The 122,626-nt window shown below is 44.4% G+C and overlaps 1 protein-coding gene across 1 annotated transcript; it reads left to right on the plus strand.

Moving 5' to 3' along the window:
• Positions 1 to 53,797: 53,797 nt before the first annotated feature.
• On the plus strand, positions 53,798 to 121,504 carry ACER3 (alkaline ceramidase 3). Its single transcript, XM_061990339.1, has 11 exons — positions 53,798 to 53,971; positions 78,673 to 78,783; positions 88,187 to 88,239; positions 93,468 to 93,520; positions 95,677 to 95,758; positions 97,145 to 97,180; positions 105,379 to 105,437; positions 109,726 to 109,827; positions 113,240 to 113,344; positions 114,942 to 114,987; positions 115,235 to 121,504. Exons 1-11 carry the CDS (start codon positions 53,869 to 53,871, stop codon positions 115,286 to 115,288), a joined length of 804 nt encoding a protein of 267 aa, XP_061846323.1. The 5' UTR covers positions 53,798 to 53,868; the 3' UTR covers positions 115,289 to 121,504.
• The last annotated feature ends 1,122 nt before the right edge of the window (positions 121,505 to 122,626 follow it).

Below are 122,626 nucleotides of genomic sequence, written 5' to 3' on the forward strand. Positions count from 1 at the left end.
TCCCCCATCTGAACACATCTGTGACTCAGCTGGGCTCCTGTGAGGCGATTTCCAGTGCCAAAACACTCCCCAGAACGTGCCAGGGGAAGGATTAATGCTGACACCCACGACCCTGGAGCGTTTTGCCTATCAGGGGAAAGATCTTGTGGGTTTTTTTCCCACAGTTGTGGCTTTTCCTTCTCTCACACAGCTCTCTGGCTGCCACCAAAATCTGATTAAAAGCCTGGTTTTAAGAGATTTGCTCATTTCTTATCTCCATTGCTGAAATAGTGGCAAAGCCAAGAGGAGTCCCTCTCATCCCTCTTCTTCTCCAGGCCAGGAGAAAGTGGGGGAAGGCATCATAGCAGGACCCAAAGCCATGTGTGAATCCTTCAGCTTCCTGATAGCAGCTCCTACAGTCTGCTGAGGTCTGGTCCAGGTCTGGCACACTCTGTCCTTGGGATGGGAAAGGGTGTTGTGGATGGAGGTCCTGCTTGGGTTGGTCTGCACCATGGTCTCTAAACCCAGCATTGCATCAGGAAGCCTTTCAGTGTTTGAAGCTGCTTTAGGGAGATCCATGCAAAGAAGTGATCACACAATCACAGAATCTGAAAGGCTGGAAGGGAGCTGGAAAGCTCATCCAGTGCAAGTCCCCTGCCAGAGCAGCACCACCCAGAGTAGAACACACAAGGACTCATCCAGCTGGGGTTGGGATGGCTCCAGAGAAGGAGACTCCACAGCCCATCTGGGCAGCCCCTGCCAGTGCTCCCTCACCTCAACAGGGAACAAATTCTGCCTTGTGTTTCTTTGGAACCTCTTCTGTTCCAACTTGTCCCCATTGTCCCTTGTCCTACCATTGGCCATCCCTGAGCACAGCCTGGCTCCATCCTCCTCACACCCACCCTTGATGGATTTGGAACATGAATGAGCTCACCCCTCAGGCTCCTCTTCTCCAAGCTGCAGAGCCCCAGCTCCCTCAGCCTTTCATCACAAGGGAGATGCTCCACTCCAGCATCTCTGTGTCCCTGCACTGAACTCTCTCCAGCAGCTCCCTGTCCTCCTGCAACTGAGGGTCCCAGAACTGGACACAATATCCCAGAAGTGGTCTCACAAGGGCAGAGTAGAGGGGGAGCAGAACCTCTCTGCACCTACTGCCCACAGCCCTTCTGATCCCCCCCAGGCTGCCATTGGCCTTCTTGGCCATGAGGGCACATTGCTGGCTCATGCTCATCATGGAATCCTAGTATCATTTCAGTTGGAAAGACCTTTGAGATCGAGTCCAACCCCTCCCTTCACCCTGCCAAGCCCATCAGTGACCCCTGGCCCTCAGCACCTCAGCTCCATGGCTTTGGGATCCCTCCAGGGCTGGGGATTCCCCCAGCTCCGTGGGCAGCCTGGCACAGGGGCTGACACCCCTCTCACTGAAGGCAGGTATAAACCCATCCTACAACCCTCCTTGGTTTCATCACTCAGTTCTCATCCTCACACTCCTAAAGGTCTTTGCAGATGGAAGCCCTATTGCTCAAACCAGCTGCCTCCAGAGATGGTTTAAACCCACTAATAACACAAAAGCTGAAGTCAACACCTCGCTTTGGATGCTGAAATCCCTCTCAATCACGGACCTGAGGGTGGGATTTTACCCTTTCTCTCAGTGCTGGGGTTTTTCCTCCTCTACTGAGCCTTTGTGGGGCTGAACCAGCATTCACAGTCACAAGAAACACTGATTTCCTTATAAAGGCAATGGGGCTGCCTACAGGCAGGGATCTGGAGGAGAACTGCAACCCAGTGCAGTGCAAGATGGGGCTGCTTTGGGAGGAAGGACAGAGATGGGGGGGGGGGGGGGGGTGTTAGTGGATCTTGTCTTTTGAAGAGAATTCTGATGGCAGAAAAGGTGATCTTTGAAACAGGTTGTTGAATTTCACAGATCTGTACATAGACAGAACATTTTGGGGTTCACCTGCTGTCCCAGTTACTGTCTTTGCACCACTGTGGTGAGTTGAAAACCCAATGTGCCAACCCAGTGGGAGGCTGTAAGATTTCCTGGTGTAATCTCACGCTGGCTGAGAGCTAAAGAACCCTCAGCAGAAGCTGGCAAACTCCCTTGCTGTGTTCCCTGGGTTTGTAAAAGAGCCTCTGCAGCAGTGTAAGGCTTTGTGATTACTCACAATATAATAAAGTGATTTGGAGGAGAATAAACCCAGATTCTCCTGGATTTATTGCCTTAGTGCTGGGCTGGGTCTGAAGTCCAACGTGGTTTCTCTCCTTGCCCTGCTCAGTCCCTTCAGCCTCATGGGTACAGCATCTTGAAGCTGGGGACAGGATTTGTCCTGCTGTGTTTGGCTTGCTGGGTTGCTCACTGGCAGAAAGGCTCGAGAGCTTCACTGGCTGACTTGAAGGAAATTCTGGACACGTGGCAGTGAAGCAGCACAAAAGTATTTGGACTGAATTTCCTGCTCCAAGATCTGCTCCAGAGCTTGTCAGAAGCGGTGGGGATCTCTTGGACATGATCTGCTGGAGTTGAGAGGCTGGATTTGCAGAGTGGGTGATGTGGGGTGAGCCCATGAGGAAAGGCTGTGGGACCTGGGGCTGTTTAGTCTGGAGAAGAGGAGACTGAGGGGGGATCTCATTAATAGTTACAAATATCTCAATGGTGGGTGTCAGGAGGCTGGGGCAGCACTTTTTTCTATGGTATCTAGCAACAGGACAAGGGGTAATGGGAACTATTTCACTGTTGAGGTGAGGAAGCCCTGGCCCAGGCTGCCCAGGGAGGGTGTGGAGGCTCCTTCCTTGGAGCTCTTCAAGACCCACCTGGACACGTTCCTGTGTGACCTGATCTAGGTTGATCTGCTTCTGCAGGGGGTTGGACTGGATGATCTCTAAAGGTCCCTTCCAACCCCCACCATTCTGTGATTCCATGATTCTATGGTGGGGAGAGGAAGCAAAGGGGTGCAGGAATGATGCCACAGGATGGAAAGCTGCACAGTGCCAGGCCACAGATACACAGTAGTGTAGATACACGTTGTCTAGTCCCAGCACAGCTCTCCAAGGAGTGGGGGCTGCTCCATGGAGGGCTAAGAGCATGCAGAACCATTGCAGCTAAAGAATAAATAGAAACCTCTCAGGAGGGCTTTGCCTGCTCTTAAATAGGTAATTTAATGTCAAGCACTCGTTGGTGCTGTGTTTAAAAGCAGTGCAAGCACAGTCCCAGTGAGGAAACTGCCTCTGGGAAGCTGCAGTGTTCCCAGTCCTCCCAAACCTAAAGGAACAACTGCATCTTCCACTCATGCAGGCAGAGCTGCAGGCTGCCTGGAGAGGCTGCTGGTTTGCCATCTGCCTCCCAAAACTGCCCTGTTCTCCAGGACAGTATACAAAGTACAGTCAGACCTGGGGGCTGGTATCTCAAGGAGAGGCCAGATCTTGCTCCCAGGGCTGGTAGGGAGTGTAGGGGAGAAGCCACCACCAGCCCTTAGCAATGACTGTTCCTCTGGTATCCACCATTAGGTTGTCATCATTAGGTTACACCACCATGCTCCTTCTGGATGGGATCCCCCCTGTCCTGAGATAGAAGCTGATTGGGAGCAGTGGAGTGTGTCCTCCTTGTCCTGGGAAGGGCACTGTCCTGGGAGTGATGGAGCTGAAGCTGGATTCTCCCAATTCCTTGTGAATGTCCCCTCTTTGACCATGCTCCAGCACTGTGCTGGATCTCATCCCTGCCACTCCTTTGCCCCTTTGCCTTAACATCTTCTTTTGCTAGTGATCTTTATTATTGAAATAGCCTTTCTAGATGGGAAGCTGCATCCAAGCCTCTGTCAGCACTGTGAGCTGCCCATGCATGGCATCCCTCCCTCTCCACAGGACACAGACACTTGGAACACAGCACTAACAGCCTCACAGAGGAGGAAAAAGGCACAAGGTGGCTTCACTTCAGGCTTGGAAAATTGGAGGAGATCCTCATGTCAGCTTCCTAAAGCTGCTGTCAGCTTGGTGTCAGCCATCAACCCAGCCACCCATGCCAGGACAGCCAGCCAGGCTGGTTAGCTGCATGCCCTGGCTGTCTCCAGCTCTGTGGCTGGATATGTTTGCCCTGGCAAGCAAGATGGGCATTTTAATTAGAGGCTGAGTATTTTTAGAAGCAGGAAAACCTCAGCAGAGGCTGGGCAGTAAGGATAGATTGGCTTAGGGAGGGGGAAGAAGTGCCTGAGCTGGCATTTGCTTGAAGCACTCTGTCTCCTGGAGAGTTATCAGCATCTTACCCCCCTTTTCCAGCACATGAGGATCCCTTTGCCCTGTCCATCCTTGTGCCCAGGGCAGCATAAGACAGCTTCTTTTCATTTGAAAACATGCACTTTAGTACACAAAAGCTCTCCTTTTCTTCTCACCAGTCTGCTGGAGCTGTTTCTCCTGGCTGTCAGCTGTCAGCCTACAGAAGTCCCTCGCTGACTTCCTTATGTGACTGACTTCATAGCAGCAGTAGGTGCCATCCCTTTTAAAAATAGCTGCTCCTCTGTACATTTTCCATTTTGCAGGAGGTTTTTATTTCCAGCACGTTTGTTCCACACACCCTGGCTTGGTTTGGCTGGAAAGTGCAGGCAACACTCTTACCATGCCAGAAAATAATGCTGCATGGCTGGGCATAATCCTTCAGGCTGCCTCAGGATCTTGGGAAAGCTTTGGGGCAACAAAACTCTTTGCTCCATCCATGTTCCTAGAGCCTAGTGCTGTAGCATTAGCCCTGCCCCATCACTCCTGAGACACCCCCTTTCCCTTTTGGAGTGGACAAGCGACCTGAGAAACTGATTAAAAGGTGGAAAATTGGAGCTGAAACTAGGCCACCAGATAAATCCTTTGCTGCAATAAGCAGGGAGTGGGAGCAAAGGGCCCTTAATCACACTCTTTGTCTCCCAGCATTTGTATGCCTGTGTGCACGTCCCTCCAGAGCCAACCCGCCTCCCTCCTGCCCCATCCCCACCCCTGCACTGCCTTTCATTCATGACATTAAAAGCAAAAGTGGTTCATTCTGCCACGGAGGAGCACCCTGGGGAGAGCAGCAGCATCCCTCAGAAACTCCTGCCCAACTCCAGGGGCATTGGGCAGGGGGATGTGCTGCCGCCCTGCCCAGCTCCATCCCCTCCAGTGGTCCAGCCTCCACCCTGAGAGCACCCCAGGGGGATGAATCAGCCTGAAAGAACCCACAGTTTTGCCCCTGGCAAGTTTCCCACCCATGTGGTGATGTCCTTTAGCCCCCACCACCACTCATCTGCCCCTCTGTGCTCCCCTCCTCCTCCTCACTGGTGCTGGCTGTGTCACAGCACTTGTAGGTAATTGACTGGGGCTGTGCTGGGAATTTGAACCTACATTTCAAAGACATCATTAACCTCCTTTTCCTTCTCTTCAAAATGCTTCACTTTATGGCAGGTTAAAGGAAACACAAGGCTTTTTCCTCCCAGAGCCCCTTCTGACAGGGTACAGCCCATGTTTCCTTACCAGTGATGATGATGTCGTGTGGTGCTGCTAAGCAGAACGTGATGATGCACTTTTGGAGGGATCTCCTTGGTTCCAGAGGGGACTGCAGGTAAAGAAGTGGTCCAGAGATGGTCAAGGGACTGGCAGAGACCCCTAACCACCCAGGTCACTCACCCAGAATCTAGCTTCAAGCCCCTTGGAAGAGACATTTAAGATCATCAAATCCAACCCTTCCCCTCACCCTGCCCAGCCCATCACTGACCCACAGCCCTCAGCACCTCAGCCCCACGGCTTTGGGATCCCTCCAGGGCTGGGCACTCCCCCAGCTCCCTGGGCAGCCTGGCACAGGGGCTGACAACCCTCTCAGGGAAACAGTTCTGCCTCAGCTCCAATCTAATCTGCTTTTTTTCTGGGTGGACTTGGGCACACGAAAGCCAGCTTTTCTGAGATGCATTTCCACGGGCAGTTTAAGTTGATCTGTGCCTGCAGGGCAGCAGAGACAGCCTGCCCTGACCTTCCTTTCCACTGCATCAAAGACAGCACTTGTGCAGCTCTTCACTGTACCAACACAAAATTAAAGGAGGTCAGTTTTCAGGCAGATCAGTGAGTTGAATCTCATCAGGTGGCCATGTAGCTGCTAGCAGAAATGTACAGCAAGAACATGGAGCCCTGCACAACCAGCACTGGACATCTCCCTTCACAATGGTATCTGGCCTGTATGAGTGAAGTCTGAATCACAGAATCAGAGTCACAGAATGGTGGGGGTTGGAAGGGCCCTGCAGAGCTCCTCCAGCCCTGCTCCAGCAGCTTCCCCTGGCTCAGGGGGCACAGGAACGTGTCCAGCTGGGGTTGGAAACCTCCCAAGAAGGAGCCTCCACACCCTCCCTGGGCAGCCTGGGCCAGGGCTCCCTCACCTCAGCACCAAAGGACTTGCTCCTCCTGGGCCAGGGGCACTTGCTGTGTTCCAGCCTGTGCCTGTTATCCCTTGTCCTGCCAACAAACCCTGGCCCCAGCCTCTTGATACCTGCCCTTTAGGGACTTCTCAGCATTGATAAAGTTGTCCCTCAGCCTTCTCTTCTCCAGGCTGAACACCCCCAGGGTTCACAGCCTTTCCTCACCAAAGAGCTAGTGCTGGTTTTCACCTTACTTTGCTACTTAATTTCAGCTGCACTTGTACCTGGAAGGCGAGCCTGCCATGTCCTCACAGCTCTACTATTGTCCACAATTCAAGCCCACCAGAGTGTTATGTCCCCTCTATCAAATATTGTCCTTACCTTGTGTAGGACTCATCCCTACATAGAATCATAGAAGGTAGGGGTTGGAAGGGACCTTTAGAGCTCATCCAGTCCAACCCCCTGCAGAAGCAGCTCCCACCTAGATCAGGTCACACAGGAACGTGTCCAGGGGGGTCTTGAAGAGCTCCAAGGAAGGAGCCTCCACACCCTCCCTGGGCAGCCTGGGCCAGGGCTCCCTCACTCAGACACTGAAACAGTTTGTTCTTATGTTTAAGTGGAACTTTTTGTGTTCCAGCTCCATCCCATCACCCCTTGTCCTGTTACTATCTACTATAGAAATGAGGGATGTCCCAACCTCCTGATACCCACCCTTTAGATATTTATAAATGTGAATAAGATCTCCCCTCAGTCTCCTCTTCTCCAGACTAAACAGCCCCAGGTCCCACATCAATTATCACAGCTCAGAAAATCCCTAGATTTCAGCTGAGCCCAGCCCACTGACCAAACCCAAGCTCAGCTTCAGCTGTTGTGGGGGAGAGCACATCGGCATAAACTTCACTCAGACATTTAAGCTGTGTCCTACCTTGTGCTTGCAAAGAACTGAGTGCATATAAGTTACCACAGGTCAGCCAGCATTCACAAAACCTCTTTGTGTCGCTGAGACATCTGAGAGCTCATATTAAAGCACAAATCAGCCTGTGCTGCTCTATAACCTTTAGGATATTCCTGAATATCCTAGTATCAACAAGGGCAAGGGCAGAGTCCTGCATCTGGGGAGGAACAACCCCCTGCACCAGCACAGGCTGGGGGTGACCTGCTGGAGAGCAGCTCTGGGAGAGGGACCTGGGAGTGCTGATTGATAATAAACTGAACATGAGCAGCAATGTGCCCTCGTGGGCAAGAAGCCAATGGCATCCTGGGGGCAGCAAGAAGAGTGTGGGCAGGAGGTCGAGGGAGGTTCAGCTTCCCCTCTACTCTGGAGTGCTGTGTCCAGCATTTTGCTCCTAATCACCAGCATAAAAATTCTCCATTTCCCACAGAAGCATTTGTTCACAGACTCTCTCTCATTGGAATGTTTCATGCAGTGATCCCATGTCTCCAAAAACACCCAGCCCACCCAACAGCTGCCTGTTTGTCACAGTGCCATCCCAGACCTGCCTCCTAGAGACCCCAGAGGTGCAAATCCTCTGAATAAACAGGCAAGGAGGAGGGGCACAGAAAGTAGCCCTGGGATACCCCATGGGAAATGCCTGGGGAATCCATGGTGGCAGTTGTGCCACAGGGTTATTTTTGCCACTGTTTCTTTAAATGGCCTGTGGCAGCATTCTCAGCCTCCCAAGGTCAAAGCTCCTTCATGGCTGCATTGGGAAGGATTCTGCCCCAGAGATCTTACAGTCAGAGATGATCTCCACAGAGGATATTATCACAGAAATATGGGAAGATCAGGAGTGTGTTTCAGTCAGTTTTCCCAAAGCCTCATCACACAGCTGTATTTTTTCCCTCAGTTGCTTTAGGAACCCACATTGGCTCCATCTAATCCACATCTGCTTGCTCTAAGATTGCCCTAATGCTGTGTCAAGCCTTTCAACAACTCCAGTGAGTTCCCCTTGCAATTTATTTCACAGCTGGGTTTGAATTCACTAGTGAGGCACCTTTTCACCCCCAAATATTCCCCATAAGAACATTCTCTGCTTTTGCTCATCAGCTTTTTCTGTGTTCACACACCAGCAGCCCTGTCTCTGCTCTGCACTGCAGACACTTGGGGATGCCAGGGAAAGAGGCACTGTTTTGGGGAAGACCACTACCAGGCTCACAATAGGTTTGGGGGTTATGGTTTTGGGGGGGAAATAGTGTTTTTCTGCAGTGGCCCTGCAAATACTGTTCACTGGGCTTCAGCAGCCTCAGGAAAGTAGTGGTAGGTCCTTTATGCATGGAGAACACCTCCCAGTCACAGCCTGCAGTTCATGGGCAAAACTTCTGTCTGGAATTCACTGAATCATAGAATCACAGAATGGTGGGGGTTGGAAGGGCCCTGCAGAGCTGCTCCAGCCCAATCCCCTGCTGAAGCAGGTTCCCCTTGATCAAGGGGCACAGGAACGTGTCCAGGTAGGGTTGGAAACCTCCCAAGAAGGAGCCTCCAGACCCTCCCTGGGAAGCCTGGGCCAGGGCTCCCTCACCTCAGCACCAAGGGTGTTTGTCTTCATGTTCCAGTGGAACTTTTTGTGTTCCAGCTTGTGTCTGTTACTCCTTGTCCTGGCACTGGCCAGCAAAGAAAAAAGACTGGCCCCATCCTCCTGACATCCACTCTTTAGATACTTATAAGTGTTGATGAGGTCCCCGCTCAGTCTCCTCCTCTCCAGGCTGAACAGCCCCAGGTCCTGCAGCTTTTCCTCTTATGAAAGATGCTCCAGTCCCCTCAGCATCTTGGTAGCCCTGTGCTGGCCTCTCTCCAGCACTTCCCTGTCTCTCTGGAGCTGGGGAGCCCCTGCACTGGACCCTCTTCCTGAAGCTAAAATCAGAGCTCTAAAGTGAGTTGTGTCAGAATGCCAGAGCAGAGTGGGAGCAGTGCAGCTGGCAGGGACCCCATCCTAGAGCCACCAAGGGGATTACAGTAGCAGCAGCCCCAGCAGCCTGATGGAAATGAAGTAGTAAATCCTTCATTTTCTCTCTTCAAGCCACAGCAGAAGGGCCCCAGGAGAAGCCTTGTGTCAGGACATGTCCCTGTCTCAGTGCCACATCCCTGCTGCAGTAGAGAAGTTGTCTGTCCCGTCTGAAGCTGCAGTTCCACATGGCAGAGCAGAGCTGTGCAGTTTCCAGCCAGAGCTCTGGAGCCAGCCAAGCACCATTAGCCTAGTTTTTCATCCAAGCAAGGAAGTCCTGGCTCCTGGCAGGATTATTAGCTTTGGCACCGAGCTCAGCTGACACTTGGCCAAAGCATTCTGGCTGCAACTGGACCTGCCTGGCTTCTGTCCCACCAGCTTGAGTCTCTTCTCATCACACTTCCCTACCCTCTTGGTTGAGTGTGGACAGAGCAAGCTCATCTGCCTGCTCAACTGAGCAATGAGGATAGCTACAGGCTTGGGAGTCAGAGTTCAGACTCCAAACCTTTTATCCAAAGATGTCTGAGACTCCAACACTTCCTTGCAGAGGGCTTGGCTGTCCCAGAAGAGATTTCCCTTCTATCTCACAAAGGGGGTGCTGGGCATTTGGGCACAAGCAGGGATGTGTGTTTTGTTGCAGGTGATGTTATTGTTTATCTTCCTTCCTTCATGCTCAACACACTTTTGAAAGGCTGTAAAAAAAAACCAGGCTGCATGGCCCTTCCCAAGGATTAAGTTAACTTCATAAACAGTTGGAAGAGAGGACAAAATCCCAGAAGCTGACAGGCTCTGGAGATCCACTGCATGGTAGATCTTTCCTAATGGAACTTCCTTTATGATTGCTAGGGAGAGAAGACAGACTGTACCCATGGTAGTCCTGCTCCCCAACCCACCTCTTTTCTCTTCTGGCTCCTTCCACCAGAGCAGTCCTGGAGAGAAGTACCTTTGGGGTGGGAAGAGATTGTCTCTGCTCTAGGAGCCCAAAGCAAGGTATGACATTGCTCTCCCTGTCACAGTGCTGCCCCATTGCTGTCCCCATCAGAGCCAGCAGCTGGATGGGCAGAGAGACCTCTTTCCAGGGCTGATTCCATCAAAGTAAAGTACTGACAAAATACCTTATCCCTCACACCCTCTGTTTATATGCACACAATGTATAAAGGCTTTACAAACACTCCCATGGGAGCTCTGGGATGCTAAGAGTGTACCCTGAGCTGTCTGCTGCACCCACCTTGCTCTGTTGCAGGTGAAACCCAGCATCTTGGCTCAAGTCCTAGAACCAGGGGCCTCAGCAGCCAGCTCACTCACAGCATCACCTTGGCATCAGCCAGGTTTACCCTTTCTGACAGGAGCCTGTCTCCACTGCTCTTGCAGTCTTATCCCCAGATGGTCACAAAGTGAAGGAGTGACAGGCAACGACGCTGACTCTCTGCTCTATTTGAGCTGCTGAGCCCCTGCTGAAGGCTGGTTCCCTCTTTAACCACCTTCCAGCACCAGGCACAGCCTGGGATGCAGCACAGAGTGTTTTTATCAACTTTGCATGACATTAACTGCAGGACCCACTCTTCTCCCAGGCACCTGCAGGTTAAACAGGGAGCAAACAGCATGCACAGAAAACAAAGGGGAGGAGATAAGGACAGAAATTGCCCAGTGACAGTGACTTTGGACAGAAATTGCACACTGCCAGTGCTGGTAAGAGGCAGAGATTCTGCTAGCACCAGTCAGGATCTCTTTGGACTGGGAGAAGCACAAGTGAGACTCTGAAGGGACCTGGGGTCTGGTTAGCAGGGCAGCCTGCAGATTGCTCGCCTTCACAGTCACTGTAACACACCAAACTGCCAGGGAGACATCAGCATGGAGCGAGCTTGTGTGGGCAGGTTTTGGTAGCACGGGGCATACAGGGATGGCCGCTGGAAGCTTCCCCTGTGTGTGCCAGGGGCAGGGCCAGTGGGCTCTGAGATGGCCCCACTGCTGCCCAACACCCAGCCCAGCAGCCATGGAGAGAATGTCTGACACAGAGGAGAAGATAAGGAGTTGCTGGGCAGAGGCAAAACTGCAGCAGGTGAGCCCAAAACTGGACACAGCATCCAGATGTGGCCTTACCAGGGCAGAGAGGGGAAAGAGAACCTCCCTGGCCCTGCTGCCCACACTGTCTTCATGCCCCCAGGATGCCATTGGCCTTCTTGCCCACGAGGGCACGTTGCTGCTCATGGGGAGTTGCTGCCCACCAGCATGGCCAGGTCAGGACTAGGCTGATTACTGTATGCACTCAGCAGGACCACAAACAGTGGTTCAGAAATCCCTGACAGATCTCTCTAGTCCCTGCTTAGAAGAAGGTACCATAATGAGGTGGATGGAGCAGAAAGCTAACCATCTGCAGCAAGGGAGAACTATCTGTTGTAATGACAGCTTTCCAATCACTAGGCCTGGTAACTCACTGCCACAAGACTTAAGAAATGACCCAAAGAGCCATTAACATTAACAGGTCTTGGGCACCTTTGGGGAAGAGGAATGGGCTGGCACAAGGTCTGGGTCAGAGGAGAAGGGGACAACCAGAAGGATCAGCACATTCAGTTCTTATCATAAGAATGGAGCAGTTAAGTTGGGATTTCATCAGCTAGCTTGTAATCTGGACAAGCTCACATATGTCTATAAACACAGTCAGATGGCAGAGCAGAAAACCTTCATCAGCATTCGTCACGTTTCAGCCTCTGAGCCTCTGCTGATAAAGGCAGCTGTGGCAGTTCAATACACTGCAGCTCCTCCAAGGCATTCTGCTCTGGTTTTTTCCTTCTAAACTGTGTTAACAAAACACACAGAACTGGTCCCCTGACAGACCCTGAGACGTGGCTGTAAAGGGATGGGGTTATAACCCTTTTCATCCCAGAGATGGCTTCATGTGGACAGCAGTGGAGAAGCGGATGGAAGCAGGTTCAGGCACGCAGGATTCAATGGCTCAAAGCCCAGAGGCAGGCTCAGGAGGATGGGCTGTGGAGGAGGCACTGGAAGGAAGTATAGAAAGGATTTCAAGGAGAAGTGGATGGGATTTACAGGAGCAGTTCAAAGGTTTCAGGCATCCAAAATAGAGAAAGGTCCTGCAGAAAGGACACCTACTTGGATGCTTCTCCATGGTCCAGAGGACAAGTCTTAGGAGTGGCTGAGTGAACTGGGGGTGTTTAGCCTGGAGAAAAAGAGCCTCAGAAGAGACCTTGTCACTCTCTTCAACTACCTGAAAGGAGGTTGTAGTAAGCTGGAGGTCAGTCTCTTGTCACAAGCAATAATAGGACCAGAAGAAATGGGACCAGAGTAGATTGAGATTGGAGCTGAGGCAGAACTGTTTCCCTGAGAGGGGTGTCAGCCCCTGTGCCAGGCTGCCAAGGGAGGTGAGGGAGTCCCCAGTCCTGGAGAGATCCCAAAGCTGTGGAGCTGAGGTGCTGAGGGCCAGGGGTTAGTGATGGGCTTGGCAGTGTGAGGGGAGGGATTGGACTCGGTGATCTTAAAGGTCTTTTCCAAGCAAAATGTTTCTGTGATTCTTGCCTTGGTAGACAGCAGGCTGGGGCTGCTAGGAGACGACAGGTCAGCTCTGCTGGCCACACACCAGAAGCTGGGGAAACAGCAAAGGATCGGGGATTAGATGCACAACCTGTCACCATAAAGACTGAGACACGTAACCTATTTCATCAAAGAGAAGGCTTTGAGAGAAGAGAGGGTTCATTACACATGGGCATTGAAACTGTCTGACAGGCAGGCAGAGCAGGGGAGGTTCTCCAGCCGTGCTGATAAGAGGAATAAGAAGACACGATGTGTGGAAGATAGTACTAGATGAATGCAACCTTTGAAGTGGACACCAAGTCACTGCTATGAAGGTAATTAAATATTGGAACAGCTTATCAGGGAGGTTGCCAAGTCACCAGAGCTTCTTATGTCGAAATAAAGATTATTTATCTATGAAAGGCAATGCTTTAATCCAGTTTCTGGGAATAATCTGTTTTCTGTATACAGAAGGTCAGATAAGATGATCCTCGTGGTGCCTTTTGACTGTGCAGCCTGTGATTTTAGGAAGCATAAAGTCCCTTGGGTAAGGATCCATCTTCATTGGGTATGTGACACGTCAGGGGGAATCCAGGCTGAGATCCCAGCTCAAGAGCATGCAGCCAGTGCTGGGAGGAGAGCTCAGAAGTTCCTGGCTCTGATCCCATTAGCCTACTGAAGGACAGATAAGCCTCCACACTTCTTCAAACCTCATATGAATCAGAGAACTGCTTAGAAGTTTTTTGTTTTACTCGGTATTTGTATTGAAACAGCAATAAAACAACACAGTCCAACTGTGATAAATTGATGGGGGTGGAAAACATGTCCTCTGCCCCAACAGAGTATAAAATCTTGCTGAGGACACGAGGCAAGAAAGGAAGGACTCAGCAGCCACTCTGCAGTGACAGCCTGCAAACACAGGCCTTCAACAACAAAATGAGATCATGCAAGGCATTCCTCCCTGCCAGAAACAGGAGGAAGAATCACAGAATCTTTAGGGTTGGAAGGGAACTCAAAAGCTCATCCAGTGCAACCCCCCTGCCAGAGCAGCACCACCTAGAGCAGGGCACACAGGAACTCATCCAGCTGGGGTTGGGATGGCTCCAGAGAAGGAGACTCCACAGCCCATCTGGGCAGCCCCTGCCAGTGCTCCCTCACCTCAAGGGGGAACAAATTCTTCCTTGTGTTGCTTTGGAACCTCTTCTGTTCCAGCTTGTCCCCGTTGCCCCTTGTCCCATCATTGGCCATCACTGAGCACAGCCTGGCTCCTTCTTCCCGACAGCTGAAAAGCAGGCAAATCTCAGAAGAGTGGTTGTGATGCAGGAAGGAGTGCAAGCCCCAGTGGGATGTGGCCAAAGCCAGAGTCTTTCCAAACGAGGAAACCTCTGTATGGTGTAATCTCCAGATGGCCAATGGTAGGACAAGGGCAATGAGTATAAACTGGAACAGAAGAGCTTCCAAAGAAACACAAGGCAGAATTTGTTCCCTGTTGAGGTGAGGGAGCACTGGCAGGGGCTGCCCAGATGGGCTGTGGAGTCTCCTTCTCTGGAGCCATCCCAACCCCAGCTGGATGAGTCCCTGTGTGCCCTGCTCTAGGTGGTGCTGCTCTGGCAGGGGGGTTGCACTGGATGAGCTTTCCAGGTCCCTTCCAGCCCTTCAGATTCTGTAATAAGGGCTGGGAGTCATGCAGTCACATGGAGAAGTGCCAAAATGTGGCAGATGAGGCAGCTCTTGAAAGTGCCTGTTTCTTCCCCTTGACTTTTAAAGGACTTGGGGGTGATTGGCCCAGATGGAGACATTAACATTTGAGACACCCAAAAAGTCTGGTGAGACGAACTTCAAAGAGCCAGAGGAGGCCCAGACTGATGTGGTCACAGCAGAGAGAGATTTCACCTAGGTAAAGGCTCTCTCTGACTCAGTTTCCAAAGGACTTGGAATATAATCAGTCTAGAATAGCCTTCAACTCGAATAATGAGAAAAGGGCATTTCAGAGGAATTCCAAGTGCCTGTGAAACCAGGTTGCTGTGTGGCCCTTCTACAGCAGCTGGGTGGGGAGGACGCTCAAAAATCCCATTCCAGCAGTGTCAGAAGTCGAGTGTTGCAGACAAAAGACCTAAATGGTGTTTTCTATTCTTTTTCTTTTCCTTTTAATATGAATGATACATCTCTAAAAGGGGAGAAAACCAGAGAAAAGAAAAAGGTAAAGCTAAGACATGCTAAATAATCCAGAATAAACCCAAACTGTTCCGTTACAGGCAGAAAGGGAACAACTGAGCATTAAACCACAATGAAGTCACTTTAGGTGGTTTTTATTATTTGGTGAGGGTTTTTTTTAATCAATTCACTGAAAGCCCCGTGGAAGACCCCTGTTCCTTCAAACAGAACTGATTCCTGAGTTCTTTTCTTTTTATCTTCTCGATGTTGGTCACTGAACCACAAAATGCAATTTCAGTTCAGGGCTCTCAGAGAGTCCTGGGTGTTGGTGATATGGAGGCCTTGCTCACTACACACCCCTGTGCAGGCACAGCAGAGAGAAGGTGGAGGAGAGGAGAGGAGAGGAGAGGAGAGGAGAGGAGAGGAGAGGAGAGGAGAGGAGAGGAGAGGAGAGGAGAGGAGAGGAGAGGAGAGGAGAGGAGAGGAGAGGAGAGGAGAGGAGAGGAGAGGAGAGGAGAGGAGAGGAGAGGAGAGGAGAGGAGAGGAGAGGAGAGGAGAGGAGAGGAGAGGAGAGGAGAGGAGAGGAGAGGAGAGGAGAGGAGAGGAGAGGAGAGGAGAGGAGAGGAGAGGAGAGGAGAGGAGAGGAGAGGAGAGGAGAGGAAAGGAAAGGAAAGGAAAGGAAAGGAAAGGAAAGGAAAGGAAAGGAAAGGAAAGGAAAGGAAAGGAAAGGAAAGGAAAGGAAAGGAAAGGAAAGGAAAGGAAAGGAAAGGAAAGGAAAGGAAAGGAAAGGAAAGGGAGGACCTTAGCCTAACACACTGCCCCTGTAACTCCCTGTCCATTCAGGGCTTTCTGCCACAGCAGAGATGGAATTACAGTGCTGGAGGAAACTCAATGAAATAATGATTACCCTTTGGATTTAATTAGCACAAGGCTGAGGCAGTGTCAAACAAGAATGTCTGTGAATCAAAACATTCCTCGAGGCACTGGGGAGCTCAGAGCCAAACCACTCAGGCCTGCCAGGTGCAAACCAGGTATGGAGGGAAGAGATCTGGCTGTTTGGGCCCTGTTTGTAATGCCAAGCCATACTGGAGCACCTGCCCCAGCAAGGATATGGGATTAGGGATTGTCCTTCAGCCCTCAGTGGGGTCCATGGCTGGAGGACCATGTCTGATCCTCCAAGACAGCTTTGTCATGTTGTGCACTGCACAAATCTCTTAAGAGAGATATCTTCCATCCCAAAACACCAGGTGGTGATGGGGCTTCCATCATGGGTCTTCCCATCCTCTCTGTTAGGACAGCCCTCATTCCTCAGTGAGAGGTAAATGTGGGGATGAAATTTACATCCTCACACCAAAAAGCCAACAGTGAATGAACTGGGATGGGGCAGTGAGGTGTTTCCACACTTAAGGCATGGGAGAAGCAGCCCTGAGACATCCAGCCTTCTCCAGTGACCCAGTGGGGAAAGGGCAAAGAGGCTGGAAGGGTGAGGAGACAGTCCCAGATGTGGAGCAGTTGCAGGTTCAGGTGGAGGTTCAGAAGGCAATCACCAACTACACCTCCTGTCTCAGGGTCTCTCTGTGGTTGCAGAAAAAGACTACTAGGAAAGCTGATTTCCCCTTTCTTTTGGTCATAAGCATTTTGGATTTGGTAGAGGACAAGACCTCAAGTTGAAGAATGCTCAAGGAGGCTGTGAAGCTGAGCATGCCCAGGGAGGCCACAAAAGCAGTTATCCCCAAGTGCTTGACTCTTCATGTTCTCCAAAGCCAGAGTCATCATCACCCTGTAAGTAATGGAGAAACTGAGGCAGACAGCACAGAGCAAGGACTATAATGTACCCATAACACCTCCCACAACACGAGGCAGCAGCAGGAATAAGTTCCTGCATGTTCATTCCCAATGGATACCCTACAAGACCAATCCTGTATTAATTAAGGGTCAGGAATGAGAAGATGTTGGAGGCCAGTAAATTAAAGCAGGTTTCATTTGCAGGCAGAAAAAAGACACTCAGTGGAAATGGCAGGTCTTGGGTTTCTAAGCCAGGCTGTTGAGACCAGGAAAGGAGATGCAACTCTTTTAATTTTAATTAACTCTTTTAATTGTAAAAGATTTCATGCTAATGGCTATCCTTACTCCAAGAGCTTCTGCTCAGCCACAGTCAGGGAGCTTTTAGAAGTTGCTTCTTTCATACTCGTGGAACAGTTCAAAAGTGATGTGAGACCGGAACTTCACCACTTCTGTCCTGATTTTCTGTTCAATCCCTGTATGCTCCTCTTCCTTTTGATTACATTTATGCTGCATGTGTTTGACTTTTATCCTGCAAGTATTTTTGATGGTTTGGGGAATGGCAGCAGTGTGTCCTAAATCACAAAGCCCCCAGCTCATTCCTAAACCACCTGGACACATTTGTTAACAGTGTGGCAGAGAAGCTGCCGTGCATATTACACTGCTTAGCTGTATGAGCAGCTCTTGAGATCCTCACACCACAATCACAACACCAGATAAAACCCACAGGGCCCAGAAACTGCTTTTTCATCCTTCTCCCCACAAGGATTTTCCTGGGATTAACCAGAAAAGGAGTTGTTTCCTACAGCTGGTTCACACAGGGCTTGCAGTAACAAGATGCACACTGCATTAGGTTTAAATGAGTAACATTGTCAGCTACAGGGTCTGCTGAGTGCTGGCAGCGTGGAGCTGTGGTCTTGGGAAAGAGCATTAAATCTGGTTCAAAAAATTACAGCTAATTGTACTGTCACGATATTAGCATTGCAGTTTCCAAACACTTGCTACAAAAAGCTACTGTCACTTCTGGCAGCTCCCAGCATCATCATGCAGGGCTGAAATGTTCCAATTCTCCCGTTTAATGGGGATCTACGGCGTGTTTTCCGGAGCCTGGCCAAGCATGACTGTTCTGCTGCCTTGAAATAGTCAGGGTCCAAGTGGGATTTGCTGGTTTGTGTTGCTAGGAAGACAGGCAGCCTTACAAGAGACACACTCAGCTCCAGGCAGCTGAAACAGGCCAATATTATTCACTTTTTGGTGGGTGGGAAATGAAGAAATTAAGGAACCCACTCCATCGTCCTCTCAGCTGCCTGGCCAAGAATTGAACCATCATCTGGTACCTCTTCTCTATGTGGGAATGATTTTTGCTCACTCCCACAGTAGAGCACTTGTGGCTGGAGCTGTTTCACTACTATGATACAAGCATTTCATTTGGAAAAGACCTTTGACATCCTTGATCCCTTCACCTCACACTGCCAAGCCCATCACTAACCCCTGGCCCTCAGCACCTCAGCTCCACAGCTTTGGGATCCCTCCAGGGCTGGGCACTCCCCCAGCTCCCTGGGCAGCCTGGCACAGGGGCTGACACCCCTCTCAGGGAAACAGTTCTTCCTCAGCTCCAATCTCAACCTCCCCTGGGGCAACTTGAGGCCATTTCCTCTTGTCCTATCACTCATTACTGGAGAGAAGAGACCAAACCCCCCCTCACTACAACCTGTTTTCAGGGAGATGTAGAGAGTGGTCAGTCATGGATAGATTTTATTCCTTTAAAACAAATAGTTGCCTGCTTTATCTTCCAGCTTGCCACACTCCTCCTTTTCCCAAACACGGGATTCCACCCAAGGAACGGGGATCTCAATGTGTCGCTCCTCATTAGAAAGGTGTTAGGGAGAAAAGAGGAGGGAATAAATAACCTCCTCATAAATCATTCACAAGGAAAGGGGTGAGGAGGGTAACGATTTTAAATGGATACTTTGGCAATTCCTTTAATGAGAAGGAGCAGGTAATTATGTTGACCTTGGAGATCACATTATTCTCCTTGGGCCAGAGGAAAGAAATAATGAAGGACTGCCTAGAGCCAGCTAAGCAAGAGGTGATGTTACCAGCTAGCCAGGGAATGGGGCATTTGCTATGTTGTCCCACTCCTTTTCTACCTCCTAAGTGTTTGTTCTTGTGCTTGGTTTTCCTTGTCTTTCATTTTTTTGACAGGATAGGGCCCTCAGGTTTGATGACTTGCTCCTTCTTGTGGAGGCATGTGCCATGGATTGAAAGTTGAGTTCTGAGTTTTCTTTGCATCCAGAACTTTAACCAGAAGCCAGGGGCTTCAGTGAGATCTGCACAATCCAGAGCAACAGATATTATGCCCCCAAACCAAACTGCTTCTAGAAAGCACCCTTCCACCACTCCACAAAGGGAGGGAGGTTGCATTTTCCAAATGGAGCAAAGAAGTCCTCAAGATGCAGCTCTGTGCCTGAGCCAATGCCATCATACCACCCCAGAGCTGTGGTACACTGAATAGGGGTCATTCTGGTTTAGAGCCAGTGGCTATGAAACTGAATTCTTTGAGAAGACACCCAGCTATGACTACTCAGGGTCATATCACAAGAGAGCTGAGCACGTTGGGTCAAAAACAGAGACAGCTCAGGAGCCAAGTCAAGACACAGGGGCAGGACGTGGGGATTTGTTTCATCCAGTGTTGTCATCTCCAGTCAAGCCAGCAGGCCAGACTCAATGAATAGGAGCAAGTCACACTGTCAGGTTGTTCAGAGAAACAATTTCTTCCATCTCTGTCCCTAGCACTCAAAATTTTGGAGCAAATGCAAGAACAAAGTACTCCCATTTTCCTTCTGATTCCACTTAATTTCCAGACCTTTTGCAGTTCCAACCAGTTTTTCACCCCTGGAACAAAGGTGCAGGCGAAGATGGGAGTGGAAATAAAGCTATCAACCAAGCCAATTTCTTTCTCCCTCATTTCTTACTTTGTCAATAGTCACCAACAGTTTGAGGCTCGAGAAAGAACAATTTAGGGGGGGCCCAGGGCTGAAGGCAGTACTGCAGGCAGGGTCTCATGAGAGCAGAGTAGAGGGGGAGAGAAACTGTACAGAGTCTCACTGTGTAATTGCCTCTTCTCAAGACTGATGCTTTGGGCAGAGGCTGTCATCCACATGTCTGAAAGGTTAGGACTGGAATTCTCCTCCAGAAGAGTCATTTGACAGCTTGTCACACTGAGGTTTCACTCTTTCACATATCACCTGGCAAAAGAGACAAGACTTCAAAATCATCTGTCACCTCTGTTTGTTAAAATATCATCCAGACAAACGAGCTGTAATAGTTGGGCAGCAGTAAGGTGACACAGTAAAAAGCCTGAGGCTCTGATTGAAGCAGGATCTGCTACAGGATAGGGCAGGGTCACATATGAGTTTGAATGTCTGATATACTTGAGATATAATAAAGTCTGCTGCTAAAAGTGGGTAAGAAAAGGTAGAACCTTGTTGATTAAATGCCATTTCTTTTCTCCCAGGTTGCCCCATTTATGCCACAGAGACTTTCTAATGACAAATCCAATCCAGTCCACTACAGGCAGACGTTATGACCTCCCAGTCCAACATCTGAGCCTTGCCTGGACTTGTCACACTGACCCCTCATATCTCTATCCAAACAAATTAATTCTTTGCCTGGCAACATCCCAGTGGGAACCACTGCTGGCTCTAAATAAAGGCCAGAGGAAGCTTATTAAGAACTGGAAAAGGAAGGTTAAACAAAACTAAGCCATTTGAAGCTCGTGAAGGAGATTGAGGATTTGATGGGATAAGGAGCTGCTGTACTACAGTGTGTGTGGAGGAGAAGACTTGGCCTGGTGGGAACATGAGCGTGCCAGTTTTCTCCTTCCTTTCATTCACACCAACCAAAGCTCAGAGGTCTTGCTCAGGGAAGGCTCCTGCTGCCAGACAGCAAAATACTGAACTCATCAGTGAGGACCCAGTAAAGTCCATAGAATCATAGAAGGGTAGGGGTTGGAAGGGACCTTTAGAGATCATCCAGTCCAACCCCTTACCGACTGTGCTCAAAGCTTTGTCCAAAAAACAATCTCTGCCAGGCCTGGGGAAGAAAGAGGTATCAAAAAAAGTGGGATTAGCTAAAGTATAGTGGAGTGGACCAAAGAGAACTGTAAGCCTATGATCAGCTCATTCACATTGTAGGATTTCCTTCCTGCTTTGACTTACTCTAAAGAATGGCCTTGCTGAATCTGGGCCACAATCCAAAGTGACTTAATTGGCTGTTAAAACAATTGCAGCTGATAGCAGAAAGCATTTCTCAGTGTCTCCTGAAGGTCCTAATGCCTCTCTCTGCATCTAACCTCTCTGCCTACCTACTTGGGTGCTCACACCAGCTTCCCTCTTTATCAGGTCCCTTTGTAGCAGAGCTTTGCATAAGGGGAATTTTCCCCATAAATCCACTCGTCTGCACACATTGCTGCCATCAGACTTCACCCTGAGAGAGACAAAAAGAGCTCAAAAATATGACAGAGATGGACTGAGGGGATCTGTGATCAACAAAATGGAGAAAGCTCTGCAGAGAGAAATCTGGGAGTCTGGTTTGATAACAAACTAACCATGAGCCAGCAATGTGCCCTGGTGGCCAAGAAGGCCAATGGAATCCCGGGATGCATCAAGAAGAGTGTGGGCAGCAGGTCAATAGAGGTTCTTCTCCATCTCTACTCTGCCCTGGTGAGGCCTCATCTGGAGTCCCATGTCCAGTTCTGGGCTCCTCAGCTCAAGAGGGACAGGGAAGTGCTGCAGAGAGTCCAGCACAGGGCCACCAAGATGATCAGGGGACTGGAGCATCTTCCTTCTGAGGAAAGGCTGCGGGAGCTGGGGCTGTTTAGTCTGGAGGAGACTGAGGGGGGAATCTCATTAATATCGACAAATATCTCAATGATGGGTGTCAGGAGGTTAGGACATCCCTTTTTTCCATGGTATCTAACAACAGCACAAGGGGTGATGGGATGAAGCTGAAACATAAAAAATTCCATTTAAACATAAGGAAAAAGTATTTCCCTGTGAGGTGAGGGAGCCCTGGCCAAGGCTGCCCAGGGAGGGTGTGGAGGCTCCTTCCTTGGAGGTCTTCAAGACCCATCTGGACATGTCCCTGTGTGATCTGATCTAGGTGGGAGCTGCTTCTGCAGGGGAGTTGGACTGGATGATGTTTAAAGGTCCCTTCCAACCCCCACCATTCTATGATTCTATGAAAGACCAAAGAGCATACGGTCATAAGACAAAGAGAACAGCAGAAATAGGGTGTGCAAAGGTGTGCTTTTGCATATGTGTGAGGAAAAGAGAGAGCAAACACATGACTGTGGGAGAGAACAGCACAAAAGTGTGCCTTTGAAGGAAAGCAATCCCCAAACCCCATCTCAATTTGTTTCACACAAACCCCTCCCCACTCTTATTAGAAGACAGCAATTGGGAGTTGCCCTCCAGCATATGGTGGCAACCAGCCAGCTAGGTTGCATGTGTTGAGCAAGCCATCAAACAATTCTCCCAGGGAGGGCAATCATTGTGGATCTAATTAAAGCCTGTCATGCAGCCCTGCTTGCCTGACCAGCCTCCGTGTGAATGAGGTGACCTCTGTTAATTTTATCTGACAACGATCATTGCGTCGGGACCAAATCCCTACGTGGGACTGGACACACTCCAAGAGATGGACACAACAGCCAGAGCTCTGAAGGTGCAGGAGAAAAGGACCTGTATACATGGATGTATCTTGTTCCAGTGGGCTGAGGATGCTGCCTGCTGCCACATCTGTCAGCTGGTGAGGTAGCAGGCTGTAAATGGCTGGTAAACTGCTTCTCCTCTATGCTAAAGCATCATCAACCCTCTTCTAGAAACATGAGACCATCTCCCACTGTCATTCAGCTCTGCCACTGCAGCCTTTCAGACAGGAGATCTTTCGTTTTAAATGATAAACCAACTCAGATGTGGAACAAAACACAAAGTCATGACGTACACTTTGCTAACAATTACCTTGCAGAAGTCCCTGTCTCTCTACTGGCCCCTGGAAAGGATTTTGAGGCAGACGTCTCCTCTCCAGCGTGCTGCAGGGCTGTCCATGCACAGAGTTGTGACAGGGCTCAGCACTGTACTAACTGTGTCCTGATGGCCCCAGACATGTTAGATCAGCAGAGGACATAGTAAAAAGCTGGTCTAAGACAAGCTGCCCAGCATGGTAGAGATAAAAACACCTGTGAGTGTAATACAGTAGATGGGGGGATGAACATTACTGACCTCAGCTGCCTATTGAGAATGGTTCCTGCCCCACATTATCTCTTGAAACCCGCTCAGAAATTCAGCAGAGGTGTGAGCCAAGCCACAGACCAGTCTGGCAATGTAGCAAAAGATAATTGAATGGATGCTTCAGGCCCCAAAGCATGCCCTGGCACTAATTAATTGATTAATCCTGAAAAATGAGAGCAGATTTTTTGATCAAATTGTCCTTCATACGATCCCTGAAGGAATGAGACTTGCAGGAAAGAGAGAGGAATCTCATTAACCAATGCTGCTTATTAGTAGCCTTTAAATAATCTCTCTGTGGGCACATATACCTCTCAGGAACAACAAAGGAGCAGGAAACTTGCTGTGCATCTGATGGCAAACACAGGCTGAGGTGATCTCTGGGGATTTGATAGATCTGTAGTACATTTGAGGTTCAATAAGTGTGATGGACTTAAAAGTGCTGTAAATTCCCAGGTAAATAAGAGGGAGGGGGGAAAAAAAAGGGCATTATTCTACATGGCAGTAAGAGCAGAACTGAAAATCTCAGAGAGCAGCTGACAATGTGAGGCCTCAGCTTGTTATTTCCTTGTTAGAATGTAATTGCCTTTTTCACATAAAAGCTTTTAAAATCATTTGCTTGGAATCACAAGTGGAGCCCCCATAAATCTCTCAGGATTGTGTTGTCTCATCCTCCACACCAGCATCCACAATTATCTCCAATCAAACAAAAATTAGCCACATTGTCTAAATCCAACCCTCTTATCAGCATGATCAATTAATTAGTGCTCGTCTCCCCACGATTAACAGGTGTCTGCTTCACAGGAAACATTTCTCTCTGCTTGTAACTAAAGGTCCCATTTGGAAGGGTCTCTCCTAGCTCACATGCTGTGTGCATGCAGGAGCTGTATCTCCAAACCCTTCTGCTCAGGTGGTTTGTGTGACACCCATGGCCTGGGTTTTTATAGCACAGCTTTGAGTATGAGAAACTGCAGCTGAAACTGGATTAAATCTGGTACTTTCCTCTCTGTGTCCATCTCTCCTCTCACTGCTGATGGAAACAGCTTGATATTACTGCATCTAGAGTCATTACAGATGAACTAGTCCTGGAATCTAGAATCCATGGAGATCATTTTCAAAGGCTTATTTGTTTTGAGCAAACACTCAGGATGGTGTGGTCTTGGAACATAGGCTGCATCTTGGAGAGGGAACAATTGATCTCACCAAGACACAACCATCCAACTGTGGGGTCTCCTCCATTTAAGATGTGAATGGGTGATGCCTTGAGCTCCTTTCAGGTGGTATAGGAGGATGACAGCTTCAGGAATCTCTCAGGAATGACATGAGGACCAGAGTCATGCAAAGACCTTGGTAAAAGATGAACACTGTGAGGTGTGGAGCAACACTCAGTTGCTTAGATCAGATGAAGTCACTTGACTGCAACAGCATTTTTCTGACAGCTGATTGTCTGCCTGAGAGTGAAATAATGAAATATGTTAAAGCCAACAAATCTGAGAGGATCCTATGCATCCACTAAGGTCCAAGTATTTGTGAGGCAGGGCACAGCAATTAGTGGGTACTTTGATGCTGCTGAAAGGGATTTTAAGAAGAAGTAAAACCTGTTACTGAAGGTTTCCTGAGAAACCAGCTTCCAAGAAGGTTCATTTAAAGCTCATTCCTTGGTGATGGTGATAGCCAAGATACAAGACACTCAGGCTGAGTCTTTGATATGAAAATAGGTAAACAATCAAAGGAAAGAATTTGGGAGGCAGGTAGGCAGGGGGTTGTTTTGTCTCCTTCAGGCTTCTCACTCGGGGTTTGTCTCAGGCAGAAGATTCAGGGTCACTATATTTTTAGCATAAGGACTCTCTGCTCAGCACCACTTTTTCTAGTAAATGCACTGACTTTCTGTTTGTCTCCCTGAATCTCCACACCTGTGGAATGTGCTGCTTTTGCCTTGGGTTACTTTTTCTTTCCAGTACCTTTGCATTGTTTATTGCTCTAATTGTCTCACTGTGCTCTGTGTCCCTAGTGCTGAGCAACTTGATTCTAACACTGACACTCTGCTGCATCGCCTCAAGGTAACCTCACTGAAAACAATGGGCTAGATTCTTTGTTTAATCAGAGCAATGGAGTTAAATCAATAGCTTCAGTTTTTACCTTACTGGTAAATCAACCAGCTTACCCCATCTGAAGATCCAGCCATAGGATACTATGCAGACACCAAGCCACAATACTGCAATGGAAAATCAAGGCCACCTAATCCTGTTTTATTACAGCAAAAAAAAATCCTGCTCCTTTGAATTGGACATTAATGTTCTGATCTGACTACTCCAGCTCAATGTATTACCTCTGGAAGATAAAAAGATATTAATTCTATGTGTAAAGAATGTCTGGTAAGCCGCCAGGTTTTCTTTTCTTCCTTTTAATTACTGAAAAAGGAAGATGAGGAACTGGCTCCCTACCTAAGATCTGGAGCAAAAAGCATTTCATGATGAGAAATAACTTGAGCAAACATCCTTCTCCTTATCTCTCACAGTTCCTCTAGGCTTATTTTGCTTTCTTTTTCCTGAAGAGCAAATCCTGTGTAGTTAATAAGCAGGGCGATAAAAAGAAATCAATGCTCCATATCCCCACGATGCACTTCTGCTCCCAGCTCAGTTTTGCCAGCATGTCTCTTAAGGTCTCGGTTGTCTTTCTGTTTTATACTTTCTTTGGTGGTTGCACATCAGATAAAAAGGGGAAAAATAATAGTCAGGCTGAAATGTGGCAGGTAAGATGTGGAGATGTAGAGAAGGAAAGGTGTGTGGCAGCTGCAGACTGGCTGAGGGAGAGGCAGCAATGGTGAGAGTTTCATTTAACCATCCATCCCAGCCCTGTCCTGGTGTTTAGTGTCTCTACTTGCCACTGCCCTTGGGCTGAACAGCCATTCCATCTCACTATTGAGGCACATTTCAGCCTTGAGTTGCTTTTCAGTGCTTGCATGAATTCTGTTTCCCCTAAGGACAGAAGGAAACTGCAAGGCACAAAGGGATGAGCTTCTAGGTGGTGTGGAGGGGTCACTCCCAACCTGCTGCTGGCTTTGGGCTGGCATCTGTCTTCCACAAAGGTTCCCCACAAAGTGGTTATTGGTCTCTCTGACATGAGCTAGAAACCTCTACACAAGGACTTAAGACTCCTTTGCTTTTGCTTTCAAGCCCCAAATAAACAAGCAGCCATGGAACAAGGTGCCACGTTCCTAATGCCTGAGGACACAAGCACGAGGTCACGGTTCCTCTGTCCCACACTGACACTGCTCACCTGCAGGTAACAAGAGATGAGCTAGTTTAGGCTCATTCTCTCTGCTCATGAGCTGCGCTCTGACCAACAGCAGCACTTTTGCCTGGCAATGAGTTTGCACCCAAGAAACTGCTGTGGTTCAACTGATTTGTTGTAATTTGCTCACGCAACAAGCACCAACTGTTTCCAAAGCTGCTGTAACAGCTCACTCCAAGGGCAGCAGTTATTCTGACAGTGAGACCATTTAGCTTTAAAGCACATGCTCCTCCAGGCTCCTGTCAGAGCACTGCTGTCTTCAAGGCTGGTAGTAATAGGCTCTTGACCTCCATTTGGTTCAATAGCTATTACTGAGAAGATATAGGACTGTAGTGCAGTGCAGCAGCTTGGAGATGCTGCGTTCAGAGTCCCTTTGCAGCAGGGGTGTTTACAGAGCAAGGGGCAATACACAGAGCAGTCACCACTTGTCCAGTTCAGATCATAAAAAGAGAGCAGTTTCTCACCTGCCTTTTCATGAGCAGGCATTCCTGACTCGAGTGAATTGATGAGTTTCATCTTGTTGTCCTGCATGTTTGATATCACATTGTCCCAGGGCATTTGAAGGAATTAGGTTGGGTGGTTGGTGGGGTTTTTCTCCACAAGAGACGTGTCGCCTCTTTCTTTATCTTTGATTTCACCAAAGGTTTCCATTTGTTCAGCCTATTAAAACCCAGCAGAAGGAGGCATTTGAAAACCCTGTGTGCCTTGCAGAGCCCAGTAGCAATGGATTTCACAGGCCACACTGCTCCTGTGAAAGAGGAACAGGGTTTAGTCTCGCAAGACCTTGCTGAAATCCATCAGTTTAATTAGGGACTATTTTGCAAGGGTGGAAAACAATTATTGTGCATACAAAGTGGAAATGACCAAAAATTGCCTCATTAACGTTGATTCACTGTAGCCAGCACATAATGAGCAGAGACTGGAGCCCCTTGATGAATGGTGCTCCCTCTCCACGCCAACACTCACCGCACCCGTGATGGCTGAACACGGCTCATTGTGTGGGAGCAACGGTGCAGAGAGGAGGCAAAGGCCACAGGCAGATATCCTGCACAGAGAACACCACCCAGCTCCTGTGCAGGAGGCCAGAGGTTGGAGTTTGGGGTGTCCCCGAGGGGATGGCCTTTGCTACTCATAGCCAACTATCCCAGCCCAGAGTCTGTCCTGGGGATGCAGCAAGAGCAGCAAAATAAGGGAAGGGAAAGATTGGGGAATAAAATTGGAGCTGTCTTCAGTGAGGTCTCACCTGCTCTTTTATAATCACTGACCTCAGATACAAATTTTCCCTGGGCCAAGAATCTCTGATCACACACTGAGTCTTCGTCCATGGCTCAGGGATGGCACACAGTCCACAGTGCCTTTGAGCGTCAGGCATAGGTCATACAGGTGAGGAAACACCACCACCCCACACATGCTTCTCCCAGGTGGACAAACCCAGGTGCCCTGAGTATCCAGATGCAACGGCAGCAAGGACCAGCATGCCTCAGTCTGAGTCAGGGAGTCATACAATTGTTTTCATTGGAAAAGAGCTTTGAGATCATTGAGTCCAACCCCTCCCCTCACCCTGCCAAGCCCATCATTAACCATGTCCCTCATCACCTCAGCTCCATGTCTTTGCAATATCTCCAGGGATGGGGACTCCACCACCACCCTGGGCAGCCTGGGACAGTGTCTAACAACCCTCTCAGGGAAAAAGTTCAGCATACTATCCAATCTAAACATCACCTGATGCAATTTATGATGAACAGGGTTTGCCATCATCAACTGACTCCAACACAGATATCAGGATATCTTAGAAGAGGACATGTCCTCTGACAATGGTTTTCAATCTGGACTGCACAAATTCACCCATGAAGCTACAGGCTCTTGTACAACAGCTGAGATAGCTAAGCCTGTTGTTTCTACTTTCCACTGGCCCTTTGAGGAGGTCTCATGGACTCACAGGCATTTGTAGACCATAAGATTAAAGTGCTCTCCTGGTACACTGCATGGGAGTGTGACCTTCAGAGGAAACCAAAGCACTGTCCAATACGTCAGAGGTTAATAGTTGTGTTAAATTGATCTTTACCTACATTCTTTTACATTTGAGGAAAAATCCTTCTGCTAATTGGGCCCATGAGGCTCAGTGAAGATTCAATGGAGCTGTATCTCAATCCTTTACAATTGGCATAGGCAATCCCAGTCAGCAAGGAGTTGTCTCATTTTATTTCAGACACACAATATGTTATCCTAAGGCAAGTGCCTAAAATGGCTTGGGGAATTGCTTTAGCAGTGGCCACTTCTCTTCTATGACTAAAAATGGGAGCTGTGGGTGACTCAATCAAATGGAGACATTTGGATTTAGATGTGTGAAGGAAGTTTAAATTAATCCCACCCTGTGATGGACACGACTTACAGCAGCACAGGGATGCTCGGTAGGGCCAGGAAAAGATCACCTCCATGAAAGTCAGTGCTCAAACTGCAGAGCTGCTGCTTACCCTGCCTGTCCAAAGGCTCAGAAATGCTCCTCAAAGAGCACAAGATAAACTTCTTCTCCCTGTTTGCTAGACCACAGCTCACTACTAATGCTGAGGCTTCAAAATGTGATCAAATGCTTACGCTTGGGTCTGCTGGCACTCACTGGCTTTGCCCTGCCAATTAACCCCCTGTGTTGTAATGACAGGAATCATAATAAAGACTCTAGTATTGTATGTGTGCATCAAGTAAGAAGATGGAGACTGTATCAAGAAAGCAGAGGGTAAAGCAGGGAAGAAGAAAAGAGTGATGCAGCCTGCAGACCACACTCACAATGACTCAACGAGCCAACTGATTGCATTTGGAGCCCTTTGCCATTCAAATCCTATGCCTGATCCTGAGGAGACTGAGGAGGGACCTCTTTAATACTTACAGGCATTTAAAAGGTGTATGTCAAGGGGATGGGGCAACCTAAATAGCTGGATGTCCCTTTATCCTATGAGTTAATGTCATCTTCTGCTGCAGCCCAGCAAGGGAAATGTCTCTACTGCAAGGAGTTTACTGGGTACCAGTTCTCCTCCCTTTTTTCCCTGAAACTAATTCATCAAAAGAGATCTCTTGGAAAAAGATCAGCACAAGGCTCAAAAAGAGCTGAAATAAGCAATGAACTGCACTCTCCTCTCAGGACCAAGGTTCATCTGTAATCAGAAAAAGCAGGACTGGGGGGACACTTTCCCAGGGACTGAATGTGATTTGAAAGCCTGGGTCTCTCAAAATTCCAAAGGTCAATAAAGGCCAGCCCAGTCTGACTAAGAATTTCTTACCAGTAAAATCAAATCTCCCTGTCCATTTCTGAGCAAAACATTTCCTGACCCAAGGTGAAGACCACTAATTTTCAGACTAGTGATGCTTGTGAGAAAAGGCAAGGAAGAATAAAAATAAGGGAAGCTTGCTGGCTGAACTTCCAAGCAAGCAGTTTCTGATCAACTCTGTGTCTCATGACCTCCTCAGATGGATATGCCCTTTTGGAAAAAGCTGTTCTTTCTCTTATGCCAAGGAATGAATCAAAATGGGAACTCCACTTTAAATCGAGTTCTTTCTTTCTCTAGAGAGAAGGCAACCAATTTCCGTGGGTAGACAGGGATTTATACACACATAGACATCCAGAGCAGCAAACAATAAACCAACCCTCTCTAGTGCTCAGGCTCCACATATCATAGTCACCTATACAAAAATATCCATCAAAAAAGAACAATTTTACAAGGAGGTGCTTAGAAAAGAGCTCTTTTTCTACCCCATTGGGAACCAGGTGGTGCTGGCAGGCCAGCAAGACCCTTTTCATCTCAAATATCTACGTTTCCATCTCTCTGCACACGTAATTTTGCAGCTCATTGCTCCTAATTGAGTGGTTTTGAAAACCCGTCCTGTAGAGCTGCCCATTACTCTGCTGCAGCCGCAGCATCGAGGAAAACAAGTTCTCAGACACTTCTGCCTATAAATAATTCCTCTGTCATGAGGTTATCCACAGGGAGTGTTGACAGCTATCTCATTACTGGCATATTTCTCCCTTTTCTATCAATTTGCTTGTTTCTTCTCAAAAGCAACGGTGCAGGAGGATAGCAGGGCTTCCTAAGCAGCACTTCCAGCATCTTCCTCCCACAAAGGATGCCACAGCCACCGTGGGAGCTGCCATCTCCCAGATGGGACTCGGGAACCAGACTCATGTTTGCCTAAAATCCTTCACAGCAATTTTCTGGAGTGAAAGGATGTTAGCTCTAGTCATACATTCAAACCCCCATCTCTGGTAATTATATCCTGCTAACCCAAACTCCCCCTTCCAGTTTCAGCAGGATGCATGAGGCTTCTTGCTAAGCAGTTGCACAGTATTAAACCCCTGCTGTGCTTTATCTCAAAGGCAGCTGCATTTTGGTGGGGAAAAGTGATTTTTGTAGATTTGGCCATGAAAACCTATTGTGAGTTTTGAAGCAAACACCATAGTGTTGGTTTTTCCTGGGTGAGCATCAGTAGCTTGGTTTCCAGCAAGGAAGAGACACTACTGAAATGGCAGCTTGGGGGATTCCCCCACAAAATAGAATCACAGAATCATAGAACGGTAAGGTTGGAAGGGACCTTTAGAGATCATCCAGTCCAACCCCCCTGCAGAACCAGGGTCACCTAGATCAGGTCACACAGGAACATGTCCAGGGAGGTCTTGAAGACCTCCAAGGAAGGAGCCTCCACAACCCCCCTGGGCAGCCTGGGCCAGGGCTCCCTCACTCAAACACTGAAACAGTTTGTCCTTATCTTTAAGTGGAACTTTTTGTGTTCCAGCTTCATCCCATCACCCCTTGTCCTATTACTATCTACTATAGAAAAAAGGGATGTCCCAACCTCCTGACACCCACCATTGAGATATTTGTAACTATTAATGAGATCCCCCCTCAGTCTTCTCCAGACTAAACAGCCCCAGGTCCCGCAGCCTTTCCTCAGAAGGAAGATGCTCCAGTCCCCTGATCATCTTGGTGGCCCTGCACTGGCCTCTCTGCAGCACTTCCCTGTCCCTCTTGAGCTGAGGAGCCCAGAACTGGACACAGGATTCCAGATGAGGCCTCACCAGGGCAGAGTAGAGAGGGAGAAGTATCTCCCTTGACCTGCTGCCCACACTCTTCTTGATGCATCTGAGGATGCCATTGGCCTTCTTGCCCACGAGGGCACATTGCTGGCTCATATTTAGTAATAATCAATGTTTTCATTGTAGCTATTGCACAGAAGGATTCAGAAACTGCAAAGGAACAAAAGTTATCTCCCAGTCCAGATACCCAACCAACCATGCCCCAAGTTACACAAGCAAACCTTCACCTCCTGCTGTTGCTTCCCTATAAATCATCACCACGAAGCAAACAGTCGTGCAGCACAAATTTAAAGTTTCTACACCGCCCTTGTGTTAAGGCATCAAGTACTTGCACAGACTCTGGTCTCTACCACCATTATATTTAGCCCATAGTTAAACAAGCAAGGGACATAAATAGCTGACAGCTTAAAAGCACTTTCTTACACTCTTCTCCTTTCTTTGTAAACACAGACCTTACTTGTCTCATAAACTACAGAGCACAGCTATAACTTACTCTCCCCTGCACTGCCTTTTTTCTGCCTGACTCGAGGGTGTATTGTCAACAGCTGAACTGCCTTTTTTTTTGCCTTAAAATTTGTCTTTTTATCAGAAAATGACTTTGTCCATCTCTGAGGATTGCTGGGGAGATCTCTGAGCTGGATCAGAGTCTCGTCCTCGAGCCAATGGGGTACAAGGATATGCTGATAACACATGGGCCACAGTTTTTTATGGGCAACTGAGAGGAAAGAATTGGTTGAGCTTCCCCAGAACAGATGGTATATACCATTTTCTCCTTACTTTGGAAATCCCCACTGCCAAGGAAATATGCTCCTGGTATAAAAGGCCTTGGGGGATGGATGGATCAAGAAGATGTTATAACACACATAACTTTTTGTCTTGAGCGTTTGGCTCTTACAGAAGCTTCAAGGTGCAGTGCCCGTGGTGTGAAAGGCCTGAGCAAAGAGGGTGCTGTGGGGTGCTTGTACCAAGGTGCCCCTGCCCTAAGATTTGGGGCAAAAGAGTTAAATTTGGAGTCTTAGCGCGCCACCTGCTGGTACCTTTCCCCAGAAGAAGCAGGAGTGGGTTCTGAGCCAGTCTTCACCAAGGCCAGGACTGTGGAGGGGGTATTGCTGAGAGCACAGAAAGGCTGCTGGAGAACTCCCCAAAGTCTCTTCTGAGCCTCCATGGGGGAGTGGAGCAAAGAAAAACAGGCAAAACACACTCTTTTCACTGCAATCAGAACAAGCACTGTGGTGAGTTGGCTGTCCCCTACCTGGCAGAGAAGGCAAGGGATGGAGAAGGAGATGGTGGCTCCTGTCACGTGGCAAGGAAGGACATACCAGTCTCTGTTTGGGTGAGACCACTGTTCCAGTAAGGATTTTGGATAGCTTCACCACAGCATCTTTGCTGTTGACTTGCTGGGCATTGCTTGGAGGAGGGTACACTGCTTCTACCTCATCCTGACAACCAGCAAATCTCACAGGTCTGGGTAGAAATCCTCACTAGAAGGATTAGAAGGGGAACCTCTGGCTTTCCACGTTGTTTCTGACATCTGGGGCAGTAAAATATGGAAAGAAAGCAACCACCTCTCTGCCTGCTACACTAGGGGAGAGGACCCAGACTCCAGGTAGCATGTGAGGGAAACCACAGTATGGCACGTGTACCCCAGAGATCAGAAGATTTGGCCCTGTGCAAGTGCCGCCTGGCTCAGTGGTTCCCATTTTGTACTGACTGACTGACTTCCTACTGCACAGGGACCTGGGTTTCCCCCCTCTGCCAAGGGGATCTGACATCTGAGCCCCCTTGTGTGACCTTTAGCATCTGTGTTCGTTTTCTTCTTCCAAAATGTTCCTGTTCCAAGATTTAGATATCTAAATTAGATGTCTACATGTGCTGTTTTGGCTATTAAGTGCTTCAAAGCTGCTCATTCTCCATAGGGCAATCGATTCCTCTTCCATCTTTTCTCTCCTTTGTTCCTCTACAGAATCACAGAATGATAGGGTTGGAAGGGACCTTTAGAGATCATCTAGTCCAACCCCCCCTGGAGAAGCAGGATCACCTAGATCAGGTCGCATAGGAACGTGTCCAGGCAGGTCTTGAAGACCTCCAAGGAAGGAGCCTCCACAACCCCTCTGGGCAGCCTGTTCCACTGCTCCCTCATCCTCACAGTGAAAAAATCCTATCCTATCCTATTTTCAAGACTGCAATATCACAGTCCATAGTGGCTTTCAACAACAGCTTGGCTCTTTAGCCCCAAAATAATGTCATGTGGGGCACAACAGATAGCATAGGCCTATAGAAGGAATTCTTGTCTGCTGGATCTGTCCTCATTTGTTCTACCATGTCCCCAAAGCAGAGCTCTACAAACACCTTACAGTTGAGGTGTATGGCCAACATTTGTTTCTCAGTCAAAGCTTAGGTATGTGAAAATAGAAAGGATAAGATAACCTTTATGCCCATAGGGACCAGCACTCTGTTTTCACACGCCACACATCCTGTGGTATCCTCCATAAATCATTTTCTCACACCTCTAATTTAGATGGGGCCATAATGTTGGAGCATTTCTTGCAGTCATGCAGAAAATAGCCAGCGTTCTGCTTGCAGGAAGTAAACGTTCTGCACGTAACAGCAGAGCAGAAACGTCTGGGATGACAGTCAGAGAGGATATGTAAGTGGCATATTGATTTCTACATGCTGGAAACAGCAAAAGGCAGTCGCCTCTTGATACACTTGGATTAACAAAGCAGAACATTTGACACTGGAAGTGTTACTGCCACAAAGCAGAAGGGACTGTAGTCTCTCAGCCTTAAATGCAAAATGAGATGAAGCAGTTAAACTACTGCAGTCCCATGTAAAGCTGGTTGTGAGGCATTCGTCAAATATGAGTCACTAAACCATCATCTATTAAGCCTTTCACTGTTTTCATCTTCTTCTGTGCATCCTACACTGTGGGAAGGTGAGGAGCCAGGGCTGGAAGGAGGGTGAGTCTCAGCTCTTGGGATTGTGTCAATACAGAGGATTCTCAGCTTGATTTTTTAATAACGTTTTTAACTGTCATGGCTACAATGAGAAAACCCAAAAATGTGGAAAAATCAGAACCTGCTCCATCTCTTACGGGAAAAACAAAAAGTCCTACAGAACTGATGGTGTTTTAACCTCATAACTGGCAAAGGGAGGCTTGGCCTGATTTGGGAAGCAGTGAGCTGGTTCAACCACCCTTGTTGAGCTGAGATATAGTAGGAATCATAGAATCACAGAATGGTAGGGTTGGAAGGGACTTTTAGACATCATCTGGTCCAACCCACCTGTAGAAACAGGTCCCACTTAGATTGGGTCACACAGGAACATGTCCAGAGGCGTCCTGAAGCCCTCCAAGGAAGGAGCCTCCACACTCTCCCTGGGCAGCCTGGGCCAGGGCTCCCTCACCTCACAGTGAAATAGATTTTTCTTACATTTAAATGGAACTTTTTGTGTTCCAGCTTCATCCCATCACCCCTTGTCCTGTTGCTAGATACCATAGGAAAAAGGAAGCAAAACCCAATTCACCCAGCTCTTATGCAACATGGGCCATGGGTGCCAGCAACTCTGAGGTTAAGGTGATGAGTGAGAAGAACCATCCCAAGACCTGAGACTCATATGGTGACCTCTGAGGTTAGATGCAAATGCTGCTCTTCAGTGCAAACAAAAACCAGAAATGTAAGAAATGTTATGCAGCAGCTTTAAATGAGTGTCTCTTCAGTAATCCTCACTGAACTTTGGGATTCACAGAGTGATGTCCAATAATCAGCAAACACTCCAGCAATATCACTTCATTAATACCAGCACCTTCACTGAAACACTCCTATTAGCAATTCTATTTTAGAGCTGACACAGGCAAAAATACATTCCCAGTTAGCATGGAGGAACTTTTGTTTGAAGCAAAGATGGACTGTCTAAACACCTCTGAATCAGTAGGGCAGAGATCAATTAATCCTTAGTGGATTTAAACCACAAGCAAATTTGCTTCAGTGTGCTTTATCCTCACTATCCCATGAGAGAGTTTTTAGGTAACTGTCTTCTATCCTCCTGCACACAGAATATTTCTAATGGTTGCAGTATTACAGCATTTTTGCATTCTCTTTTTGCAACACTGCAGCAACCACAGTGCAGACCTTAGGGGAAGGTATCATGTCAAGTTAGAGGCAGGGCCCATCCTGAAGACCTGGGCATTGTGTAGGTGAGGGATATGTAAAGCTTCAAGTCTACAAATGTGTCCAAGGTCATCAGAAAGGTTTATGGCTGATATAGTGACAGACTCGAGAGCTCCTGACTGCCAGAGTTCACTGCATCACTCCATGATCATCTGCAACCCAAATTTCCCTGTGCCTCTGCCCTAATTCACTCCAGTTGTCTGTTTAGTTAAAACATTGTATGTGGGACAGTTGATCAGTACAGGCTGCAGTGTGAAATGGCTGCTCTCCACTGCAAACTTCAATTTCAAATGAAAAAGCAAAAGAAAAGGTGTAGTTTTTCCTGCTTCAGTGAACAGTTGCCTTTTCATTTGAAGAATCTCTCTTGGAGGAAAGGGCTTCTGGTTCCTATTGCCCCAAATGCACTGGTAAAAGATGTCCAGCAGGATTGTTTTCAGTCCTTGGCCTTGCTATCAGTTGCACTGGGACTCATTCTCCATCCATAGGGTAATGCACATGGAAGATGTAAGTCATTCTGAGAGCTCCTGCTTGATGCTAGAACTCAACCACCAAGGGATGATGAATGACAGGAGGAATGCAGGATGTAAACTGCAGCCTCATGTTGAAATTAAGGCTCCAGAGAGGTGGAAGACATCTCTGAGATGTGGAAGATGCCAGGATTCAAGGTCTGATCTCTGAGCTGAACTATGTCTACTCCATCTTTGCATGATGCAGGAGCCTCCTGTGTTATAATGCTCTCCTCTGAGTCCCAGCATGAGACACAAGTCCCTTATAGCAGGAACCCATTTCCTCAGGACAAGAGGAAACAGCCTCAAGTTGTGCCAGGGGAGGCTTAAATTGGAGGTAAGGAACAATTTTATCCTTGAAAGGGTTGTCAACCATTGGAACAGGCTGCTCAGGGCAGTGGTGGAATTCCCATCCCTGGAGGGATTTTAAAGCCATATAGCTATGGGGCTGAGGGACATGGGTTAGTAGTGGTGGCAGTGGAAGTGCTGGAGGAATGGTTGGACTCAAGAAGCTTAAAGGGCTTTTCCAACCAAAATGATTCCATGAGTCTTATTTACAATAAATCAGGGTCTGCAAGAGGTCCTGGAGGAGGGCTATAATTGCCAGGGCAGCAATTGTTACCAGGCAGCAAGGGGAGTAAAGTAAACAGACCCAAGAAATGAACACTGAAGGACTGATATGTTTAGTAAGAGATGCTTCAGACAGGCAGGAAATTGCCTTCAAAGCAGAAGGTCCTGCCTAAACACACTTGTATGCACGTTGTTCTCTGGAATTGAATCCATTAGCACAGATAGGCTGCTTTGTTGGTGTGGCAACTCTCCGTAACATTAGTGTCTTGGGAAGGAATAGTGTTTCCTGAGCATCAGGTGTTTTTAGGTGCCTCAGATTAGATAAACAACTGAAAAGTCATGCTAACAAATTCAGCCTGATGTTAGGAAACTGAATGCAAGCGTAGCTGTGACTGTCATTCATGTCAGCATAGCAATGCCTGCACTGCTCAGGGTGGCAGCTGCAGCCTAAATTCACTTATTTGAATACAAGACCACACTCTGGTGCTGGCTTAAGGAAATCTTGAGGAAATCCTAGCCACAAAGATGATGGAGTGGAGCGTCTCCCTTCTGATGAAAGGCTGAGGGAGCTGGAGCTCTTCAGCTTGGAGAAGAGAGGAGACTGAGGGGTGACCTCATTCATGGTTACAAATCCATCAAGGGTGGGTGTGAGGAGGATGGAGCCAGGCTGTGCTCAGGGATGGCCAATGATAGGACAAGGGGCAATGGAGACAAGCTGAAACACAAGAGGTTCCAAAGCAACACAAGGAAAAACTTGCTCCCTGTTGAGGTGAGGGAGCACTGGCAGGGGCTGCCCAGATGGGCTGTGGCGTCTCCTTCTCTGGAGACATTCCAATCCCAGCTGGATGCGTTCCTGTGTGCCCTACTCTAGGTGGTGCTGCTCTGGCAGGGGGGTTGCACTGGATGAGCTTTCAAAGTCCCTTCCAGCCCTTAAGATTCTGTGATTCTGTGATTCCCAAATGGGACCTGACTCTACTTGCCAGCTGCTTCTGCATGACTCTTCTATCCTTGAAGCAACACTATGTGACCAATAGATCCTTCTAGGAAGGGCTTCCAGGATCACCTCTCTCAAGGACATCTCATGCCTGCAGACAAAATCATGTGAGATCAGAAGAGTGTGCATATCTGGGCTGGATTCACACCATTTCAAGATATCTGAGATATCTCTTATACCAATTCTGTCTAAGCTAGTCAGCCTGAGTTCTGCATATAATTAACAGGAAAAAAAATAAGGAGACAGTCTTACAGCATGATTAATCTGACCCATTTTTAGACTTCTACTTTAAGATTAAATTATAGGTTCCACTGACATGGAGCATCTGTGGTAACCACCTTGGATGGAAACACCTACTCTGGTTATCTGTATTTTATGCAGAAAACTCAGCCTCTGAAGGGTTAGAATCCAAATGTTGCACAAGGGCAAAGAGAGAGCACAACATATATGTAGGTAAAGCCAAGAACTTACTGTTAATATAGTTGAAAAGGTAACCCTCCAATTCAAGAATCATTATTATTCTTGACTTGATTATTAGAGAAGAAGAAAGGATGATTCCATATAGAGTAATTCTATACAAAAAAAAGAGTTTCAATAATACTAATAATAATACAACTAAAATCTCATTAGTTTGGTTTCATATCCCTCTTTTTGGTTTTTCGTTCCCTCTTTCATTGCTTCATTGTGTCTTAAAGTCAGTAACTGTGGACTGCTGGAGAAGGGAACAGAGTTAGTCATCAGCCTCTGATGCATTTCATTAGGAAGAAGACGTTGGTTTTGTCACTGGTTTATCCTTCCTCACTCTAAAATCTACTTTGGGTCACTTTGATATGCTTGTTAATATGCTTTTACACCTTCCTTTTTCTCTACATGTCTACAGATCCAGGTTACATCTGAATTTACTGTAGGTGTATGATGCACCTTAGACACCATTTCTTTGGGATTTTAATTACACTTAAAACTAGTTTTGTCCAGATCCAGGTCTGCATTTCTGTAACTACCCATAGGTGAGTTATTTATAGTCATGGAGTCTCCAGTGGGCCCATGCCCCACCTCCTCTCATACCGTGCCTCAGCTCCTCAGAACTGGATCTCTGCTTCTCAAGGTCTCTGCTACCCTACCAGCCCTGTATTTCTCTATAATACATCATTGTGTCAGAGCTGTGTCTTGTTCTTCGTAGAAGAACTGCTTGTTACTCCTACTCATGTAGACTATGGTTATGCAAAAACATAGTAAAATGATAGAACAAGGGGCAATGGGGACAAGCTGGAACACAAGAGGTGCCAAAGAAATACAAGCTAAAACTTGTTCCCTTTTGAGGTGAGGGAGCACTGGAAGGGGCTGCCCAGATGGGCTGTGGAGTCTCCTTCTCTGGAGACATTCCAACCCCAGCTGGATGAGTTCCTGTGTGCCCTACTCTAGGTGGTGCTGCTCTGGCAGGGGGGTTGTACTGGATGAGCTTTCAAGGTCCCTTCCAGCCCCTGAGATTCTGTGACACCTGGTCAATCAGAGAATTCCCTGTCACAGCTACACCAAGTAAAATGAAGCTTAAGCAGGTGAAAAAAGTTCAGACAGAAAGCCTGGCAAGGCGTTGCAAGCTCATTACAAAGCTGATGTTCTGTTGCTACCAACAATAATGGATCACAGCACACCTTCACAGAAGACAATGGTAATATGATGCTCAGAGCCCAGGAGAGCACTGGGCTCTGGTCTGCTTCATCCTACCATATCCCAGTATCTGAGAAGAGAAAACTAGGGTGGACCAAGGCCCCCTGATGAGCCAAATCAGCTTCCTGAACCACCAACGAGTGCCCCTGAAAGTATTTCACAAAGGCTCAGTTAAAACTCCTTCAAGGTAACTCCACCCCTTTCGGAAGACAGCCCATGTGGAAGTCTCTGTATGACACAAAGCAAGATCTCCCGTGGCAGTCCGTTGTTAGCAGCAGCACAAGCAGCAATGGGAGGAAATTGCAGGGTATTTTTCCTAATTTGAGACACCCACTCAGCACAGAACAGAAGTGTGTCCCAACTATGCTCCTGAGAACAATGATGGGAGGTCCAGGTTGCCACTTGTTTCAGCTCACCCATTTGGCTGAACAGGAAGCTGCAGCAATTTCCTTACTTCCAAACGATGCTCTTGTCCTGGAGTTCCCTCAAACACTCCAAAAGGCATATTCTTGCCTTTGAGAGAGCTCAGACTGCAGCAGCTTGCAAGTTTTTCTTGGGAACCCCAGGAAGATAAGTCCTGCTGTGCATGCAAATGCTCTCAGAGCTGACTTAGATTCAGATCAGACATAAGGTTGCTCCTCACCAGCACAAGCCAGCAGGAACTAATGCCCATACTAAGCAGCAAAAAGATGAAGAGAAAACACAGCTGAGCCCAGAAGAGTTCACTCAATACAGCAGCCTCATGTCCCTCTCACTTGCAGTGGTAGAATGCCCAAGTTATTCTGCTAACCCCTAAACCAGCTATTCCTGACATATCTTTGTGAGGAAAAGTTTTGTGCTCCAGCTGTGGAGCTCCTTTAAAACAAGATCTAGGGATCATCTTCATCTCCCCATGTGTTGCTCTTGTCCTGAGTATAAATAGTTCCAAGGACTGTTGTGTTTAAGTCCATTCTCAGAGACAGGCTGATGCACATGTATGTGGGGGTTGACTTGCTGAGTGGGAGTTGACCTGATGGGAAGCAGCTCTGTGGAGCATGACCTGGGAGTCCTGGTTGATAACAAAGTAAAGATGAGCAGCAATGTGCCCTCATGGGCAAGAAGGCAAATGGCATTCTGAGGTGTATTAAGAGTGTGGGCAGCAGGTTGAGGAAAGTTCTCCTCCCCCTCTGTCCTGGTCAGGCTGTGTTCAGTTCTGGGCTCCCTAGTTCCAGAGAGACAGGGAAGTGCTGGAGAGAGGCCAGTGCAGGGCCACCAAGATGCTGAGGGGAATGGAACGTGTGTGAGGATGAAAGGCTGTGGGCCCTGGGGCTGTTCAGCCTGGAGAAGACAAGCCTGAGGGGGGCCCTTATCAATACTTACAAGTACCTAAAGGGTGTTTGTCAGGAGCATGGGGCAACACTTTTTTCTATAGTGTCCAGTGACAGGACAATGGGTAATAGACAAAAGCTGGAACAAAAAAAGTTCCACTTAAAAGCAAGGAGAAACTTTGGTGTTGAGGTGAGGGAGCCCTGGCCCAGGCTGCCCAGGGAGGGTGTGGAGGGTCCTTCTCAGGAGGTTTCCAAACCCACCTGGACACATTCCTGTGGCCCCTGCCACAGAGGGAACCTGCTTTAGCAGGGGGTTGGGCTGGATGAGCTCTGGAGGTCCCTTCCAACACCCATCAGTCTGTGATTCTGCATGCATAGCCTGGGGTACAGCTGTGAAAGGAAGGACAGAGACCATGTTGGGTGTAGTCATGAAGCTCTCAGCTGTTGTTCACGTTACCCAGAGGAGGATACAGGAACTGGAGCAGTTTCTCAGTTCAGCCATTCTCAAACATGGCATGGAAGCTTTGAACTTCTGCTGCAGGCGGGCCCAGAGAGAGCAAAGTGCCTATACTGCAAGACTTAGGAGTCTGAGTGCTCTTTTCAGAGTGCAAGCACAGCTCAGGAACAGCCACAGCCTCAGCCTCAGAGCTGGACACATCAATCCCCTCACCACTGCTAAATGAATGCCACCATGATGCAGGCATCACAGAATAGGGGGGTGTCAGGGTGGGGTGTTGTTATGCACAATGGTACCTGCTTGGTTTGTGCAGCAGTGTCCCACCTTTGAAAAAGAAGCAGAACTGTTCATTTAGTGACGTTATCTTTTGAGAGGGGTATTTCAAACAGCAAGATAATCTATTTTCATATCTTACCAGGGCCCTCAGAGAAGTAGACATTAATCTTTCACTCCAGATTCCTGAAACAGGAGGCTTCCCATGTGCTGGCAGCAATCTCCTCCCCTTATGACCAGTTTCTCTGGGATAATAAGCAAGTCCCATTAAGAAAATCCCCAGACTCAGCTTCCTTGCCTCCTGCTCCAACACATGCCTGAGCTATAAGCCTCAGCCATCTCCTCCTGCTCAGCCAAGGGCAAAACAGACTTTCCATGAGCTAAGGCAAAAATAAACACCAGCTTTTACTCAGGGACTCCCCTTTTTTCCTGTGTAGCCCGAGGTTCCTCTCAGTGCTTTGCATTAGGAGGTATGTCAGGCCTGTGGAACCAAGCCCAAACTTTCCTGAGAAAAGGCAAGAGTCAAAGACATGTTTTGAAAATCAATCAAAGCTGGCAATTGAGAGTGATGGAAGATGGAATCAGCATTGTTAGAAGCTGTTAGGAGCAAAATAACTGCATGGCAGTTCCACACGGGACTCTGCCTCCTGCCAACAGTATCTGAGGAATATTGCTCAAAGACCAAAAGAAAGAGCATTGAGTCTCAAGCAAGGAAGAAATTAGAAGTGTCTGTCACTGCCACTCCTATAACATGAGGAATAATAATAGAGTGGGGGAAATAAGTGTGGAGGAGGGGTTAAAAAAGAAAAAGAACAAGGAGAGACTGGGCAACAGGAAAGCATGTCAGAGTTATAAAAAGACAGAGAAGGGGATTTTATTCATGAGCTTTCCAAACACGTTTGCCATTATCACAGGCATGAGAATATTATTCTACTGCTGTCAGGGGCATGTGACTGGGGCTCCAGTCGTCAGAAAATCACTGCCAGCTGTCAGAGGGCCAAGCCATCAGGGGCAGTGGGCCAACACCAATCACACTGTCAAAAATACACTTGCTTGTCAAGAGATTAGCTGTCTGGCCACCAAAGCCTTCAGAGAGCCTTGGCTTCAAAAATGGAGATGGTCACGTGAATAGTGCAGTCTCAGGCAATGGCAGTGGTGAGTAGAAAAGCTCCTTTTAAAAGGGAATACAAGAATGAAGGTGTTACAGTGTTTTTGTTTGGCACTGATACATCTGGGGCACAGACTAGTAGATAGTTTTTTGGCCTGATGGCATTTTTAAGAACTATAATTCATCTAGAAAGGCTGCTTAGCCTTTGATGACACGGGCTGATGTGCAACACCAACCTCTGAGTGCATTGGAACTTTCTTTGGAAGATGGGTTGTGAAGTCTCCTTCTCTGGAGACTTAGAATCACAGAATGGTGGGGGCTGGAAGGGACCTTTAGAGATCATCCAGTCCAACCCCCCTGCAGAAGCAGATCAACCTAGATCAGGTCACACAGGAACGTGTCCAGGTGGGTCTTGAAGAGCTCCAAGGAAGGAGCCTCCACACCCTCCCTGGGCAGCCTGGGCCAGGGCTCCCTCACCTCACAGGGAAATACTTTTTCCTCATGTTTAAATGGAACTTTTTGTGTTCCAGCTTCATCCCATCACCCCCTTGTCCTGTTGCTACATACCATAGAAAAAAGTGCTGCCCCAACCTCCTGACACCCACCATTGAGATATTTGTAACTATTACTGAGATCACCCCTCAGTCTCCTCCAGACTAAACAGCCCCAGGTCCTGCAGCCTTTCCTCATAAGGAAGATGCTGCAGTCCCCTGATCATCTTGGTGGCCCTGCACTGGCCTCTCTCCAGCAGTTTTCTGTCCCTCTTGAGCTGAGGAGCCCAGAACTGGACACAGGATTCCAGATGAGGCCTCACCATATGTGGCGGAGTAGATGAGGAGCAGAACCTCCCTTGACCTGCTGCCCACACTCTTCCTGATGCATCCCAGGATGCCATTGGCCTTCTTGGCCTTAAGATTCTGTGATTCTGTGTGACTGTGACAGAGCAGCCAATCTGTGCTGGAACTTCATTGAGTGTTAGTCCCCTTTTTGTTCAAGCATCAGCAGTCCCCTAACCTATGTCAGACGCATTTGTTTGTGAACAAGTCACATGGTTTGGGTAGCAGAAGTGATGTAGACAACTCAGTCCTACAGAAGTGTAGTGTCCCAGCCTTATTCAGCAATGAGCCAAGGGGGAAGTCAGCCCTAGGACCAGTCGTGCTTATTCTACAGGCTTTTCCCTTATCTTACAGGTGATAAATCTAGACTTGTATTTTAAGTCTAGCCTAGAAGTGAGTCACTGTATGTATCAAACAGTCCAAGGGCTGAAGCCTCCCTGCTCTGGAGACAGGCTGAAAGAATTGGGGGTGTTCAGCCTGGAGAAGGCTCTGGGGAGACCTTAGAGCAGTCCCTCCAGGGCCCAAAAGAAAGCCCAAGAAGGACTTTATCCAAGGGCCTAGAGGGACAGGACAAGGGCTGATGGCTCCAAACTGACAGAGGGGAGACTGAGATGAGATCTGAAGAAGAAATTCTTCCCTGGGAAGGTGCTGAGGTCCTGGCACAGGCTGCCCAGAGGCTGTGGCTGCCCCATCCCTGGCAGTGTCCAAGGGCAGGTTGGATGGAGCTTGGAGCACCCTCGTCAAAATCAAACCATTTTTCCCCAAGTTAAGTCTGTCTTTCCCATAATGGTCATTGCTGAGTGATCTTCCTGTTCTTATCTCATCTCACCAGCCCTTTGTTCTATTTCTCTCTCCTCTGTCCAGTTGAGCAGGGGGAGTGACAGAATGACTTGGTGGGCATCTGGCACCCAGACAGGGCTAAACCACCACAGTCCCAAATTACAAATAATGAATCAGAATCTAAGAATGTAAGCCCTGCCACCTCCAGCTCCCCTGATATCTGAGGATAAGCTGGAATGCAAGGGGGTTTATTTTCTGCCAAATTTCTTTACCCTTTAACGCAACAACTCCGTACAGAGCATAAGTGCCCAAGATATTCATTTAGTATTACACCACACTGACTTACCATTGTAGCCACAGTGGCCTGACACAGATAGAATTCAGAATGTGATTCATGTGCATCTGATGTAGCTTTATTTGTTGTGATTCACATTGTAATTAAATAATTATGTCATGCTTCTGGACAATTTTTTTCATAGAAGTGTGTCAGGATGGAGCCACTCTCATCTACAGTTTTGCAATGACACAGGTATGTGGTTTGGTGTGTCAAACTCAAAGTCCAGAAGCCAACTCTCTTTCACATACATACATGAAGTGTGAGGGCCTCACCAAGACAGCAAAAGCAACAGCTTTCTGCAATACAAGCTAAAGTGACTCACTTCTTGGGAGCTGTTGCCACCCAGAAAGCAGGGTCGGAGGTACAAAAGCTTCTTTTTTTCTCTGTCTAGTAATGAGCTCTCCTGCTGAGGCTGATCATCAAACATTTACCAGGGGAATGACTGTGGGACAGAAGTTATCCCAGAATAAAGTTCATAGGTCTGAAATCTCCAAGCTATGCTAATAAAGTCAGTCTGAACTGTCTGAGCAGCCTCCTTATTAATGACTTGTTAAAGGAAAGAGTTTGGCTGAAGTGTAAGTTGATTAGCTCACAGGTAAGTAAGTGATAGCCAGCAAACGTAAGAAGGGATTTTTGCCAAGTAAATAATGACTCTTTCCTCTCATCCTCCTTCCTGCAGTAAACAAGAGAAATATAACATTGCTTTCTTTACAAGAGCAGAATGTGCTTTGTTTCCAGGATAGGTGGAAACATTTAGGTAAGCTTGGGATAAACATGCCATTTTCCCCAGAGGTCAAGGAAGAGAAGAGCAGCTGCCTCCCCCACCATAGGTGCAGTGCAACTGAAGATATGCCAAGTGTTCAATTGATTGAAAATTCTTTTAACATTTGACATTTCAATGTGTCTGTATCTGCTTACCACTGAGACATTCTGCTCGCTCCTACTGCTTTGCCCCTTTTGTAACAGAGGTTTCCAAGGGCAGCAATACGAGGCAATTGCTGTGTCCATGAGGCCAAGGCCAAGCAGTGCAGAACTGGATGGGCAAGGGTTTTACAGAGCACATCACCTTCCAGGTTCAGACTCTAATTGATTCCTTATACAAGAATCAGTGAAGAAAAGGTTTGTGGGTGCTTTTCTCTACAAACTGAAAGCTGTAAGAAAAGAGTGAGACAGTGGCAATAGGTAGTTCCTCTGAATCCATTCCCACTGGGGTTTTGGGGCAAAAAAGCTTCAGCCCTTAACCCTCACAGACTTCAGATTAGCCTGTGTTCTGGACAGTTTCTTGCTGTTTGGCAATATTTTGCCTTCAAAATTTGCCTTAGGTCACTCTTAGAATCATAGAATTGTTTCAGCTGGAAGAGACCTTTAAGCTGATGGAGCCCAGCCTTTGTCCCAGCCATATCAGCCACCAGCCCATTGCCCTCAGTGCAACATCCACCCGGCTCTGAAACCCCTCCAGGGACGGTGACTCCAGCACCTCCCTGAGCAGACCCTTCCAATGCTTGACAGCTCTCCTCACATCGAGCCTGAACCTCCCCTGCTGCAACTTGAAGCTGTTTCCTCTTGTTCTATTGCTTGTTACTAGGGGGAACAGACCAACCCCCACCTCATTACAGCTGCCTTTCAGGTAGTTGTAGAGAGTGAGAAGGTCTCCCCTGAGCCTTCTTTTCTCCAGGCTCAACAGCCCTACATCCTCATCTGAGACATGCTCCAAACCCTTTCCTAGCTTGGCAGCCCAGCCTCTGGATCATCTCCAGCACCTCAATGTCCTTCTTGTAGAGAGGGGCTCAACACTGGACATAGGATTTGAGGTGCAGCCTCACCAAAGCCGAGTCCGGGGGAATGATCACCTCCCTGCTCCTGCTGACAGCACTGTTCCTGAGCCAGGCCAGGATGCCCTTGGCTTTCTTGGCCACCTGAGCACACTGCTGGCTCATGTTCAGCCGCTGTCTACCAACAATCCCAGGTCCCTCACTGCCTGGCAGCTGTCCACCCTTATATTGTTGGGACTTTCACTCCTGTAGTAGTCAGTGCTCACTGATCAGTCTTTGCCTAGTCTCCATCTGATCATACATCCAAAATGGTATGAGTGGGAAGGATGGATCCATAACCAAGAATTGGCACTTGAAATCAGTGGTGCCAGAAACTTTATCAGCATGAATGTAGATAGGAGGTGGCCCCAGCTTGAGGAGCTTTAGCTGGACAAGTCAGTAAACTTATGCTGACTCTCAAAAGCTATTTATGGCTGCCTGGCTGCACAAGGTAGCTGCTATTACCAGAAGAGTCCTGCCTAATTCACCCAATGGCTTTGGACACTGTTATATCACATAAAACATGGAGACTTCAAAATATTTCCTGCAGAGCTGAAAATATCTTTGTTGTAGAACAGCTGTCTTTCCTCTGTGCCACAATGATATCATGACACGTAGAGATTCTCATGCTGACTGCAAGCTGCCAGTGCCCTCCCTTCTCCTGGGTGTAAGAGAGAAGCAGCAATGTGTTCTCCTCCAAATCCTTTCTCAGCTTCATTCATGGGGAGGAGGCTGGAATAGGAAGAAAAAAAAGAGGAGCACTTCTGTTTTCACCATGTGAAAAGGGCTACTGATGTTTTTTGAGTCCCAAAAGAACCCAGTGCTGCATGTTGAAGAGCTGCAGAGAGACAGTATTTTGTGGCTCTCATTCTTCAGTGTATCTCCCAGATTTCATACAGGGAGCTCATGTTCTAAGGACAGGTGAATCCAGTGAGAGGTATAACATCCAAAAGCAAGGCTGCTTCTGATTAATGCCTCACCTTCAGCCAACTGAGGTTAAAACTAGTCTAAGGGTCAGTTAGGTATGTGCCTTCCATGGACACTCTGAGTACAGAAAACATAAGAAGAGCTTCACTGATCTCAAATCAGAGTGGAATGCTTTCAGAAGAGAGTAAGGAGCTGGGATTCATGACCTCACCCAACTTCATCCAGCCAAAAAAGCCTGACATCTAAGCTCAATTCAGCTGCTGAAACACAGACACTTAGTGCTCCTGGACAAAGAGCAGCTGAGAGGCCAATGACACTGCATCTAAGGAAGATCCAGTGAGCCCAGGGCATCCTGCCTGGGCTTCAGCTGCTGCTTCTAAAGAATCTCAAACGACACAAGATGCCAGTGCCTAAGAAAGTGAACAGTGCCTCTGAGGCAGGATCCAAATTGAGATTAACTCACTTAAATATTGTTACAAAGTTCATGTAATTCTCTTCAGCTCTATGTATATAAATTAGCAGGTAGAAAAAGATAGCTTGCTATAATTTTCCTAAAGAGAAAGCTGTTTAAAACTGTAAACAATGAATTGTTATAGCATTGGCTTTTGCTTTCTTAAAGCAGGAGAAGAATTCCAAAGCACAAAGGCAGACTGATTGCCAGATTCCTTTGAAAGGCAATGAGATTGAAGCTGGTTGTGCTTTTGGAAAATCTCCCTCCTGAGATAGATTTTCATGGGATATTTCAGTTTAAACCAGTGCACATTTAGCATTTTACAGCTGATAAAGGCTCTGATTCACTCAGAAGGGTGAATTAAACTCAGATGACTGGGAAAGTTACTAAGCTGAGCTCTCCTTCCAAACTTTGCACACTGTCAACTGCTTTTCCCTTGGGATTGGCTGAAAAGCAGGTTTACCTCCTCCCATTCAGCCCTGCAAATGAGTGCAAACTGACATCAATTTTAATTCATGCTAATACAATGGGTTTAAAGCTGCAGGTGCTTGGAGACACCTACACATGCTGTCTGCTTTCAGGGTAGTAACCACTGGTGTAAAGCAGCTTCAGCTTAATCCAATTAATTGCTACAAGAAGGCAAAAATCCTGATTTTGGTAAAATGGGACCTGTAGTGGATGGTATCACCTGCTTCAGCTTTTGCTTTGAAAAGTTTTGAGATATATCTCAATAGACCTGATCAGATAGGTTTGTGTTAGCATCATGGTTTAAGCCCAGTTGGTAACAAAGCACCACAAAGCCACTGGCTCAGCCTTCAATGCACTCCCACCTTCCACAGGCTGGTGGAGGCCTCAGCGAGGTGGAAAGAGCCTCATGGATGGAGACAAGGGCAGGGAGGGCTCACTCAACAATTATAGTTCTGGGTAAAACAGACCTGACTACTCAACTTAGGGAGGAAAACAAGATCGGTTTAATACACCAGTAACTAGAAACAGAACAGATAGAAAGTAAACACAGAGCAGGATGATGAGAGAAATACAACCAGCCTTTTAAGATCTCATTCCCCCACTTCTTCCTGGGCTCAGCTCTCTACTCCCCATATCTCTACCTCCTTTCCTTTCAGGGGGACAGGGAATGGGGGTTCAGTCAGGCCCTCACAGATGGTCTCTGCTGCTCCTTCCTTCTTAGAGGGGGAGGACTCTTCATGTTCTTCCTCTGCTTCAGCACAGGGTCCATCCCATGGGACACAATCCCTAACAAACCTCTCCAGTGTGAGTCCTTCCCTGGGGCTGCAGCTCCTCACAAACCCCTCCAGTGTGAGTCTCCTCAGGCACAGCCACCCCCTCTGCCATGGGGTCCTCCTCGAGCTGCTGCCAGATCTCAGGCCCACTGTTATGCTCCATAGGTCCAAGGGAACAGCTCATCTCACTACAGGACATAGGAAGGTCTCTGCTCCAGCACATCTCCCACTCTCTTCCCTCACTGATCTAGGGGACTGCAGCATTTTTTCAATTTCATTTCATTCCTTTCCTTTCACCACCTCTCCCCTCTCTCCTGATTTATTCTCCTCAAAAAGTGATCACAGAGGTGCCTAGTTGGCTCAGGCCCACAGATGGGTCTGACTTAGAGGTGGAGAAAGTTTTGAGCAACTTCTTACAGGGGTCACCACTGCAGCACCTTCCCCATTACCCTAAGCAGCTCTGCAGAAACTCAATATAGCTAGGAAAAGGATGGATAAGAAAAATACCTCCTTAAAATCTTCTTTGAAGATAGGATACAGGACTGAACCATCCTCTGCATGAGGGAATGTTCTGTCCTTGGTGAGTCACACCTTTCCTCAGCAGCCTCTTTCCATCAACCCTTTATAGCACTGTTCAGGTGACAATACTCATATCTGAGCCCTTCAGAGCTGAAATCTGTGACACTGTCATTCACTGCCCCTGTCACCTACCAAAATGCATACAATAGCCTCAAAAATATGACTAAGAACAGTCCTACGACAGTGGTGAGTTTATGAATATTTATATAGCTCTGGGACTTGAGTCCCTTTGATGATGCTGAACAAACGCATGACTCTATTTAACCTCAGCCCTGACAGTTCTACTTTACCTTGTTGAATAGGGAAGCACTTCTGCTAAAGTCTGATGAAGTTTCTCAGAGCAGATCCTTTTTCACATTAGGAAACAACTTCTCTTTTTCTCTCAATCAGGTGCCAAGAAGTTTCAGTGATATTCCTTCAGGCATAATTACCATCATCCCAAGAACAGAGCTCATCAAGAGCTCTTCAACTTCAAGGCACTTCACAAAAACTCTGATTCAGCCTCTTATAAGCCTTTAAGCATCTTACTCATTCTATCTGCATATAAATCAATGGGACAAATGACACGTTACACAGGATCAGGCTTGCAGGATCTAGAGGTGTTAACAACCTTTTCCAGCAACCAGTATGGACTAGACAATTACAAGAAAGCTGCCAATAATGACATTTTGAACTGCAGTATATGGAAATCAACATCACCATGGGATGTGAGATTTTAGAGACAAAAGTAGTGACTCAGGATTCCGTGCCTAAGGAGTTGGACATGCTATGACCCAATAAAATAATATCCTAAAAGAGGCACAGGTGCATAATGAACAGAAAATCTGAACAGGTGACTTGTAACATAAAATTCAGCTTTACTTATGTGGCTGATATCTTTATGTAAACACTATTAGAACCAAGCAGTGAGGACTTTGTGTCAATTTTATCTCCCCCTTTCACATGCATATACTGATGAGAGGGAATACGTACAGTCTTCTCCAACACATGTAGCTGCAATGAGTTCTAATCAATCTGTTAGGTCTCATTTTATGCAGAAGTTAATCAACCAGCAGCACAAGCCATGATAAAGAGGCTTTGCCCCATTCCTGGGAGTGTTCAAGAGCAGGTTGGATGGGGCTTGCAGTAATCTGGTCTAGTGGAAGATGTCTCTGCCCATGGCAGGGGGCGTGGAATGAGACAACCTTTAAAGTCCTTTCCAAACCAAACCATTCTGTGACTCTGTGTCAGCGTTTGTATAGAGCAGCGGTAGAGAAAAATATTCTTCTTCAGGTGCCATTCCCTGAATTTCACAGATCACAGGGACAAACAGCAGAACACGTGTAGTCTTTGAACAGCAGCCCTTTGCCGTTCACAGGCAAAAAAAATTGTGGATCCACCTACTAAATTTACAGGACATACCCCTCTAGTGGTGTAAACCGACATGACTCAAGGAACCTGACTGAAAAGTTAAACCATGAGGTTTCAGGGCAACATAAAACTGTATAGAAAGAGGATCCTTGGCCACTGAACTAGAGGCCACAGGAAATGACTACCAGCATGTCGAGTACATTTTTAGTAATACTGGAAATGAGCATTTCAGGAGCTCTGGTTGTTTCTCTCTTTGCTATTTCAGAATCCAGACGTTCCCTCTGTAGGTTGTAGAGATCAGACAAAGAAAATCCAACATGTGCACATAGGTAGGTTTGATGGCCTCGGCAGATAGACCATGTTTATATGCAAATAACTCCAGGCTGTTACGTTATATCCAGTGCAGTAACATACACTGCAAAGCACAAGGTTACAGAGGAAAAACATTCCTTTTGATACTCCTATTACTGTTTTGTTGTAACAGCTCAGATGGTCAGAACTGGTTTTGTGGAAGATGAATTTACCTTTACAACACTGTTTCAGGGAAAAAAGGCACATATTACAATAGTTTGTGGATGCTTCTTCAACACCATCCTTCCAAGTGCAACAGCTCAAAGGTTTGCCAGAGTTCAAAAGCAAATACCCAAACCACAGAATAAGTTAGAACTTAAGGCATATTATGATGAAGAATACTACAGGAACATGTCACAGCAATAAAAATTCCCCAATAATTCAGATTAACAGACAGCTATACATCTTTGCTTGTCTTTATCCAGAATGGATAACAGCCCACATCATCATTGTAATATACCCCATCCAATCTTTCATTCATCTGTCTTGGCCTGCTTTAAAGCCAGTTGCATGTCTGACTTCTGTTTCTATTGCAATTACAAATCTTCCCATGTGCAGTATCCATGCCATGAGAAAAGAATCAAGCATCAATATTTTGAATCATCTATTTAAAGCCAAATGTAATGGGATATTACACAAATTGCTTGGTTTTTCATATTGTTCCCATTTTGTGCTCCTGGTGTGCAAATGGGATATTTAACAGTTATCTCTCTAGTCTGTGAACTATCTGCTATTTCAAACTCTGAATTACTATTCTGTTAAGGACTTTCAATCTTCAAACAGTTAACCATGATAACAAAAGATAGGTCAGAGCCCTACAAATTTCCTTACTGTAGGAAACTAATATTCAAAAGCCCAAAAAGCTAAGTGCATCAAGCAGGCTAGAACCCTCCTCATTGTTTACAACTAGTTTTGTGCTTCTGAATCAGTTTGATACTCTTCCAGACATCAATCTTGAAAGTCTAAAATCTGGAGAGGATAATCCACCTCTGAAATAAATAAAAGATAGGTCTGCATAAAGAATAAAAGTGCAGAGTGATTCTGATGGTGTTTTGACAAGCTGTTTTATTGTTGCCAATGCTAAAATCAATTTTGATTTGAAGGATTTACATCAAAATATTAAATGCACTTGATGCTGAAAGCAATTAAATAGAAGCTGAACTGCAGACGGCTGGTTATTTTTCAGTAAAGCTGTATATACATTATGAAACATCAGCATTTACACTTGGAAATGTCTGTGTTTAGATTGGAGATTTTTAGCTGACAGAAGGGGAAAGGAGGTGAGATAAGATGTGGAAAAGAAGTTTGTGTGTTTACATGCAGATATAATGAATTATACTCTTTGTGTATAAGCACTGTGTACAGCCCCAAGGTCTGTCTGAAGCTTCTTATCAAGTCTTTGGACACCTCATATAATTAGGCCTCTACTTGTCCGTTTTATTCTTTTCTTATGTGTTTCAAGTCTTTCTCTTTTTAGTCTCTACTTGCCTTTGGATATCAGCTCTGCTTGAAAAGCACTTTGCATTTTATGAGGATAAGTATAGCACACATAGTAAGCACTGAGGAAACTAAATAAGGCATCAGATGAGAGAAAACCCCCGTGTAGTAGGCAGTGCTATAAAAAAACCCCTTCCTCCTCCCAACCCACGAGTATGGGAAACACTTGCCTCTTCATTTAAAAACATGAAGCCAGAGCACTGCCTCACTTGCGTTACAAACCCTCCCTCCAGTCTTGTGGAAGATGAATTTACCTTTACAACACTGTTTCAGGGGGGAAAAGGGCATGTACTACAACAACCTCAGTGCCACCAAACTGATCCGGTGGAGTATATTTTGCCTGAAAAGTGGGTGAGGATGGAGTAGCTGTGATGAGGCCATGACAGTGCCTGTCCTGCCTCCACTGCACATGGGTGTTGCGTGGGCCCTCTGAATCATTGGATTGGTTTAGCTGGAAAATACCTTTAAGATCACCAAGTCCAAGCCCTCACCTCACACTATCACTAACCCATGGCCCTCAGCACCTCAGCTCTACCCCAGCTTTTAAATAACTCCAGGGATCAGGACTTCACCATCTCCCTGGGCAGCCTGGGACAGGGTCTAAAAACCCTCTCGGGTAAAAAGTTCCTCCTCATCTCCAATCTAAACTTCCTTGGTGCAACTTGAGGCCCTTTCCTCTTGTTCCATCAGTCGTTATCTGGAAGCAGAGATTGACACGCACCTCATCACAACATCACGGAGTTGTAGACAGTGATCATGTCTCTCTTCAGGTTTCTCCGGGCATAACACCCCCAGGACTCTCTGCTGCTCCCCCACAAGCCTTGTGCTCCTTCCCCAGTTCAGGTGCCCATCTCTGGACATGCTCCAGCCCCTCAGTGTCTCTCTTGTTGTGAGGGGCACGAAAACAAGGTATTTGAGCTGCAGCCACACCAATGGCACTGGGTCAAACTACCTTTCAGCCATCCCTCCCTTATGGACTTCCCCTAAATCTGCCTTTTCCTCATGAGCATTTCTCCCCGTCAAGCTTCTCCCCTCAGACCGGCGCGGCCCGGCCTTCCCGCGCCCGCAGGCCGCAGCCCGTCGCCATGACAACCCGCGGGCCGCGCTCCCTCCGCGGCGGCTCCTCCCCGAGCCGGGCGGGACCAGCGCCGGACCCCGCCCGCCGCCGCCGCCGCGCTCCCGGCCCGGTGCCCTGCTCCCTCCCTCCTCCCCCTTCCCCTCGCTACGTTCTGGCCTGAAGCGGGCGCCGCGATGGCTCCGGCCGCTGACCGGGAAGGCTACTGGGGCCTGCCGACCTCCACCTTGGAGTGGTGTGAGGAGAACTACGCCGTCTCCTACTACATCGCCGAGTTCTGTGAGTGACCGCCCCGACCCCGCACCCGGCCCTGGGGGCCGCGTCCCGCCCGCCGCCACCTCCGTGCCCCCCCGCCCTAAGCCCTCCGTACCTTCACCCCACCGACTAGGCCCCGCAGCTGGCGAATCCCACCTCCGTGGCTTCATTTTCCTGAGGGGGAGCAAATGGCGGGTAATGGGGCCCCTGCCCCTCAGCCAGCCCCGGCGGGTGGAAATGGGTGTCTTACCCCCCAAATCCATGTCTTAAAGAGCAAGTGGGATGGCGTGTTCTCTCTCTGTGCCCCAGGGTGTTGTTTGGGCCCCCTCATCCCAAGTTTGTCCTTTAGTCCGGTGTCTGAAGTGATGGTAGAGCAGGAGACGGGTGTCTGGGGGCATGGGGAGGCATCGCGGGGTTGCGTGAGGTGAGTCTCGGGGCTGGCACTGGAGCAGAGGTGGTCGTGTGGTGCTACGGGAATGGCTGAAGAAGGGAGTTTTCACTGAAATCGTGCTTGGGGTGCCATGCTGTAATGCCACATGGGTGTACAGCTCTGCTGCCTTTGAGAGGAGATAGGAACATCTGCCCAGCCCAGTCAAACCAAGCCAAACTGTTCAGGGAGGCCAGGGAGAGAGAAAGTATCTTTGTACAGGAGAGGCATCTTTGAAGAGAGACAGCTTTGCCCAGCTGGTCTTTGGGCGCATTCTTGAGCATCATTGTGTTGTTCTGTTGCAGGTGATGGGAGTTTAGAATAGCTCCAAGGGTCACTGTGTTGCAGGTGGTGGTCTTTTAGCATAGCTCAGAGCAACTGCAAGAGAGCAGGCTGTTGTTTCAACCTCAAAACTGTTATTCAGAGCAGTCAGGAGTTCAAGTATGTTCAAGCACCTCTAGGGAAAGAAGAAAGTGCTTCAACTACAGGGTCATCCAGCAGGTCCTTGGGAAAGGGAGTATATTGTGGAAACTGGTAAAAGTTCAAGCCTGGTAAATGTTCAAGCCTTCTGTCTCTGCTATTTTACTGAAAAAATAAATATGTTTATATCCTGGGCAACGACTTTAAAGGGTGAAGTAGCTGTACTAATGTGCTGCCACTAGAAAGATGCCCTGTCCTACAAAAAGCTTTCACACATATAAGACAGGCGGCTGCTTTTGAAGTGTTAAGACCCTAGAAAAAGTGTACTAAAGAGAGCAGGCTCACCTACTCTGAAGTGCTTGGAGTGGGCAATCCGAGGAGGCCTTTTGCATAGCTGGGATGCTTCAGCAGTGCTTTGGAAGAGCTTGGCACGCAGGAGATGGAAGCTTCTGGGCGTCCATACCAGGCTGTGACTCCTGGTTACAAACACTGACATGAGTGAAGGATCAAAATGAATAGTTGTGAAAGAGGTTTCAGAGTGTGGGAATGGGAAGGAGTTGCAGGCTCTGAATAACAGTAGCACAGGCGGTGTAGAAACTTGGAGGAAAAAGGAAGTTGGTGTGTAGATTTATGGCTGAGAAGAGGCAGGCTGGCTGAAAAGGGAAGAAAATGAAATACTCTTACAATGGGACAAACTTAGAAGCTTTAAAATAGAACAGGACTTTTGCAGAGTGTGTATTTTTGTGTTTTCCTCCTGGTCAGAAGTAAATTGGGACATAATTCTCATAGGGAAGAGGAAACCCTGTTGCTTCACCCATGTAAAAATAAATTTGACTTGTATGTAAATTTCTGAAACAGTCTCCCCATTGTTGGCCTCAGGAGCAGATGCTTTTCGTCCACTTCTAGATTATGCTGGAGAAAGGAAGATGAGGATGAGATTAATGGTGGGAGGTAGAAAGGCATGTGTCCTAAAGAAAAAGGGACTCATTATAGCAGGTCAGGTCCCACCTTACAGTTTCAATATACACAGTTTATTGGTCTGTCAGTTGTGCTGAAATGTGGTGTATAAGGCCTGTGCTGTAGATGAAAGCATTTAAATGGTCTAAATTTTAAAAGCAAAACAGTAAATAACCCCACTTTATTTTAGGGTTATCTTAACAGTAGATAATTGTAGTAGAGATGTCAAGATGGTTTCACAGATTCTTAAGGGCTGGAAGGGACCTGCAAAGCTCATCCAGTGCAACCCCCCCTGCCAGAGCAGCACCACCTAGAGTAGGGCACACAGGAACCCATCCATCTGGGTTTGGAATGTCTCCAGAGAAGGAGACTCTACAGCCCATCTGGGCAGCCCCTGCCAGTGCTCCCTCACCTCAACAGGGAAGAAAGGAAGGAAGTTTTTCCTTGTGTTTTTTTGGAACCTCTTCTGTTCTAGTTTATACCCGTTACTCCTTTACATTTACATAAAGAAATCCCATTTCTTTAGCAGTAATTCTCTAGCTGCACTTTGAGGATCAAAAGAAATAATCGTTCTTATTTATTTCTCTTTTGGATGACATGAACCCAACTGCATTTAAATCTTAGCCAGCAAAAGTTGGTTGGCAATGTATCTTTCATAAAATAACTAAGGGAGTCTTTCCTAACTTTCTCTGAGTTACTTCATGTGAGGGCAATTACTTTGGAAGATTAGAGAGATAACACCCTGAAACGTAGTTGCTGTAGCAGAAGAGCTGAGAGTCCTGTTCAACGTCTTCATCAACCACCTGGATGAGGGGACAGAGTGTACCCTCAGCAAGTTCCCTGATGGCACCAAACTGGGAGCACTGGCTGATTCCACAGAGGCTGTGCTGCCATTCAGCGGGATCTCGACCAGCTTGAGAGTTGGGCAGAAAGGAACCTCATGAGGTTCAACAAGGACAAGTGCAGAGTCCTGCAGCTGGAAGGAACAACCCCATGCACCAGTACAGGCTGGGGGTCGAACTGCTGAAGAGCAGCTCTGCAGAGAGAGACCTGGGAGTCCTGATTGATAATAAGCTAAATATGAGCCAGCAATGTACCCTCGTGGGCAAGAAGCCAATGACATCCTGGGATGCAGAAAGAAAAGTGTGGGCAGCAGGTCAAGGGAGGTTCTTCTCCCTCTCTACTCTGCCCTGGTGAGGCCTCATCTGGAGTCCTGTGTCCAGTTCTGGGCTCCTCAGCTCAAGAGGGACAGGGAAGTGCTGGAGAGAGTCCAGCGCAGGGTCACCGAGGTAATCAGGGGACTGGAACATCTTTCATACGAGGAAAGGCTGTGGGACCTGGGGCTGTTTAGTCTGGAGAAGAGGAGACTGAGGGGGGATCTTATTAACATTTATAAATATCTAAAGGGTGGGTGTCAGGAGGTTGGGACATCTCTTTTTTCTATAGTAGCCAGCAACAGGACAAGGGGTGGATGGGATGAAGCTGGAACACAAAAAGTTCCACTTAAACATAAGAACAAACTGTTTCAGTGTGAGATGAGGGAGCCCTGGCCCAGGCTGCCCAGAGGGGTTGTGGAGGCTCCTTCCTTGGAGGTCTTCAAGACTCGCCTGGACATGTTCCCATGCAACCTGATCTAGGTGACCCTGCTTCTGCAGGGGGATTGGACTGGATGATCTCTAAAGGTCCCTTCCAACCCCCACCATTCTATGATTCTGTGATATTTGGGGTCTGTGTGGCTCTGGCTGTGACTTTGTGGTTGTGTTGCTCTATCAAAAATTCAAATTCAGAGAGCAAATAAACCAGAAAGTACAAAAATATTTGTCTCATCTCTCTTGAGGTTCTCACTGTGGTCATTTGTGATGTTGCTGATGCTGTTTTTAAAACTCATGCACAGCCTGTGTTCATTTTAAACATCACCAAGAAGTGAAGATTGCTTTCTGACTTCTCTCTGCCTTGGTACCACTCAGGAAAGCTGGTGACATTTACAAATTTTACCTGAAATGTTTGTTAGAAGTCATCAATCAGAAACTATCGGAAGCTGAAAGCTTGAAGGATACTGGCAGATCCAAATCAAATGGGATGTTTCCTTGGGTTGCAGTCTGAAGAGCCAAACTGAAAGCTTGTTGTTCAAATGACATCTTTGTGCCATTTAGTGATTTCATTTTAATATGTTAATGTCAGTACAAATTGCTACATTGTGTTCCAGAAGCCCACATGCATTTCTTTGCCTTTCACTCCTTCAAGAACTAGTGTAAATGATAGCAGCTAATCAATGGAATGTATTCAGAGTTGTGAAGGTGAGGTAAGGTTTTTCTCTAAGCACCTGGTATTTGCATTCTCTTGATGTACCTCAAACACAATGACCTGTTTTCAAAGATTAATTTTCTTAATAATGAACAATTTGTTTTCTTGCCTTTCTGATTCTGCACCTAGCCAGTTTTCCTCTCTTGTGGAGGTGGATGACTAACTGCTCTGCATCCTTCTGTAGAATATTAAACCAAATGAAATGGAAAACCAGTTGAAAGGAATTATTTTGCCAGCTTAAATATGTTAAGCCTTAAAATGACTCATATCCCTCACTGATCAAATCTATTCTGTAGTGTAGTAATTCCTTTTTCAGGGTTTTTCAAAAGCTTTGGATTGACTCCTGTGTGCTGTCAGGCAAGTAGTGTAGATGCTTTTCTGTGTTCCACAGACTTGTTTAGGTTGGAAAAGACCTTTAAAATCATTGAGTCCCAACAGTTTCCCGAGCCATGGCCACCATTAAACTATGTCCCTCAGCCCCACAGCTACACAGCTTTGGAATCCCTCCAGAGATGGGGACTCTATCATGGCCTTGGACAGCCTGTGCCAGGGCTTGACAAGCCTTTTGAGGAAGAAATTATTCCTAATCTTTAAACCTCCCTGGCACAACTTGAGGCCTTTTCTTCTGTCAGTTGTTACTTCAGAGAAGAGATTGACCCCCAACCTCCTGTCAGGGAGTTGGAGAGATTGAGAAGATCTCCCCTCAGGCTCCTCTTCTCCAGGCTCAACACCCCCATTCCCTCAGCCCCTCCCCAGCCCCTTGTGCTCCAGCCCCTTCCCCAGCTCTGTGCCCGGCTCTGGCCACGCTGCAGCCCCTCAGTGTCCCTGTGGCAGTGAGTGAGGGGCCCAGCACTGAGCACAGCCCTGGAGCTGCGGCCTCCCCAGGGCCCAGCACAGGGGCCGGGCACTGCCCTGGGGCTGCTGCCACCCCAGTGCTGAGCCCAGCCAGGCTGCCCTTGGCCTTCTTGCCCCCCTGGGCACGCTGCTGCCTCCTGTTCAGCTGCTGGCACTGACTCCCCCCAGGCCCTTTCCCTCCAGCAGCTTTCCAGCCCCTCTGCCCCATCCTTGAGCTGCCTGGGGCTTAGTGAGGCCCAAGGGCAGGACCTGGCCCTTGTCCTTGTTCAGCCTCATCCCATTGCTCTCATCCCATCACTCCAGCCTGGCCACAGCCCTTTGGAGCCTTCCTACCCTTAACCAAATCAATACTCCCACCCAACTTAGTGTCAGCTGAAAACTTACTGAGGGTGCACTCGACTTTTAAACTATCTGTTACCAGTTTCCACTGCTTATATGATGAAATACCCAAAGTTTTGTACACCAACTTCAGCAAAATAATAATAATAAAGGAAATAAAATCAGCATCTACCTACCAAAACAAACAGAAGTAGGTAAATACAAGTGCTGTTCTTTACTACTAAGTGCTTATACATTGCAGCTCCCTCCTCTTAGTTGATGTTTCAGGTCAATTTAGCCCACATAGTGTTCAGTTTTGGGGCTCTGTTTTGATCTGAATGTCTGTATGACAAGTGCTTCACTCTTCTTTCATTCACTGTCATCCTTGTAAAAAAGATTTGTCTTGTAGAATTTAAAGATTGAATATAACTAATCTTCATAGATTTCCTTTGTTGAATACATACAAAATAGTATCAATTTAAACAAATGCTTTAAATTCAATGGAGCCCTTTTGTAGGACCCAAGGGCTTATAATTCTCAGTCAAGAGAATCATGGGGGCAATTTGTTCTTACCAGCTCAGTGCTATGTTCAGTTTGGATCAAACTTTAATTATGTTTTCAGGGATGTGAAACATTTCCTTGAGCTATCATTGTCCATGAATAAATAATAGGCATCACCTACAACATGACTGCTTTTGAGACACCATATCCTTACGTTGGCATTTAGAGCAGTAAGCATCTGGAACATAGCTTTGGGATTCTCAAGGAAAGGATGAAACCTTTCTTGGCTTCTGGTCTTGTCTCAGCACATTCTGCTACCTTCATATAGTAAAACATGATTTTTTTTTCTTGATTACCAGTGTTAAAAGTCATTACTTTTTGTTTTCATTAGAGAAGTGATAAAGAAATACTTCTAGCTGTGTTTCTTTGTGAGACCCTTGTTTATTAAAAGAAAACCCCAGCTCATGAGAATTTGCTCATGGTTCTAGACACTTGTGCTGCTTTTACTTAAATGCTTCCTATTTTTGCTTCAGATAAGAGACTGAGAGGACTGTTACCTGTGTTGTTAAATGTGAGGCATCTCCTTCATTGTCATCCAAGCATTCTCTGCATTGTGATCAGTGACAAAAAAATACTGGAGTGGTTTGGTTTTTTTTTAAGCTTTGCTTTGACAGCTGTCAAAGATGCACAGATCTCAGTATGGCATGAGGATCATTACTTTAGAACTTAACAACTTGCAGAATTTACTTAAAGTTAGAATAATGCCATTAGTATTGAATTTTGACTGCCACATATGTACTGGCACCTGTTCCTCTTGGGCCTCCTGCTGTATTTTGCCTCTTTTGCCAGAGGCTTTGGAAAGCAGCCAGAGACTACTGGGCTAGGTACTATCTATGTGAGTTTAGAAAAAAATAAAGCCATCTCTGGCTTCTGGAGCTTGTCTGTTCTTTTGAATAATAAAGTGACAGGTGAAAGAAAAACCCTCAGGATTAACTGGGTGTGATCAGCCCAACTGCCTGGTTTGTGGCTGAATCATTTAAAGACATCATGACATGGATGAGTTGAAAAGTGTGGCTGTCACAGCCTCACAGATGAAGACTGAAAGGGATTTGAGTGTGTAACTTTAATGACCTAATTGCAGGAAGCTTCATCCCAGGTTTCCTCTTTAAATTTATCAGCCTTCTTGAGGGATCTCCCTCAACTTAGGGGGTTAGTACAGATGAAAAGGTAAAGAGAACATTAAACTAATTGATGGTGGCTATAAAGTCAAGTGGAGTGTGCAGAACAGTGCTCAACTGTGGGATGCTTTTTAAGAGGAACACTTCTGGCTTGATTTTTGTGCCGCAGACAAAGGGAAGTTGAAAGAGGGGTTCCTTCCTTCAAAGGGTAATCTAGTGGAAGTAAACTCCTGAGCCAGATGGATGAGCTCTGCTGTTGTGCTTTCTTATTTCTTCATTGATTTTAAGTGACTTGGAGTTAGTGGCAAATGCTGTTGCACTTAATCTATTTCTTCCCTATCTGTATGCTTAAGCATGAAAATAGTCTTGGGGCACTGTTTTGCTGCATTTTGCCACAATTAATGTTTGGTTTTTAAATTCTTTCTTTTTAATCCTTTTGCCACTTTCTAATCCATGGTACATCTCTGCCTTTCATCTCATGACAGCTTAGTTTTCTGTTTTCTCAAGAACTTTCACTGACTGACAGGGTTAAATGCATTTGGAAAGTTTATATTTGTCCATTCAACAGTTGTCATTTATCCATCACGTTATGGATATTCGTAAAACTTGATGGATGCTGGGGTAACAGACCACATGTGTGTTTACTAATGCTTGTGTAGTTATTAAGTGACAATAAAATTCTTAAATATGGCTTAACAAAGCATCTGATTACTCTGTAATTAGTGCTTCACATTGAGTACTTGTACAGCTGGCAGTTGGACATCTGCCACTCCAAATGGTAACAGAGCAGTGGCATTTGTACAATTCCATTTTGCTTATGTGCAAACAGGTTTATGAACTGCATGGTACAAATTTGCAGAATATATATTTGTAGCTAGAAATAGGGAGATTAATGTAAAATAAATGATGGTAAAGGACACTGCTGGCTTTTAAGTGTCTTTAAATGAGCCTTCAGTCACAGATCAAATGATTGTTGTCATAATTGAAAGACAAAAATGGTTTCAGTCTGGGTTTGTTATGTCTTTTCCTACACGTGAAACTTCTATTTATGTAATACATTTTCTTTATTTGCTGGAGCCTTTCACAGATCAGTGGGGAAGATGGTTTTTTAAACAAAAGAAAGATTTAATGATTGCTGCAAAAAATGTTCTCAGGAACTCTGGGAGTTTTCTTCAGTTCCAACAGCTCAACAGTACATGGTCACTTTATCTTGCAAAGCATGCAAGTGCTAACACATTTGATTGTTTCTCTGAGCATCTCAAAAGCTTGGAGAGGATCATAGAAAGGTTCATGGGTCAGGAAAGGTTAAGAAAATGTGAAGAGTTATTTTAATTAAAAGTAAGTATCAAAAAAAGAAATTGATAATGCTGGAAGGGAACCTGCTTACAATTGCTTATCAGGGCGAAGCTACCTGCCTTTGATTGATTTGAGTTTTCTAGGTGTGGGGCTCTTTAGAGCCACCTCATTAATTACAACCATTTTTCAGTCTTTTAGCAGAGAAGCTGAGCTGCTGCATGAATGAAAAGTGTTTGATTATCCTGTGATTGTGGAAGTGCTACAAAGGAAGGAAAGAAGCTTCTAGAGAACGTTGTGACTGAAACCAACCAAAGCAGCATTGCTCTGGTGTCATCTGATTGATCTGAATAGGCCCACATAGGCAAACTCTGGGTAGAATCCCGGTGATTTTGCTGGGCACTGTTTAGATTTAAGCTTCAGGCACAGACCCTTTGGTGCACTTGGAAATGCAACTGTGAAATCCTTGGGGGTTTTGTGCTGGCTCAAAACCTGAAGTGTTTGACCAGGATATTTTTTTTGCTGTCTGGTTTCAAAAATGAATTTCCTGGAAGAAATGTGCTGCATATGTCCCGTGATCAGTGCCTCAAAAACAACTTCTAAGTGATCAGTGCAGTCAGGATCTGCAGGACCATTATCTCCTTTACATTAAGGTCTGTCCACCTGTGCCAGAGTGTGTATTTTAGTATGTCTGGAGTTTGGGAGGCATAAGTAGCCCTCTCTGGAGTCTCCTCTGGACACATTCTGGTGGGACCTGCTTCTGCAGGGGGGTTGGACTAGATCTAAAGGTTCCTTCCAACCCCTACCATTCAATGAATCTCTGTCATTTCAACTGGGAGATACACCCTTTGTGCCTCACCCTGAGCCTTACCAGGTTCCTCTCTGGTTCTTTGTCTTTCCAGCAACTAATGACTCAACCTTCTCTCCATGTTGCAGATCTTTCCTGAGGGAAATTCCAAACTTTATTTAAAAATTGAGATTAGTGTCTCATGGTTTATCTGTTTCCCATCTGTGTCCTGGGGCTTTGTTTTACTTTATTTGGGTTTTCATTATTCCTTGGTTCCTTTGGACTTGCTTTCTGAGTTCAGTGTCCTTGGAGTGACCCTGGAATTATGTGTGCAGAGTGTGTCTTAAAGGATCTCCAGCTGGTTTTGTAAGCAAGAAGGTATTTTCTCTTTCAGCCTAATCCAGGCATCATCACCCATTCTTCTCTCACCAGAAGAGCTGGAGAAGGAGGCAATAGTGTGGGCTGGATTAGCTGGACGAGGTTCAGATCGTTAGAGACTTGACTTTTAGTTTTGAGGAGAAGGCAAGGCTCAGTCTTTGTTAGGCAGGAAAGCAGATAAGCAGAATTAAAGACATGATGTTGAGAGTGAGCTGAACATCTGCCTCTATCAGCATGAGGCAAGTAAAGGCAGGACAACATGCATAACTCCTACTATCTCTGTCTCTCCCTCAGTTTCTTTCTTCGTGTCTGCTTTTCTGAGTCATGGGTGTATGGCACAGGACAGCAGAGGATGTTTGTATCAATTCCAACTAGTAGGATTTCAGGGCATCAGCTCTATGGTAGTAAAACATGACCCTTTGATATATACAGTACTTGAATGAACTCATTATTTGCAGCAGAAGCTCAAGATGGTACTACCCTGTAGGCTGGAGTTTTAGTAATTGCTAATTCCAATTGGATAAGGATTTTCATTTGGACAAGATCCAGCATCCAAGAATCAGATGCAGTATTGGGTCAAAGAAAATGTCCTGTATGTCATAGAATTGCTTCAGCTGGAATACACCTTTAAGATCATAGAGTCCAGCCTTTGTCCCAGCTCTAATATTCTGGACACTGACAATGTTGGGATAGAATATTTCTGTATTAGATCTGTCATGTGTTCATCAGATTTTTCTTCATCTTCCCTGATCCTTCATCCCAACTGGAAAACATACTACTGTGACCCTTTCTAGTGGATATTTTGAGTTTGCAATGAAGGAACCCAGGGAAACCTGAAAGATTATTTGCATGTATTTGAGAAATAGGATCTGGAGATCTGTCTTTCTGTGAAATCAAATGGGTCACCTACAACAGGGAGGTGAAATGACCCAAATAAGTGATTTTGTTGTCACAGAGCAGTGGAATTAACGTTTCTTCTAGGTAAAATGGGTTTATTTTTCCTCCACAAGTACTTCCAAGGTTTGCTGTGTAAGAAAAGGGGATGTTTGGGGGATTCTCATTACAGACTTGGTTGCTCTAAGAGAGTGTTTCCAGGGCTCTCCTCCTGCCAGGTCTAGTGCTGGTCCTGGATTGCAGCAGCATGGGTGATTACCATCAGGATTGTAGGGTGTATTTCCACAGATATTCCCTACATTCCTCCCACTGGGTACAGATTCTTTTTTTTTGCCCAGGTTTTAGATCTTGTAGACTTAAGAAAACTACCCCAAAGTATATAAACTCAGAATTACACCAGGTGTTATTTTGCTTATGAATGAAAACTGATGCCTTTATATATTTCTTTGAGTTTTTCCTTTCCTTTTTTTCCCTAAGTCCTTTCACAGTTGAGGAAATGACCCATAGAAGCAAAGAGGAACAACTGTATGCCACATGCTGACCAATGCAGGAGTAAAACAGCCTGGAAAATTGGAGAAGCAAAACATTTTTCTCACTTAATTGAAAAAAATAACAGAAATATAGAGGGGAAAGAAAGGCTGGCAATGTACTTTTGTTGATAGTGCCCTGTACCTGCAGATCTGGCTTCTGCAAATGGGTACAGTAGTACTATCTCCATAAAGCAGCAGCACTGTGGAAGTTCATGGTTTTCTTTACAAGTAGCAACGTGAAAACCAGCTGAGCATTGCCAGTTTGTATCTGCTGTGCCTCTTTGGAGCTGCTGAGTGCAGTCTCTTAAGAAGAATCAGCTCAGTTGAATAGTGTAGATGCCTTGGGAAGCAGCAGAGAAATGTACCATGGAAGTGAAATCATACAGCAGATGTTGTTTTCGTTCATTGAAACAAACTGCTATGGCTTTGTGATCTGTGATATCACAGTTGCTTTTCACTTGGAGTTTTGGGGGTTTGGTGGCTGCTAACTCTTTCATGGCTCAAGTTTTATCTTCCTGTGATGCCCCTCAGAATATCATCTTCAGCACACTACTTGAATGTTAAATTCCCCCATTTGTTTTTTCTTGTCCTTTTCTTTTTCTGTTCTATAGGCTGCAGAGAAATATTTTAAAGCCATTTCCTTTTCCCAAGCACATTCCCTTGCAAGCTTTGCAATTCTTTTTCCTGCCTTTAAACTCTTCCAGGCCAAATTTCCACATGGCTTTTGTACTAGCTTTTGTTTTTTCCTGCTTTTATTGTACTTTTTTCTCCATTTGTCTCAAAGCTGTCAGTTTTCCCTTGCCACTCTTTGAAGCACCATTTGTGCTGGAAGCTTGGTTGGTTTTGTGTAGAGTTTTTGACTGTTTTCACACCATTATTCAGTAAAACTGAATTCTACCTAAATGCTTGCCACCCAGCTTATGAACTGTTATTTTGTAGGTACTATACTAAGTTATATTTCTAACAGAAAGTGTTTAAAGCTTGAACCTTCAGTGTGTTGTAGATCTCTTCCTGTATTTGGTTTAGATTGTGAGATACTTAAGATTTGGGCTTTGATCTTACTGTCGCTGTGGAGAAGAGGCTTCATTCTCCCTCCAGATAAATAGCTTCTGCCAAGGTTTGTGGGTGGATAGGTAACTGCCATTTTCTTTTCTTTTCAAGCAAGAACAAGAAAGTTGCCTTGAAATGACAGTTGGACAGTGACTAAAGAACAGAGTTGGAGTTAGGAGTTGTGTATCAGGAGTGACAACCTGTGAGTCTTGGGTTAGTGAAATAATTGGGTACTGCTGAAAGTTCTTGCCGGAGGTTGTCATATTAGCTGGAGAAGGTTATGAAGACTTTATCTCTTTTCTGTAGGCACTTCCTTTGTCTAAAGTTGGCTGTTTAGGAGTGAAGAAGAGTCTGAGTCATTTCTGAGATCAGATTCTTTTATCACACGATCCAAGTAGCCTTAGGATTTTTCATTTAAGGCAGCCCTGCGAAAGAAAAAGATAGTTACAGGTGGGATTTGCTATTAGTACTGCTGATGAGAGGGAATATCACCAGGCAGTATTTGAATGTTTGCTGTATGTCTGAATTGGGGCAGCATCTCAGTTTTAACTTCTACCATTCAAGTAGGGCAAAATGTAAACAAATAGTGCGAGCTGTTAGTAAGAAAGTCTTTAATTGTTCTGACACCCAGGAGATATCCACACAGATAGCAAGAAAGGGAGGAAAACAAGAGGATTTGGATTTCAAAGAAAGGCTACTCAAACTAAAACTACAAATACCAGGAAAAGAGCACTGACACACAGTATTCTCTACCATCCACCATCCAGTGAGCATACTGGGCTACCCTAATGCTTTGCTCTCATATATCACTGCATGGTGCCTGGGAGAGTCCTACCAGAGCCTCTGAGATGATACAGCTTACTGTGCCTCAAGTTGATGCCTCTGTTTGTGTTGAGGACTGACAGATGCTGGGCTTGATGTACTCTGCTAGCTCAAAACTGTCAGCTGCCAAAAGCTTTCTGTTCTGGACAGAGCCTTGGGCTTCGAGGAGTTGGTGCAGACACCAACATAGAAGAAGAAAGGTTGGAAGGAGTTAAATATGATGAAAGTTAAATGGATGATCCCTGTAATATTGGTCACTGCTTAGTCTTAGCTGTAGTTGAAGAGTAAGCTTCCCCATCTTGACTGTTTCCTTCCAATCTGACATCATCAACATGTCTTAAAATAACATTTAACATAGGTTTTATTTTGTTTCCTAGCAAAGGCTATAATAGAAGCAAATCTGCCCTTCAGCAACAAGCTTATTGCATGTAATATTCTAACTTTACAGCATCTCAGCCTAATCTCTTTAGACTTTGATTGCGTTTTCCAGCTGTAAGCAATTGCTTTTACTGAGCTTTCTAGATTGATATTTCAAATGATCTGCCTATGTCAACTGTTTTTACATTAAATTTACTTGCAAAATCCTTCCAGGTGTACTTCAAAGTAATTGCTCTGCTTGCTGTCATCTTAGGTGCACATTTATAAGGGATATGATGCTTCCTTTTCCATGAGGCTTCCATATTGTAAGAAAGGAACATTAAAACATAATGGGATGACATATCAGCTAATTGTAATGTAAGTTTACTCCTTGTAGTCCAGTTAATTCTGGGTATCTTGAATTGGGAATAAAATGTCCTGTAAAGGAGCTGTGTACTATCAGTCCAGACTGTTTCCTGCAGTCTCAAAAAATGGCCAAGGGTAGATTCTAGCACTTCTGTTACACCTTTAAATACTGTTATTTGTTTTGTGCAATCATCTCTTCAAAGCCCCCAAACCATTTATGAATGCTTCTGAACGCCCTGCACCTGTGACAGGCATGGATGTGATAGACATAGTTAGAGCCACAGTAAGGTAATTAGTCAAACTTGCTTGCAGAGTGAGGAACATTTTGATTTAGCTATTGTAGCTATCTTTATTCTGGCCTGTCACCTCAGAATATTTTCCTTCCACTTGCTTTCATAATTATATGTTCAGCTTCACAGTTGGTCCTCCACATTGTGTAATCTGCTCTATTAAACCTCTTCTAAGGAACAGCATGCAGACTTCAGACTTCAACATTAAAGGCTTCAAGACAGATCCCTCTGAAAAAAAATAAGTCAGTCATCCTTCTTCCTCAGAAACAACCCGATTAATCCAAATTGTGTGTCTTTAGACACTTTTTCTTCATTTGTGGTAGCCTTTAGGAATTCCAGTAGGAGGAAGATGACTCCATTACAGTAAACATAAGAATTGGAAACAAAAACACTGTTTCTGGAAAGTACCCAGTTCTTACTCTGATATACTTGCTACTTTGAGGCTTTTTTTATGAGAGGTCTTGTGATAAACTCATTCATTTTTAGTGTGTCAGGTAATGATGATGTAGTGGCTAGAGGAACACTTTGGTGTTTGAAAGTCCTGGTCTCACTTTTATGCAGGTTCCTTAGTGACTCAGGCATTCTCTTCTATCTTGTCCTCTTCTTGCAATGGTATTGAGGTTCAGTACACAGAAGACCAGTGTTCCTCAGACACTGCAGTAGTGGAGACTAAATAGATAACTAAAAACCCAGCAATGAACATTTCACCATCTAAGTTTAAGTCTGCATCATGAACACAAATGTTGGCTTTTTGGGATTACAAGAGTATCTGTTTCTTCTGAAGAAACACATGGAGTTTTACTGCACAAATCCAAATTGTATTAGCTTTCACTCATTTACTTTTAGTGTAATACCCCTAAGAAGCAAGGTCAGCAATAGTAGAGCTTCCTGTTCCTTTCTAATGTCTTTACTACAAAGTGGCAAAGCACTTTGCAGAAAGGTGAGAGTAAAGACAAGGATAGTTTAATTGTAACCTAAGGCAATTCATCAGCAGATTAATAATAAGTGCTTGTGTAAGGTGTGCATACCAGAGAGAGGCTTGAGCATTAGAAAATACACCCACACTAACAGGTTTGAACTGAGCTTCCTTGTGCTTTGTTACGAGCTTTTTCTTCTAATTACCTTCTGATTGTTTTGAAGAACACACATGTAACATGAAATACTGTAATCAGAGTTAAAGCATCTACAAAAGTATTAGCTGAGCTAGTACAATGAATGCCAAGGGGATGAATTCTGCAGCTGGAATAACAAGTGTGTAAGGCCATAAATCAAAATGTATCGCTTGACACAGCGTGTTGGAACAGCTCACAAATGAGAACTGGGAATAAAAATCAAATTGTGGTGTTAATAATTAATTTCTCTTTTTACCCCCTTAAAATTACCTCATTACTCCTCCCCAGTCCAGTAAAACACTGAAATGATTTACCTCTTCAGGAGGATATTGGTGTACATTTAACATATCCTGAAGGAATGGAGGCCCAGCAAGTGAGAAGCAGCCTAGAAGGTCTAGAAGTACTCCCCTGCACCCTGCCTTTAAATGCTAAAACCTCCCAGCTGGCCACCAGGTCTGCAGCAGCAATGCTGCCTTTAGTTGTTTTGGCCTTGTTCCAGCACTGTGACTTACTGGAAGCAAAGCTCTGTTGCGGCTGGGGCCGAGACACTGTGTGCTCACACTAGTGGTATGTGTCTGTGTTGGTGCTAGGGTTGAGGGGGAGGCTGTGTTCCTGCCTCATTTGCTTCCTTTCCTTGCCCATGGTGGATTGTTTTTTTGGCATATCTTGCGGTGCGTTGTCCACTCGTGTTTGAAACTGAACCAGAGTTCATGGCTGCTTATGGGAGATGCTGCTGCCAAATAAACGCCACTTCTGGATATTCTATCAGAACCTCCCTTTTCCTTGTTTCAGTCTGAGTGCTGATCATAGTGGGCTTCTTTAGGAATACAAAGAATTGTTTTTTTCAGTCCCTCCCCCATGTAAATCTGTTGGATTCCATGTTGTGTTCTTGTAGCTGTTGCCTGGCCAAGGTTTAAGCAGCTGTTCTTTTTGGTTTCTCTGTAGTACTCCTGGTTGCTGTATCTCAGGAGGTTGGGACATGCCTTTTTTCTGTGTTATCTAGCAACAGGACAAGGGGTGATGGGATGAAGCTGGAATGCAAAAAGGTCCATTTAAACATAAGGAAAAACTGTTTCAATGTGAGGTGAGGGAGCCCTGGCCCAGGCTGCCCAGGGAGGGTGTGGAGGCTCCTTCCTTGGAGGTCTTCAAGACCCACCTGGACATGTTCCCATGTGACCTGATCTAGGTGAACCTGCTTCTGCAGGAGGGTTGGACTGGATGATCTCTAAAGGTCTCTTCCAACCCTTATCATTCTGTGATTCTATGATCTCACCCTTCCTTCTCTTTTGTCCCTTACAGTTTTTTCCTCATAACACTATGCCAACATCTATCCAGAGCTAGAGTAATGCAGCCCACCTTTGTAATGTACTCACTTTATCCTGTTTTTCTATGATGTTTTAGATGTCTTTTAATTTTTTTAAGATTCCTGTGATCTATATCAACTTGCTCTCTAGATTTCTGATTTTATTTTAAATACCTAGGGAGATCTAATAGTCTCTTTAATAACCCATTAGTTTGAAGTGTTGTTTATCTGTACTCATTTTTAGGAAGCTTTCATACATAGCTTTTACAGTTGGGTAATTACTTCATTGTTTGTTTCCTGCAGTATTTTTCCCAATTTGTTGTTGGAAATGTGGTGACTGATGCACGTTGCTGCTGAGTTGCTGAAGTTTCAACTTCAATAATGTCCAAGTAAACAAAATCAAGGCTTACTTAGCATTTGGAGAGGCCACAGGAGTTAAGAAACGGCTCTTGTCTCTTAAAACGCTCTAAACACCCCCATTCCCCGTGTCTTATTATTTTTTTTAGCTTTTGAAGTCAGTATTGGTCCTGTGCTCTAGCCTGGAGTAACACTGCATTGTGTTTCAGTGAGTAACAGGAAGTTTAGATTGATCTTTCATGCACATTAGCAAGTAGGGAGCTTTGTAATTACATATTGGCAAAATTCCCACCAGAATGACTCGTTTTTCTCCCCTTGAGGTCCTTCTGAAATATCAAATGGAGATGGGAGTTTTCATTTCCTGACACTCTGAAGTGCAGTTATTGTAGACTTTGAAGTGGAAGATATTAAAAATGGCTGGTGGAAGTGAAAATCTATTGCTATACTGGCCTCCTGGTGATAAGCCATAAGCAAAAACAGCACTAGATTGAAGTTAGTGGCCAAAACCAGCTGATTCTGTGTAGTTGGGTTCTGAACAATCATGAAATGCTTGTATTTTGAAATGTCAATGATAGAAACCTCCCCTAGGCTCTGACTTATATTATTAGTTGATAACAACTATAGTGTATATGGCATGGAAATGTTGGAATTTATTCAGATTAATCCCTCTGTTGACTCTTAGAATGCTGTGATAGGTGAGCTATGAAGTACCTTAGCAAGCAATTCTAAATTACATTTGGTTAAGATTCTTATAAGGACAGATTCCTCCTCAGTCTTTAAGCTGTTAGGCTACTCTTCTCCAGTGCAAATTTCCAAACACTTTGCTGTCTTTTATTGTTTCATCTTCTCTTGTGCTGCTGGGCCAGTGGATGACCCTGAGGAGACTGAGGGGTGACCTCATTCATGTTTACAAATATGTGAAGGGTGAGTGTCAGGAGGATGGAGCCAGGCTGTTCTCAGTGATGGCCAATGATAGGACAAGGGGCAGTGGGTATAAACTAGAACATAAGAGATTCCAAGGAAACACAAGGAAGAACTTGTTCCCTGTTGAGGTGAGGGAGCACTGGAAGGGGCTGCCCAGATGGGCTGTGGAGTCTCCATCTCTGGAAACATCCCAACCCCAGCTGGATGAGTTCCTGTGTGCCCTACTCTAGGTGGTCCTGCTCTGGCAGAGGGGTTGCACTGGATGAGCTTTCAAGGTCCTTTCTAGCGCTTAAGATTATGTGATTCTTCAGTAGAAAGTCCTTAAGGGTAGATCATTATGCTCTCAAATGTGCCTGAATTATGTTGCTTTGCAGTTTGGTAAACCCTTTAATACTGAGCTGTAGTGTGCACCAGAACTGCTTGATATGATTCCAGAAACAAACACCATGAAATCACAGAATCAGACCTCCTAGAGTAGGTCACACTGGAACCCGTCCAGCTGGGTAGCTGGGCTAGCTCACCTATCACATCTTGTCCCCGTTGCCCCTTATCCTATCATTTGCCATCAGTGAGAACAGTCTGGCTTCATCCTCCTGACATCCACCCTTTATGTATTTGTAAACATGAATGAGGTCACCCCTCAGTCTCCTCTTCTCCAAGCTCAAGAGCCCCAGCTCCCTCAGCCTTTCATCACAAGGAAGATGATCATCTTTGTGACCCTGCACTGAACTCTCTCCAGCACCTACTTATCCTTCTGGAACTAAGAAGAATGATTCAAGTTCTGTGTGATGCCATCAGGCTTTGGTTTTTATAATAATTTTCTTCCTGCAGTGATGGAAAAACCCCAACCTACACAATTCAGGAAGTGTACTAAAATTGACTGTGCAGAACACTGTGTATTCAGACAATGAAATGAATATTTTCAGCCTCAATCTTGTTTGTTTGCTGGTTTATTTTGCTTAGAGACACTGACTTTATATTGCAACTTGGGTGTCTTTGTTAGAAAATAGCAACCACTTTCCTTTCTCCTGTTTCACAGAGATGTACAGTTGTATCTAAAGGCTGGAAACGTGTAATGGATGTTTGGCTGGGGGTTGAACTGCTGAAGAGCAGCTCTGCAGAGAGAGACCTGGGAGTCCTGGTTGATAATAAGATAAACATGAGCCAGCAATGTGCCCTCGTGGGCAAGAAGGCCAATGGCATCCTGGGATGCATCAAGAAGAGTGTGGGCAGCAGGTCAAGGGAGGTTCTTCTCCCTCTCTGCTCTGCCCTGGTGAGGCCTCATCTGGAGTCCTGTGTCCAGTTCTGGGCTCCTCAGCTCAAGAGGGACAGAGAACTTCTGGAGAGAGTCCAGTGCAGGGCCACCAAGATGCTCAGGGGACTGGAACATCTTTCATATGAGGAAAGGCTGCGGGACCTGGGGCTGTTTAGTCTGGAGGAGACTGAGGGGGGATCTTATTAACATTTACAAATATCTAAAGGGTGGGTGTCAGGAGGTTGGGACATCCCTCTTTTCTATAGTAGCTAGTAACAGGACAAGGGGTGATGGGATGAAGCTGGAACACAAAAAGTTCCACTTAAACATAAGAACAAACTGTTTCAGTGTTTCAGTGAGGGAGCCCTGGCCCAGGCTGCCCAGAGGGGTTGTTGTCTCCTTCCTTGGAGGTCTTCAAGACCCACCTGGACACGTCCCCATGTGTCCTAATCTAGGTGACCCTGCTTCTGCAGGGGTGTTGGACTGTATGATCTCTAAAGGTCCCTTCCAGCCCCCACCATTCTATGATTCTATGTTGGTTTAGTCCTCATTTTAAATGAGCTTTTCATGTACAGTCAGCTTTAACTGCAATTTTTTTCTTCACTCTCTGGGGATAATATCTATTGGTTTTGATTCTTTTAGAAACCATAGCAGAGTGAAAAGCCTGAATTTGTTTGATGGGGAAAGAAAAAACGTTTTAACATTGGGCAGGATCCTTGCAGTTGGTAAATCTTGCAGTCATTACATATACAAACATGGGAGAAAGGCTCCCATAACACTATGTAAATCACATTAGTCACTTTGTCAAAAGCTGAAGATGATCATTTTTGCTTCTTTTTTTTTAATAGCACTTTTCCTCCAGCACTGAAAACATCACCTATATTCTAACTCCCAGTGTTGTATTCCTCAGATGTTTTTACATCCTGGGTCATGTTGCTTTATGACCATGTTCTATTACAACTTGACTTATTTACAACTTTACTTGTTTTATCCTTTGGACTCTTCATCCAAATTTAGTAGAAATCACTTTCTAATCTAGAATTAACTACATGTTTGGAGAAATGGAAATTGGATGAAAGTAAGATCCTTCCCATTTGTGTATTCTCTAACTGTAAGAGTTTAACAGTAAGCACTATTGTGCCTGTGTTTGCCTGTAAATACTATTTTCTCTTTAGGTTCATATTTTTTGTCTTTGAGGGGGTCAGTCTTTTTACAGATCTTTGTGCATTTATGATAATATGCCTAATTTCTAGGACCTGAAGATGACTCTGAAAGTACATGCATTGTAAGAAAGACTTGTCAGGTTTTGCTTGAAAGACTTTAGAGTCTCGAAAGACTTTAATGAAAATACGTAAAGCCAGTCAGGCAGTCTGCATTGGTCATGGTCAGGCATTGATTTAGCACTTCACCTAGTAATATGTACAATCCTTGTGAACATGGTCTGGTTTCCTACTGTGATAGTAGTAGCAGAACCACCACATCATGTCAGCTGGCTTTTAGGCTTGCTGAACTTCACCCTAAAAGCAAGTAGGTTCATCATGCTGCCCATTTCTTTTGGGAAGCAGTTATAAATATCTCTCCTTCAGTGGGAAACTTTCCTCTTAATTCTAACCTGCATTTATTTAGGGTTAGTTTATATCTATTTATTGTTCTGTCAATATTATCCTTTAGTTCAAATAGCTCCCTTTCATCCCGTGGAGCATTTACCCATGGTATATTTACAGAGTGCAGTTTTGTTCCATCCAGCTGTTGTTTTGCCAGGATAGGTGAGATAAGCAATTTTTGTCCCTTCTAGTGTTATAAGCTCCTATTTATCACTCCCATCTGGATGATGCTTCTCTGTACCTGATGTGCTACCTCTTTTCTTTTATTGATATCTAGAGAATCATGTACCCTGCTTTTGACTTGCATTAAGACATTACTATTTTCCCTGCACCTACTAGAAATAAACTTAGGGGATTTGATGGCAGTGATGGCTTATGGTCAATCACTATGCAATCTTAATTCACTTTTCTGCCTCTTCATGTAGATTAATCTTACATTTGGAATAAAGATTCATCATCACATGGAAGGCATGTTCTTGGTCATCATATTTAATCCCATTTTTGTCACTTCATTCTGTGAGTTCATTAGTTTCTTCCTCTGAAGGAAGAAATGACTTCCTAGTCCTGCTTTTTGTTCACATAGTGAAGATAAAATGCTGAGATGCAGTCTTTATGCACTAAAGAAAAATTAGATCACTGGACTGTGCAGCAGTATAAGAATGCTATGGAGAGTTAAAGCCAGTTCCATCTATTTTCTGTTACACTGTATTTCTTACAGGCATAACCAATAATCTCTTCTTTAATTATTTTGTATACATTCTGCCTCAGTTGCAACTTCTCCAGTGTCTGGTTTTGCTTAAAAGGTTTCTTACGTTCTTTTTTCCTCAAAAAGAGAAAATCTACTCAAGAAAAAAACCTGATGTTCCTGACAAAGTTTGAACTTTTTTCCCTTTTTCAACTTCCATATCTATTTCCTTCAGAACTTGTTTCACTTCCTTGTTTGCTAATTAACCTTCAGAGTTACGAGACTAGCTGTGTCACTTGTTTTTTTTCCTTTCTTGGTATTGTTTGCTAATCTCTCTGCATGTCCCACTGCCTTTTTTTTTTTTTGATGGAATTAGTAAAAAAATCCCTTTTAATGAATTTACAAGTTATTCTATGTGAGGATAATCCTGTAAAGACTATCTAGACTTTCATGAAATGCACACTCCTAAGGACCTTGGGTTGGAAAGAGGCCTTGTAGTTGTTGTTGTTGAAAGAAGTCATTTTGCTAGCAGCATGCCACTGGCCTTCATTGTTCCCCTGCCCCCATTTCCCTTTGTAAAAAAATGTGCACAACTTTCCATAAGCCTGCTTTACAAATAGACTTGCCTAATCTGTGTTAGAAATGTCCTGAAGAATATGGGCCAAAAAGTGCAGAGAAGGAGTGGCAGGAATTTAGAGCTAGATTAAGTCTACGGCATTTCCTCTCAGCAAGATGGTCCTAGATTAAAAGCTCGTAAATTTTCAATAATTTAACGTAATTACAGCTTTACAGGAAGTGTTGAAACCTTTGCCTTCCTACAGAAGGGTCTCTTTTCTGCATTCTTACATCCATCTGAAGCTTGTTATCCTGCTGCAACTCTCTTCTGCAGTCACGTACCCTCGAGTTGTGGATAAACATCATGGCATTTCTTTTGTTTGGTGTTTTTGGGTTTGACTCTTTGCCAGGTTTTTGACAGTTTCAGGATGAAGTGACTTTGAATGGTGATATTTTTATAATGTCTAATAAGTTCTCTTGGAAATGGAACTGAGAGCTGCTTTAGAAAGCAGATTTGCTATCCATACTACATGGCCTTTACTGTACTCTTTGAGGCTGGATGGTATCTTTGTGTGATTTGTGGGAAGACAACGGAATTGTCAGTGTACCACATAATAGTAATTTTTAGTGGATTTCTTGCAAACCTGATATCCACTGAAAATGAATCACTGCCCACTGCAACACTGTGGGAGTGTGGTAAAAGGTTAATGATTCCCCAAAGAATTTAAGCTTGAGAAGAAGCCTTTTGTGTTGGTATAAGCTTGTATGTCTTTGCAGAGCTGTTTTGATTTCAGCTGGGAGGAACTTACTTCAGAGCTGACTAGTAGAGTAAGGTCTCTGACACATCACTGCTTTGATTGATACAACTAAGTGAAATTTATGGCTATGAAGAAGATGTTAAATCAACAAGTAGATGATTTAAAGAAGATCTGATAAAAATCATGTGATTTTTACCTGGTTGAATTCAAGTGTGTCCTACTCTAAGTGGTCCTGCTCTAGCAGGAAGGTTGCACTGGGATGAGCTTTCGAGGTCCCTGCCAGCCCTCAAGATTCTGTGATTCTATGAGAAGAGTGTCTCAAACTGAGATTTGAATCTGCTCTGAGAATTTATAAGAGTGAACTTGTTCAAGTTAAGTAGTTACACTTTTGGTTTATGTATTCTGAAATAACCTTTTGTTCCATTTGAGTTTGAATTTTCAGTAAACCTGTAAAGCAGGAATTTCTGTTCCCAGAACGTACAGTAAAGGCTCTGTAGTCTGGATAGCAAACCTTCTGCTTTCTAAAGCAGCTCAATTATGTCCATTTTCAAGAGAACTTACTCAATATTATATAAATATTACTGTAAACTTTTGGTGTGGTAGATTTCACTTTTCTTTGGGATGGATCTTGTGAAGTGGGAATCCCGAAAACCAGGTGCTTGAATTAGGGGAGTGATTCAGACCTGGCCTGCACAGTCTTGTTCTTTGTTTTAGAAAGTGAAACTCCTGAGAATTTTTACTGAATAAAAAGATTAACAGAAAGAGGATTATTTGGACTCTCCATAGCCTCCTATGTTGTACTTTTCATTGAGATAGTTGGAAAGTAGTGTTTAAGTTTTACATATCATTGCCTGATGGCATGTAAAAATGTGCACTTTAATTTCTGGAAGTGGCATTCTGTCTTTTTGAATAGATTTGCTCTTTTACCCAAATGGCCTATACTTTAATCCCATTACATAACATCTATTCTCACAATTATGATTTTTAGTTAGGTTAAAAAGCTGAATCTGCATCCCTTCTGCTAGGAAATGTACCATCTCCTTATGCTTCACTTGGGCTTCTCAGCATTTCATTCATACTTTTGCATAGGCCAGGACAGTTTGAAAAGAAAAACATCTAAATCAGAGTGGGAGAGTAGACTTAAAGCAAAAAAAGAATGATACCTTCATCTTCCCCAGTGCTGGAAGAGTCATCATGCCCTCTGATATGAGAACTGAACTCTTGGTTTGTTCTTTCTTTCTCTGATCTGTGTCGTAGGAAGGGCACTGAAGAAGCAAGTCGAATGGGGAGGGGCTGAGGGCCCTGGGGGTGTTCAGCCTGGAGAACAGGAGGCTGAGGGGAGACCTCACTGTAGCGAACTCCCTGACAGGAGATTGTGGCCAGGGAGGGGTGAGTCTCTGCTCCTGAGTTACAAGCAACAGCACAAGAGGAAATGACCTCAAGTTGTGCCAGGGGAGATTCAGATTGGAGGTTGGGAACACTTTCTTCCCTGAAAGAATTACCAAGCCCTGGCACAGGCTGCCAGGGAATCCCCATCCCTGGAAGGATTCCAAAGCCATGGAGCTGTGGGGCTGAGGGACGTGGTTTGGTGATGGCCATGGCAGTGCTGGGGAAACAGTTAGACTTGAGGAGCTTAAAGGGCATTTCCAACCTCAACAAATCTGTTGTTCTATGATTTCTCTGTGTTGCATCCCAGCTTTGGCAGGAGGGATGGAGAACAGTGGTGTCTTTATGAAGTCCAGACTCTTGATAAGCTTGGTAGTTGCCTATTGTGCTGATAAATAGTGACTTCTGACTGTAATTCCTTATTGTACCCTCTTAACAGTCTTTGTTCTTACATTGTGACCTGTGATGTAGCATCCCATGTGGTTTGTTCTGTGCATTTGCACACTAGTAGTAAAAACTGAAATGGTTTCATTTGGGAATGAGTCACTCAGTGACCTTAAAGTATCTGAAGGGAGTGTGGAGGAGAGAGTTCCAAGAATAGGTTTAAGGAAAAAAATCCAAAGCAAACAAATAGCCTTCTTAAAATACAAGCTTGAACTACTTGGGGCTTATATATCCTTAAGGAACTCAGTTTTAATTCTTGAGTTGTACAACCAAGGTAACCTTATTTTTCTGCCTCCTGCCAGGGAAGTAAGCACCATCTGAGTCACACTTTGTAGTTAAATTGATATTCTATTACTATTCAAACATGTGAAAGAAAAAGTCAAAAGAGTTAAAATGTTCATAGCTTTCAAGTAGCTACCTATATTGTACCAGAATTTAACTCTGTGTTGTGTTTTAACTCTGTATTGTGTGTGAAAGCAGGAAACAGCTTCAGAAAAGTTGTAGCTTTCTGGGTGAAAAATATTGAACCTATCTTTAATGATGGAATGCAGCTTTATTGTTTTAAAGTACACAGTATCCAATTCTAAATCTGTGCTTTTGGTTTCTGTCCTGCAGGGAACACAGTGAGTAACCTGATTTTCATTCTACCTCCAGTCTATGGTGCGATTCAGACCTATAAAGATGGCCTTGAAAAACGATACTTAGCTGCATATTTGTGTCTTACAGGTATGTGTAAAACTTCATTTGCTGTTTGGTTATAAAGAAAGCTCAGACATACACAGAACAATGTACAAATAGTAATAAACCAAGTAGTTAACTCCAAATCCTGTGTGTGGGAAGCACAGATCTCCATTTATTATACTTGTTAATGTTTATAGAAAATTGTTATTTGTTGGAAAGACGTGAAGTTAGAATTCAGTATATAACTTTGAGATGTTTGAAGTGATTCTTCTTTAAGTCCTATTCAGTGTGTTTTAGCTTACTGTGTCGTTTGAAGATGATTTACAGATGTCTTGTCTGTCCTACTTCCAAACAATTTCACTACATTAGTACTTTTGTGACATTTGTATGGAACAGTAATACAAGAAATTTAGTCTGGAGGAGATTGAGGGGAGATCTTATTAACATTTATAAATATCTAAAGGGTGTGTGTCAGGAGGTTGGGACATCCCTTTTTTCTACAGTAGCTAGCAACAGGACAAGGGGTGATGGGATGAAGCTGGAACACAAAAAGTTCCATTTAAACATAAGAAAAAACTATTTCACTGTTGAGGTGAGGGAGCCCTGGCCCAGGCTGCCCAGAGGGGTTGTGAAGTCTCCTTCCTTGGAGGTCTTCAAGACCCACCTGGACATGTTCCTATGTGTCCTAATCTAGGTGATCCTGCTTCTGCAGGGGAGTTGGACTGTATGATCTCTAAAGGTCCCTTCCAACCCTACCATTCTATGATTCTATGAAATGGCTGAGATCTTGAAGGAACTGGAAGAGAATTCTTTCATGGGTTGGAATTTGTTTTCTGTTCCTCTTTGGCATACATCAACCAACAACCTAACTGCTGTCAAATCTGTGAAGTTTAGCAAGGATGGAAGAGCAACATGTCATTTGTCCATAGGTGAACTTAGAGCAGTGTGGGATTTTTCTAAAATAGCAAAATCTAGAGAAGAACCAACTTCCTTTAAAATGTTAATTATGCACTAGAAGTCCTGCTCCTTATGAGAAAAGATGATGATGGGTCAGAGATGCCAGTTGGGTCTTGAAGTAGTTTTCACAGGATTTCTGTGTTTGCTATAGAGTCACAGAATGGTTGGGTTTGGAAGAGACCTTTACAGATCTAGTCCAACCCTCCTGCAGAAGCAGGTTCCACCTAGATCAGATCACACAGGAACGTGTCCAGCCTCCCAGGCTGCCCAGGGAGGGTGTGGAGGCTCCTTCGTTGGAGGTCTTCAAGACCCACCTGGACACGTTCCTGTGTGACCTGATCTAGGTGAACCTACATCTACATGGGGGTTGGACTGGATGATCTCTAAAGGTCCCTTCCAACCCTACCATTCTATGATTCTATTGTGTCTGAACACCTCTATAGCCACTTGTAGGGTTTTTTAATGTGTTTGATGGTCATCTTTGTCTCAGTATAAAATAGTTTGACAGATGAAATTCTTGAAGGTCAGGGTTTCCTTTTAAGAAGCCAGGGAAAGAAACTCTATGTGAGCATTTGCTGTTGTTGATTCCTTGTATGCTCTTGAATCAAATATCCTATACTGCCATTCCCTTAAAATGAAAAACAAACAAAAAAGTAAAACTCTGTTTGAGACTCAGTCTAAACTTCCCATAACTTGTGATTATCACTGTCAGTGACATGATGGACAAGGTGTGAAGCTATCTGACCAGAATGTCAGACTGTTACATCACAGCTGCCCTGAGTGAGCATTTCTCATATACTGTTGAATGTTCAAAATGTTTTAAAAAAAGATGTAAAAATCTATCTCTGATCATAATAAATATCAGGGACTTCGGTTTTATATTCCTCTTGCTATTCATGAAGGGGAGCTCAGCCTGCCTGTTTGACAGCAGTGCTGGAGGGCAGTCCTGATTTCCAGCTAGGCTCTGCTCATCTGTGCCTGGGATGCCTTTGACTCCTGTCTGAAGTGATAAACACTTGCATGGCTTGATTTTTCATCTCATATGTTGGAACCTAACATTAGATGTCACTCCTAAAAACATTTCTCCTCCAGTTCATCCCCGCCTCAGTATTCATAACGCTGGACTGTTTTACAGCAGTTTAAAGCTTTCTATATTCCTTTACATCTTTCTAGTTTCATAGTGAAAAATTGGGAACTTAGAATCACAAAATTCCTTACATTTGTTCTGCTGCAGAATAAAAGCAGCACATGAGAAGATAAACTTTTACATACAGTTGAAATGTGCCAGGCACATTGACATTCCTTCTGTGTATGTGACAGAATGAGAAGGGATGCTGAAGTGGAGACAGAGTTAAGTGTACAGACATTTCTTTTTGTAAGAAAACACCAGAGGGGGTTTATTTCCCTTACAGTAATTTTATTTATTAACAGATTTCACTGCTTACTGAAATAGTAACAATCATGTATAGACTTTGTAAAGGGATAGTGAATTTAACACAAAACCCTGATGGAGGTCTGGAAGCCTGCACCATGCTTCATTAAAGACCACAGAACAGAGCTTCTGACTAAGTGTCTAAGAACTGTTTTGTTAACGTAGAAATTCTTTAACAATTCTGCTCTGAAGATGGGAGTGGAAGGGAGAGCACTTTAGTTAGGTTTTAACAAGTTTGATAAGTACTGAGATTTTACAAGCTATTAAGAGACGTCTGTCAAAGCGGACATTCAATCTGTTGGCATTTGAGAACATCAGAACTGTTGTTTCTAGACATTATTTTGATCCAAATCAGCTGTTTCTTTTAGATGCCTCCAGACTTTCAGCTGCTTGTCAGTTCCGTTGTGTTTTGCCACTCTGTGTTCAGCGCTTCGCTCTATACATCACAACTTCTGTTGTTGACATTTATTTCCTCTTTGAACCAAATGCATTTTGAATTAGGAAAGTCCTGCTCATTTCACATACATGCCAAGATCCAAAGTTCATAGAATCATAGAGTGGTAGGGGTTGGGAGGGACCTTTAGAGATCATGTAGTCCAACCCCCCTGCCAAAGCAAGTTCACCTAGATCAGGTCACAAAAGTTGGCAGGTCACAAAGTTGGCAAGACAAGAGGGATTTCTAAATAACTGTTTAAATAAATTCCCTGCTCATACTGATGCTGAGACCGAGTTGCACTTCTCAGCAATGTTCTCAGCACAATGTTCTCAGCCTTTATTTCTGCTGCTTTTCAGCTCAAAGGGCACATTCTCAATGAACTCAGTAGGAACTGGATATGATTTTTTTTAAGCTTTAGAGAACTATTTTGTCAACCTATAAATTATGAAGAATACTCCTAAGCAATTTCTTTGGCATGTTGCATCTCATGAAGCTGGTGGAACAAGTCAAGACTGTTGCTGCTTCGAAGCAGCAGTTGGTTTTCTATGGTTCCTTTTGATGCTCTGCTATTGTATCAGGTTCTACCATACGTCACTTCCTTCTGCTTCCTGGGGAACTATGATTTCCAAATGGTTCATATCCTAGGAAGGGTCTCAATTTAAAATAGTCCATATATTAAAAGAATGTTTGGAGCCTAAGGAGACAAGAAGAATCAGAGTCAATGGAGTTATGTACTTTATTAGATGCTTCAATTGCAATTTAGAGGGATTGTTCTGGTTTGTATTTCCCTGGCCTGTTTTATAGGGCTCAGTCATTCAAGCTGTGCCAAAATGGGGGGATTTCTATATAGCCATAGGAACTCATAAACAACTTACTAAACTTCATTTCCAGTGAAACTCTGTGTCTGTAAAGGTAGTTGTTAGAAGCCCTTTAATCAAGTTCCCTTATTCTTTATTATGTGAGAGCCATAGAGAAGGTACTTAGACATTGTCCACATCAGTAAGTCAAATGTGCTCAGGAATGTTCCTGAAGCCAGGTAGGGAGGAATGGCCTACATCTGTTTGTCTTAGCCTCCAAAACAAGGTGACCACATACAAATTCCCTGCTGGGCACAGGTCCTCGACTCTTCTGGGTGCTGGGCTGTGCCTGGGAGCTGCTTGGGGAAAAACTGCTGGTTGGAACAGGCTAGCATCATGTTGCAGAGTGTTGTAGCAAGTTCAGAGGGTTAAATTGTGATGTCTGGGAACAGTCACAGCTCAGCTGAAGTTTACTTGTAGAGTGATACCCTTGGAGTAAGCCAAGTCTCTCCTCCCTTTTACACTTTGGAGGAGGAAACCATTACAAGGCAAACTAGTTCAATAAAAATTGTTCATTTCATTCTGCTTTTTCATCTTATTTCATTTTTTGGCTGTTTATTGATGCAGTACATTGTTGTTTATCTTCAGTTCTATCATTGTAAGAAACCATAGACTGAATTCAGCTCCAGGTTCAGAGACTTAAACATGTGTAAGCCCCTGCTGAGGGGTTTGTCTCCCATTGCAGTCAGTAAAGCATAGAGAATCCTTCAGCTCATCTTAAAAGATCCCCTTATATTTGGCCAGCTGAACTCCTCTTTATGATGCCATTCTCTTTAGTGGAAGCTTTGACACTTAGTTCATGTGTAGATACCTAATGTCTGCATTCTTCAGAATGTTTTCATACTGTGCCTGGACAGTTTAAATGCATTTAAAAGTTGAAAAGTTCATAGGGGATTTGTCCCTCTTGGGCTCAAATCCTGAGAGTTTATATGGTTCATACATGGAGCTGGATCTCGTGGGTAATGTCAGATTATTTCTAGAATGATTATTGCCTTGAAGTCTCAGTGTTGAAGCATAGTGAGACAAGTGTGTATGAAGTAAAGTTTGCAAATGCATTGCTTTTATGTCATCACTAACACAACTGTTTTATCAACTGGCAGTAACTACATGTTGTGTTTGCTGCAGGACAAAAAAAGACCCTTCTGGTCTATGTATAGTACCTAACCTGACTTTGCATTTCCAGTCTTTTTAAGGGCTATTGTGATTTAATGTGTATTCTGTGCTTAGTACATAATTTATGTGTATCTCCTGCAACTTGAGAGGTTCACTGGTGTAAAAATGCTGAGACTTACATCTCTGAAAAGTGAGTTACAGGAGTTAGAGGAAATGACATTGCTTCAGATGGTTCTAGAACTTCCCAACTGATTCTCAGCTTTTTGGTGAGCTGAGGAGCTTTGCAAAAGGAAACACCTGAAATAAACCCTGTAACTTCTGCTTATGAGATAAGGAGCAAATCTTGCTCAGTTGGTCAATGGCTGTTTGAGAAAGTTCCTTCTGTTGAAAAATTGATGTAATTGCAGTGGTTGTGTTCACTCACAGTTTGAAAAGTACAAAGCTGGTAGAATGTCCCATTGCAGTGATGGTTTTTGTGAAGTAAATATTCCTTAGAAACATCTTGATCCTGAAGTTAGTGAGAAGTGTTATCTAAAGATAGTTGCCTGCCTGTAGAACTGCAGGTAAAAGCTACACGCAAAGACATTTCAGCTTAAGTATTAAACATCTACTTCCTGGACACAAATACGTTAAGCCCCTTGTTTACAAGTGGGACAAGAAGGTAGGTGTGCTCTGGGCATAGCAGAGGAAATAAAGATTTCCTTGTCATCCTTGGCATTTGATAGATGTTTCCTGTTTTTCCTTTGCAACCTTTTCAGCACCAAACACTATCCCTGCATTAAGCCATGAGACAGCATCTCAGACCAGCACAGACTCTATGCAGCCTGGAGAGGGAAAGTATCATCTGATAAATAATCTAGTCATGGAATTTATAGTCATGTAACATCTTGGCTTATCTGCTCAGTGCATTTAAATACCAAACAGACTTGACTGTGTTCATGAGCTCTGTCAAGACTGCAGCAAAAGCAATATTACAGCTATTTCCAGTAGAGGTTTTCATTTCAGGAAGGACCATATGATGAGTCCCTGTAAATATTTTGTGTTTCAATTAACTATTTTAGTGTGACATAATGTAGCTAAAGCACCATTCTCCAATGCATAGTAAATTATGTAATAAAATAAACTCCAAGGGTGACTCCTACACAAAAGCAAGACGGTGTTTTATTCTTCTTAGAAATTGTTATGCTGTTAATGACTGGAAACAGCAATATCTTCAGCAGTCCTGAGATTTTGCAAAGGCTGGAAAGGAAATATAGTCTGGAAATCATAGAATGGTGGGGGTTGGAAGGGACCTTTAGAGATCATCTAGTCCAACCCCCCTGCAGAAGCAGGGTCACCTAGATCAGGTCACACAGGAACGTGACCAGGTGGGTCTTGAAGAGCTCCAAGGAAGGAGCCTCCACACCCTCCCTGGGCAGCCTGGGCCAGGGCTCCCTCACTCCAACACTGAAACAGTTTGTTCTTATGTTTAAGTGGAACTTTTTGTGTTCCAGCTTCATCTCATCACCCCTTGTCCTGTTACTAGCTGCTATAGAAAAAAGGAATGTCCCAACTTCCTGACACCCACCCTTTAGATATTTATAAATGTTAATAAGATCTCCCCTCAGTCTCCTCTTCTCCAGACTAAACAGCCCCAGGTCTCGCAGCCTTTTCTCAGAAGGAAGATGCTCCAATCCCCTGATCATCTTGGTGGCCCTGTGCTGGCCTCTCTCCAGCCCTTCCTTGTCCCTCTTGAGCTGGAGAGCCCAGAACTGGACACAGGACTCCAGATGAGGCCTCACCAGGGCGGAGCAGAAAGGGAGAAGAACCTCCCTTGACCTGCTGCCCACACTCTTCTTGATGCATCCCAGGCTGCCATTGGCTTCTTGCCCACGAGGGCACATTGCTGGCTCATGTTCAGCTTATTATCAATCAGGACTCCCAGGTCTCTCTCTGCAGAGCTGCTCTCCAGCAGTTCAATCCCCAGCCTGTACTGGTGCAGGGGGTTATTCCTTTCCAGAACTACTTCTAATCATCCAGGAGGAAAAGAAAGAGTTCAGTAGATGATTGTTGAGATTTATTAACCCCTGTAAGATTAACAACGACAACAAAGCAACAACAAAAAAAACCCCACACAACACATTTTGTTAATTTAAAAACAGTTGAAATTGCTTATGCAATCATTTTGGCTGTGTTTGAAAATTACACACCTTACAAATTGTAAGGGTTTGATCATGAAGCTACTGAAGTCACTGTGACAGCCAGGATAATGGATGGTACTGTTTTAATCACAGCCTTAATGGTTTCTTTTTTTTCTTGAGCAGTTCTAATATATCCTGTATACACAGAGAAATGGCTATGAGAAATTCTCATTCAAATCTCATTGAAGGTGAAAAAAATAATTGTTGCTTATTTTTTGGAAAGGTTTCTCAGAAGCAGAACAATTGAACCTCAACTTGCAGAAGTGCATGTGGTTGTTTCTGTTCTGGTAGACAGCCATGCTTAATTTTCCCTGAGAACTAAGAACATTAAAGTATTTGGCAACACATTTTTAAATGTGGTAATATTACAGCTTTGGTAAATTTACATGCTTAGGTGTAAAGTCCATGTAATAATCATAATTCTGGTCTAATAGCCTCATAAAACCATCTTCAGATGTGTCTATCTGCTGTCTTGGGAGAATCCTTTATGAAATGCACAGTTTGCTAGATGGAGCTCTGTTTGTGCATCGCTGAAATCTAGCTGTTCTGTGTAGAAAAGCACAGCAGCACTACCCAGAGATCAGGTCTTAAGTGCAAGTTGCTTAGAATCATAGAATGTTGGGGACTGGAAGGGAGCTTTCGAGATCATCCAGTGCAACCCCCCTGCAGAAGCAGGGTCATCTAGATCAGGTTGCATAGGAACATGTCCAGGCAGGTCTTGAAGACCTCCAAGGAAGGAGCCTCCACACTCTCCCTGGGCAGCCTGGGCCTGGGCTCCCTCACCTTAACAGGGAAAGAGTTTTTTCACCATTTACATTCCCCCCTCAGTCTCTTCTTCTCCAGACTAAACAGCCCCAGGTCCCGCAGCCTTTCCTCAGAAGGAAGATGTTCCAGTCCCCTGATCATCTTGGTGGCCCTGCACTGGCCTCTCTCCAGCAGTTCCCTGTCCCTCTGGAGCTGGAGAGCCCAGAACTCGTCACAGTACTCCAGATGAGGCCTCACCAGGGCAGAGAAGAACCTCCTTTGACCTACTGCCCACACTCTTCTTGATGCATCCCAGGCTGCCATTGACTTCTTGGCCACGAGGGCACATTGCTGGCTCATGGTTAGTTTACTGTCAACCAGCACTCCCAGATCTCTCTCTGCAGAGCTGCTCTCCAGCAGGTCAATCCCCAGTCTCTGCTGGTACATTGGGTTGACTTTCTCTGGGACTAGACTTTCTCTGAAACTAGAATCTGAGGTAAAACATCATTTCCTGAAGGAAGGCAAGACATGGAATGTACTTTTTCTTGCAAAATAAAAATGAGCTGTTGCTTAATGACAGTGGTTAACTGATAACGACTCAAAGTAAAGAATGAGACATTGCCAGCTTTGCTTTAAATATTGAACCCTCACTTGCAAGAAACATCTTCCCAAACTGAAAAAGCTGTGTCTAGGCAAAGCATGTATCTCAAAATACAATTTCAGAAGTAAATTCAGAGTTTAAAAATAAAGTATGTTGAATAAGAATCATTACAGAGAAAGATGAGCTTCCAAAATTCTGTGATTCGATGAAGGAGACTCAAATTAGGATGTTTCACAAAATGGATCCCTACTGTGTGGGGTTTGTTTGTTTGCTCTAAATTTCTAGTTCTGAGTTATTGCAGCATTTCATTTCTTATACAGCTGACAAAACAAGTCCTTGTAAAATTTACCTTTTCAAACTGGACAATAAGCAAGAATATCACAGTCTCAAGAGTACCAGCAGTTGAATGATGCTTTGCATTATAGGAGTGTTGAGACAGATAAATCTTCATGTACTTAAAATAAAGAAGAAAAGAAAAGAAATAGAGTGATAGTGTTCCATCCATTCTGGATTCCTTCCAGCTCTGTTGTTATTGAGATTGAGAAGAGGAGACTGAGGGGTGACCTCATTCATGTTTACAAATATGTAAAGGATGTGTGTCAGGAGGATGGAGCCAGGCTGTGCTCAGTGATGGCCAATGATAGGACAAGGGGCAACAGGTACAAGCTGGAACAGAAGAGGTTCCAAAGAAACACAAGGAAGAATTTCTTCCTTGTTGAAGTGAGGGAGCACTGGAAGGGGCTGCCCAGATGGGCTGTGGAGTCTCCTTCTCTGGAGATATTCCAATCCCAGCTGGATGAGTTCTGTGTGCCCTACTCTAGGTGGTGCTGCTCTGGCAGGGGGGTTGAACTTTCCAGGTCCCTTCCAGCCCTTGAGATTCTGTGATTACACCAGTCCCCAGGAGACAGTATTGAGAAGAGGGAAAGAGGACACCCACCTCCAAAAAACATAAATTCAAGGACATCTCCAGTGACTAAAGTGTAAAGTGGAAGGCTGTGGAAAATTGGGGTTTTGGCCCTGAAGTGAGATTCTGATGTCTTATTTTTTTTCCCCCAGTAAAGTTCACAGATTTAAGTTAATGTACCTGAAAAGACTTTTATTTTAACTATTGTTTTGATGTGTTTTCAGCTGTTGGATTGGGATCGTGGTGCTTCCACATGACCCTGAAGTATGAAATGCAGGTGAGTATTGATAAGTATCTGTGATTCACTTTGTGTGTCTCAGTGTACAGTCACATTGCCATTTCTTGACTAGATGAAACTTGTATAACACGAGTTAATCTACCTGAAGTATCATTGTACATGAGTCCTGTTCTCAACAAGAGAATAGCACAGGTCTTGTTTCATTAGATATTTTCCACTGATAGATATACAGGAGTATATTCTTATATCTAAAATAAGAGCTATAATCAATTGCTTACATCAGTAAAAGACACTTTATCCTTTGGGAAATGATGTTATTTTTTTAGTCCAGTCACTTTAAAATTCCTACATCTTTGACTTAACAGAAAGCAGTGTTGGACTAGAGTTACTGTTAGTTGTTATTTCCATTTTTGGATCTTAGTGTGTTCTATTGTATTTTCTAGATGTACCTGTAGCATTAATACCAAAGTCTGTGTATTTGGAGTAGCAATAGTTGAGTCTCTCTCTCATTTTCAAGTAGCATTCTGTGGTAAGTCACTGGGCATAAGGATTTACTCTTGATAGTTTTCTAAAGGGACACAAGGAGTCTTGTCCTTTTGTCCTTTTTTAAATCTGAGAAGATTAAAGAAATTCATCTTTGAATTCAAGTCAGAGTGAAGTGGGATTCAGTTCAAAATTAAGAAGTCCACATTTAAAAGTGTGTGCTGGAAGTCTGTTCTCCCACCACAGGGAATGGACATACAGTAAACTCAGTGGAGTTGAGAGAGCCTGTCAGTTGTGCTGAATCATTTTCCAGACTCCCTTGGCAGTTTTAACTTGTATAATGTTTGTTGTTCTGAACACAGCTGTTTAGTGTCATTTTAGACCTGTGAGTGTTCTGTCTGGCCTCCAGCTGCCATCCCACAACGCTGCAGGTCTCTTAGACCCTCGTGTCACATCTGCCAGGCTTGGATGAGTGCGTTGGAGAGGACAGAGCGTCTCAGATGGCGTTAAGTGCCTGTGCTGTGCCAACTGAATTGAGCCCCTGATCATAAAGGGACCTGAGACAGTGTGCATGTGGACATCAAAATTTAGATGTCTTATACTTTAAGGTTTTGCCTTCATAATGCTCTGTTTGAATGTCTGGCATGTGCTGGAGACTCTCAGTCTCCAATGGAGCATACTGTTGCCACCACATGGTTTCTAGATCCATTTCCCCTCTCCCTCACAGACTGAAGTGTGATTTACTTACATTCTCTTCAGTGGTGAAACTGCCTCAAATCTCTACCTTTTCATATCTCTTTTCTCAGCTGCTTGTTCTTAACCCTCAGATCCTCTTTCTTACAGTGATCCAGGTTTCAAACATTCTTACACGGTTTGGGTTCTGTTGTTATAGAGAATGTTGTTATAGAGAATGTTTGTTGTTATAGAGAATGTTGTTATAGAGAATGTTTGAATCCAAGTCACTTTTATTCTTCTTACCGTGTAGTTCTGGTGTTGCATCAGGCCTATGAACTGTGGTAAGGGGTGGGCAGAAGCAGATGAGAAAGGAGCAGGAAGTCTTGCATCATCTCTCCAACTGATGTAAAAGGCTTAATGTGAGGTAGAGAAAGTACACTTATTATTTTGGCAGCCAAGTGAAATACGTAAGTGGCCCGTCATGACTGATTGCTAGTTCATGAATCACCATAGAGGAAATATTTCAACCTGTAAGTCATCTTTTCCCATTCATTTTATCTCTTGTTATGATTGAAAGTTAGTATTGATACCTGTTCAAAGAGGGTTTTTAGCATATGTTTAAAATCTTAACGCTGTAAATGATCTGTTCAGATTGCTTAATTAAAAGAAACGTGAAAGCTTCTCACCTTGAAAGCAGTTATTTAGAATACTTCTGAAGCAATCACCTCTCTTTTATTTTCATGGGAATCTGCTTGATTGTGCATTCCTCAAGAATCCAAAATGCTGATTTAAGCAGTGAAATCAGTCTCACTGTGTTTCCTTCCATCCATGTTTCTTTGTGCAGACATGCTGGAAGCATTAATTCCTTTAATACAGAAGCCATTGTCTTTTGCAAGCAAATTCTAACTAGGAGAATGTGAGAGGCTCTTTGATGTTAGTGTTATGTCCCTGAGGTGCTGCCAGCAGATGAACTTAAGAGTGTAACCAGCTGTCCACATTAGAAAAATTTTGCTATATTGTACTTCCTATTCTTCCTCCCTCCCTTCCCTCTTTTCTTTTATGAGGCCTTAAATGACCCATGCTCTTAAAGAGCTGCCTGGATTAATCCTGCAGCAAATTCCCATCAAACTTGGTAAAGTATATCACTGAACTTATAAATATGATTAGTCTAAAGCTGAAATCAGATATTACTTCTATTTTTTCCTCTCCAAGGCATCACAGCAAAGATAAACTAATGTGATGACAAGATGCCACCTATCATGCCTTTTAGCTTCAGCTGACACCTATGTTCCAGCTCCTGTCTTTGTGCTACCTGTTGTGATTGCTGGCTCTAGGAAGCATGGATTCAGGGATTTAGATGTTTTTCTGCAAGGCTAGTTGTGTGCTGGATGAGCTACTGGCAGTAGCTCATCGTGGGTTGGATGAGCACGACTGCCTCACTCGAGAAGAGTGTGGGTGAAGCAGCAAGATGTAGCCTTTCAGTGGCAACTGGTCAGTAGATCTGTTTAGCAGTATTGTGAAACATTTCCTGAGGTGTCTATGATCAAATCCACAAAAAACTGATAGTTCATGCCAGGATGATACATCCTGGACAGTGAGGTGCTGGAGCATGTCTAGAGACAGGCAACAAAGCTGGTGAAGGGTGTAGAAATCAGATCTTATGAGGAGCAGCTGAGGGAGCTGGAGATGTTCAGCCTGGAGAAGAGGAGGCTGAGAGGAGGCATCAGCACTCTCTACAGCTACCCGAAGGGGAGTTGGAGTGAGGTGGAAGTCGATCTCTTCTTTCTAGTGATGAATGACAGGACATGTGGAAATGGATCAAGCTGTGTCAGGGGAGGTTTAGATTGGAGATGAGGAAGAACTTTTTCACCAAGACGAACCTTGGGCACAGAGGAACCTCATGAAGTTCCTGCAGCTGGGAAGGAACAACCCCATGCACCAGTACAGGCTGGGGTGTGACCTGCTGAAGAGCAGCTCTGCAGAGAGAGACCTGGGAGTGCTGATTGATAATAAGCTAAACATGAGCCAGCAACGTGCCCTCGGGGGCAAGAAGGCCAATGGCAGCCTGGGATGCATCAAGAAGAATGTGGGCAGCAGGTCAAGGGAGGTTCTTCTCCCTCTCTGCTCTGCCCTGGTGAGGCCTCATCTGGAGTCCTGTGTCCAGTTCTGGGCTCCTCAGCTCAAGAGGGACAGAGAACTTCTGGAGAGAGGCCAGTGCAGGGCCATCAAGATGATCAGGAACATCTTTCATATGAGGAAAGGCTGCAGGACCTGGGGCTGTTTAGTCTGGAGGAGATTGAGGGGAGATCTTATTAATATTTATAAATATCTAAAGGGTGGGTGTCAGGAGCTTGGGACATCCTTTTTTTCTATAGTAGCCAGCAGCAGGACAAGGGGTGATGGGATGAAGCTGGAACACAAAAAGTTCCACTTAAATATAAGAAAAAAACTCATTCACTGTGAGGTGAGGGAGCCTTGGCCCAGGCTGCCCAGAGGGTTTGTGGAGTCTCCTTCCTTGGAGCTCTTCAAGACCCACCTGGACATGTCCCTCCGTGTGACCTGATCTAGGTGACCCTGCTTCTGCAGGGGGGTTGGACTGGATGATCTCTAAAGGTCCTTTCCAGCCCCTACCATTCTATGATTAACACCTGTTGGACCGGGCTGCTCAGGGAGGTGGTGGAGTCCCCATCCCTAGAGATATTCAAAAGCTGTGCACCTGAAGTACTGAGGGATATGGTTTAGTTTAGTGATAGATCTGTCAGTGTGAGATGAGTGGCTGGACTTGTTGATCTTAAAGGTCTTTCCCAACCATAACAATTCTATGATCTCACTCCTTATGTAAAGAATTAGTTCCCCCCCAATATAAAATTTCACAAGTAAAAGCATATTTTTGCCTCTGCAGTTAGAAAAATTCTCCCAAACCAAGCAGAATGAGGCTGGGCATATCAAAGGGCTTGTGTAAGCTGCCATTGCTCTAAATGTGTCTCATTATTCATAAAAACATGGTTGTAAACTGAAATAGCCTATACTAGAGTAGGAAGGTAATTTCTGTGCAGGCATAGCCATCAACAACTTTCAGGGTGATGACAGAAAAGGAGCAGAATCTTGTTTCCATCCAGTTCTTGTTTTTCTTGGGAGAGAATGAAATCTAGTGTAAAAAGGCTAAGAGTCTTAACATTTGCTTAACATAGTGGAAATCAGTGAGTCTTCATTAATCCATTTGTATGCTTTGGCAATTTCATGATTTCCAGTCCTTTGCAGGAGGAGGTAAGTTTATTTATGTATTTATGAGGAGAAAATTGTTACTGTTCTTTGAGAAGTTTTAGGAGCAAATGGTGGTATGATTTTGGGGTTTTTTTTCCCCTCTAATAATAAATAAGTGGTAGTTTTGAGGGTACCTGTTCTTCAGAAGTCACCTTGCTTGTGATTACAATTTTAATCAACTCCATAAGGTGGCAGGTAACTCACCAGTCTTCTCCCAGAGTATGACAAAATATTTAAGCCAATAAACCATTGTATTAAGACAATATTTAAACAATAAAACATCATCATTTGAGGGGAGGAAAATAACCCCAAGAACCTCCCCACAACCAAACCAACCCCAAAAACCTATCTGTGAATTAAGAGGAACTTCCAGGATTGGGAAGCAAATGTACAAGCACATAACAAGGTGCATTCTGGTGGGCTAAAGTTGTGGTTTATGTTATGGGGGGAAAAAAGATGTTTCAGTTTCTCTGTGAAGTTTGTACAGAGGAAGAAAATGCTGGTGGTTGCATTGAGCAGGCTATAAACAGGGTGGTCTTATTCAGACTTTACAAAACTAATTCTTATACATGTTTTAAGAGGTATGAAGAGGGAAAATGGAACAATTCTTTGAAGGCTTGAGCTTTTTTATGGAGTATAGCACTCAAAAGACTCAGAGTAATAACTTATTTCCTCAGTACTTGAATAGAAGGTGACTGATCTGCATACTGAATTACAGAAGAAGGTGGATTATCCAAATGACTTAAAACCTCCTGTTTTTCTAAGCTTTCTCTCTCCTTAATTAACTTCTACAAGTGCATGAGTTAAAAGTAGTTTTCATGTTTTGCTGTCTTTGCTTTTTGTAGCTGTTGGATGAACTGCCAATGATATACAGTTGTTGTGTGTTTGTCTACTGCCTGTAAGTATTTGCTACACCGGGTTTTTTTTTCTGTCTGTTAATGAAATACTTTTGAAATGTACAACCTGTGGAGGCTGAAGCTTGAAGCTTCTAATAATTTCAGTGAGATCTCAGTTTTGCAACAGTACACCATTATGACTTGGCCAGTAGAGCATTAGGCTGGCTTTAGTCCTACTTTTTGCTGATTTAGAGATGTTTTAGCAGTGTTTGTTTAGCAGGGTGGAAAAAAAAAAGTCACTCTTGTTGAAGAGGTTGTGTAGTACACAGCCAAAGCTCAGTGTTACTTGGGATGTAAACAGCAGACATAATAAAATCAACTTCAGTCACGCCTACCAAATTACAAACATTGTAATTTATTTGAGCTCTATTTCCAAGATGTTGTCTGGCTCCAAATGCAAATTTCAGATTTCTGGTTAAATGTGCTTTCCAGTCATCTGGAAAATTAAAGGGGAAAAAAAAAAAAGAGTTTCTGAAGAGCTGAGTGCATATTTTGTGGAGAGTGCCTTGAGATATACATGACAGCTTAATGCTGTGCCAGGATGTTTCTCCCATTTAATTTGAGCAGCAATGTAGCAGTGAAGTTACTGTAAGTTGGGATTTTTTTTCTTGCCTGTTGCCACAAGGCCTGGATTTCACATGATTTGTTCCGTCACTTGGAAAATACAAATGATAAATCAAATTGTTGCAGACAAAAAGACCAAAAAATTGTCTTTTTTGCTTTTCAATGTACCAAATATTCAGCCACTGAGAATGATGATGTTGTTGATGGAGATTGCTGGTGCTTTGCAATGGAGATGGGATGCTGGGGGACTAAAGCCACCTCTGTGGAAATTACCATCAGTTTGTGATTGACACGTTAGTGTGATTTGTGCAAACTCAGGACCAGAATCACAATGCTTCTGTTAGTGGAAATATTTCCATTGTAGCTCCCAAGCTCCTTGAAATTGCCTTTGCATTCATTTTGTCTGATTCGAATGTGATTGGTGAAAAGGATGAGAGGTGGCTTTAAAAATCTGTAAGGAAAATAATCATGCTTATTTTGTGCCATGGTTACTCTATTATCTTCAAAAGCCCTGAAGTCTGTTAGTGCATTTATAACTCTAATAAGATTCTGTGTATGGATGTTTGGTAGTAATTAAAATGTTCTGAAGAATGAGCTAATGTTTGGTTGAAGAGGCCTTTAATCATCATTTTGCTTTTCTTGGAGGTTGGTGACGGGGTGGTTTCTGCACAGGCCATTTCTTTACACATCATCCAGTCCTCCTGACTCTCAAGCAGTGTAATTACTTGGACAAGCCATTTTGCAATATAGCACGCTGTGCTGTCTTGTAATATTCCTTTTTCCCCAGATACTCCTGCCACTTGTGGGTTTTTTTCCTTTTATTCACTCATGATAATATCAGTTTCCAAAAGATTAGAAACAAACCAGGCAGATGTCACTTGGAGTTGTGTAGACAACTTCCTCTAGCCCCAGTGATCCTGTGCTTCTGAAAGGTAGTTTTTGGTTGGGTTTTTTTGGACCCTTTTTCCTGATGAATATATAGTCTGAGTTGTTCCTGTGTAACTGCATCACAGCTGCAACTGAAGGGGAGTGTAGGGCTCGTGAAGCTAATTTTAATTAGCTGATTTATCTAGTGGGAGCAATTAGCTGATTTTACCTTTCATATCTACTAGGAAATTTACTGCACTGTGACTGTAGTAAAGCCATAAGCAATCTGCATTTTAACACATCCCTAGAGTTCCCTGTTTGGTAAGGCAGGCCCTTTCCCCTGCTGCCTTTAGCTCACAGATGTAACTTTTTTGGCAGCTGTATTGCATTTTAAACTGATTTCTGATTTGCTATCCATTATCACCCCTTAAGCACCTTCTAAAAATTCTTTTGCTTCCCAGACTCTTTCAGTAACTGGGTTATGTTTTATATACACATGAGCTTATTTTGGGGGCTGCACTAGATTATTTAAACCCACTTATTAGTAAAAATGTAAGTTTTTATATTAAAATAACACATCATTATTGGAGGAGCTACAATTTCTTGAAGAGCTTAAGACTCATTTGGACCAGTTTTCTCACAACTTTTGTGATAATATACCTTGAAAAATACATCCTTCCCATAGCAGGTGATAAATGTTATCACTCTCCTTTGTGTTTTGTTCCAGATATGAATGTTTCAAGTACAAGAACACGGTCAATTATCCACTGCTTTTCTTGTTAGTAACCTACAGCTTCATAGTCAGCATAGTAAGTAACTTTTTCTACTACAGCTTTTTCATCTGTAGGTTGACAGTTTTCCTGCCAATGGAAGAGTCTTATATGGATAGTACTGAATCTCACTTCCAGTCAGGAAGGACAAATTACTCTCTTTTTTTAGGAGACAACTATGTGCTGGCCAGAGAAACCTGAAGTTTTATTGTCGAAGTCACTTTATAGAATAAATAAGATGAGAAGAAGTAATCCAGTTGCTAGAATAGGAGTGTGAGGAAAAACAATCACTGTTGACTTGGACAAGCTTCATTCCTCATCTTCCTTCACTTTTAATTCATCATTCATCAGTCAGGGTTGGACTAGATAATCTCTAAAGGTCCCTTCCAACCCCTGCCATTCTATGATCCTATGATCCTATGATGATGAAGGAAAAGGGCTGATGGGATGAAGCTGGAACATAAAAAGTTCCAGTTAAATATAAGAAAAAACTATTTCACCGTGAGGGTGATGGAGCCCTGGCCCAGGCTGCCCAGGGAGGGAAGGACTCTCCTTCCTTGGAGGTCTTCAAGACCTACCTGGACATGTTCCTGTGTGACCTGACCTAGGTTGACCTGCTTCTGCAGGGAGGTTGGACTGGATGATCTCTGGAAGTCCCTTCCAGCCCTTCCATTCTATGATTCTGTGATAAGTGACTGCTGTTGTAAAACACCACCCAGAATAAGAAAGGAACTTAGCTGTTAATATATTAGAATTCTAAGTGTGTCATGACTAACTTGATTCCCCTTCTCAGTGCAATGTGTTCCCTCTAGGAATAAAATCAGCTTTATGCTGGCTGTCAACCACAGATAGAATCTACTTAATTATTTTTATTGATAACCATTTCTTAAAAGAAAGAATTATAAGTTATCTTCTGCCTTCAAAACACTTGCCTGTTGTCTTCCATGCCTGTATTTTTGTTTTACACTTGTGGCATGTTGTGTCTAAGGTCTAGTACTCTCTTCAAAAGCAGAAATTAACTGCATTAATAGAAAGAACTACTAGCTGTTTGTGAATTGAAATGTTAGAGCTTTGTCCAAAACATTAATAACATCAAATCAGAGACCATCTTCTTCTTGAAACGTGAATTGGCAATGTGTCAGGTAATTTTTGCATCTTTAGTTGTTTGTGTAATGTGTTGCGACTGTAATCAATTAAAAGATTTTAAATGTTAATGTATCCATTTGTGCTTCTTCATTTGAAATAGTTCCACTGTGAAAACCTCAGGTTTTACCAGAGGAAGCTTCAAATGTTTAATTAGCTTAAATGGTGCATGGATAGGCACTTGTGGCTTGATTCTAAGAGAACAAGTCTTGGCAGTATTTCGATGAATAATGTTACGATCGTTCTCTGTTGCAAATTATTTCTCTCTTTTAATCGTTCCAGGTTTACTTAAATTTGAAAGAGCCTGTATTCCACCAGGTAAATCTTACTCTGTTGGAGAAGCTAATCTTGTTTTTAAGCTATGCTGTTTTACTGGAACATTTTACAGGATTTTCTAGCTGGCAGGAAGATGGAAGGCAAGCATCATTTGCCTTTTGCTTGTTTCTTTAAGCAGTATTGCTGCCTGTCGTGTTGCCACTCTCTCTTACTTGGTGACCTGAAAAACTAGAATGGTTTAACACATGTTGTGTTTTAGCATTTGACTAGTATTTCACATGGCTTTCATCAGTGGCATAAAGAGGTGACCCACTCAATGGGATAAGGTGTGTGGGAGAGGGAGGGCTTTATGAGTCCATATCTGCTTCTTTCCATTAGCAGCTACTGTGAAGCTATGACCTGACACTGTAGTGTTACTTGGGTGACTGAGCACTATGTTCTCTCCACTTTAATATACTAATTGGGGGGGATTTTTTAACTACTCAATTTTAACTTTGTGTAAATTCAAGCTGAATTCAAACACAGAATATCTTCTAGGGTTATGTAGCAGACTGGTTGTTATGGTCTTTACAGGCTTAATGGCTTATTTGGTACAAGTTCCTTTTGTAGCAGGCCAAAAGTATTAATGTGCATCCACTACCTGTGGGGACAGGACTAGTATCACTTCCCTCTTCACAGGAGGTTAGAAATCATGCTCATTTATGTATGCCATGAGTAGTTTTGCCTCATTTATGATGTTTTGATTAGGGATAAGAGCTGAAAAATTGCTAAGCAAAAGCACTGAGCTCTTGGTGGGACAGAGCTTTAAAGCTTTAACTTCTGAAATTGGTAGTGCCATTGCTTATTCAAAATGTGCCTGCTGCATTGGCAGCTGTAAAAATGATACGTGGTTGCTGTTGGTGGATTAGTGAAGCACTGATGAATAAAATAAATTCCCAGGTGGTCCAAATAATCTCTCTCAGAAACAGGAATTGTTACTGTACCTATAGTTAAAAAGAGAAACTTGCAGGGTTTTTCTTGATAGAGTTAATTAAATCCTTTCCTTTTTTTCCCCTACTTAAATTCCTGTCAGGAGGATGCTGGCTGAGACAAAAGAGTCAGTTTCTAATTTTTTTACTGAGCTGGTTATAACTGATTTGGAATGAAGTGACTTCAAGTAATTTTGTTAACACAAAAGGGGGGTTGGACTAGATGATCTCTAAAGGTCCCTTCCAAGCCCTACCATTCTATGATTCTAACAGTGACAGAATTTACTAATGACATTGGGCTTTGTTTAATCAGTCACCTACTCAAACTACATTTGTTGCAATAACTATTTAACAGCTTCACTATATTGCACTTGTCACAAAGACTAAGGTGATAGATATTAGAAGTTGTTGGGGAAAGAGGGAAATAGGGAAGCTTTAAACTATTGCCCCAGACCTTTAATTTTTTGCATCTGGTTTCTCTTAGGTTCAGAATATGAATTCCTTGTTATAATTTATACATGAAGAATCAATGTAGAAAAGATTGAGGTCTCTAAAAGTGCTGGACTCTTTACAAGTCTTTTCTGAATTGATTTTTATGGAGAACACAGAGTTATGGCCAAATTCCAAATGTTCAAGCACTGTACACATTTTTGTTCACCATCTTTGCCAAATATGTTCTAAATCCAGAGGAGGTTTTTCTCTGACCACACAGCTGAGGTTATTTTCTTAATACTTGTCCTTTTTTTTTAGAATGCCCTGAAAAAAAACCCCAATATAATCTCAATATAATTTCAGTGAGTATTTTCCAACTCACTGAGTCACATAGACTTGAAGCAAAGTTAAATATATATGTGCAGTCACAGCTTAAGTCAAAGGCTTAGTCTGTGACTGACATAAAGCAGCATTTGATTCCTCTAGGTATTTGTCTGTGATCATTGTTGTCTGCCTTGCAAAAAGAGAAATAGCTACTTGGACAGCTTTCTATTGTTCCTTGTTTCAGTGTGGGGTTTTTTCCCTGAGAGCAGTAAGAATGGAAAAGGATCCTCTTATACTTAGCAGCCAGAATCCAAGCCTCATTTTTCACCGAGTTACTTTCCTTCCCAACTCAGAAATTGCTTACTGCTAGCAGGCCATGAAGGGGATTTCAGTTTATCATTCATCACCCAGTGACAAAAGAGACCAACTTCTTTTTCTCCCTCCACATATCATGGATCTTTAAGGGTCTTAGTGCATTAATCACGGGAGGGATGAGATGCACGTTTCGCTCAGGCTGGAGACTATTAGAAGGAAAAAACCACTTCCCTGCCTGACAACTGATGTGGTATTTTTTGCTGCCTCATCAATTAAATGAAAGATAGCAGTGGCCTTTACCAAGCATGCATTGTCTTGTTTATGTCAAAATCTCTCAGGATAGAGCACTATAACCACCTAATTGCACTAAACAACCCCACATCCCAGTTTCCCAGTTGTTTCTAAGCCAACTTCATTGTCAAAGAAAACAGCTACACCTCTCCCCTCTTTCCCATCTGGCACACAAATCTAGTCTCTGATATGAATTTGGTTGGGGATCTCAACAAGTTAAAACTCTCTTCAGAATTGGTTTAAAATCAGATTAGTTGCTTATCCCTGTTTACTGCATGGATATTTGTGTTTACAGGAGGAAAGGGGTGGGGGAAGACTGGCTGCTGGAGTGGAGTGATCCAGACACATAAATGTAAGATAAACCTGGAAGTAGAAGAAATTACCTTGGCAGTTACATTTTGAGAGACAAGTCTTACACTTAGCTTTCTTTCTGATATGGTATGGCCTAGAAAGCTGTCACCTACAAAGCATTCTTTTCCATCCTGATTTGTTTGCTTGCTACATACCATGTGCTGGCTATACACTTCTAATGATCAAAAAGCAGGGAGATTGGACTAGATGATCTTTTGAGGTCCCTTCCAACCCTTAAGATTCTGTGATTCTGTGAAAAACTTCATTCAGGTGGTGGGCAAGATCATGTAAATCATGAAATAGATCTAAAAACCTGTTTTGTTTGCATAGTCATTCACTGCAAGAGTTTGAAGCAAAGAAATCATTAAAAGGTAAATAGGAAAGGAGATTAAATAGCTGTTTCTTCTACATTAGGAAATGTCTTTTGTGCAGACATTCCAGAAGTGTTGTTATGGTGTCTCATCAGGAACTAAGCAAGCTGGAGAAGTAGATCAGTATGAGAATTGTAAATAGAGTAAGAGAGTGACTAAAGGAGATGATGAAAGGCAGCCTCAGTCTGGACTCTCAGGATCAATAGTGAGACTTTTTATATAACAACCTGTAGCAGGAAAACAAGAGTCATGTACTGATGATATTAATGATTCTGCAACAGTGACAGAACTAAAATCCAAGTATTATATTTGCCAATTAAGGTGACTTTGGATAAAAGAGTTAGTGTGGGAGAAAAAGGTATTTCATTTGCCTCAATGAAGCAACACAATTCTTCTCCATACGTGTTTTAAACGTATAAATGCAAAGAAAGAAGTGAAGTCATTATGACAAGTGTGTGTAGACGTACAGATGGGAGCCTGGAACTACATAAAGAGTTTGTTCTGTCAGGACACAACCTGTTCTAACTTAGAGGACTCTATATTTTGGGGAAATCTGTGTGGACCCACTCTGTCCATTTAGTTTGAAGACCTGTGGCTTAATACATTGTGCCTTTTAGTGGAACGTGTTCTTACTTTCTACATGCAGAGATTGCCAAGGAGTCTGACATAAAGCTTCTTCTACTTGGGCACTGTCCTGCTGAAGACCCTATATTATACAGCTTGTTTGGAGATGTCTAGTACAGCTTCCATTCTGGCTTAGGGAATGTAGAGAGATGTTCAGACTCTCCCAGGGATCAGCTCTGCAAGTCGTTGAAGGAGAATCACAGAATCTTAAGGGTTGGAAGGGACCTGGAAAGCTCATCCAGTGCAACCCCCCTGCCAGAGCAGGACCACCTAGAGTAGGTCACACAGGAACCCATCCAGCTGGGTTTGGAATGTCCCCAGAGAAGGAAGCTCAGTTTACTGCTGCAGTGTCCCAGGAGCTCTGAGAGCAGCTCTGTGCTGGGCAGCAGCAGTGGCTGCTGTGTTGCTTTGCAATCACCCATGTGCATCTAAACAGGACCACACCAAGTGAATCTGAAGTAGTTTGTTCAAGAGCTGTCAAGGCAGCATGAAGTATTAAACAGCCAAACTCTGCTGAGTTATTCAGTGTTTCACTGCCATCAGGGGGATTGTCCTTCCTTTTTCCCTCTGCTCAGATTTCTCTTCCAGAAACCCAAGAACATGTGGAAATGTGTTTGTTGTAGATTGCAAATGCAGTTTCCAATTTCAAGTACTTAGGTTAACTATCTTCTGATAGCTGCTTGGTATATTAATAGATAAGCAGTGGCTGCCAAGAACCCAAACTGTTCCCAATGTGCACACTTAATATTTGAGGCTAATAAATTGACTTTATTAACCAAGGATGGGCAGAAGGCCAGGAGCAGAGGAAACAGACAAGTGGAAATATCAAACTGTTGCTGCTTTCTGTACTGTAAGGGTAGATGAAGCACTAGTTTTGTATGCTCCCCACAGCGTGGAGTATCAGCCTTGCCTCCAACTTGCATAAGAATTGAATCTTTATGATTTGTTTAACGTTCTCTACATCAAAGACACTGACAAACACTGAGCCCTGAAATGCTTGTTTCCCAATTGTGAATTAGAAGGATATCTGGCCTTCTTATCAGGTAATCCACTATGTATTAATAAGACTTTGGGTTTTTCCCCATTGCAAAGGTAGAGGCTTCAAAGCTGAAAGACATGCAGCTTGATTTGCATCTTAAACATCAAAGAGGGAGCTGTCTAGTGATAACAAAAGATGATGAGATTCTACCCTTTCCTTTTGTTTCAGTTGCAGTGCAAGGGTATTCTTTGGCTTACAATTTAAAGGCACTGTGAGACTAAATAGCACAAAACTTGCCTGAGTTTTCATCTGTCCCATAAGTGATGTTTTAGTTAACAACAAAGGGAGCTAAAGGAACTGAAAGAATGGAGTCAATTTGAATTTTATACTTTATCCTTCTTTGGGTGGATTGAGAATACCTAAGAAATTTTTAGCATGATGAGAATAGTAAATCCATGGGTGGTAAAGAAGGAAAAAGTAAAGCACAGTTCCCTGATGTATAAACTTCAGTTGTGTAGCTCATTTTTATAGGCCTCCGGTAAGAAACAGCTGTAGCGAGACGTGCAGCTACAGCCTGTGCACACATCACAGCAACACCTCCTCCGTGCCTGCCTTCAGTGTGAAAGAGGAGGGCTGCAGCACACAGAGCAGAACAGTTTGTTGTTCCAGTTTTTCACAGGCTTTTAAACACCAATGTGTTTTACTGCTAACAACCTGTTTGTGTGGGGGAGCGGAAAAGGGAAGGAATTGAAGTGTCAGCTCTGGGCATATTTTTCTTCAGTCACTCCAAGGTTCTTTTTCCTTATTTTTCTCCTTCCTCCCTCCATTAAGACTGTCCTGCAAGCCATTAAGCATCTCACTAGGAGATACAAAGCCAGAGGGTCTACAAAGAAAGCTTTTCTTAGCTTTTGCTCTTTCCTGCTTTTAACAGCTGCTGCTGCAAAAACATTTTCAGCCTGTGTTTTACCTCAGATTTGGGCTCCCTGAAGGACATGTTTCTCTAGGCATAGCCACTATTTAACTCCTTGGACAAAGAACTAAAGAGCAAAGCAGATAAAAGCATGAAGGTGCTCATGCCTGAAATGAGTGTGATAGAAATTCATATCCCTGGTTAGGTTTGCCTTGCAGAAGCACAAGTTAGCAATGGAAATTATAGGGAGGAGATCAGCAAGGAAAGAACATCAAACTGTCATTTGGGTTCCAGAGGAACCTTTCTATGAGTTTCTTCCCCTGTGCCATCATCCCTTAGGATAAATTACTGGATTTGATTAGGAAAATGAAACATATTGTTTTAAAAGAGACTGATGAAGTAAAATGGCATTTAACTTGTAAATTTAGTCTGTATTTTTAGGCAAAAATGGCAGTGGTGAAGCGTTGTCCCAGCAATGCAGCACCTAGCACAGCTGAGCAGTCTCCTTTCTGCCTTTAGCTTGGGACTGAAGGACTTGATACTCAGGATGTGTGTCTAGTGGGTTTTGTTGGGGTGTTTCTTCCCTGATTTATGTGCTGTACCTCAGCAGGGGAACTGGAATTAGCTAGCAGTTCTGTATAAAGTAGAAGCCAGAACCAATTAGCCTTTCAAATAATTTTCTTTGTTTAGCTCTACAGAGCAGAACACACAGTAGTAGTAGTTCAGTTACTGAAGTTATTTGATCTCCCTCTGAATGCAAATACAGAGCTGCTGTGCTGAATGACTTTGCATAGTCAATACTGGAGCTTACTTTTACCTGTTGTCAAACAAATAAGGGCTCTGTAGTCTGTCTTGCTCTGTATAGATGCCCTGATAATCTGGTGTGTGCTGCAAACCTCACAGCTCAAAGGAGATTTAAAACTTGCCTTTATGGACTTCTGAAGGGTAGGTTTCACTGTGTTATTAAAGCAATCTGTTTTATGTCAGATGACTAGAGGCATGCTTGTCCTTGCAGGATAGTAATAGCTGAATGCCCCAGGTACAGCAGCCCTTGCCTGGAAGAGACACCAGCTTAGTCCAAAAGAAAAGAAGGTGTGAGGAGGTCAGTGGAACATGGTAGGGACACTGCTGTGTAAACACACCCCTGTGAGCTTTAGTGGCTTTAAAAAATAGGCAGCAAAGCTTTAGCTTTTCTTCTGTTTCATGTATAACAAAGTGGCTTCAGGTATGAGTTACCTAAAAGCAAAATGAGAAAGGAAAGTCAGTAAAGAAGGAAGTGCTTGTAGGCACAGCTCTTGGAACAAACTGCCCTTTGGCAGGTGAATCAAAACCATGGAGAGTAATTGAATGTCACCGGTGTCTGAAAATCCTCCCTGCCACAGTGGCTTCTGCATCACTTTTCAGGCATGACTGCCCACATTTCTTCTCTTCTTTAGCCTGTACATCTTGGAGATGGTGTCATGTGGGTCCTAAGCTTGTGAATGAGAAAAGAAAAAGGAGAATGATTTAAAAATCACCAGACAGAAAAGAAACCATTACTTTGCCTTTTTCTATAAGCCAAGAGATTACATTCAAATTCATCAAGCCTGCAGTGAGCCAGATTTTGATCATGGATCTTTTCTGAGCATGCAGCCTTCCCACTGGATAATTAGATTGAATCCCAACAATTTGTAATAGCTGGTTTTAAATGCTTCCTGGGAAGTTTCTTGCATACTGGTGCTTGGTGTGAGCACAGTGCATAGCCTGCTCAGCGTTTGCTTTCAGGAAAAACGTAGTGATCAGATCTCAGTGAGGGACATTTAGCTTTCAGAAACTGTTAAAGCTGATGCTTATGCAACCCTAGGCTAAAATGCACAGCTACAGCAGAGGTGACAGGAGTTGGTTAGCATTTTGATGTCAGGATGCTTATTGAGTGCCATCTAGTGTTTGCTCTCCTATTCAGAAACGTGAAACAGCAGTTTTACACAGGTGAATTTCCTGTAATTGTGTAAAAGGCATGGCTTGTAATCATACTTTTACTGGAAATCTTGTGTCCAGTTCTGGACTCTCCAGCTGCAGAGAGACAGGGAAGTGCTGGAGAGAGGCCAGTGCAGGGCCACCAAGGTGCTGAGGGGATGGGACGTGTGTGAGGAGGAAAGGCTGCAGCCCTGGGGCTGTTCAGCTGGAGAAGAGAAGCCTGAGCTCAGGGACAGCTCAGCAACACTCACAAGTATTTGGAAGGTGTATGTTAGGAGGATGGGGTGGTACTTTTTCTGTAGTGTCCAGTGATAGGACAATGGGTAATGGACAGAAGCTGGAACACAAAAAGTTCCACTTAAGGAAGAACTACTTCACTGCTGAGGTGAGAGAGCCCTGGCCCAGGCTGCCCAGGGCGGGTGTGGAGGCTCCTTCTCAGGAGATTTCCAAACCCACCTGGACACGTTCCTGAGTCCCCTGATCAAGGGGAACCTGCATTAGCTGGGGATTGGGCTGGAGGAGCTCTAGAGCTCCCTTCTGACCCCTACCATTCTGTGATTCTGTGAGACTCATATGGAAGACATTCTAGCAAGGAAGTTAGAGGGGATGCTCTTTTCCTGAGAGTATTGACAGGTGCTTCACAAATGTTTTACTCCTGTAGTGTTTTATAAAGTCTCTTGAGTCCAACTACTGATTTTTGTCTTTGTTTTTGTTTCCAGATCATGTATGGAACACTAGTTTCCATCATAGTTCTGCGATCTGTTTATATAGTATTATGGTAAGTAACTGTTCAGTTCAGCATTATGAGACAGAACGTGGCATTTGCATCTTTTTTTGGTGTGTTTAACGAGAAACTGACGGTGGCAGAATTTCTTTGGCTAGGTACATGCTAGCTCAAATGCTCTGCTTGGTTGAAATGGCTTATCTCCTTGTATTGTTTTGAAGCCACTGTGATAGCATTAAAAAACCCTAGAGACCTCTACCCTTAGGATCAGTGTCCACTGCCAGGTGTTCAGCTGCTAGCCTGGGACTTCAAGGGGAATGGAGTTTCTTTCTTTATATTGCTGAGTAACACTGAAAATCTAATGCCTAAACTACTGATGGACACAAATGAGAGTAAGACTGCATCAATTAATCTTTCCTTTCCTCTTCCCTGCTCATTATCTTTTACATTTGAATTTTAGGACCAAGCACAGAAGGTTAAATACTAGTTTTCCTTACAGTTTTGACAGAGCAAAGTTAGGTGTACATTTGGAAATTGGAGCAAAAGCTGTTTATAACAAACAAAAGGGTATTAGACATTTAAGAGGCATTAAGTAACATTAGAATCATTACACTTGGTAGGTAAACATGGAGAAAAAGGAATTGAGTCAATACACATACCTTTAGCTCTCAGGAGCTCAGCTGGTTGCCCTTTCCTGTCTCTCCCCTGAGAACAGTTGGTGTTGTCATGTGTTTGGGTATTGCCCCTGAAAATCACTGATTTCTCTCTACTGTCTTCATTCTAAATATACTGTTTGTTAAACTTTGTTTCAATTTACACATCTATCTGTTCAGGAACACAAGGAAGAATTTACCAGAAGGTATGAATTTAAAGTAGATTAATTGAATCACTTTCCAGTTGCAATTGCAATTAATTGGGTTTGACTTTTCCCCAAGAAATCCCCACAGACCACATGTAAATGTTCACAGACTTTTATTAAGCAAGAAGAGCTTCAGACAGCTGCAGAAACAATCATCAGTTAAAGGACACTTTTCAAACCTGTGAACATGGAAATTTTAATCCTAACCTAGAGATCTAAGGGATATTTCCTGCATTCACTTCCAAGGGAAATTAAGTTGAATCAGGTTCAGGTTGGTTTAATTTTTTAGCACAGTTTTAGTCAATGAGATGAAATTTCTTTCTGGCTGTGTAGACAGACCCTTGGGCCTCCTGTCTTTCCAGTTCTGCAAATTCCACACACTTGGATGTTCTCATTTCTGAAGCATTTGGTTGTGTTGCTGTAACACCACCATCTGCCCTTCCAGGGTATCATTTGTTGTTTTCCTCCAGTGAAGTCTGTCTCTGAAGTTCAATCTACTTTTTCACTTCAATTGTAGGAGCTGGAAGTGTATTTTCCTAATTAGCTTGATCACTTCATTACGAGGTGGCCTTACAGAGACTTGTTTCTCCCTCTGGTTATGTTAAGGAGACTGGTTAGAAGGTTGAGATGGGGAGAGAAGTAGGTTTAAACTACTCCTAAATTTTTACTAAAGTACTACTAATTTGAAGTACTACTAATTCCCCAGAGGCTGAGCTGCCATTCAGCGGGATCTCGACTGGCTGGAGAGTTGGGCACAGAGGAACCTCATGAGGTTCAACAAGGACAAGGGCAGAGTCCTGCAGCTGGGAAGGAACAACCCGCTGCACCAGCACAGGCTGGGGGTGAGCTGCTGGAGAGCAGCTCTGCAGAGAGAGACCTGGGAGTGCTGATTGATAATAAACTAAACATGAGCCAGCAACGTGCCCTCATGGGCAAAAAGCCAATGGCAGCCTGGGATGCATCAAGAACAGTGTGGGCAGCAGGTCGAGGGAGGTTCTTCTCCCCCTCTGTTCTGCCCTGGTGAGGCCTCATCTGGAGTCCTGTGTCCAGTTCTGGGCTCCTCAGCTCAAGAGGGACAGGGAAGTGCTGGAGAGAGGCCAGTGCAGGGCCACCAAAATGATCAGGGGACTTGAGCATCTTTCATACAAGGAAAGGCTGCGGGACCTGGGGCTGTTTAGTCTGGAGAAGAGGAGACTGAGGGGGGATCCCATTAATAGTTACAAATATCTCACTGGTGGGTGTCAGGAGGTTGGGACATTCCTTTTTTCTATAGTAGCCAGCAACAGGACAAAGGGTGATGGGATGAAGCTGGAACACAAAAAGTTCCACTTAAATATAAGAACAAACTGTTTCAGTGTTGGAGTGAGGGAGCCCTGGCCCAGGCTGCCCAGGGAGGGTGTGGAGGCTCCTTCCTTGGAGGTCTTCAAGACCCACCTGGACACGTTCCTGTGTGACCTGATCTAGGTGACCCTGCTTCTGCAGTGGGGTTGGACTGTATGATCTCTAAAGGTCCCTTCCAACCCTACCATTCTATGATTCTATGATTAAGTTAGTTCTACTAGAGAAGCTGTGCCAACTTGAAAGTACCTTTTTTTGTCTCTAAAGTCCTCCCCAAGTACACTTTTGGATTTACTTCCTCCTTGGTGCTAAAACATATTCCTGTCTTTCCACTGATGGTGTTACCACTTGTCCAACCTGTTTCCACTTGCATATTAACTCTGATTTCTGCTTATTTTGTTTTTTAAGTCGTCAGTATGTATTAGCTTCCTATCTCTTGTATTTTTGTGCAGGACTTAAAGTCACTCTGAGCTCAAAGTAAAAACCTCCAGGTGATTCCTTCCAGGCTGTTGCCTCCTCCTCTCCTCATCATTTGTTGCTCTTCCTGCCTGTCCTCCACATTTTTAATCTTTCTTGGGTCTAGTTCCTTCCCAATGTTACAACTTGGCAAATGTTGTTCTCTGTTCACAAAGCATGTTCTCCGTTTATAAGTGATGCCAGCCTCTCTCTTATTCCTTCACAAAACACCACCATTTATTCCCTGAACAGTTCTGGCTATAATTACCTAATTACCAGCATGTATAACATACCATTTAGTGCTCTTTCAGGTGCTGGGCTTGCTTATATCTCTAGAGCACTGAGTGGGGAATATTACAGTGTAGTCTCTGCCATGTACTGCATGGTGCTCTGTGCATTTATTCAACTATAGAAATAATGGTTTTGCTAGTTTATGTTGGCATTACACCTCTTGTTAACAAGTGCGGCTTGCATCTGGTTAGCTTGTCCTGTGCAAGTAGCTCTACCTGTCTGTTTTGCACACATTTCTTGCCTGTGCTCACAGCTCTGAAGCATGCACAGTGGAGAAAAAAGCAGCTCAGGAGTGTGCTTTAACCCAGAATCTAAGCTTGTGTGTTCATAATGCTTAAAAATAACCTGAATGATATTTTCTGACAGCTTTTTAGGACTGGAATTGGGTTTGATTTTGGCCTTTTTAGTGAGAAAGTTTACAGTTGCATGGGCCAACCTGAATGCAGCTGGTGAGAGTAGACTGATGAGTGATGCACTTCCTTGCATCTGATTCTTCAGTGACTTTCCCATATTTGAAAGGGGATTCTCCCAAAATTAAATTGACATTTTTACATACCCAATAGCACTCTGTGATAAAATGCAACATGAAATCTTCATCTGGAGAAGAGGAGACTGAGGGGGGGATCTCATTAATAGTTACAAATATCTCAGTGGTGGGTGTCAGGAGGTTGGGACATCCCTGTGTTCTATGGTATGTAGCAACAGGACAAAGAGTAATAAGTTGAAGCTGGAGCCCAAAAAGTTCCATTTAAACATAAGAAAAACTATTTCAGAGGGAGCCCTGGCCCAGGCTGCCCAGGGAGGGTGTGGAGGCTCCTTCCTTGGAGCTCTTCAGGACCCACCTGGCCACGTTCCTGTGGGACCTGATCTAGGTGGGTCCTGCTTCTGCAGGGGGATTGGACCATGAAATCAGTTTCCTAAAACTATTTGGTTAGTTGCTGGTTGTGGTGCTCCACATTCACTACAAGGACTTTGAAAGACCTTATTTCAACATGTCTCCTAGTATTGGGATGTCATATATTGGAAAGGAGTCTCTTTTGGATGAGTTCTCATTTGTAACATGGCTGTTTTTTAACTGAAAGATGATACATGACACTGAGAAATTAGTGCTTTTTAGCCAGCTTCTGTTTTTCCACTTGCTTGTTGTATTAGAAGAGGGCAGTGTTTAGGGAAACAACTGGAAACAGAGAAGTAAAACATGTCTCCTGTCTTGGAGAGTGTGAATTCAGGAGAGAGAGGAGGAGGTAAAATATAGTGCTTACATGAGATTTAAAGTTGATATTTTTCCTTTTGGGAAAGGAAATAAAGCAGTTGATTTGTATGCAATAGTATTTATATATTTTACAAGCTGCCTGAAGCATCTTGAACTAAACATTGCATTATTTCACTCTTTCCTAGGGTATACCCTTGGCTTAGAGGTCTGGGCTATACATCCTTAACTGTGTTTTTAATGGGGTTTTTTCTCTGGAACGTGGACAACATTTTCTGTGACAAATTGAGGTGAGTTCTTTCACTTTGGATAGCTCTTAACAGTCTTTTAACATAAAGCTTTGTTTTTTCTGTAGTGTGTGTTGGTACGTATGGGGTGCTGCTACAAAACATTCAGAGGGTTTTATGCAGTTGGCTTATGACTGCTTTCAACACTCAACATTTTTTCTTTAACCTGTTTTTATCCATGAATGGATTTAGGTTTTTTAGAGAAATGATTGATGTTTCTCTTCACTTTCTCTCCATTTAAATGGAAGCTGATGTCACTGAAGTAATTTTGAGGATTTGTTGCTTACTAAAGCCTGCTGTTCACACTTGATTTCATCTGGATGAGGGTTTTTTTATCCTACTTTTTTGGGGAGGGTTTCTCTTTTTGCCATTCCCTTTGAAAATATCAAAAGCAGTAGTTCTCCAGGTTAAGGCAATATCCATTGCAATGTATCTGTCACTAAAAAACAGTAACTATTTGAGAGTCTAAGGAAGGACAACTGTGAGCCAATAAACCGTGCTTGGCTGTCATTGTTAGCTGTAGAGACTACACCAGGCTCTGTTTAGTATATTGCCAAATGGGGTTAAAAAGAGCTCTAGACAAAGCTTGTAAGAATGCACTATCTCATCATAATGACTAGATATCCTCTTCATGCAAGAAAGGACAGCAGTCCAACAGGCTGTTCCCTTAGAGTGTGTAGACACTACATCATTGCACCTTTCTTAGTTGCAATACTTGTTTTCTACCAGGAGCTAGAGAAGATGGAAAGGTTGATTCCAGAGTCTAAAAAACCCCTTTTTTGACTATCTGATACATTATAATGCCACTGAATCCGTGGTGTACAGAATTATTCTGCTAGATTGCTTTGTCAGAGCCAGATAATGGTGTGCTGTAAAGAAGTCTAGTGCTTCCCATCTGTCCCTCTGGCTCTGGAGTCTCTGCAGTAGGTTGGGCCAACTGCAACTCCAACAGGGTTTTACTATAGGTGTACTCATCCCTAGAAACATTTGATACAGATGGGACAGACAAAATGATGTGCCAACAAAGTGGATGTGTGACTTTGCAAATATTGGCATCAGGGTTGACTTTTTGCAGCTGCATCACATCACTGGTGAGATCATTCCTCCCCAATTCACTAAGCCTGCTGAGCTGCTGCAGGCCCATGGGGTTTTTGAACTTGTTCCTAGACTCAAAAGATTACACCAGCTGCTGAAGCACTTTTTTCCATCCTCATTTTGCAAAAGGGGAAAAAAAAAATCAGCATGTTTCCTGCAATACTTGTTTGGTTCTAGTGTTGGGAACAAAACAAACCCAACTATGTTTGTTTACTGGCTTTAATCAGATGTCTGCAGAACATCGAATTTCTCCAGGTGCTATTATCACTTGAACCTTTGGAGAAGATATTTTCCCACTCCTTGTAATTTTTTATTCCCTAAAGCTCTAACATCTGAATCATCCACCTACCTGCTCCTTTGGTTTTGAATGCTCACAGTTTTGTTTTGGTTGAGGTTTTTGTTTCTCCACGTTTCATAGAATTTGGAACTAAACTGGAAAAAAAAAATCCCACCCAAACTCAACAAAACCTCCCCAAAAAAGCAGCCCACAAATAAAACATCTCTAGCAATCAGCTTCCCTGGTGGATCCATGCACTTTTGAATGGGAGCTTTCAGATTTCCTGCCATCCAAAGGCTCAGAGGTTGTGCCAGGGTGACAATCTGGGTGTTCCATTATGTCAGCCCGAGCTGACTGAATCAAACCTCTGTCTTCATATTTGTGACTGAGCAGCTCTGGAAACTAAGCAGTAGCTCAGGGATTAGCATTTAGTCAGGGGAACAGAACACTATAACATCAAGCAGTAAGTGCTAGAGAAGCTGCAGATTTTTCTTCCTTAACACGTGTAAGCATTGTTTTGCCTTCTTTGTTTTGACTGAATGTGAAATGAAAGTAAGACAGGCAGGTGCAGACATTTGCTCTCCCATCAACCAAAATAGTCATTATCTGCAGGAGCCTCACAATGTAGTTCCTTCCCATTTTTTCTGTGTCTCCATCTCTTAGTGTCTTCCCACCTCACAACCCATAAACTGCAAAATACAAAGCATGTTGGTGGAGTATTTCAGACCCTCTAATGGCTTCCTCAGTGAACACCCATTTTGTCCCTGTTTTGGAGTACAACAGGGAAAGGCAAACTAAGCTCCATGGAGGTGGAGACGATGGGACTGTCAAATGTAAAGTGATGACATCTGATGGATCCCATTTCCTCTCTCAGGCCTTAAATCAGCATTTCATTCTGCAGACAGTAGCTCACAGGGGTTTGGGGAGGAGAATGGTTAAACACATTTGGGATTGTAGGATGCCATAAATACATTCCCTAAAGTTTGAGTCCAGGAGTAACTGATCACTCATTGTACACAGAAGCATGTGCCTTCTTTAAATGTTCAAGAAAGGCAGTGTGCTAAAATCTAAGCAAAATGTAACCTGCAGCTACTGTTCCTCACCTGCTGAAAGCCTGACTGCATGAAATGAGATCTTGACTGGCTTGAGAGTTGGGCAGAGGGGAACCTCATGAGGTTCAACAGGGGCAAGTGCAGAGTCCTGCAGCTGCGAAGGATCAACCCCATGCACCAGCACAGGCTGGGGGTTGACCTGCACCTGGGAGTGCTGATTGGTAATAAACTGAACATGAGCCAGCAACGTGCCCTCGTGGGCAAGAAGCCAATGGCAGCCTGGGGGCAGCAAGAAGAGTGTGGGCAGCAGGTCAAGTGAAGTTCTGCTCCCTCTCTACTCTGCCCTGGTGAGGCCTCATCTGGAGTCCTGTGTCCAGTTCTGAGCTCCTCAGCTCCAGAGGGACAGGGAAGTGCTGGAGAGAGGCCAGTGCAGGGCTGCCAAATGCTGAGAGGCTGGAACATGTGTGTGAGGAAGAAAGGCTGCGGGACCTGGGGCTGTTCAGCCTGGAGAAGAGAAGCCTGAGGGGGAACCTTATCAACACTTACAAGTATTTAAAAGGTGTTTGTCAAGAGGATGGGGCAGCACTTTTTTCTGTTATCTGCATTGACAGGAGAAGGGGTAATTGACAAAATCTGGAACATAAAAAATTCCACTTAAGCATAAGGAAAAGCATCTTTAATGTAAGAGTGAGGGAGCCCTGTCCCAGGCTGCCCAGGGACATTGTGGAGGCTCCTTCTCAGGAGGTTTCCAAACCCACCTGGACATGTTCCTGTGCCCCCTCATAAAGGGAAACCTGCTTTAGCAGGGGGTTGGGCTGGAAGAGCTCTAGAGGTCCCTTCCAACCCCCACCATTCTGTGAAGCCTCACTCGTGAAGCACATACCTGAGTTACAGAAACAGTGGTGTGTGATCTGACAGCAGAGCAGTGTGATTTGAGCTTACTCAGCTTGAAACAACATCCATTGCCTGGTGTCTCATGTTTTCTTTACAGAGCACTACGAGAGAAGATGCCTCCTGTAGTGGGAGCTGTGACACAGTTTCATGCATGGTGGCATATTCTCACAGGCCTGGGCTCTTACCTTCATATCCTGCTAAGGTAGGAAATGGTTTTTTAAGCTGGATGTTCATAAAGCAGTCTCAGGAGTTTTCCCAGAACTCAGATTTACTTCAAAGTTGTATCAGCCAGAAGAGCAGGAAAATCACTTCTGACTAAACTGGTGGCAGTCTTTCTTTTCTCTTTGCAACTAGTCTAAAACCTCACTAAATGGAATCATTAATCTTCACATAGTCATGGAAAATACAGCTCAGAAGTGGGGACTCTGGAGCAATGAAGCTGCAGAACTGTTGGGCAGTTTATTCGTTTCAAAATGTAGGCTGTGAATTCCTGTCTGTCCTTTGAGCAGCAATCCTGAAGTGCTTAAACATGTCTCATTTTAGAAGCATAACTAATCTCTTTGATAGGCACTGTCACTCCAGAAAACTAGCAGCCATCATGCTGTAGATCAGAAGGGTGATGGCTGAAGTGGTTGCAGCAGAACCCTTCCCAGAAGTGCAGGATACTAGTTTTAGAGACTTAAATGAGAACCTGTTGACAAGTCAGCAGCTGGATTTTTATCTGTGCTTTTGCTCTATGCCACCATCTAGTGGAACCAGTCACAAAAATAAGGTTTAGGCTGGAATCTGAGGAATCTCTGTAGGTTGTTCATTATGTAATGAAACAATGTGTAAGCATTTAACCCTAAGAGAATGGCTGTTTAACAGGTACCTTCTAGGTAGTTGAAAACTTTATAGATCATTTTTTTCCACATCTAACATAGTGTTCTTTATTGTCAGATCTTAAAACAGCTAGTAAAAGCAGAAGGCAAGGAAATATGTATGTATGTATCTACATGGATCTGTAGGGATCAGTGTGTATCTATATATATAAATAAAACATGTCATGGTATGTGGAAAACAGCTGCTCTGGTTTGGCTCTCAGGTTGTCTGCCGCCCTAAACAGCTTGAGCTAATCTTTGGAAGCAAATCCCTTACAGAAAGCAAGTTGATGGAGATAGTTTGGGTAGCACAAGTCAGGTTTGTCCAGCATGCTGCACAGAGGAAGGAATTTGGGTTTGCATCTCTAGCCCTTGGGGAATGTGCAGATGCCTGTCCTGTACCCCTATGAACCATGCTTTCCCTGCAGTAGTTTCCTTGCTATTTTCTCAGCCACACAGTGGCATCACCTATGTCTGTTTAGAAAAGTGAGGTCATACACAGGAAAACATCTGCTGAGGGGAGAGAGTGTGTATATGAGCAAAAATGAGATGCAGACTCGAGCCAGGCTGCTTCCCCAGCCCCAGTGAACATCTGCTGTATTTTGTGGTACATGGATTTAATTTCATCCTTCCAAAATGACAGGCTCTAGTCCCTCTTTAGTATTTTCCATAATGGCAAGAGAATTTATGTCTCTGGGTATCTCTCTCCTCACATAGGTGATAGACTGTGATTAGCAAGCTCATCTTCTCTAGCACAGAGGGATTTACTGTAGGCTAATGTCTCATGTTTTGCATAAATCCAGACAGAATGAGCAGCTCTGTGATCACAGAAGCCATTCTTTTCTAGCTGGAAAATAAGACTGAGATTAGTACATCATTATTACTTTACTTGCTGGCTTATACATGAGATTTTAAGCACACTTTTCTCCTTTCCCTCAGTTTATACACAAGGACACTTTTCCTGAAACACAGGCCAAAAGTGAAGGTAAGCAAGCAATACTTTGTGTCCTTTAAGGCACTGCAGTGTTTGGATATCTCCTGCTTTGTACCTGCATTGGGGCTCACTGATGATGCCCCTTAGGGTCCCATCTTTGATTTCTACTTACATCCCCAGAAATAAAGTAGAAACAGTGGTTAACACTGTTTGGTTTCTGTTCCATGACACATCAGATTCCAAGACAACTTTCCCCTCTTCCTATTGTGTTGTGTTCTGTTTTTTCTTCTTTTAACAGTTTGTGTTTGGAATATGGCCTGTTCTTCTTGTGGAACCACCCAAGAAGCTTTGACTGAGACCGAGGCAGTCACACACCCATCACCCAGCCTGGCTGAATAAAGCAACTCAACAGTTACTGTGGCTGAAGTGGCAAAACTATGGATCGACTCAAGTTCCATTCCTATAAAAGGACTTCTGTGTGTTAGCAGGCCAGAACAGAGCAAACAGTTGGCACACGAGGGAAATAATGTTTAGTACAGCTTTATTCTTAAGTTGTTAAAACAAAAGATGAAGACACAATATTTTTGTGTGTATATATTGTACAGCTGATGATCCTGAGCTAATATTTCGTGCTGGTCACAGAAAACTAACCATTTTTGAAGTGGATTGCCTATGTTTTTCATTCAGTTGTTCTTTCTGTGGTTTAAACTAATGTTAGTTAACTGAATGACAGAAACAGGCCACTGATGGCCAAGCTAAGCATTTGTGTGGCCTATAGTGAACTGAATGCTTAACCTGAACTACTTTAACCTTGCACTTTGATACCATTAATGAAGTATATGATGATTGATTTAAGGCTTTATTCTATCTTGCTTTTCCACAGCCTCCTTTGCAATTTATATTTTAAGCAAAACAGTTGGGATACCTGTGCCATTTTAGTTCCTTTTGTACCATTTTAGCTCCTTTTGTACCATTTTAGTTCCTTTTGTACCAAACTTCCATTTTCCTCTGTAGTCCAGCTGAGGTGCATCGTGGAGGATGTTCCAAGGGTGGGACTGGCAGAAGACACTTAAGATGGTGAAGCATTTATAAGGGTTCCTGTTTGTGTGTGGAAACTGATTTCCCCATTTGTTTGAGCAGTGATCCATCAGGAGGCTGCAGGGTGGTGACTGTATAAATACATGAAACACTGAAGTTTTTTATGATGATTATTTACATGCCTCCCTTTTCTGTCCCTACTTTTTACTCCTCATGTCCCATCCATACTACAGATTGACAAACACCTTAGGTGTGTGCTAGTTCACCTTTCAAGTCTTAAATGTTGGTCTGACTTTCAGAAGCATCTTCTTATTCAGAAATAGTGAAGAAAGGGTAAAGAACAAGATTGATCTTGAGGATAGCCCAAAAGGTAATTGGCAGCACTTTGGTTGCTTGCTCTTAACGTGTCCACATCACACAGTAACTCTCTGGAACATTGACCACCTCTACAAAAACCCCTCTGGTCTCTTGATCTACCCAGCTAATGAAATGAAAAAACAAGCATAAAATAAACATTTCACACAGGTTTTTCAAATATATACCTCATCTTGGAGGCTCTGGTTTTGACTCTTCAAATCTTGGGACAACTAGCACACATGGGACAACTTGAGTCTCCATGCCATGCTATGCAATTTTTGCCTGCTTTTGATGCTCTGAGGGATTTATCCTTCTTGCCACGAAGGCAAAAGGGGAAATGCTCAGACTGATTGGAAATCCCATTCTGTATTGATTAAAAGTGTGCCCACAGCAGCAAGGCACAATAATGCAGCTATAAAGCTGTCTCCCAGAGCACACAGTCCTGGCTAGTGGAAGCTTCTTTGCTCCAGCTGCTGAACAAGTCAGGCTGAAATCTGTTGTACAATCAACGCTGACTAAAACGATCTCTTCCCTTTCACATCTTTTTTACTTCCCTGTTTGTAGCTCAGCAGCATCCTTCATGTTCCATCAGTAGCACTCCTACTGATGTGAATCTCCAAACAAAATCCTGCCTTTTGTTATCTGACTGACCCTGGACTCTTGGGATTAAATAGACTCAAACTCAAGGCTAGAGAAAGATGTTTAACCTTGAGCGACTCTAGTGAGCTTTAAGCACGTGCTGATGGCAGTGCAGTTCCACCTGCACCCAACAAACCACTACAAAGATCCTTGAAAGGAAATTTCCAACCAGGTTTGTTGTTCAGTGGGCTCCAGTTCCTTTAGACAAGGTCAGCATCTGCACTGAGAGATCTGAGTGACTTCAGACTGAAAGATGTTGGAATCAACTGGCAGATAGAGGTAGTTCCTTCCCTTATCCAAAAGGCCTGGGTTTTGTGAAGAGCTGTGAGAGCTGTTTTCAAAATGTAGCTTAAAAATAAGTGCCTGCCTACTCACCTGCAGTCTCTCTCAAGCATGTACACTGCATCCCATTCTCTTCTCTGTACTGTTTACATGTTTCCAGAAGTTAGGGAAAGAGTCCCCTAATAGGAGCAGTGCAGCAAGGAGACCTATCAACAGTCCCTCGTGGCACCTGCTAGGAATGGAGTTACTTTTAAGTGAATGAACAATCCCTTTATTTTAGTGGCCTTTGTAACTGGAGGATCTGAGGGTTGTGTTCGGTTTCCCTGTGATTGCAGGAAGCAGACTGCACTGAAAAGCCACTTTCTTATTGATAAGGCATCTCTGCAGTGGTCAGTCTTAATGAAACATATCGATTCTCCTCCACATTTTACTGTTGATTCTCCTCCTGCCTTTCTTTTCAGATCTTGTTGAATTAAAATTGTCAGGATCTTTAAGAAAACACAAGTTGGAAAAGCTCTTTTTCATGTGACCCTGCTGTTAGCTTTTAGCTCACATGTCATTTCTCACTGACCTTTTTATCCCTCAAAAATTCATGCAAGTTGGCTTCTTCCTTCTATTCCAAATGACCCAAACCATGCACACCTCTACCACCCTTCCAGCAGCCCTTTCTTTCAGGTTGTCTTAGACCCTGAAGAATGTAATTTTCATGTGTATCCTTCTAAGCATAAATGATCTAAACCTCTGGGTGCTTTTGGTTTCACTGCCTTACTGATCTCATGAGAGATAACTGGCAAGCCAGTTTGAACTGCATGTCACTGAAATTCAGACTGCCTTTTTTTTAGTGCCTGGAAAGACATACAGCCTCACTCCTGTCTTGTGCTGTCTGTTTAATTGCATTTTACTCCTATCACTTGTATGACATGCTGATTATTTCTTCCTGCAAACCTCACAGTAGCATATTCCAAGCTCTTTTCTTGCACTCCATCTTATAAGGTGGGTCATCTTGGATGCTGTTTTTTGAGTAGGATTCAGGCAGCAGCTGCTTTAAAGGGACTTAGGGGGAAGTGGCAGGTGGTTTTGAATGGGAATCCTACAGGAGGGGTTGAACAGACTTGGTAACAATGAACTCTTGTGTTAACACCCATGAAGAACCAGGAAATCTGCTACCTTGCAACCATTGGCTTGCCAGAGATCAGCAGCAAGTAGTTCTGCAGACCATGAGCTGAATCATTCTGACCTTGGAAATCAAAGAAACCCCTGACAATTACTGTCCAGTAGAGATCCACACCATACCTTCTGTTGGGAATGTAGATGTTCTGGATACAGCTCAAGAGATGCATTATCCAGAACTGAAGATAAGACATGATCAACAGAAATCTGCCAGCAGGATGAAGCTCATCTCTCTTTCCAAGGCAGTGTTAGTAACTAGCAGTATTAGTCACCTCTGGACCTCATTGTAATGTTTTATCTCTTAGCACAGGGGAGATGTGCCAGCTGTGAGCAGTGAGAGGACAGCCCCACAGTCAGCTTTGCCAATCTACCTCTGCCATATATTGGACACTATCTGTGCCCTTCATCACATCTGCCTGAAGGTGCAGACCTGAGAGCAGCCTCACTTTGACCCTGCAGCCCCTGAGGTTGCCAGCAGTGTTGTATCAATCTGTGGCTGACTGTTTTCTCTCACTAAACCCTCGACTTGGGTGTCTGTCACTTGTAGAATGTGCTCAGCCTGCTGCTCATCTGAGAGATATGAGCAGGAGGACTACTCTAGGTGGACTTGCTTGGCAAGGGGGTTGCACTGGATGATCTCTCAAGGTCCCTTCCAACCTTTAAGATTCTATGACTCTCACTGAGGCAGCTGAAGTGAAACCTTTGGGGCAGTTCAGTTACATTTTAAAGCTAAGATACAAACTTGTTTGACGTGATTTTGGAGGAGATGTGATGGAAAGTACTGTTTCATAATTAGTTTTAATTGCCTTTAATGGTGTTCTGTCCTGTTTGGTTGAAGGGAAATGGAGTGATCTGAAATGCAATTGATTCTTTTGGCTGTAGTGCCTTTGCTTCCAGCACCTGCCTTTAAACAGATGAACGAGATTTTCAGCTAACTCTTAGCAACAGAAAATCCTCCCCAGTATCACAGGTTTCTCTCACAGTCACTACCACTTTGTTTAGCCTGCATTCAAGAAGGCTCAAAACTGGGGAGTTTAAACCTGTTTGTGGATGTATTTTTGGCATTCCATGGCAGGTGGTGAAGGGATCCAATGTGACACTTGTCAGTGGAGGATGAGCTCTAACCAAGCAGCGCTGCACTTTCCTTCAGTAGGCCTCAATCATAGAATGGTAGGGCTTGGAAGGGACCTTTAGAGATCATCTAGTCTTTCTAGACATCATCCAGTCTTTCAGAATCCAGGGACACACCTTAGTTTTGGCAGAAATTGTGCCCCATCGTTGAACTGAATCAGGTTTATTTTAGAGAAACCCCGTCTGCACCTTGTAAGTAAATGATGGGAGGCTTTAACTGCAAAGTCCTGTTGGGCTGTGAGTCTTCAGTGTGAAGGGATGATAAATGGTGGAGACTTTGACCCATGGGAAGTGAAAGCCAGAAGGAGATTAAGGAATCTTAGATGGAAGGAGAATAACAAACGATTAAGCACAGATGACGTCAAGCAGCCTCCTGATAACTGCACTTTAGATACTTATGTAAAGAGCTTGAATGTTTTGCTATTTATATGTTTAACTTCCTCTGCTGACTCTCTGCTCTTTACCATGGAAGTGATGTAGACTCTCTTACATTGGGCTCACTGGAGATTTTTCAGCTGGCTCTGTTTTTATGAGGCCAGGACGTGACACAGATTGGTTTGTACACGAATGAACACATTTCATGTCCATCTGGAACGTCCTCTGCCAGCTTGGGCCTGGGTTTCTTTGTTCAGTTTCTTGCTCACGACTGCCTACAGCTTCCAAGTGCCTGATCTCTTTGCCACAAGTGTGTTCTGAGACCTGAGGGTGTGTTTTCCCATGGGGTCAACGAGACAAGGTCCTTGGTAGGTGGGAGAGCAGCGTGGTGGTTGTTAAAACTTCTCCAGCTGCAGGAGTCACAGAAATGTAGTTGCCCAGTGCATGGCTGCCTCTGGTTTGCTCAGAGTAGAGCCTGACTACCCCACATCCCTGATGCTGTTGCATCGTTGGAGGTTTTGGAAGCTGGTGGAGGGGCTTAGCTCCATGGAGGTGTTTCTTTTCATGTCTGTAGTTCAGTCCCAGGCAGTGTTAGGGCACAGCAGTCAAACAAGCACTTTATGCAGAGCCCCCATTAGTGGAGCTCCCAGGCAGATTCAGGGCTGGGGATGTGGAGATTCACATGTACAATTCTGAGGGCAGGGTTGATGCCTGAACCTCTCACTTTACTTCAGAACTCTCCCTTTTTACTCTTTGAAAGCATTTAGGTTTGATTCAGCACATAATTGCAGATTTAAGAAGAACCAAGTCCCAAATCCAGCTAATGCAAGACCCCAAACCAGTGCCTGCAGGTTATTTTTTGCACATACTTCACCCAAGTTGAACCTTACCTGCTGTTTGGAGCAGACTGTTGAGATGTTACAAACATAAGGGGTCTTTGGATTGTTTGTCCAGAGGAATAGCTGTAAGCACAATCTCAGATTCACCCTTCTTTCCTCAAAGCTCTGGAACATTTCTCTCCTTCTCCAAAGCCAGTGTTGAACAGGATGGGTTTTCAAACATGCTTGTAGCAAGTCATGTACCAAAATGTTTTCTAAATCAAAGCCTTGGTCAACTGCTGCAGAAGAATTTTGGCTCTGTATACTGTTGGGGTTTGGAGGAGACAGTTCCAAGCAGCATCAGCAGTAGTTACTCCTTAGACTGAACAGGAACTGATTTCTTGATCTTCCAAACTGGTGTTGATATTTGATGTTGACTATTGAACCCTGCTCAATGCACTGATGATGTATCTTGCTGCAGATGGATAATGATACTGTGACAGATGAAGTAGCAGTTGACTTGTAAAACACAGCTGCATTGAGCAATGTTTATTGACAGTTTTGATATACTGAACTGCTTCTTCGTACCGAACCAGCTGGGAACTAACATGAGGCTTATGTGTATCAGCATATCTTGGTTGGCAAAGCACAGGAGCTTTGGGATATTTCATGTGCTTCATTTGTTATTCATGCTGCAGTTGAGCACTAATTTGTGTCTTTATAGCTCAAATTATTAAAGAACTTTGGTTTAAATACAACTTTTCCCAGGTGTTTCTTGGCTTTTTGTGTTGCACAGGGCCAGCAGCTTCATCTTGAGGTTGGAAGTCTTGGCTAGGGGGTGCACAAGGAGAAGAGCAGGATCTGTGCAGCCTGCAGGGATGGGGAAGCTGTCTGCCTGCAGCTGTGACAGTCTCAGCCCCTGTGGAAGTAGCACAAAGTTTGGTCATCTTGGCTTCTTACCTGCAGCCATCCAGCTGAAGGGAGATGTGGTTCAGTCCAGTGCAAGGCTCTGGGGCTCCCCAGTCTTCACTGCCTTGTGCACTCAAGCCCTTTGAGCCTTGCTCAGAGGTGTAGTGCTGACTGCAAACTCTGCAGGATCTGCCCACTTCAAGGGATTTCCCCAGGTAGAAGGGAATTGAGCTGCTTGACAAGGGTGGGAAGGGAAAATGCAGGAGTCAGGTGAATGTGCTGTGAGCTTTGTGGGTGCAGTTTGCACATCCTTTGCCCTCCCCTTTGCCTGTGTCTTTCAGTGAGGATAATCCCTGCAGGGCAGATCCTGTCCAGGCAGAAATCACAGAGCAGTGGGCACTAACCCAGCAAGTCTCATCACACCCCAGCAGCCAAGCTTAGGTAGTGACCAGCAGGTATTTCCTCCACATCTAGCAGCTCTCTCAGATCTTAGAGCCCCCCATTCCTCTTGCTGGTATCTGTCGTTGCAGCTGTGTCTCTGCAGAGCCAACCTTCAACTAAATATCCAGAGGTCAAGCCACAGGGCAGGAAACCTCACAGGCAGTGGTGTGAGTGTCTGGGGAAAGCAGTGGCACCCCCCTGGGAGCCTGCTTGGTGGTGCTGCTGCATGCAGAGGCACATCCCAGCTCAGACAGGCATTGCCCCAGTGCCAGCCTGGCTAAAATCCAGCTTTGTGTTTGGAGCTTGTGGCTGGCCCAGAACTGAGCAATACTTGGTCATTCCCCTGGGGATAAAACCACTGTGGTTCTGTCAATGACCTCCTCCCAGTCAGAGAATTCAAATGGAGCTTGACTGTTCTCTTCCAAGGCTGTTTACTTGCAGCTTTAGTCATTTCCCTCTGCTTTCCCCACTCCTACCAGCTTCCCCCTTGTGATTTTCTTTATTCAGCCTATTCAGCTAAAACAGAAGCT

The sequence above is a fragment of the Colius striatus genome, chromosome 1 (genome assembly GCF_028858725.1).
Source record: "Colius striatus isolate bColStr4 chromosome 1, bColStr4.1.hap1, whole genome shotgun sequence".
Taxonomy (NCBI): Eukaryota; Metazoa; Chordata; class Aves; order Coliiformes; family Coliidae; genus Colius; species Colius striatus.

What these genes read in the sequence shown, in the direction of transcription:
- ACER3 (XM_061990339.1), top strand. Translation starts at nt 53,869, where the DNA reads ATGGCTCCGGCCGCTGACCGGGAAGGCTACTGGGGCCTGCCGACCTCC. An exon ending in TGTGTGTTTGTCTACTGCCT is followed by an intron (nt 93,521 to 95,676) that starts GTAAGTATTTGC and finishes GTTTTGTTCCAG; the next exon opens with ATATGAATGTTTCAAGTACA. An exon ending in TACCTTCATATCCTGCTAAG is followed by an intron (nt 113,345 to 114,941) that starts GTAGGAAATGGT and finishes CCTTTCCCTCAG; the next exon opens with TTTATACACAAGGACACTTT.